The 144,179-nt window shown below is 44.3% G+C and overlaps 1 long non-coding RNA gene across 1 annotated transcript; it reads left to right on the top strand.

Annotated features, from left to right (window-relative positions):
• The first annotated feature begins 25,518 nt into the window (after positions 1 to 25,518).
• Positions 25,519 to 97,938, top strand: LOC138528790 (uncharacterized). The gene is made up of 4 exons (XR_011284245.1): positions 25,519 to 25,675; positions 30,835 to 30,949; positions 41,827 to 41,945; positions 97,059 to 97,938. It is a non-coding gene; the product is annotated as an uncharacterized lncRNA (long non-coding RNA).
• The last annotated feature ends 46,241 nt before the right edge of the window (positions 97,939 to 144,179 follow it).

Below are 144,179 nucleotides of genomic sequence, written 5' to 3'. Positions count from 1 at the left end.
GACGTCGTACTTGTAGTGAAGTCTATCACGAGTGATGTAGAGGGTTGGACGTACACGCCCACCCAATAAGAGTTATCCAATCTGCATGCTCTGTTACCATATACAGATATAGCACCTATGCTTAAATTACCTTTCCTAACCAATTATATTGCATGATGATTTTTGTAAAGTTAGATGTCAATGATGACGAGTTTTATGCATAAAAGTGGCTGTTCAATTGAAGTTCGAGGAAGTCGGAGCGAGACAGGTGATTGCAATGCTGCTGATTTCCATTTGTTTCTCTGTTTGATGTACTTGCATTAAACGGACTTCCTTTGCCAACTTACTGAGTCCTCATTATTGAGTTATGCTAGAGTATGTGAATCCTGCACGCCCTGTCCTCTCAAGGTGCAGCTATCTTGTCTTACAAGTTCTGGAGGGTGAGCACTGACCTATGGGCCCGTCAGTAACTTCCTCTCCTCCTGAACAACAGTATAATGGAGAAAAGAAATGTGCATACACTCCACGTACTCCTTATTTCTCTGTAAAGTACATAGACACAATAATCTTTGCCAGCAATAGTCTAAATTACTAATGTAGTAACGTGTGCTACTAAAAAGGACGTTTACTTGTTGTAATTCGAGGCGACTTTGGCAGTAAGGATCACAAAAGAAAATCCTCTTTCAAGATGGCCGCCATAGGAAGGGAAGGCAGTTATTGCATACATAGCCCCTCTTCCCTTTCCATTGTAGTTTGCAAAAAGCACAAGTACGTGGCGTGACGCAGAACCTGTAAATAAACATTCAGCGACTTACAAGGTAATAACTTACATTTGCAAATAAAACAGTGGAATGGTAAAGAACACGTGACCATTTTACAGGTTATAAAATTGATTTATTTAATAACAAACTTGCAGAGACCATCGGAATAATGGCACAATCAATGCAATGATTACAATGTTGGTAAGGGAGGCATTGCAAATGTTGAAGATCAGGAGGCAATTTTTTTTTGCTTAAACAAACATTTTGGGATCTTCTTTGAAGCATCGCTTTGTTTCCACAGTTATTTCCCAGAAGCCGTCATGACGTTGAGCCTACACCACCATAAATGATGTCACATTGCTCCGAATAGCGAGTTCAACGAACGGACAAAGCAGGCTTACAGTATCATTCCACATTATTGTTATGGACAGGCAACCACTCACCAGCAGTTGTATTTGCCGTCCTAAGAAGCCCTCATTTGGGATTTGAAAACCATGGCACGCACAGTATGGCAATATATACCTAGGCGGGAAAGGTTACAAAAAATACATGTCAGTAACCACCCTGTAGCAAACATTTTTAAAAGAGCACACAAAAAATGTGCAAAGTGCTACACAAAAGTACGTGCTCAAAGTTGACATTCTAGTAATATGTTAGTAATGTCCAAGTGTACCTACAGGTGGAGGTTACAAACGCCAAGATTTTGCATGCGCCGTAAGGGAAAACAAAATGCCAAGTACAGTGAAAGACGATAATTTAGGTATGATATAAAAAAGAGTGGAAAAATAAAAAACATTACGTCTCGTCATTTCAAAGTAGACCAAAAAAACATAAGTTATACACAAAGCTATGTGGACAAAGTAAACGTTTCAAAGTAGAAATATTTATGGTAAAAAAGCTTGAGTGAGGTCATACCCTGCAAATGAGCAACCTGTGCACTCTGCAACATTACAGGAAAATTGTAAAAGGGCAGAAAAATAATATGTCAATTATATTAGCACAATTAAATGTGCAGTTATGTAAAAAATAAAGCACAGTTCGCTGTAGAGTGGGCCAAAGTAAACTTACAAAATATTTACAGCCTCCATTCTTTTTCTGCAAATCAGTCACAAATGTGTTTACAGCAAAGTATCTTCGTTGACTGATATTGCATGTCCCTTACAAACTTTTTAAAACATAACCTTATCAATTGCTGTTTTTTTCGACCCTTTCATTCAGTGAATAGCGAGCAAGTTTCTCTTGGGCTCAAGGTCAAAAAACAATTGCCCCTTTACATTCACTCGGATGCGTGGGCGTATTGAGGGGTCAACCAAAAAAGCAACTTGTGTGTCCTTCACTCAGAAGCCAAATACATTCTTGCTTTGAAGCAACATATTGAAATCCAATTATGAGAACCTATACTCCCATACACCTCCAGAAGCGCTGTTTCAGTGCTTCCGGCCTACAGCCATGAATCCAAGACTCTAGGCCCTGCCCACAACCACTGCAGCATGTCTCCACCATGGTGGCGTACTAAGCAATAACACACCCATAGGAAAATGTAATATAATAGGGAAATACACTCAAAAGCAATGGTCACTAATGCCGCGCATGTCCTGTGAACATTTTCAAGGTGCCTGTACACAGAAGGGACTCAAATAGTATCCTTATTAGATTCCTCATTTTCTGCACGTACAAACATCCTGAAGAAGGCGCCAATGCAGAATATGTAATAGACAATTGCCGCCCAAACAAGTACAGTATTTCATCCGTCTCTACTCTTTGAACACCCCCAAGCATTGTACGAAATGAAAATAATTTCCCAAACACCATTTCCCATGGCGAATACATCATTAACATCTACCGGCCAAACAAGTACAGTATTTAACCCATCTCTTACTCTGTGATCCTCACCATGCACTGTAGGAGAGGAAAACAGTTTCCAAAACAGCATTTCGCCTCTGGTAGGTAGCGCGCTGTCTTCGGATCCAAGATGTCGGGCGCATCCACACATTCTGACGTACATCATGGCTTGCTGTAGCCAATCGGCGAAGACGTTGCGTGTCCGCGGTGATGACGCCACCCCACCTGGCCAATCGGTATCATGTCTGCAGAGCGAACACGGGTGAATGTGACCACGGAGTGGACATAGATAACACTCATTTATTGAGACATATTTTTTGGTCGATTTAAAGGAAAGTACTGAACGGATTGTCACCAACTTTACTAAAGCACGCTTTTGGGTCGAAGCCCCGTCCCCTGCCACAAATTTGGTGAAAATCCATCCAACATTTGGCCTGTAGCCGTGCGCAAAGTTTTTCCCCCATCCAGTCTATGGGAAAAAAAGACGTTTTGGGAACCCCTTATAACTTCCCCCCCCTGGACCAAACATCACCAATCTTTGTAATAGAATTCAGAGTGGCCGATATACTTTTTTTGCAAACTTTGGTGAGGATTTGTCCAGGGGGAGCCGAGTTATAGGCCGCCCAAAAAGTGCTCTTCCTATGGAAACAGCAACTTAACCATAACTATATATATATATATCATGTACATAGTGCATATGCTTGTAAATAGTTTTTTAGTGACTCATAGAACAGCTTGATGGTACCCAGTGAAATCATAGAACATCATGATGTGAGAATGTTGTAATTTGATCTGTGGCAGTTAGAGAGAGAGAGAGAGCGAGAGAGAGACTTCTGAGAAAGATGGAGACTGCATCCCTTTTTATTTTGTAACTAAATGAACTCCTCAAAGCATATGAGTTGGTGGAATGAACATTATTACTTCTTGCATGTAGGACATAAGTCAGAACATATAAGAGTCCAATTTTTCAAAAGGTTTGCATAGAGCAATATGCCCAGCTGCAATTCGATTAGAAGACATCTGCTGTCCGATTTTATAAAAGATTCTGAATACTAGTTAAAGTTAAGGGAATTCTTGATAGATAACTAAAATACGTGAACTATTTCCACACTAATAGAGGAATTTCTTCTGGTATCAAGATAAATATTTCCCCATAACTAATAAGGTATTTTCCATATTTACAATATTTAGGTGGTTTTTCCACAAAACAAAATCTCAGATTTCTTGAAAAATGTTATTAGCATGTTTGAACCATCATACTTGTAGAGCTGTTGATTGATTGAGTATGTCAGTCATAGCTCCTTCACAGGCATATGAGGACTCATTATGGATTTGGTCGTATCTCAACTGTGAACCCACTGAGATGCAACCAAATGGAAATAATGTTACCACCACTGGGTCTGGCAGAATTACAGCTGGATTACAAGTGGCAGTAGGCTAATTTAGTTCCCATTAATTGGAGCCCATAGGACTCCATGGGGATTTCAGTGGAATTACCACCAGCGGTAATTCGGCCAATTTTGCTGGGGTTTTTTTTGGCAGAAAGGAGGCAGATTTAACGCCAGCTGTTAGCTGGAGGCAAATCCTTCACCTCTATGACAAACTCATAGTTGGGTGGTGCAGTAATGCTGCGGTAACGGTATTACCACAACATTACAGCCGATTTCTACCACACCGCCCAACTTGTAATGAGGCTGATACTTTTCTAATGAAGAATGTAGCTTTATGCAATACAAAACCGGCTTCTAAGAACTTAATGATTATATAATAATAAGTGCTGGTAAATGATGTCTGCCTTAATGCCAGTATTACCGAGATTCTCCTCATCAGCACCCCTGCTCCCTCCATTCTTGCCACTCTCTGGCTGGCCTCTCTTGGTCCTCTTCCTGCTCCCACCTGTGAGGCTGAAAACCTCAGGGTCATCTTCGACTGCACACTCTCCTTCTATCCTCACATCTCTGACTTCTCTAAGAAGTCACACTACCAGCTGCACCTCCACAGAGGCATTCTTCTTTTCCTCTCCTTCCCCCAGAAGCTCACTGTGTCCAGAGATGTGGTTCTCTCTAGGCTGGACTACTGAAACAGCCTCTTTATAAAGCTGCCTGCTTCAACTCTCCACCCTCTGCAACTCATCCAGAACAAAACTGCAAGACTTGTCCTTGGCCTCAACCGCAGGGATCATATCTCTCCAGGACTGAAATCTCTGCACTGGCTCTCAGTGGCTGCGAAGATTACTTTCAAAAAGTGTCATGGTGCCACAATATGTTTAACTCTCTCTTCCTAAATATCTTCCTTCTCGAGCTCTTCGCTCATCCGCCGACAACTCCCTCAGGATCAGTCGCTTCTCCAAGAAACTAGTTAGTGTTAGATCTTTTTCTTCGGCTGGGGCCTCCCTCTGCAACAGCCTCCCTGCCTCCCTGAAAGTTGAATAGAACCATCTCCGGTTCCTGAGGCACCTCAAGACCTTCCCATTTGCTTCTGCTTTCTCTCCTTCTCTCCCCTGCTGAACTCCTGGCTGAAATTGACACTGCACTGGTCACCTGGCTACCCTCTGATCTCAGGTCCAAGACTCCCTCCAACACCAGTTTCACACCTGCACTGCCTTCATGGCAACCCCCACACTTGGGAACTGTTTTCTATATCCCTACAGTCCCCTACCAGCACCTGACACCTGATGACTGCACTTACCTTAGCACTTTCCACCAGCTGGCTGCACTTTTCATTTATTGCTCTTATTTTTCTATTTATATCTTACTGTCAATCCCATGTACTGCAATGCTCCCTCCCCCTTGTGCCCACACTTTTCCCCTTCCCCTTCCCCTTCACTTGCGCGTTCTCAATGTCACCTGGCCTTGTAAGATCGTTGTCTCTGTCTTCCCTCTGTTCCCATTCCCTTGCCTCGTCGCACCTTGAAACATGTGTGTATAGGAGCATTATAAATGCCATATCATATCATATCATATCATATCATATCATATCATATAAGGAGTAACCCTAATTTGCAATGTACAGGCACATTTGAGGTGGGTAAGGGAAGCCCTAACAGTTGTTTTAAAAACCTATTTTCTTTTTTTATTAGTAGATTACAAATTGAATGCCTCCAGATATCTGTAGCATATAAACAAGATTGCCTGGCTTCTGCCTTGAAGACATTTAACGCTGGCTTTATCCTCCTTTCCTCACGCAAACTTGTAGACTGGTGCACAGTTCTAAAAAATGTTAAATTAGGTTTTATCCTTTGGTCTTGCAATGTCCCCTTTCTATAAATGTACACCCAACTAATTATACGATGCCATTTCTTCAATAGGAACACTGTTAAAATGCATGTTCATTTGTTTTATCTTTCTTTTTTCCCACAGCACTACATGGTTTTTAATGCTAGATTATTAATTTCATGGTCTTTAGTTTTACACATATCAGCGAATAACAACACTTGCTTTCTTAGTCCTGATGCTGCTCTTGACAAGAGCACTGCTCATCCACAAATAATAGAATCCCTTTAGCGTTCCCATTTAAGAAAAGTGCATCAGCCGCTACATTGTAATCAATACCACAACACGATTGAAAAAAAGATCAAACAAGACAGGGTCAGAATGCAGCAATGCCTGATGCCTTTTCAATGGAGGAAGCAACTATTTTATCTTCCCCTAGTCCAGAATGGTCACTTGTAATATTATCTGTATAAATTCATACTTGACCTCAGAAGTTCAGACGGTACATCCAGTTTTAGTAATGTTGACCAGCGAACTTGCCTTGGAATTAAATTAAAGTTGGTCCTAAGATCAATATAACACAGGTAAAATTAGACCTTCCTAAAAATAACACATGTCACAATCAGCACGAGCAACCTGAAGGTCTGGTCAATATTGTCAAATCCTTTCTGGAATGCAGCCTGTAAACCAGATAGAATACTGTTTGGGAATACCCATTTTTCTAATTGATTCGAAACACTCTCCCCAAAGATGGGTCTAGGAGGGGATATTTCCAGCCTTTTTAAATATCTTGATGGTCTACACAAACTGCCACCAGAGAGGGATTTTATTTAGTGTTACAATGACATTAAATCATTTTGTTAGGTATGGGACTCAAATTACCTATTCATTTTTTAATACTGCATCATATTCTGGGCTATGACCTTTTCCAGCTTTTTGTGTGTGCAGTGCAATTTGAACATCCTGAAATTCAGTGTGACCTTTATACCCTTTGTTCAATGCTTCAGAATCATTATTTTCAACCGATGCTGATCAGAATGTCCAATGTATGAACATTTAAGCCTTCTTCCTTACTTTATTCATGTTCTTATATTCATTTCTTACCCCTATATCATATCATTGTTCCTGAGGCTAATATGTCTACCAGTGCTAAAACCCTACATTTACATTGTCGGCACTCTTGATATTGCACCGATTCCCTATCAGTCAACTTGTGGAAGATCTGTGCTTGAGGTTTTGCGACATAAGAAAAAAGAATCTAAGCTACCTCACTTATAAAATCAATTATTCTCTATGGGTCAAATAGTTTTGAACACATTGTTCGATCTAAAATCCGTAGTAATTCCACACAGATTTTTGGAAGGAGTGGGTGCCGATCCTGTTTGTCCAGTTTAATTGCTTGATAATTCTTTGTACAATGAAGTATTCTTATTCAGTGGAGGATAATATGTCTCAATTTTGGTCCGATTTAGAATGGCGCTACTTGGGTTGTGGTCAATCTCTGAACATCTCAACACCTCAAACAATTTCTGGTGGTGCCATGATGTAACATTGGTTGACATATCAGGAATGTCAAAAGCTAGATCATTCTCACCATGGTTATCATTCATGGAGTAAAGTGGCTCATACTACAAATGTAGGTCTCTTAGAACCATGCATTTTACTTCATATTTCCTCTAATAGATCGATGTTTATTTTTCTAAAATAATTTCTGGCTTCATGAGAGTCTCCATACCAGAATTACTCCAGGGCCTATTGGAGACATTACTAATACTACTACTAATAAAATACTATACAGGAGATATTTCCAGAGCAATGGCTAAAATGTCTGGGCACTCAATTGCCAATACTTAAGCATTATATGATGAAGCTACTTCGACCCATGTTACAAGTCCCCCACTGGGTTGGCCCTTGGATGCCTCAATAGATTTATGATAAAAATGCATATAACCTTCAATTACTACTGCTTCTATTGACCATGCTTCTCGCAGGCATATGAAGTGGAATGTTGTATTACATTCTTAACAATTCCTGTTGTCCACTTTATTTTCTAAACCAGCAATACTCCAAGACACAATTTGTAATTCATCTTTGGTATATATAAAAACAAGATTATGAAAAATATAGAATAATGTTGGCTATTGTACGGAGGGACATTGATAGGTGGATCAACATCATTGAGGTTATTGATGTCATCATCAGCCTGTGACATCTTTGCTTAATGCAGCACTTGGCCTTTAAGAGTGAGTTTTATATGTGAAGTTCCCAATGGAGTAATGAGTGGCACAAACATTTCAAGAACCAATTCCCAGGTTTCTGACCTATGTGCTGACTTACAGAAGTTTATTGTAGTCTAGGATTGGGTGATTCCTGTAGTACGCAGCTGGGGAGCAGGTGTAAGTGGATCTAGGTCACCTGGCCTAAGCCCCGCCCACCTGGGGCCTTCCTGCTTGCTGCTCCTTTTCACCACTTAGCAAACCCCGCCCACCTGGTGCCTTCCTGCTTGCCGCTCCTTTTCACCACTTAGCAAGCCCCGCCCACCTGCTGCCTTCCTGCTTGCCGCTCTTTTCCCTACTTAAGGAGCCCTCCAGCCTCTTTTCCTTTGCAGCTGGGGAGCAGGTGTAAGTGGTCACCTGGCCTAAGCCCCGCCCACCTGCTGCCTTCCTGCTCCTTTTCACCACTTAGCAAGCCCCGCCCACCTGATGCCTTCCTGCTTGCCGCTCTTTTCCCTACTTAAGGAGCCCTCCAGCCTCTTTTCCTATGCACCTGGGGAGCAGGTGTAAGTGGATCTAGGTCACCTGGCCTAAGCCCCGCCCACCTGGTGCCTTCCGGCTTGCCGCTTCTTTTCACCACTTAGCAAGGCCCGCCCACCTGGTGCCTTCCTGCTTGCCGCTCTTTTCCCTACTTAAGGAGCCCTCCAGACTCTTTTCTTTTGCAACTGGGGAGCAGATGGATGGATCTAGGTCACCTGGCTTAAGCCCTGCCCACCTTCTTAGCCCTGACACTTCCTTCCTGCTCTTAACTCTTAGATGAAGGGCGTCTCTCGCCCGGGCGTCCAAAGAGAAGGGCCGTCAAAGAAAAGGGCTATTTCTGTTTGAACCTGTTCGGACCAGGAGGATCCAGGGTCCGACCCCCTGCTAAGACAGCAGGTAAGCATGCACCAACATTTACACCCTCTGTCCCAACAGGCCATCCCCACCCTCTCTGGTCTGGCCATGTTGTTCCCTTGTGCACCCCCCCCTTCCTGCACACAGGAGTCTGTCCTGATACATTCTGGTTTTACCATCACCGTCTTGTGCCCAATGCTGGATTTTACTTTTATGGACTTCATTGATTCACGGTGCGTCACCCTTTCTCAACTCTCATGCTGGACTTCCTTTGCTTCTTGTACTCATGGTGGCCCTGAATCATGCTGTTCCATCTTCATCTTGTATCCTGGCTTGCAACATTATTTGTTACTACTGATTTCTGCAATTGTATTTGCTCTCCTCTCTTGCTTCTCCACTCTTTTGACTGCTTACTCTCTGTTCTCTCCTCCCCTCGCACCTCCCCTTACTTTTTTCTATGCACTTACTCTATCAGAATTGTCCCTGGACCTACTATGATAGCAACCTCGTCTGTTGCTCCCCTAATCCCTTTACTGTTGTCCCCCCTCCTTCCAGCACTATATGAAACGTTGTCAGGCCTAGTACGATAGTCACTTGTTTTGTTCCTCCCCTCCCTTTCTGCACCCCTCTCCCTCACCTTTTGTTTTCCTCCAGCTCTACCTGAAATCTCGTCAGGCCTAGTACGGTCGTCACCTGTCTGTTTCCAATTCCTTCCCACTCTCCCCCTCCCTTCCTTATCTATGTCTTCGCACTTGCACTATCTGAAATGTCGTCAGGCCGAGTACGATAGTTAATTTCACATCCTTACTGTTCATGGCCTGTAAGAATGTCGTTATATTTTCCCTTTTTCCCTTCCTTGCCTTGAAGCGCTTTGAAACACATTGTGTATAGGCGCTATATAAATAAACTATCATATATCATATCATATCATATCATACCATACCAAGGGAAAAACCTTTATTTGGTTGGAAGGGGGATAGGTTATGTAGTCAATTGCAATAACCCTTCTACCAAATAACGATCAGCACATTTTAGACATAAATAGTCCATATAGTTAACATAAGAATCTGAATGACAGACTTTGTTTCACGATCTTAACATGCTTTCTTTTGTCTGCAGGTGAAATGGCAAACAGATTGCCCATTAATAGATGGCTATTTGGTCTTAGCAGTGGACACAGCCTAGGGTGTGCGAGGCTGTCCTTTTTGTGGGGCTGTTATGGGCTTTGAAAAATAGACTGGGGCTAAAAATATCGACTACAGAAACCAGAAGGAGAGACATTCAGATAGTAACGATGGAAAATGAGAGCACATTGTCGCAATGTCTCTGCTCTTGTGTTTGTAATCTACACTATAGGCTGCAATCAGTTAAGATTGGTATATTTCTTGAAGCATTTGCAGCCTTGGTGGCAGAAATCTTAGAACAAGAGGATGCAAAAATAACAGAACTGGGATATTTTAACTGCAAATGCTTAGATGCCAAATGGTATAGCATAAAGAATGGTTGTGGAGCATCGCTGATGGCTAGGAAGAGGGGGAGGTTGGTAAGGTCTGAATTGAAACCCTGAGATTTATTTTTAGTAAATGGAAATATTAAGGGGGATAACCCACTTGGATTTACTTGGATGACAGCATCTCGAAATACACATTGGATTATATGTATGTCTGAATCTCTGTGGCTTAAATGTGATACTCTAGAGATGATCCTTCTGACCTCTAGCAATCACCTTATGCTTACCCTGTCAATTAAATATACCCTAAATTTCACACAAAGTGTAAATTCCCGGGTGATAGTGGAAGTAAGTCCAAGAAACTATGCATTGTATGGAAGGCAGCGTTATCGCACTGATTTAATGAACTACTCTTTTTTTGGCATCAGATGAAGAGAAAGATCTCCTAAACCCAAAACAAATGATAGGGCTATGAACTTGGCTTTAGCTAATCTCTATAAGCCAAGTAGGACAAAGGGTGGTCCTAGAAGAAATAACGAAAATTGTAGACATAAATATGATACACTATTGGAGGAGAAAAAGAAAGAACTAAACAATGCATTAAGAAACTTGAGGAAACATCCCTCAGAGTATGAAACTGGAGCACAAACACTAAGATGGAGGTAGAAAAACTGGGTAAGAGGCCATCGGTTCCTGCTCTACATAAATGACCGTGAGGCAATACTACACTCAATCATTTCTAAAATCTCAGTTTCCTTTTGGAGACTCATAGGGACCCATAAACCAGCCAGCCCTTCAATGCCATCCTATCCCATCTCTTGTGTGGAAAACTCATTTTAGTAAATTTTCTAGCTGACATGAGTGGGTAGAGGAAAAAATGGCGTCAAACCGTAACTGGTTAACTGAAGTAAAGATTGACATGGGAAATATAAGAAGAGCCATTATGAAATGCAAGCCCTCTAACGATCCATGCCCAGATGGATTAGCAAATGCCACATTTAAGCAGCCTATTTATATGTACTCTTTTGTGAAATTATAAAAACAAAGATCTTGCCCCTTTCTTGGAAAAAGGCAAATATTGTCGTAATTTACAAGAAGTGTGACAGGGCACTTCCATCTAATTATTGCACTATTTCTCTCCTTGACGCTTCCAGCAAGATCTTTGGGACTATAATTCTGGATAGATTACATATGTGTGTAAAAGATAAAGATGTAATTCAGAAGGGACTGAGCACATCCCAAACTGCTTTGTGATAAATCTGTTGCAAACTCAGGCCAAACAACAAAGGAGGCATCTATACTGTGCCTTTCTTGATATCTCTCAGCCATTTGATAAAGGAAACAAGAAACATATGATGGCAAAACTTAGGAAGATGGAATTCCCAGCGGCTTTGGTCAATATACTGACTGTGTTACATATTGACACTAAGGTAAGGGTCAGTTTAGACCAAGACACAAACTATACAGTGTGGGTGAGTATCCACTGTGGGTTGCGTCAGGGCTGTGTGCTAGCCCCTTTCTTGTATAGTTTATATACCAGTGATTTAGGCGAAGCATTCAAAAATATCAGAAACTTTCCCCCCAATGCTAGGAAACCTCAAAATATGCCTATGCCGACAATATTGTTCTGTTTGACATAACACCTATAGGCCCTCATCGAGCATTGGTAGCAATACATAAATATTTTTTAGTCTTGCAACTAAATGTGAAAACATCTAAGGTTCTAGTGCTAAATTTTGGTTGTAAAATCATGCCCAAATTCATATGTGCAATAGCTAAAGAACATCTGGAAGTTGTCCAATCAGTGAAGTATTTGGGTGTAGATTACGAGTTAAAGAGATCAAATCAGTGTGACTGCAATCGGCTGACTCCAAAAGTGAGGTTGAACGCTACCGAAACACTAGTGTTTGACAGGATGTTCGTGAGATGTTCAGCTATCCCCATGATCAAATATTATAACCAAAAGGTCGCTCCACAACTGTTGTACAGAGTGGAGTCAGGCCTACTAGCAAATACTTGGGATGATGTACATTCAGTGGTATGGAAGGGGCTACTTCCACTCCACAAGGGGACACCTATGTCAGTCATTAGGCACAAGGTAGGACTGGTATCCATGCAAGCATGGGCAGATTTCAAACAATTGCAATTATGTAGGGCCCTCCTGCTCCCTCCAGCGAATTGTATTCTTGCAAAACCTCAAATTGAATTTTTCAATAGTACGTCAAGAGCTCTGCTAGAATGGTTTGAAACGTGTATGAAATTACTAAGTAACTATGATTTGAATATAGACAAGCTGATAGTGGCCCATGTGAATAAAAAGAAAATTATTTTGGAACTTGATTGGATCATAAATAGAGTGGCAGCTATGGATTACAATCTACAGTATAAAACAAGAGCACACAATGTCTTACCTTTCTATCTTAAAAAACATCCGTCTAGGAAGCATCACTGTGACATGTTACATTTCAAGCTAAATGTACTGTCCACTGGGGAAGTTGAATGTGCAAGAAAAGGTATTGAGTGATCCTTGGGAACATGTAGATACTGCACTCAATATATTGAAACGAGTCGCCATCTCCTGTTGGAATGTTGTACCCTGGCTGATCTTCGCTTTAATGTCCTACTGCTGATAAGGGGCCTAGGTATGGGTTCAGCTCTGCAGTAAACACATTTGTGTTTTAACACGTTTTGATGCAAACCTGTATTTTGCATTTAAATGGTTGCCAAGTTTTTAAGTTTCTCACATTACCAATTCTCTTGCCCGCGGTTCTGCTTTTGGAGGAAATACCTTTGTGTTTCATGCCCATTTACTTCCTGGGACTCTGCACTGTGAACTTTTAACGTAACTAGGCAAATTCAACTTAACTTGAGTTGTTGGAACGGGCTGTTTTATACACAGATTATTCTCAGAAAAGCCTAGCAACCCCAAAGTGGGCTCCAGTCTCCACAGCAACAGAGGCATCCTCAAATGTTTGCTGGCAGAAGACAAAACAATTTCCTCACTGATCTCAGTACTGCAAGATTGCCTTACTGTGGCTTTTAGTGCTACACAGAGCTCAAACATCTCCTGCTTTCCATCTAGAGTCAGGCAACACCTGTTTACTTGATTAACTCTGGCCAACAAACTCTTGCTAACAAACTCCCTTACCTTTGTGCTATCAATACCATTCACCCATAACATGCCCTACTCTTGGATCGGCTTGCTCCTGAGTTGGTTTTGCAGTCTCAGAATTGTTGTTTGCACACAGAGAAGGCCACTTAGTCATGGCAGGAACAGCGGGCGAGAATACACAATCCTAGCCTGCTATCCTAGCCACCTGAGGCCCTTCCCTGGGTGGCACTTTCTTTTCCTTTTTTCATTGGGGAGGAAACGGGGAGCCTCTGTTGCCTCCTCACACCTCCACTTACCGTTGGGACAGGATAAAAGCGCTCTGGTCCCGGCGCCCCTCCCATCTGGCCACTGGTATGACATGGAAAAGTGACTTTTCAGATCTCCCGATGAAAAATTGTGAAAGCCATTCAGATCCCAGACAAAACCTGGTGCACAAATGGCTTTTGTGCCCTACCAGGAGGGTGTACATGGCCTTTTAATGGCCCACAGTTCAAGTTGTGGCCCTCACTTCGCTCAGGTCTGAGTTAGCTCGAGCTGGCAGGCCATTAAAGGCCATGTCTGCCCTCCTGGCAGGGCTTGAAAGCCATATTCCAGACTTTACCTGCAGTACCATGAACAGACTCAACAGACATTTTAAGCTTACATATCTAGCTGGACTGCCCAAGCACCTTCAAGCCAATCACACATCTAACATTTCCTGATTTGCACACTCCATAGCTGACTCAAAATCACAGAACATATATTAGCTCAACAGGTATTACTTTGTGTTGCCACTCTCTAGAAATGTGTCCATATATAATGGCCGAGCACACGGACATACTATTACAAGCATTGAGCCTTTCTTTACGCCTTTCCTGTGTTGGAAAAGTCATGTGTTGCTTTCCCTTCCTCTTATTTCACCCTTGCTCATGTTATTATTCCCTATAGTGTAACTTAAGACAAGTATTCAGAAATTTGAAACTCCTATGGAGCTGATTCGGCCCAGTACAAAAACAGAGTTGCTGTCAGATATCCTCATCCATGTACAGATGATGAACACATGGAAAGGAACAATGTGTGGGCACTGAGGAATCCCACTTATGGGTTTATAGTAAGATAATTCCTCAAATTGCATGTCAGATTTCTTAAGGGAAGTGAGTGTGATGAGAAATGTGCAGGATGCTTGTGATTCTCTGCCCCTCCTAGAAAGAGAGGGTCTTGTGGTATTTCTGCACAATCAATAGATTGTACTGAGAAAATAAGTGAACAGCAGAATGCAGAATACCTGGGTGCCACAGCATGTGAGCCAGGCAGGTATAGGCAAGATGTTACCTGATTCCAAGATTTCAGATGGCCTATTTAAAGGCTTTGGTGTGCAAATTGGCCAACAGCACAAATGGAATCGCATGGGGGAGTTAAAAACTGTACAGGTCCCAGCAAACACAAAAGCTGACTTCTGATTAGTGTACTGCTGTCACTGCTCTCCCGCTCATGAACAAACACAGTGAGAGTATAAAACTGGGTTCAGTGAGTGGGAGTTGGCACATATTTGTAATCCCCAGAAAGAGGTGATCAAATGGAGAGGTATTGTAGTGAAGTGAGGGAAAGAGATTGGAAATAGAGGAGGAAAATGAGAGAAAAGGAGACAGGATGTTGTGGCAGGGGGCAAGATTGAGGAAGAATATCAAAGAAGGCAGCAAAGAGAGAGAAAAGAAGAGTGGGAAGGAAATAGACAGGGACCAGCAGTTCAGGGTATATACCACCCAATGGAGGAGAAATAAAGAGTACATTTGACAAAGCAATGTAAATGAGTAGTTAAATTGAAGGTCTGGGCAAGGAAGGTATCCCTAAAGTGGTGGAGAATGGGCAGGAACAAGGGCAAATGAAAATAACTCAGGTCACCTACCCAAACTAAAGTTAAGAGGCAAGACTACAATGACCCAACAGAGGAAAGCTAGAAGTACCCTGGGGCCCAACTAGTTTTGGCAGTGCCCAAATCTTGACCACCACTGGAAGAGCTAGCAGTATAGGAACGTGCTGCCTGATAGCAGAAGCCAGGTGGACTAACACAATATCTAGATGAACTTGACAGAAGCTAAGAAAGACAGAGAACCAAGAAAACATTTGTTTTGGGTCACTCCAAAATTCCTAACAAAAACATTGTTTGAGCTGCCCAGCAGGGACATTCTGAAACTAAAGTAGGGAGAGCAGTAATAAGGATCAAGGTCATACAGGAAATAACGGATGTGACGGGACACCAGAGTACTTCTTGCATAGACCTAAAACACATCACTGTTGGTAAAATAAATCCTACTTTGGGTCTTTGCAAAGTTTCTGGTTTTTGCATTTCAATTATTTGTGCAGGCAACTGGGAAACGTTGCAAACTATACAAAGTTGCAAGGTTTTCCACCAGCTCAATTACATTTCTGTAAATCTGATTTTAAGGATATATGAGAAAACAAACATGATTATCAACATGGAAAAGCAGGTTCTGGAAGTGCTACATTTTCTTTCTAATAAACAGATGTAAAAGAATAAGAAATGCTGCTAAGGTTACCCACTGAATGAAGGAAAACAATGTGGAGTAATGTTCCAGCATGACGCTGTTTGCTGAAATTATTTGTCACAATTCAATTGCTTCCATGTCAAAAATGGCGATAGAGATGAACATGCAATGACTACCAGCAACAATCAATCTGGACAGTATGCACTTCTACTTGCTGTTTTTCACTAGTGTCTGGCATGAGATTCAGATTGACTACCTAAATCCTCATAAATTGAAGAATCTGGTTCCTTTCTTTGATCTCCCATGTGATCCTTGCATTTATTGTGTAATGTATGCCCAATTATTAATTACATTTATTACAGCTAATGATTAAATCATTTTTTATTTTACTGTTTTCAATATTGTTGGGCTGGGTGGATAGTGGGATTGTAGGGGGCCATGGCCAAACTATTATTACAGATGTTCTTATCTTTGCAATGAACAAACTTATTCTGATGAACAGTGCACATCACAACAGTGGATGCAGAGACAAAAGGGCAATGACAGACTCAACTTATGTTTGTCTGCAATGTGTTTTGAGAAATCTGAAGGTGTCTCCCTGTTTAGTCACCAGGGATCCGTCATCCAGTTGGCCAGGACCCAGCCACTGCTTTTGGATCCATTTCCTGGGGGTAGAACAGGGCAGGAGGATCACCTGGATGCGGGGTCCGTGCGGAGTGGGACACCGGCGCGTGAGATGCGGTATCCCCCTTCTTTAAACACCTTTTCCATATCCTAACTCGTAGGGCATTCCAAAACACTGCCCCCACACTTTCTTACACAAACACTTTCTGACAACATGAAAAACAACTGACTAACACCAGAGCCATTTACCTGACATGTCCCGATACAAGGGTCAGGCAAAGTCAGGCAATGGATCCGAATCATACACACCGGACAGTCCTTTCCCTTCCCCACAGGGATAAAAGGTGGAGCGAAAGAGTAAAGTACGAGCATGCAGACCACACAATGAGACAGCCATCCATGCCCAGCAGTTCAAGAGGAGGAGAAAGGCAGTGAATATTGAGAGGCTAACAAGGAGGTACATGATCTTGCCCTTTTCGACGCAGGCCCGCAAAACCTCAGCTGAAGGAATCGTAAGACCAAGGACAATAGCCCAAGTGTGTTGCAGCAGATATCGATGGTACATAGAGCGTGCCTATGCTGATAAGCAGGAGGGAGGGAAACTCCTGCTACTGTGGTGCCGGCCTTGACTCTAGATACAAGGAAAGCCAAGCGGTTCATCACAGCCAGAGAATTGAAGGGAAAGCTGATAAGAATGGAACTGTGTTGAATGAAAGTCGCAAAGTGGCCATTTGAAGGAAGTTCAAAGAACTGTGAATTGTAAAAGTGAAAACCAGCTGCAGAGGGAACCGGCACCACATGGGTTGTAATTCAAGAGACTCTAGTCAATCCCATGTGGGGTAAAACTACTGATACCAGAAGGCCATAGGAGAGCTGCCAAGACAGGTCAACGTGGTCATATAAGTGGTCTAGAAAAATCCCTCTACAGTCAAATGTCTTTGATCTACAAACTCTTAAGAACATAAGAAAAGTGAATCCCCCAATCATTGAAAGCGAAAGCAATTATGAAACAACAAGAGTGAACCCAATGGATGGATGCCAGTAAAGAGTGTCTAAGTCTAAAGTCCACTAAAAACTGTTTGAAAAGACATTGAAAAGCAAATGGGAGTGAATCCCGCTAAAGTGAATAGAAAGCTATAGCGAACCTGGAGGGGGAATCTTATATTTGACATGGTTTGCGCCCAGAAGAGGGGGACACAGGGGTGAAGCCATCACCCAAAGTATCGTTGGAATAGAACTTGGTGTATGTTTGTTGAGAACATCAGGCCTCGAAGGCAAGAGACGTTTGTTAGAGGAGGCTTGGCCATTGAAGATCCTGATAACAGATGCAGAACTGTTGGCTCATGCTGGGAAAGCTCGAGTGTGTGTTTTGCTCAGGGGACCCACCTTGTCCGGTGCTCAAAACCTGGGGAAGGGCGTACCCTGGTAATCACATCCTGACTTATTATTTATGAACACTTCTTTCATTATTGACAACCCTATCCCACACTCTTTATGTAATAAGTCGTAAGGATTTGGTAATAGTTTTTTTTAGTTTAGGCTTTTTACTTTGACAAGACGCCACAAGGACTGAGTTATTTTTCGTTTGATGGTCGACGCTTGCTCCCATCTTAGATTTAGGTTTAGGTTAGGCTATTTTCCACCCTGCATTTACAGTTTAATAAACACCCTTGAAATGTGATCACTTATGTCTGTCGTTATTATTGCCACATGAGTGCCTTACAAGTGGCAGATTGAAGATGGCACAACTTGAAGCATGGTTATGTATTCAGTTATTTTTTTTTTAATGTGCTGGCAGGTTAACCCTGCCAGGATATTTACATCATAAGGCCTGTGGTGCTCAAAATGTCAATGAAACAATGAGTATACATTTCTTTTACACATTTATAATGTTGTGTGACTAAATAAAAGAAGCATATACAAAAAACTATTGGATTTGTACACATGTGTAGAAGTATGTAAAACTCTAAATAATACTTCTGAAGTTTCACACTTTTCAATGATTTTTTAGTAATTTGATTGTCAAAGAAGATGTGTGCCTCACATGGAAAAATTCAATATTTGGTTTCATTTGTGTTATTCATTTTTTATTTATTTGTTTATTGGGTTTTTTCAATACACGTATTGAATATTTTATTGTGTATTAATGCATTTACTCTGAATTCATTACTTTTAAAATATGTTTATTCACCTTGATTATTATTTTTGATCAGCATTATTTTTATATCACTTTGGTATTCTTCATAATTTATTAGAAGCATTGCTACAATGTTTCTATGTACCTTTATCATTATTTTTTCAGACTTTCTGTCACTATGATATATTCCTTAAATCACCTTAATCATTAATATTTCTGATCTACAGTAATATTTTTGTATAATTAGATTGATGATTACTACATTTTTACTGACCCTGATTATGACTACTATTATTATTATTGCCATCATTACTAATATTATTATTACTGATTAATAATATTTTATTTTATTTTTCGATATGATATTTTTCATGAATTACTAAAATGGTTTTATGCACACTGATCTATTATTGCAAATGAATATTATTTGTTGTCACTGTGGTCTTTTTCATTAATTACTAAATAAAATCACCTTGATTGGTATTATTTCTGATCAATATTCTTTTTTCACACTGAAGTATTTTTATGAATGAATTAATTATGTTAATGAATGAATGGGTACATTTTTAGAATAGACTGTGTGCTGTAAAGAATCAAAATCTGGATGACAGTGGAAATGGCAAAACATTATGTGTTGACTATGAGTGCGACATTAAAAGTGAGAAAAAAGAAGAAGAAAAAACGAGATAGTGCCAATTTGTGTGTCATAATATGTAATGCACACATGTTCATGAAATTAGCCCAATCATTATTTGATTGGTGTTGTCTTTCTTTAAACCCTTGCTCTTGCTATGTCTGACAGCTGAGTCATATATACAGGCATATGAAATACATGTATAAACCAATTTAATTTGAATATGAATGAAATATGGTTCTGAACATTTGTATTTTTCAAAACAAACCCTTCACATAAGGTGATGCTGATCATGCAAGGTACTATCTATGCAGACCTGGTGGCTCTGGTAAAAAAGAAAATGGAAGAATTACTGACACAGTTCAATGATGATGAAGATGAAAAAGGTTCTGCTGATAGAACTGGTCATGTGAGTTCATGTGCAACTGAGGTGCAACAGAAGCATATCACAAAGCAAACAGTGTCTGTGCTACACATCATTGTCATTCTTGATCCCCGAAATAAAACTACATTTAACTAGAGAAGTTCAAGTAATCAAAAGTATGATTGGAAGTACAGCGACAAAAATAATGATTGAACAAGTCTAGGGGCCCAGAGTTCTTGAATTGTGTTCTCTTTTGAATCTTCTAGCTGCACTCAAGATAACACATACAATCACTGATGTTGCAGCGTGAAAAAGCCCATACCATGGACTCGGATTTTACATTTATTAATAAAACCAATGACCACAATGCAATCTGCAAACTCTGCAAAAGTGTTGTTTGATGGGAAGATGTTAATCATTGAGCGTAAGTTGGTGCTCTTAAGGCATAGAGGGCAGCTAAGTCAGTGCCTAGAACTCATTCTGATGCATTTCTATAGCAGTAAGCTGGCCAACATATTGGCTCTATTCTTTGTTTTACACAACATGAGTATGTCAATTCCTCAGATCTGCTAGTCCAAAATAACAAGTACCTAGAAACACCTATTTTTTCACAATTGCAATGCCTGACTTTTCATAGAACACTCTTAGTGATTTCAGTCCAAAAACGGAAGTGCCCACTGTGCACACCGTTTATGTAAACATGTATAAATTGACCAGTGGACATGCTCAACCTATTTGTGCAGTAATGTTGGGCTGGCCACTTACCCACCACTACCTTAACTGCCATATTGCAAAACCCTTGTCAGCAAACACCTCTTTAAATATGTTCAACAGGAAAGGCCCACAAACCAGCAAACACTCTCTCTTGTCAGTATTTTAAGCCATGTTGATGCATCGGCTTAAACAAAAGTGTCGACTGTTGGTGTTGTTGATGAAGACAATGTCAGCAACATTGTGCATGGAAGACAGATGATAACCAGTACAATGTGCCCTGTTTTGAACACTCCTTGAACCTCATAGCACAGAACATCATGAAATAATATACAGAGGTTCCCAATGTAATGTCCATTTGATATTGTATTTGTGGACATTTCATTTTTTTGGTCAAAGACATGCTGAGATTTCAAACCACAAGAGTGTTTTCCAAGCTCGTTCTCATACAGTAGTTTTACACCTGATGGATATCAAAATATATATGCTTCAATGGCTCTTTGAACAGCACAAACTTATGAAATGGTATCTGGTGAAACAGAAATGTGAAGGCGGGGCATCTATGTAATTTACTCTTAGTCAATGGGGTCTTGTGAAATGGCGTATTCAGCGTCTCGTCCCCTCTGAATGTGCTACACAAGTTGTCAGTAATGATAATGATACCATCAGTTACATGACCCCACTTGTTCACATGCTGAAATAACAGGTTGGGATAGATGAGCAGGAAATTAGGCACAAACATTATTTTGAAGGTCTGGCTGTGGCAAAAATTCATACACCACTGGTTAGAAACAAATGCAAGGATGTGACGTTTTTTTTATCACTCTACCTCCAGAGCCTAGCATTCACCCCCAGGGGAGTGTCTATGACCACCCCAGCATGGGTTGTGGTAGGTGTAGGGGAAGGGAAAAGCATGCACCTGTCACTGTGCTCAAAGATGAGAGCAGACAACATCCCCTGTATTAGTCCGCTGTTCTCAATTGCCAACACATGAGAGATTTGTCACATACATTTATATTGATAGTCGACTGCTCTCACCATTCATTAACCCGTGGGTGCATTAAAAGGCATGTGCCTTGTATAACACATCAATACATAGTAGTTGAAATAGATGCCCCACACTTAATACTCATGTTCAATGTCATCTGATATTACTCAGTAATGAACCCTCAATGAATGTGTCTTACACTCTCATATCAAAGTAAATCATTTTCATTATCAGTAATATGTAATAAAGAAACATCATCATTATTATCATCACTATACAAAACAGAAAATGTTGGGCCTCATTACAAGTATGGCAGAGTGGGAAAGAATTGGCGGCAACGGAATTACTGCCAATATTCCCAGTCTGCCATACTACGGGAATGGCCCTGGAGTGGAGGATTTACCTCCAGCTTCATGCTGGAGGAAAATCCTCCAACTCTATGCCAGAAAATTGGCAAAATTGGCGGAATTAACACTGTGGAATTATTGCTGCGGTTATTCCACCCAAAAAGCCCCATTGAGTGCTATCGACTTAAAATAAAATAGGGACTTACACCACCACCACCACTTGTAATCCAGCAATAATACGACCAAACAGGTGGCGGTAACGGTATTTCAGTTTGATGGTATCTGGGCAGATTTACCACCCAGATACCACCAAACTCGCAATGATGCCGTCAGAATGCAATAAACCATTAGTGGAAAAGCTGAACCATTGTTATTGCCTCTACCTCAAATCAAAAGTAAGACTGATAAACCTTTTCCAAGAAATCAAAGTCATCTTAAAAACCAACTACCTGCCTCACCAGGTCGTGATAGGCAACCTCACAAATCATGCTAGGCAATTCAGCATCTGCCTCACCAAATCATGATAGGCAATCTCATAGATGCATAAGCCTCTATCAATGATCAGTATCTTACTACCTTTCTCAAATGCAGGGTAAACAGAGCCTCCTTGTACCCACTAACTGTCAAAAGTAGGGATTTGAGGAGAGCTGGAAAAAGACTGGATGTCTGGAAAGAATCCACATTTCAAAACAAAAATGAAAAGTGGAAAAACTCCAAAAAGGCACCCAATAATGCACCATGGACTTTTCATAGAAAATGTATACAATTATCATAAAATGCTCTGAAAATAATTCAGTGTCCATTGTACTTTCTGGTGCTCAGCATATATGCAATCCAGAAGGTGCCTTCTCTTAGGCTGTTAGACTCTGAGCTGAATAAGATGCCTGGAATTTGAGTTCTGCTAAAAAATAAATAAAAATAGCCAGGACCATTTTTTGGCTTCTGAAAATCAGAAACAGAATTTAGGAGTGGGATCACCCCTCCCATCAGGGAAGTGTTGCTGATCTCCATCTCTTTCCAGCCATCTGTGTCTGCCTTTATATTCCTGCCAGCTCTATCGCCACGAAAAGCAATGGCCAGGGTACAGCTTACTTTGTTATATACCCTCTGTGCCTTCCCCATTTCCAAACCCTCCACAACTAGTGTCTGTCCTTCAGAAGCCACTATACATTTTGCCAACAATTACATTTCAGCTGACAACATCTTTTCCTTGCAAAGACTAGTCAGGGACATGCTCATGTCCTTCAGAGGTTACTGATATCCGACTTCATATATACAGCATAGACAAGGAGCTGGCGCTGTCCTTCAGATGCCACTAGGGATTTTACCAACAATTATGTTTCTAGCTGAAAGCACTTTTCCTATGCAAAGCATCCTAGAGACATGGCTCTGTCCTACATAACAGAACTACAGAAGGCCTGCATATTGTAGTTCGCAGTGATCGCTATCTATGTTTTTTGTTTTGTCGTACTTTGGCTTCCTTCACGGAATGGGCCTCATTAGCCATTAACAGACATTGTTTACACAGTCAGAAGGTTCTGTTCCAGGCTCAAGGCCATTGGCTTGCAGCCCAGACTATTAGAAAATCTCTAGGGTACTTCATTGCAACATAGAAAAGCAAATCTCTCGGCTTCCAGTTCACTAAATATAAATGTGTTTACATTGCGCTGTGCATTATAGCAAGGAGGCCTGAATTTCATTCAATTTTAAGCTCTTTTCATCACACGGTGTAGATTGCGACTCAGATCACAGGCCACATTAAGCATGCCTAATATGAACAGACATAGAAAATACATGTCACCCCCCCGCCCCCCTTCATGAGGCATAGAATAGGATGTGGAGGTTTCATAGGAATCATGGGAATACGGGTGAACAGACAAAAGAGCATGTAAAACATTGCAGAATGCTTATCTGCTAAAATGTGTTCACTTAGAGTCTTCATCAGTTACTGAATCTTAAAACATAACATTTCTTCTTGAGATGAGGCAGCCACAGCAGGCACTAGTCAGCAGACAGTCTTCAGCCACTGATGATCTCTGACGAATTAGGGATGATGCGGGGCATGGACAAGTTCACCGCTACTTGACACGATGAAGCAAATGTGATGAACAGGATCAGGATGAACCCAGCAACAAATATGTATAGCACCGATGTGATCCCTGTGCCTATGTTCCAAAGAAGTCCAAATATCAATGGATTGAAGAAAGCAGCAGTATTCGCCAGCCAGTATATGGAGCTCACGAAGGAGCCCCCCATAGTGGAGCCTCCTTGATGCTTCTACGAATTTCACTGTGGTGGTAGTGCTGTGTATTTCCAAATTCAGGGGATATGACAGGTTGAGGAACTTCAGTGGGTGTAGATTCATATCAGGCCAGTCCAATTACATGTTAAAGCACTTTATTCGAGTGCCTTAATTATGGGAAGATCCATTCTCAATATGTCACTGTTCCATGAAGGAGATTAAGCTAGCATATGTAAAGAGGTTTCTTGAAAGGTTACTTGAAAAGTCAGCAGATAACAATTTGGCACAATTGTATAGTCTGTGCAAGAAGGATTTAGGTTTTGAATCTTACCTTGACTTGATTCTCCACATTTATGTGCAAACACTGTTAATAAAACTTAGACTGTGTATTCTGCCAATATGTATCGAAAAAAACTTCATCTGACGACTGTCCTTATTGCTGTCATAACAAAAAGGAGTATGCAACATTTTTCATTCATATGCCCACTGTATAAATATTTAAAGACAAACATTCTGAAACAATGTTTTAAGAACTACGGAATAAGATTGTTGATGTTGCCTGGAGCATTGTGCAGATCCACTATCTGTAGAATTGTATGTGTCCACTTTTTTTATTATGTACAGTGCTTCAGAAAAGTATACAAAATAAATGTTTTAACCATATTGTTCAAATTAAATCTTTATTTGCTTTTCAGTGTGAAGAAAAAACAGACAAATCATAAGCAATACAATGAAGCACTGAAACATTGGCTTTACAGGATCTCTGACCTTTCGACTCAAACCCACACTCCTTCATTCCCCTGCCCACTACCACTCCCGCCCTTCCCATCTGGGTAAAGTATCTCACATAAACATTTGTTTGGGGTATAACTTTAACAATAAAGCTGAAAATAGACTTAACTAACAGGATTTATTTCCATGTTTATCAATGAATGGAAGCCGTCCACTCTTCACTAACTTACAATAATAAGGTATTAGGTGAATAGACCTTTTTACAAAAACTGAATTGAAAAAAAAAACACTTAGAAAGACCAATCTGAGACCGCACAGAGGTGTCTTTCTAAATCGAACTGTCAGCCCCTGCGATGCACAAAAGTGCACACATGGACTGACATGCAGGGCCGGTCTTTGTATCAGGCAGCTCAGGCGGCTGCCTGATGTCTGCCAGCCTCTAGGGGGCACTGCACCAACAGTCTCCATGCTAGTCCACATTCACCAGGGGGGCGGCCAGTCTGAGTGGCGAGCATGAGACAGCAGTCTGTCTGAATTGTTATAGCTCGAGCCGGTGCTCCTACAAAGCCAGGCCAAACATGGCACCAGCCAGCCACATTAATTTTAGCACACAGCAGACCCTGCTCTCAGGCAGGGCAGCAATTAGGAAATTAGCAACATTTGTTGCTTTATTGCACTTCCTCACTTCGCCCCGGGAGGTGGCGCTGGCGCCAGCCAGGCCCCATGCCTGGGCACACATGCCCTTCTCCAGGCTATATGCGCGCACACACAATAGTGCACTGACACAGGATTGATTGGGGCTGGCTGGGCATGGGCAGCCTGCCCTTTACTAACCTGCTGTCCCGAGACCCAGTGAGTCAGAGCCTGCTGACTTTGCAATCGGGGCGGCGTGAATGGTCTGTGCAGGCCGCAGGTGCCGAGTGCTTCTGCCTTCTGCTGCTGATCAAGTAAGTCTGCAATGTTGTTATCTCTTTGGACTGCTGTGAAGGTTGTTTGTCCTTTCATTTCCTGTTTTTTATTGCATGCAGCCAGGGTTGTTCAAAACGGCAGCATAAAATATAAAAGGAGGGCTATAACGGCACAATCCTTGGTGTTCTGAAGTTGGCATCTGATTACGCGCACTCCACTGATAGTGCCCCATTTAAAGTCAGTGTGTCAGTCAGCTCCAGTGCCTGACTTGCAACTGTGCTCAGCGGATAATCAGGGGGTACGCGTTCCCTGTTGGCAACAATGTGTCCTAAGGCGCTTTCGAAGTAAGTGCCTCAAAGCCTCCTAGAAAGCATGCTGCGCTTTAGACCAATGCTGATGAACGGGTGTCTGCAGCTGGGGGCTTGAATACTGTGGGAGGGGGGCTCAGCCTGACACCTTAGTAATCATGACTTTGTACGTTTCTCGAAACTGCTAAAACACTGAGCAGGCCAGAGCTTTAGGAAGGAAGTGGGGGTTGCACCAGGTAGCAACACCCCTTCCCACCCCCTGCCAGTCTTTAATTGTTGCCATGTTTTTCTGGGAAATGTTTAGGGCGCCTCTTACCTGACTCTCTGGTAATTGTGCCTCATTGCGATGGTGCGAGGAGCACAGGAGTAGGGCAATCTGTGCCCCAGAGCTGCTCACACCAGCTAGAATGGTTCCCACTACATACGCAGAGCAGTGCAGGAGGACAGCTCAGGGGTCAATCGCTCCCCTCTGACACGGGGCAGAACAGGCACATTCTTAGCCAACTGTAGAGACCAATGTGGGAATTCTTGCTGCATACATTGGGTGGGGGGTTATTCTTTATTGGCGCGAGAGGGTATCATATCCGGTCTATTCTTTTCCAAAAATTTCATTTAATTGCCTCCACACCTTTTGTGATTCCTCAATGGATACACATTTCTAATACACATATGCATGAAAAGACACACATGCCCACACGCACATATGTGTGTACTGAAGCACACATTTGAATACATGTAGCACACACATATGCAGAGAAAGGCTAAGATATGCATTAAAGCTCTCCTAATCAGTGCACAAAGATGCTTGTGCAATCGCCCTATGCTTTCAATGGGTGTTTAATTCTTTCTCACACGGTTGTGGGGTGTGTGCCAGCAACCCCGTGACCCTCTGCATGACTGATAGAATTAGAGTTTTAAGAACTGTAGCATCTTTCTGCAACTGGTCTCCCTGGTTGCGGTGACCCCAGCAGCTGAGCTGGGGGCTTGACTTTGCATTCTCTGGCACGCCCTGGCACACCCCAGAAAGAACAGATGCATTGATGCATCTCTTGCATGTGCACATAGCTCATGGCACTTCTAGGCGCTGCTCTATTGCACTCAGATTGATGGTGCGTCGACTCACCCTGGATGGCGCTCAACCCTGTTGTTACTCGACACAAGTCTTCATGAAGCATTTACCCTGCTGAGCTGCCTCGTCAGCCTTTTGGGGAGAGCTCCGCTGTTATAGTGCTTGGACTGATGCAGCCAATATAGACTTTTTGGAAGAGGGTTGCATGTGGGAGGAATGCAGAGGAGAATGGGGTGCAGAGAGCAAAGGGGCACATGGGAGTGGAGAGCAGGGGTCGATGGGTTTCAGCCAGAACGTGTAGTGAGAGATGCAGTGAAAATGAAGAGAGAAAAGAGGGTGTCAGATGCAGAACAGAGCATTCCAGGTGCTGGACAGAGAACAGAGGCTGCCGGGTGCTGGGCAGAGAAAAGGGTGTAAGTGAGAAACAGCTAGAGGGGACATGAGCGCTTAGGAGAGAGAGTAACACAGAGGTGATGCTGGTGGTTCAGGAAACAAGAGCTGGCCAAGGGGTGTGCAGGCGGAGGTGGGGGGGCACACAATGAAGGAGCTTGTTAGAGTGCAGGAAGAGAGACAGTTAGCCCTACATGTCCTCTGCTGCACAGGACTGGAGGAGAGAGTCTACACTCGGGAGAATAGTGGAGACAGAGCAAAGCAGAAGAGACTGCACTGTGCAGGGAGTGGGCGAGGTGGCAGAGTGAGGCCGGGTGCAGGCAGAGGAAGAGACCAGCAGAAGGCATGCATGCATTTCTGAAATGGAATTTAAGTGGGACGCTCTGAGGATCCGCCCCGCCCACGGACGCCCCCCTTCTCCTCCCGTGAGCAGCAGTGTGTTGCTTGCCATCACAGAGAGAGGAAGCCGCCCGCACGGGACCAATGGGGCACCTACTGCAAAAGCACCCCCATCAAAGCCCCAAGACAGTGACTTTGGAAGCATAGAAATGAGCATATACTCATTAGCATATATCCAGGACTCAAGGGGGACAGGATGAGGGGCACGGGTACCGTGAGGGATTCAATGGTTGGCGAATTCCGCCAAAGCGCCAAGAAGCCGCTCAGCTAGGGAGTGGGGGGGGGTTTCTGGCGCAATGCAGTGCTGGCCCACACCCACTAATCAGGCTTCTTATCCTGGTAGCTCCTAGTTCTGGTCCATGGACGAGCAAACGGCGCCCCCTAGATCCCGGGGCAAGAAGGGGAGGCAGGGGCAGCACAGAGCAGAGAGGGCAAAGTGAGGCAGATATCGCTCTTATGCCCACGGGGTGAGATGCAGGGCAGGGGGAGCTATGCTTTCATGCTGTGTTCCTTCTTTGCTGCCGGGAGATCCCCTCAAGTGCAGGGCAAAGGAAAAACCGATAAACAATTTCACCAGCTGTGGTGTCTACTGCAGCGCCCAAAAGCAAGGAAGGTATGCCACAGCATTAGACGCTGCTCACTGAGGCTGGCCTGGATACTCGGATCACCCTGCACCTATGACGGCTCTGCCCAGACGATATCTTTTTGTCATTATTGTTTGGGGGATGATCAAGCCTCTCCGTGCCCATGATCTTCGCTGCCCCCACTAGTAGAAGTTTAAAAAGGTTTCACTGGCAATAGTTTCATTCCACATCCTCTGGAGGTGTCCTGAACTCGTGCTGCTTCTTCCTCTGATGCTTTGCAAACAGCAGAGGTGCAGCCGTTTTATTTCAGCATGTTACTTAATGAATACTATTACCCCAGCGCCACCTTGGGCGTTTACTGACTGGCCATGCCACTGCACCCTCATACCATTGATCATGCAAACCAGCCACTGCTCACAGAGTCACGGCCATTTGAGAGAGGCCAGAAGGACGAAAAATGCAGCATTAGAATGAAGCCTGCATGCGAAACGGAAAAGGCGGCAGTATTCATACGGTGTAAAGAAGCGGCATAAAATGAAGTAGTCTTGTTCTTCCAGCAGATTCGACTAGAACTGTTTTTTCTTTTTACATATACCACATGTCTGCTTCTTTCACCAGAGATTAAAATGGTGAACATGTAGGTTAACTAACAGCCATTACATTTTAGGGTTAACGTAAAGTAAGGGCAACTGAGAGAAATCAAAAAAGTGAGAAATCGAGACCACACACTTAAGCAGAAAGATTCACTGACTTTGCAAGATTTGGACTACGGAGCAAACTATTGTTTCTGAACACAATGTTTGCAGCTAGATTATTGCTGCAGAACATTTCCACATAAAGTCCACATCAGTCTCATTTATTCCGACCTGTGTGGTGTTTGCATGTGATGTAGTGTGCAGTGCTATTTACCCTTTCTAAACTCTTCTGATTTTAGCAGGTGTCATAGATGTGTAGCAGAGGGATGAAATGATTTGTACAGAATCAAGCAAGTAGTCAAAAGTGGAGCTGAGATTTCAACTTTGTGATCTTGGATCGACAGTCACCACCTACAGTACTGACAAAAGCACAGCCGCTCTCGATGTGTTTTAGTATGAGGCAAAGTGAATGGTCTTATATAGCACCCATAAGCCAATAACGTTGTAATTCCTGCGCATGGCTCTGCATGAAACCTGAGTTGGGGTAAGTAGGATAGTGGGAAAGGCATGTGCAGAAAATCTGTAGTGTCGGACGTAACTGTTACCTGTATGACATGTGACAATTCTGCTCAGGGCAGACCTCGTGTAGTGAAACATCAATGGAGAGAGGGCGAGAGAGAGTGGCTGTTGCCAGAGAACGAATACAGTGAAAATGTCTACAGTATTGGTGAATAATGTACCCATTAATGGTTAATTACCTGCAATGGAGGAAGTTACAGAGCATGAATCTTCAGTGACTGCTGATGCACTACAGTTCCACATTGATGATGGAGGAAAGGCATCATGCCAGCACATTATGGTGGAATAGTGATTCCAGCGAGGCATGGGCATTAGCATTTTGCCATGACTGTTTCTATTCAGTTTATTATGCAATCCCCAGCTCAAGTTGAATGATTTAGAAGTGATGCTGTGAATCAGGAACCGTGCAAGCCGCACCGGACAGCGCTGCAGTACAGTGGTGGCATTTCAGAATTTAGTTCGACAAGGTGCTGTGTCTCCCTTCATGATATAGATTCCAGGACGGGAGTTCATCTGTGTGGAATGTTTTAGAGGGGTCAAGAAGACAGAAAGATACATTCTAGACCTATGGTGGCCACAACCATGGACCAATGAGAAGTTTTTCAAAATTTGCAAATCTTCGAAACTCGTAAACATCGAATTGTAAAGCGCAACATACAAAAAGATTAGTGAATGAATTACAGTCTTGGAACATCCTCAATGAAAAGTTTACGCACTTCAAACGTTCGATAAAAACGAAATGTTACCGATGCGCCTCTGTTTTTATGCTCCATTCTCTGGCAGTTGCAAACAGAATGATAGGCGAGAAGGCCACTGTGGGCAGTACAGAAAGAACACACATGAATCTTCACATGTCAATACAGGGCACCTCTAATGTGCCAAGTGCAGCATGCTCCCCATTACACCCCTGCCAGCCACTTTGTCTCCACAGCTAGCGTGTAGCGCCATCCTGTGTGCCTTCTCCACGCGCGCAGCACTGCTGATTCTTGCTTTTCTTTAATAGGTTTCAGCCACTGCAGCTTCAACCCCAGCGCAGGTCATATATTTCTCCTTTTGCCAAATGACATTAGGCTCGTAGTTGGTGCCAATCCCGATTGAACATGGGGCATTTTACTTTTTGAACACATAATACAGGTGTATGCATTATCTATTGCATTGGTATTTCCATCTGGCTCTTAATGAAGTGCCCTATTTACAAAACTTGTAACACATTTTTCTGGTTGTCATTTTTAGGGGCCGGGGTGGGAGGGGGCGCCAACGATGCTTCCCGCCTGGAGTGCAGTCGGGTGTGAAACCGGCCCTGCTGACAGGCATGCCAGGTCCCTGAAGCAGCAGCGACAGCAAACAGGTGTGTGTGTGTTGCGTGTGCGTTTGTGAGTGTGTTGCATGTTTGTATGTGTGTTTTTTTTTGGAGGGTATAGGGGTGCTGAGGGAGGGGGTTTCAGGGGTGACAGACACCCCCCTATTTTGAGCAAATCCCATTGGGGAAGGTGGGAGAGGGAGCGTGTTGGGGTGCAGGTGGGGGTGGGGTGTGAGGCAATTTCGGTTTTTAATTTTTGTATTCTGCCCAAAATCGTGCAAAACAATCCCGTTTTTTTGTTTTTTGTTGGGCGTCCTACAAAAAGTGAAATTATCACACAGATCCAATAATAAGAAAGAAGGTGTCCTTTGAATTTCATCCAACTCTCTTATCCAGAGCATAACCTTCATCCAAAACTCCTGTATCTTCCACCACATGTTCCAGAGTTCTTTTCCTTTCTGGCCACACTTCCAACAATTTGGGTTCATCTATAATACAGGAAAACAATACCCTGGGACACCTTTCAGCACAGTCTGAGCCAAGGCAATTCTGAAATGTCCCTATCTAGGTCTCTTCCCCACCTTGCCCTAGCTTTAGGATCTCGGTTCAGCCAACAACTCCAAGCCCCTCATTTCCCCCCTGCTTAGAAGGATTTTTTCAAAGGCAGTCAACTCCCAGATTGTCCCACCATGTTGAGTCAAGGAGTGCCCCCTTTAACTGTATGGAACAGAATATAGAAAGGGAGCCTAACAGTATGTGTTCCTTAAATGCTCTATAGAAATAAAAAGCACCCTGTCCCACAGTTGTACTACTTTCTCCAAGCGAGCCTCATACCACCTTTGGAACCCTAGGGACACATTGATAACATCTCGCAATGGGGGTGCCCATATGCAAATAAGTGGTGAGGTCCAGGACATGAGCCATTGTGTATGTTTTCCCTGCTTCCACACACACCAAAGAACTGAAAGGACAGGATGCCCCAAGACTCGTTTAGGGATTCTATTCTGTGTGACCCATAACCAGTCCCCCAGGGAAAATGGGGCCAATATAGCATTTTCTGTATCCATCCACTGCTTGGAGGCATGGGGATTAAGGTGGTCCACCATCACTCGAAGCTGCACCACTGTGTAATACTGCAACAGATCAGGGAGACCCACCCCACCTCACTCTCTCCAGGGAGAATTAATGTACTATAAACGATCATAGGCTTTGTGCCCTTCCAGAGGAACTACAAGAGGAACTGCAAGAGAGCACACGTGATTGTTTGAAGAAAAGTATCTGGCACCACCCTGGTTATAATCTGAAACAGAAATAGAAACTTGGGGAGAAGAGTCATCTTTGTCATTTGAAGTCAGGAATACAGAGTTGGTGAGAGTATTTGATGTGGGTAGGTCTGGAAGACTGTGATTTTGCACATTTCTGGGAGAGATACTGTGGAGCCGAGTTGGTGAGGTATTTGTGTGTGATAGCTAAGGAATTAAAAAATGATACACTCACGGTTTGGTAGCCAATGTACTTGCTGCTGAAATGTGAACCCTTTTGGGGATGTTAAAGGTTACCCCGAGGCCATTGTTTTGTATGATTTGATACTTGTTAATGTTGCATGTGGATCTTCCAGTGAATGCAAAGCAATAATAAAGTGTGGAGCCTATGAGAGCTCTTGTGATGGTGACATATCTTTCCGTGGTTAGGAAGGGTCTACAGGCATTGATTAACTTGGAGGTATGCACAGCGAAGGAGGAGACGGCATTGACCTTCCTAGATAAGAAGATGGGGGTGTCTAGGTAGATGTCTAGGGTCTTGACTTTGCTGGTGATGCCGCCTATGGAGAATGATTTGTAAGATTGGTTGCGCTTGCTAATTGAATTCTGGGTCCCCACCAGCAAAATTTCAGTCTTTTCATCGTTAAGACAGCGATGGTGGGTAGTCATCCAGGCCTGGACGATGTGGGAGACTAAGCATAGATTATTGAAGTCTGTTGTGTGATTCCTCTTCAAGGGGAAAAGGATCTGCATGTCATCTGCATAGTTGGTATGGGAAATGCCTTTGTCATCAATCAGGCCAAAAAAGCGACTTAGTAAAAACAGGTGGGAGACATACAGGAACCTTGCGGGACACAGCAGGTAACCGCAGCTGGGGGGGGAGCCATGCATGGTCCTTACTGATAGAGAGGAGGAGGTCCAAGAGACAGTGCCCAGGGTGAAATGAGCAGCTGAGGCCAGGTGCCGGCACAATGTTTAATGGTGCACCAAATCAAAGGCAGCGGACAGGTCTAGCAAGAATAACAGAGCTGAGTTGCCTGCATCTTTGATAATGTCCAATGGGTTCTTTAGGTCTTGCAGGGCAGATTCAGTGCCATGACCTGGGCAGAAGTTGAATTGATTCAGGCCCAAAAGGCTATTATATTCCAGATAGTGCTCAATCTGTATGTAGGGCGCCCGGTCCAAAAGTTTCAAGAGGAATGGGACTGTGGTGATGGGGAGGTAGTTTGTAGTTATGCACAGGTCCAGTGATTTTTATTAGGAGGGGAAGGGCCCATGTATCCTTCAGGCTGGATGGTTATGAACTTGAGGCAAAGGAGGCATTGATCAGGGTGACGATGAACGGTGCTGGTGGATCAGCACAGTCCTTGATGACTGTTGTAGGACATATGTCTCCCTGACAGCAGAAGGGTTTAAGACTTTGATGATCTGGAATGCCTCATGCTCTGTGATAGGTTTGAAGCTAAATGAGGGCAGGTGTTGTCAGTTGGATTGGGCCTTAATGGGGAGGATCAGTTTTTATCAGGCAATTTCTTTTGCTAGTAATCTTTTTTTGAAGTGTGTCAACTTTGTTAATTTAGTCATTCTGTATATTGGTGCACCAATTGCTGTCCTGGGTGTAGTCGTATGGCAAAAGTTGGGGCAGATCCAATTTGTGCATGATGACGAAGAGCTACCAAGTACTATATATGGCTTTTTCAATTCTTGTACTGTAGGTGTATTTTTGTTCATGAATCATAGCCAATCTGTAAACTTTTGCCACCTGCAACAAGGAGGCATTGTTTAGATTTGAATGGTTGTGTTTACTCTTAGTTTCAGCGTGGCGTTTAAGTATACAGAGTCCATTAAGGTCAGACCTGAACAACGCATTGTTATGTTGAAGGCCTGGGTGAGTGTGAGGTTGTAACAGTCGGCTGGGACTGAAGGGTCGTTACTCAGCTTGTGTGGCGAGAGTTGCAGCTCGTCCATAAAGGGCAAATGCAGTCTTTGGTAATGTTTTTGGAACTTCTGGAAAAGGCAGGAGAGAGGGGTGGGGATGCTGGAGGAGTGGGTGAGGATATAGGGAGTGTATATAAAAGTATGTTGTGGTCAGTCCACAAGCAATACTGATTAGAAGTGATATTGATATTACAGTTCAAATGAGCAAACCAGTCAAGGCTTCGTCCTTTAGCATGAGTGGTGCCGGTGATGCATTTTTTAAGCCTAACGCATGTAGAGAATTGGCAAACAACAGTGCGTTGGAATCAGCTTTGTCATTAAATCCCAGATTGCGATCATCCAGTAGAATGGTTCTGGATGTGAGCTTAGCACTGGAGAGGAGGTGATGGATGTCTTCCTCAAATGTGCCAATAGTCCCTGGAGAACAGTAAAGCAGCTGTAGAGTTACAGTGGATGTAAGCGCCAACAATAGTTTGGTTGTTAATGGTTCTCCAGTGGATAATGTGGGGTTACAGATTTCTCTAAGTGGCATAAAGGTTCTTACTATGAAAGCAAGGCCCCACCTCTAGTATCAATTCTGTCTTGGCGATAGATGATGGAGTTGGCAGGTATAGCTAGGGATAGGGTGGGGCCTGTTGCAGTGTGCAGCCAGATTTCCATTATCGCTAATAGGTCCAGGATGTTCACTGAGATGAGGTCAGCTATGTCCAGAGTGCAGACAATGACTGACCTAGCATTTAATAATGTGAAAATCAACTGGCTTGTGAATGGCTTGGTGGTGGTTTCAGAGGCATCCGCCTAAGTGCTGGAGCAAGAGGCAGACTGGGCATTCAGGATGACAGTGGAGGTTACCATTTGAAGAATGTGGGAAGATGCATGAGGGACAGAAGAGGGTGTAGCCAGGCAGACTGACCTGTGTGATGTTAGGGTACCTGAAGTATCCCTATTTAGGGTGCAGACAGTATAAGGTTCAACATCACTAAGCAATGAGGTGGTGCCTAGGGGTTTAGGTTCAGGAAGGGGTAGAGCAAAGTCTGGAGAGTAGGTAGTTAAAGTCGGGTTTGAAGTGGCTTGGGTGAAAGTCATTTCATGTAGTGCAGTGAAAGCGAAGGAGCTTGTGGGCTTCCTCAACTTCTTGTTAAGCTTGGATATGGGTCAAGTGGGGCATTGATGAAGATAGGTGGTGTGAGCTGAAAGGCGCACAAATCTGGCACATCCCAAGCAAGGGCTCAAAGTGGTATTTTCCAGGATGCTGGTGGTCATTTGGTCAAAGGAGGGGTGCAAGTGCGAGTCATGAGGTGCATCCATCTACTGGGACCAAGACTGGGCTGTGAAGTGCTGATTGGAGTTTGCATTACATCCTCAATGCGTGAGGCACTAGATAAGGAGCAAACACGTGCAGGTAGGCATGAGCGCCTAGGGTGATGACTGTAGTGCGAGGTCAAGAGGCGGGCGGGGCTGGTTCTTGTGATGCAAACTCAAAAGATGCTGTGTAAGGGGGAGAGGGGCCAGTTCAAGCTTAGTGCTGGCATGGTGATAGGCACAGGCAGGGTACATAATGTTTTCAGCATTGTGTTCATTTATTTATTAACATTTTTATTCATGTATTGTGTAACATGGGCCTGAGGCATGACTACCGGTTGTATAAATGGCGGATGGTGGGAGGGAGACATTAACTCCTTGCTAAGGCAGGTCATTAGGGGAGATAAGAAGGTCATAGGTGGGATGGCTGCATAGGACTGCAGTAATTGTGCTGCATAGAGGGTAAAGGCTATGCATTGCATTCAATTTGCAGAGTACCTGGCAGATGAGGTTTTCTGGCTGCCTTCCATTGCCGAACAGGGACAGACAGGGATCTTTTCCTCCAGCCTTAATTGCAAGCTTTTAGTGGGGGCCGGCGTTGCCTACTCGCTCTTAGGAGGAGGTGAAGTCATCAGCTTGCATGGCCTATTGGAGTCTGTCAGAGACAGGCACACTTCAGGAGATAGGTTTGCATGCCCATACAAAGCTGCAGTGGTGGCCATTTTAGCATGGTTCACAGCTTCTTTTTATATAAGCCCAGCAGGGCTTACCTGGACATCATGAGTGCTGTGCCTCTGGTGCTGGATGCACTCTGGTTCCTTGTTGAATGCACTGAAGACAATTGCATCCCACCCGACTCTTCCAAATCCTATCTAACTCTAGACCAGAGAGGCAAATAATTCACATCAAACAACTTATTCAGATCTCTGGGTATCTGTACTCCCAAATATGTAAAACCCTCTGCACTTATCACGAATGGCAGGGTCCAAAGATATGCCATATAATTACCCTGTATCTGCCCTGCTAGAAATATCACAGACTTAGTGAGATGTATCTTTAATCCTGAGTACTTACAGTATTCCTGCATGCTGTCCAGTAGGTGCGGAATAGACTCCCTCAGCCTAGAAACATATACAGAAAGGAGTTGTCAGTAAACAAGGCCATTTTGTAACACTTACCCTGGCTCATAATGCCCCCAATGTTCCAGTCCACCCATATACTAGAGGCCCATGGTTCCATCACTAGAGCATAAAGCAAGGGGGATAGTGGGCAACCCTGTCTAGGACCCTATACAGGCGTAAAGGGTGTCACTCCATACCATTGACAAGAAACCTGATGGAGGATTCCGAGTATAATGTCCCAATCCAGCCAATGCACACACACTCTTACCCACCTTCCTCAATACCACTCTCATGAAGGACCAGCTAATCTGATCAAATGCCTTCTTCCCTCACTTGAAGCCGCCTGGTAGACCACAAGGTCCAGAGTTCTTCTAGCATTGCCCGCCACTTGCCTATTCCGCAGAAAGCCCACCTGATCTGGGTGAACCAGTTTCGGGAGGACCACCTCCAGTTTCAATGCATGGGCCATGTAAAAATGGTTGTCCGCGAAACAACAGAAAATAAAATAATGCATGAGAAATGACCGACACATTTTTGGGTCAAGAAATGAAAATTTGCAATTTGTTTTCTTTTTTTTCTTTAAATAATGTGGGGGGGGGGCACCCCACTACCCCAATTCCCCCTACCTTAACTTATACTCTTACCACACCACCCACCAATGTTATGTAAAAAAAGGACACTCATTTAAAAAAAAAATTGTCAAAAAAAAGTTTCTCCTTCATTATTTTTGCATCTGGTTATTTCTATGGATACCATAAAAAATGTCCATCTATTTTCAGGTGGGAGATAGGCCTATAGGCCAAACATTGAGTAACCTTCTTCTCCTCTTTTGGGATCACCGTAATCAAGGCACCATGGAAGGATGGGGGCACATCCCCACCCACTTTAACACTATTGAATACCTTGACCAAGGGGGAGCCAAGAGATCCAAAAACATTTTGTAAAAAGCAAACATGAAAGCATCCTTCCCGGAACCCTTCCAGTCTTCATATGGGGTAATCACAGCGCCAAGGGCTCCTTATCGGCTTACGAGTGGTAGAAGGGATATCCCTCATGTAATCCTCAACCTTGGGCTCTGGTAAAGGGTCTTCACTGTTGTACAGGAGCTCATAAAATTGTACGAACCTACGGAAAATCCCCTTGTGTTCTTGAAAAATGTTTCCTGTACCATCCATCATCTGCTCCAGCTTTCTCTCATTCCTAGCTCCCTGTAACTTGTCAGCTAAAATAGAACCCGTCCCAACCCCCTTCTCACAATATCTCTGCTTCGTGCAATTCATACTCCTGTGAACCTCTCTCAAAAGCAACAAGTTCAACTCCTGCTTCTTCTATGTAATTTTGTGCAGTTTTGTTCCCACTACTCCCTGTTCTCCCCAAGGCCCTTAAGGCCATCTCTCAACTGGGCAATGGGTCTCATTTCACGGATGGTGGTAAGGGTTTACCGGTATTTTACCGGTACCGGTAAATCCTTACCGCCTTACTACGAGGTCCCTTTGCGGGTTGGAGAATTTAACGCCTGCTTTTTGCAGGCGTTAAAAACCAACCCGCAAAGGGACCAGGGAGCTAATTACGGTACCGCAATTTGCGGTACCGTAATTAGCACCTTCCCCATTCCCATAGAGCCCTATGGGGCAAAAATGGGAATGGGGAAGGGCAATGGTGGAAGGGGGAATTACCGCCCGCCAACCTTGGAATAGGGCGGTAATTCCCCTTTCCACCAAGGCGGTGCCGGTATTTTACCGGCATGAACCATGGCGCTCCGTGTAATGAGGCCCAATGTCTTCCTTCAACCTATTCTCTATCAGGCCCCTTTCCTGTATTTTCCTAGTAGCCCGCTCTCAAATAAGGAGTCCTCTGATGGTAGCATTTGCTGCCTGCCGGACATTTCACTGTGAGACCTTCCCTGTGTCATTCATCTGAAAAAAAAGAACCCAATGTATCTCTCCATAAACTCCTGAAACACCATATCCTAGAGAAGAGATTTATTGCACTGCCATCTGAGACCTCCACATTTCAGGACACTCAATTATAATTTTATTACAGCTATATCTTGGTCAGACTTGGCTATTGTCTCCACTGTCGCAGCACCAATGGATCCCTGTATTCCCTTGATAGGAGGAGAAAATCTATTTGCTTGAATGTGTTAGGTGTCAGGGAAAAGAAGGTGTACTGACACTGCAATCCACACTGAGATCTCCACACATCCATCAAATATTGATACTCAATAAGACTCATGAACTCACCATTCTCCTCTGGGTTACTGCCCTCCCTGATTTCCAATCTAGCTTTGTGTCTTGACTCATGGAACTCCCCACCCCCTATCGTAAAACTCTCCAACCATTTGTCAATGAAATAAAGGCAGATCTAGTAAAGGGTATTTGGCCTGCAAATTATGCATAGAGTGCAATCAGAGAGACCATTCAGTCCCCCAGGAACCGCTAGATCATAAGCAACCTCCCCTCCAGCACCGTCTTCACTTAGGCTTCTTTTAACACCAAAGATGTTGCCAACAGAATGCCAACTCCACCGCTTCTCCTTTCCCCTTCTGAAGCCCAGAAGCACTGTCCCACCATATATCCAACTAAGCAAAACTCATCTCCTCTCCTAAAATGCATCTCCTTAACAAACAAATCCCCTAGCTGGAGTTACTAAAAGTCCCTGAAATACAAGAATCGCTTGTGCACGAGTTGAGCCACTTCATGTTCAGCGTTCCAACCCTGATGTCACCCAGGTCTCTCAATCACAATATCTACTCGTACAACTCCTGTGTCTCAACAGTGCTTCCAAATTCCTATTTCCATCAGTGTACCTAGAAAGTTCTATTCCTTCCGCCTAAGCACCCCTGGCCAACCCTCCCACTTAACCCCCCACTCAAAAACCAAAAGACTTGTACCCACAACATATCTAGTCAATTACTAATTAACCAATGAGACACCCAGAAACCCCTGGCACACTAGGGTTGCAGATCTCCACCCTCCTCGTGCTCCCGCCCAATGTGCTTTTGTCGCTCCACCTCTTCCCAGCTCGCCGTATATCATGTATATCTGGCTACTAGTCAACAGCAATCACTAACAATTATGAAGGGTCAGCGATGTCTTCCATCATATAAGGCAAGAGTATGAAGAATTATTCTGGAGAGATGCATTAATCTTACTAAACTTTCTGCAATTGCCCTTTCCAGGCCCGATTGAGTCTTAGCACTGTTCAGCTCAAGGAGGAGTAGATTCGCCATGTTCCCTTCCTTGAATTTGTAGTTTTGTCAACAGACTGGAAGTACAATGCAAAGAGATCCCCTCAGTCTGTAGCCACAATTGTAGTGGCCTACATAGTCACCTCTGATCCAGAGTGTACGCCAATATATCCTGAAATATCCTGATCAAGGCCCCTTCCCATTTAAAGGTTCCTAATTTGAGCACATTTATGAGAATGGCTTCTTTATCTTGAAAGTAGTGGCATTTGGTGACTACCAATCTTGACCCCACTCCTGAGCCTGCACCTCTGTGGATCCTATCAAACACCATAATCCTAGAGTCACTCTGATCTAACAAACCTTTGGCCATGTCCATTGACTGTCTCTCAAGCTCTGTGGTTGTTTCCCCATATTTCTGTGGGAAGTCCAAGAGACGTATGTTTTATCTGCGTTCCCCGTTCTCCATATCATCCAACTTGATTTGCACATCCCATTTGGGGAGTTCAATCTCATTAAGCCGTGTCTCCATTTTCAATTCAAAGAACTCTCTTGAGAGCTGGTTGTGTTCCACAGCCTCCACCCATCCTCCACCTTCTCCACTCTTTGTATAATCACAAAAGCCTTTATCTCTGATAGGACACTATGAATATCCGGTTGGAGGGCCCCCAACTCTCCTCCCATCTGTTGGGCCTGTGCCTGTGACATATTTTCTACTGTGGGTATCTTCCTCAGGTCCTCAGAAGGCAGGCAATCCAAAGGTGGCTCAAGTCCGCACACCACGGCTCAGCCCAATTAGCTCAGGTAAGCAATGAGAAGCTTGCGCCCAGTTGAGGAGCCTGTCCAATATTCTAGGATCACTGCTATCAGGGCCACTGTTTCTTTGAGTGCTCAGTGGCAGTAGGCATTGTACCAGACCTCAGGCACCTCTTCTCACTCCTCCAATGGCACCAAGACCCTCATGATTCTTGAACCCCTTCCCTGGAGTACACTCACCAGGAACACTGTGCCCAATCAGAGGGGTGCATGGCAGTGGAGAGTCCAAAATGCATAGTCTTCTGGCCCGTCCATGTTCAGACAGGTTCAATGCTCATTGCGTACTAGGTCTCATCTCCAAGCGCTCGATCCAGCCCATGCATCCGGCCACCACACCACTCTCTCTCTATTTGCGGCTCCTGGCCCAGCCGTTTCATCTACGACAGGTGCGGGGCTGGTAGCATAACCGCTGGTGCCCATAGTCCTGTCTGTACCCAGTGTGTTCCAGTATGGAAATCTATGTGGTCAAGCTCCCCCCTGTGATCGGAGAGCAGCTTCTGATACCCTCATTCTTCAGGGGCATTTGACCTCCAAAATTGGCACCATAACCCACTTCGGCAAAACAGTGGAGCTCCTTGTATCACCAAGGGCCATGAGCAATGTGTTTAGGGGGCCATTTTCATCCATATACCGTATTTTGATCAGTTTTGTAAACACTATGGGCCTCATCACGAGTTTGGCGGTAACCCTTGAATCCGGCGGAGACCGCCGGATTTAAGGGTCCGCCAAATCAGGGCTTCGGCGGATTTCTCCCCATCTCTGAGCTGGGGGGAAATCCGCTGAAAATTCACGCTCATACCGCCGGCGGGAAATCCGCCGGCGGTATGAGCGTGAAATTTCCCCATTGAGCCCAATGGGGAATGGGGAATTCCCAAATGGGCTCAGTGGGGAATGGGCAATACCAGTTCTGCCAAACCCATGATCCCGCGCTATTAGCTCCCGGGGTTATTAATGCCAGCGCTAATAGCGCCAGCGTTACAGCCCAACTCGTGATGAGGCCCTATGTATCAGTGTGTTCTTATCAGAGAGCTTTATTTTTGTTTTTTTTTGTGTATGCTAAGATTACATTTGTTGAATAAAGGAATCCATCAGTGAGATTTCCAATTGAACATTTACTAGTGGTTATATTCTGAAAACAATGAAATGCAAACAATGCTTATTTTGATACAGAATTACAATTCAATTTTGAACAAAGTATTAGGCAATGCTCAAAAAACGTCAATGATAGATCTCTAAATGGAGATTAAAGCCAGAACAACAGCAAACTATACCACACAAAATGCTTACCTTTTTTGATAGGTTAACCTTGGATATCAGAAGCCTATCATGACATGGACGAGACCTCAGAAGCAAAGAAGAATGTACTTGCATACACCAATACACCAATACAATCAGGGCCAATCTCCTTACCACAAATGGTAAGCTACTATGCTCTAATGTACTGTATGTTTTCTTCTCTTCGACTATTTTGTTCTCAGAAGGGTTTGCTATTCTACGGGTGGGTGGTACCATCTGTTGTGTTCTTCCCATTACAATCCAACCATGATAGCCCTTCCCATCAAAAATCTCCAAAGCTTTCTTGATTGGCTTTGATAGTGTTTGATACTGTGCTGTACAGTACTGTCTTATGTTTGTTCTAATTTGTGAGTGCAAATGTACACAAAAAGCTGTATGTTTGTTTAAGTGCTGATACCTTGAAGAAATTGCAGGGGCTAAACCAACCAGCCTATGATCTCAGTGACAAGGTGAAGGAGAAAGTATTACATTTTGATGATAAGGCTGATGTTCAGCAAGTGCATGGTTGTCTACCATATGAGGAAGGAATTCAGGGTGCCTAAATAAAACATGGCACCTGCAGGGTTTCTCCCACAAAGAATTATCTTCAAAGCATATAATTTACATGGAACTTTGCCTCCAGAAGCAGCGTTTTCACCTCTTCAAGAACAATGTGCAATGAAAGAAGCCTACAACTATGACATGAAAGCCTTACGACCAGCACCCCTGCACCCTTAAAATGCACTGTTTAACGATCTGTGTACAGTGTACTTTCCTCAACTTTACCAACCATCCCAGTACTGCTATACTCTCCATGACACTATACCTCCCGTGATGCCCCTGATGACAAGCCTCATGAAACCTGTTTCAGTGAAAGCATAATCTGTAATAGCTTCACACACATCACTACAAACATGTCTACTGGATAGCAGCACAATAGTGAATTTTAATTTATTCTTGAAATCCCAGGCTACGATTGCTCCCCATGGTGGCTGTGATCACTTTCCCCTGCTCTATGTTTACAAGGAAGAAGAACACCTGAGCCATAATACCCTACTGCATACTACCAATGGTAAGCCATCCCTCCAGAGCATGAACATGTAATCCACAGCAGGCTATATTCCCAGGTGAGATGGCTAGTTTACAGTTGAAACAATCACCTTTGAACAGTATCAAGAATCCTATAAAAAAGTAACATTTGATGAGTTGGAAATTAAGGTAATCTTTAATTTAGTTATTTGTATAGCACAACAATGGCCCTGGAGGCATGAGGGCGCTGACAAACAACAACGCATGAAGGCCCCGGCAACAGAGCAAGGATGCTGAACATGGAATTCTAGGAAATACCAGATGGGGGACTTATGCAAACAGCCAGGTTTTCAATTTTTTCTTAAAAGGCCCGAGCGTAGACTGTAGCGTCAGATCGGGCAGGAGTTTGTTCCAGGCCCTGGGGGCAGCCACTGAGAAGGCCCCCTTTTTGGTCTTCTTAGATCTGCATCTGGGAATCACTAGCAAATTTAGGTTGTTATATCTGAGATCTCTGTTTGCAGTCTTCTCCACGATGGGATCCTTCAAGTAGCATGACATGATGCCCAGGGTCCATTTAAATGTGATCATGAGGAGAGAGAAACAAATTTGCGCCTTCACTGGGAGCAGGGCTCTTCTGGCCTCAGTGATGTGATTGCCCATAACGACCCACATGGCCCCATTTTGTATAACTTGCAGTCTATTGGTTTCCGCTTTGCTGAGACCTATAAGCAAACTGCCAGAGTAATCTAATTTGGAATCCACGATAGCTCTAGCTAAAGTCTCTGCATTAGCCTGGGAGATGAGAGGACGCAGGTGAGCAAATAATTTAAGGTAATATGAGGCAGCCAAGACAAGGCTCCCTACATGGGCCTTCATGGACCAGTGATGATCAAAAGTGACCCGTAGTGATTTAACTTTTTTATTGGGGCGATCTTCACATCCACCAATTGGAAACCCTCATAGGCCAAGCCGAAGGGATAAAGTGGACTGTGTGCCAACAATCAACATTTCGGTCTTGGACCTGTTCAGTGTCAGTCCGTTCAAGACCATCCAATTTTCAATGTTCGAATAGGTTTTATTCAAGTTTTCTTCATCTTGAGTGTGAGAGCCTGACCGGGGGAAGACGCACTGCGTGTCATCCGCGCAATTGGTGAACCAGATCCCCAGAGCAGTGTGAAAAAAGGTGCCATAAAAATATTGTATAAACAAGGGGTTAAACTTGCCCCCTGCGGGATGCCAAAATCTATCGGTACACCTACGGCCTCAGCTGACTCGGAGCAGCCTCTCTATTGTTGAGAAAGAAGGCGACCCAACGTGATGCTGCTGGGGAAAGATGTGCCGCTTCCTCGAGCTTGCAGACCAATAGTGAGTGGTCTACCAAGTCAAAAGCAGCCAAAAGATCCAGAAGCATGACCATAGACGAGAACCCCTAATCCATACGCTAGAGGAGCCTGGCTTTGTGTTCCAATAGTGCTGTCTATGTACTATGGCCTGCTCTGAAACCCGATTGTCGGCAGTTCAAAGCAGAGAAGTTATTGAGATGTTGGACCACTTGCCTGTATGCTACCCGATCAAGATCTTTAGAAGAAATACTGTGTTTGTGTTAGGCATATAGTTTAAAGGATCTCCTGTAGCAAGTAAGGGGGTCACCTATGATTGTTTGAGCTCCTCTGGCATGAAACCCTCTTTGAGTGAGGCTTTCACAAACGTACAACTAGCTGCAAGCAGGGGCGGTGGGCAAGTTTTTATGATGACTGCTGAGCAAGGGTCTCCCTTACAACTGGTGGTTCTAAGGTGAGCCACTACCTCTGCCAGTTCCTCCAGGGAAATTGTTGGATAAATTGAATAGAGGGATGGAGGAGCATCTTTTAAAACCCTCAAGACTCCTCTTACTTGCGACTGAAAGAGCGGCATCTTTCTCAATGGCGATATTGGCCTTAATGCCCTGTAGTTTCTTAACCATAGCATCCTGGATGCTCTGACACCAAGCCTTTTCTTTCACGACTGAGCCAAGGTCAGGACACGTAATGGATTGTTGATCTTTAAGAATTTGAAAGAGGTCCTTTCCTCAGACTTTGCCTTAACAATCCTGTCATAAAAAAGTTTTTTTTTGCCTCTAGAATTGCAGATTTATAAGCTCTGGCAGGGCCTTTGTAAGCCACAAGATGGCCAGGAGCGGGATGGCCTTTCCAGGCGTAGAAGAGTTTAAGCATGTTAGATTTAAGCTTTTGAAAAGCTAAAACGAACCAAAGTTTATTTTTGACTACAGACCTGGCTTTCCTGTGTTTCTCAGGAGCCAAAGTCTTTGTGATGGCTTCCAGATTAGAAGTTAAAGATTTTGACATCTCCACCAGAGTAGAGGAACATAAAAAATTGATATCGGCACTCAACAGTGGAGTGGTTCTGGCCTGCGTGAGAAGCCTGGGAGTTCTGCCTAGAGAACCGGGCGTGACTTTGTTTCTAACTTTAACAGGGAACTCTGCCAAAATGGAAAAGTGTAGAAATGCATGGTTGGACCAGGGACAGGACACTACCTGTAGGTCTTTTGTTACAACATAGATGGCAGAGACCCAGTCCAAGGTGTGCCACAGACTGTGCGTGGGAAGCCGGTTTCTCTGATCCAGGCCTAAGTTGGCCAGGGCTGTCTACAGAGCTAATCTTGTCTCGTCATCCATATGGCCTAACCAGAAATCGAAGTCGTCCATCACGGGGAAGCTAGAATTGGGTTTGAGACAGGATGCTCAGTGTTTGGATAGCACTGCTGTGGAATCGTCGGTAAGGGACGGAGGCCTACAAATTAGGAGTAGATTTAAGGTTGATTCGGCATTGAGGCCAATTGTGACCTGCGACCATCCATAATGGTCGCAGCTTTTTCCCAAACTGTGAATGAAGACTGAATATAAGGGCTACACACCCAGCTCTGCCCTCTTAATCTTTGTACCGCAATACTGTCCTTTGTGAATACATACATCATGAGGGATAACACCCATTACAGTAAGAACAAGATAAACAAATAATTGCAGATGCTTCACTGAAATGCCTGAGAGGTTTTCATGCCCAATTGCATGCTTTAACACCATTCCACCACTCCTTTACCACTCCTTTAGAAAAGCAAGTGCGTCTCGCATAAACCTCAGGCCAACAAACAACAACCCTCTCGGACATACCACAAACCCCATCAGGCAGGACATTCCTGGATGAATGAGAGTTAATTTCTTCATTTACCACTTCATTTAAAAAGGTGGTTATGTATGCATTCTAGCTGAGTCCATGTGCACCTATAAAGACCACAGCAATGCCAGAAGTTAATATTAATTTTAAACCTTCCAGCCATTACCTCTTTTGCTTTGTATAGTCACCCCGAGAGGGACGGGTATACACAGATGTGGGCCGGAGCCTGCTGGTCTTAGAGATCCAGCTATACCTCATTGATGATGTCCAATAAGGCTGAAGCATATCTGAGGTTACATGCAGAAATGATGTGACCAAAAGTTTTCAGCTGGACTATCCCTTTTTGGGTGGGGTCAAGCCTGATTTCCATATGGAATTTCCCCTTTCTATAATTACTTCTCAGGATGAATGTTGATGGTCTGGAGGGTTTCCCAGAGTGATTCCAGAGATTGGAATTAATTCTAAACCTTCCAGCATCACCTCTTTTGTTTTGTCTAATCACCCCCGTTAGGACGGGTATGCCTAGTCCTGAGTCCGCAGCCGGCTGGGCCTTAGAGACCTATGCTATACTCCACTGTAAAATCCCAATCATGCTGAAATATGTCTGGGGTTGCTTGTTGTGTTTATGCAGAAGGTATGGGATCAAGTAGTTTGGGCTGGACTAACCCTTTTAGGGTGGGACTAATCCTGGTTTGCATATTGTCTTTCTCCTTTCTATAATTGCTTGGTAGACCAAAGAACAATGTTCTGGAGGGTTGCCCAGTACGAGGCCAGAGGTAAGATTAATTTGAAACCTTCCGATGGCCAAAAATGTCTGGGGTTGCTTGCAGTTTGTTGCAGAAGGTATGTGACCAAGCCCTTTGGGCTGGACTGCCACTTTTGGGATGGGATCAAGCCTGATTTGCTTATGGTCTTTCCACTTCTAATGATTTGACAAGTTGAAGAACGATGGTCTTGGGACTTGCTCAGAGTAGTGTCAGAGTTTCAGATTAATTCTTAACTATCCAGCCATCACCTCTTTTATTTTGCACATAAAGATGGCAAAACAACAAAGTGCAAACAGCCCTGCCAAATATATATATATATATTTTTTTATGTCTGTTGACATTATTTAATATTACTATATGTCACCGGCACAATAGGTTACTATTGTATGCTGGCACGTGCTTACTGAGGGAAAATTGGGGAAGAAGGTGTTCCAGTCTACCAGGACTGCCATCCCTCGCCACTGAATATCCCTGGTAGGGATGATAGGCATTATAGTAACATTACTTGGCAAACAGTTGTAGAGGACCAGGGCATTGCTTATCTGACTGATTGCAGCTCGGCCACAGATGGGAAATGAAAGTAGGTCACATAATTTGACATTATTACTGTACACTGGCTAACATATCTCAAGGGAAAGAGAGAGGAAAGCAGATGATTCAATCCACCAATCCAATCAACCCATCTCATTGAATATCTAAATTAGGAAAGTTGGGATTAGTAATAAAACACATTTGTCAAACAATCACGTAAAATATGGCATTGCCTAACTGATTGCATGCTACTCGGGCACAGATAGGAAAACAAAATGTAGTTATGTCAAGTGGCATTGGTAAACACCATTAAACATCAGTACATCAGTACATCAGTACAGTATTAGTGTAAGCTGGTATATACATACTGAGCAGAGTTGTGGGAAGAAAATCTTTTGTACTATCACTCCCATAAGAACATTCTGGGAATGGTTGCTAGGAGTTGCATTAAATAACATCTGGTTAACATCTTCAGAAAATAAGGTCATTGCATATCTTAATGTCTGTGTTTCGGGGAAGATGGTAAATTCTGAAAATGCCATGTTATTCAACATAAATAAACATTATTAAACACATTGATCTACTACTGTATGATGGGATGTTCACACTAGAGAAGTGGAAGCAGGGTCTTCTATCAGCAGATCGAACAACGTATCAGACTATGACCTGAGTAAGTCACACAGAGTGAATTACCCGGGTTGCATTGCTGGAAGTTGTAGAAAACCTATCAGACACATACAAAGGCATAAATTGTGTACAATGCTCCTGCCCCTGAAATTACACTACAATAAAAAGAAAGACCACACACCTTCAACACTGTTATACTCTGAGTATCCACAGATAACACTGTCTGATCAGAGTTGCACAATTAAGTTATATGATATCAGAATGACTTTGGCATAAAGGAAACTGGGTGATGCACTTCCAAAGTCGGCAGTACAAGCCTCCTAGGGGCAGATGAATGCACAAGTATCACAGATGAGTACATGCCATTAGAACACATTCTAATTTAGCAATAAATACAGATAGACTGTTCCACGGCAGTGCTATCCATCATCATCGGTGTGGCAAAACCCTTTGAAATTGTTACTAAAGATATGGGACCAGGATAAGGTGTACTAGGCCCACGCAAACCCATTGAGACATGTCCTAAATCTACTCTCTAAGCATCTTTGCCATTCACTTGAATTGCGGTGCCCTTTCAGACAGCCTCTTTATTTTAAGTAATGCTTTTTATTATACAACTAGTGGAAATGTCTTTGTACACGGGCTAATGTACGTAAAGGAAGGCATTTCCAGAGTGTACATATATTATGTGGAGTATTTTAATGTAATTTGTGTTAATAGAAAAAAAAAATTGCAAAGTATCTTGCTCCTTTTATGTGGAGGAATAGCAACCTCAAAAAAAATCTTGCAGCATCAGTTGAAAGTTCAGCATAGTACATAATGCCAATTGTTGTATCTGCTCCTCATTGTCTTGGATTACACTTATGGGTTTTGGACTTAAATATATAATGTTGAGGGATGTCAGAGTAATACAATTCATGTGCAGCATGATTTGAAGTAGACATGAAGTCATAAAATAAAGTTAACTAAAGTCAAACAAAGTTTAAAACATATGTGAAGACTATTATTGATATAATATTACATATCAGGAAATATTATAATTAATAATTACATAATACATAAGTACTTTGAAAAAAGTAACTTATTTGGTTAGGGAAATAGTGCTTAATGAAATTAATTTAGTGTATGAAACTTGAAGTATGCTGTTTAATTGGTTTCCCTGTCTTGGGCCTTTTTTGCAGCTAATTGTATGTTATTATTGTTGAATAGATATTTTGTTCGTATGGAAGATGAACTTGGAGTCTTATTGTATGCGCAATGCAAAGGCTCCCTCTATAGGTTGTAACAGGTGACACGGGTTGGACGGCTTTGGACAAACATACCCGTGGCCTTTTATTATATAGTATGATGCTGCAGCAGATACTACAAAATGAATGCATAAAACGTGGGAGTGGCCTAATGAATCTGTTAACTTTTTTGGCTGATTTTAAAATTCTATTTTCATCATTTATAACAGAAATTGTCATGCCTGTGTTAAGCAAAGACTAACAGCAGATGCAATTTATCTATAAAGGCAGCCTCTTTAATTCTTCAAAGTAGTGAAATCAAGTGGCTGCGTTCTAGTCAGTTAGAAATTAATAAACCTGTCCTAGCTATTGGGGTCACATTCACTGCATACTCCTACTTGTATTTTCCCCATTATATACAGGAATACAAGTATTGTAAAATTCCTTGTAGTTTTGCAGTCTTAATTTTGGCACCAAAACACTGTTTTAAGGGTCCAACTTTAAATTGATCTGCTAATCCATTCACATTTTTATAACAGATCCATGTCAATATTTGCCATGGTTTCGCTGACAAGCCTTTCCCAAGAAACCCTGTGCATCACCATAAGGTTTTCAAAGGCAATAATGACTCATTTTTGTTTAATACTGTGCTCCTTTAGAAGGATCAAACACAGGTAATACATCTACGCATGAGTGGTTATACATGGCAGGGGATCTGAAGTGTGCCTCTTGAACATATGACTTTGAATATGGTCTGGCGAATAATGGAGATACATGGGCATTGATGCCTTGGCATTGTGGGGAAGTCTAACTCATAAGAAAAGATGCAGAACAAGGTGTCATTTTAAAAACAACACATATGTTGGAGCCTGTAAACATTTGGGAAACACACACAAAAACAAATGTAAAATGTTATGCAGACACTCAAATAATACCATGTCTGACTAGGTATGAGATGAACATTTCAAACATTTCAAATACCAGAAAATAACCTGCAACTTTTGTTAAAAATAGGAACTGTTTCACCTAAGGAGAAAGAGAACAGCAGTTCCAAGAAAGTTCCAAGAAAGGAAACACACATTTGCATTTTATGCTGCAGTGTTTTGGGGGAACATGTAATATCAAGGGGCATAGGAAAATGTACAGTTTAAAAGATCAACGTGTGATGGGGTCACAGTAAAGGAAGCCAGAACTGACCTCTTGACAATTGCATTCTGCCCATGCCATCTCCCCCAAAATGAGATTTGAAAACAGATACCGTGCCTTCCCACAGAGATGAACTGGTCGAGGATAGCTCCATGAAGATAACATCTGGACCTGACTATAAATCCTAAACAAGCATTTATGGGTTATATCTGTGTACAGTGAGCTTCAGATAAGGAACAATTAATGTGGGCCTAATCTGATCTTTCAAACCCCCGGGTACTCATGGAGGCAGAATTTGGAAATGCAAAGCAATTTGATTGACTATTTGATATGGAGTAAATTGGAATTTTGTTCAATTTAGTCCATCTTCCGGTAACAAGCATTTTATATGTTTATTGTTGTGATGGGTTTAGGATGGACATTGTTTTATATTGTTATGTATGTTATAATATGTAATATGTAATGACTTGTGTACTTTTTAAACCTTTTTTAATCCCTGTATTTATGATGTTTTATGTTGTATATACCAAGCATCATTGCTATATGTATATTAAACCAAATAAATAAGAAAAAGAAAACACCTGAAAAAAAAGGTTAATCTGAAAAAATCTACAGACAAGGGAGAGCATGACAAAAGTCATGAAGCCCTGAAGAACCAAACTTCAAGGACCTTATCACCGCCATGCCTCTGTCTCATAAATATAAGCCTTGAACTGACAGCTAAAGAACTGAAGACTGCAGATGTTCTGTGGCAGATGCTATTTAATATTTTGTTTTTAGAAAAATGCATTTTTGTTCAGTGGGATTGTCTATTTCGCCCCTACTTCTTGAACAGAAACTCATAGAGAGTTAATTTTTCTTTTGCAATGTTCAAATAGAAATGCTCTGTTGGGTGCTAGAAACACCAAATTAGTGTGAGGTGATTTTCAGAATGCAAATGAGGCACACTTGCAATGTGTTGCAGATAAATGGTGCATGCCTGTTTGTCATATGTCATAGCATCCACAGGGACGAGCCTATCACTTTGAGATGGAAAAATAATTTGTACAGAAAAGTATCAATAAGTTAGTAAGTAATTAACCATTTGTCCTATTATGAGAATTGTGTTTTTTCATTCACTTTAGAGAGAGGAATCTGGAAATTACACATTATGATCTGGCCATTTTTAATGCAAGAAATCCCTGATATGATATCACATTAAATGGGAGGGATACTGTGTGTAGTAGTTGCTCCCATCAGACTGCCTCCTTCATTAATATGCCCAATGAATGTGTAGGGGGATGTCTACTGCCACTTTTGGAACACTGTCCATTCACATACATTGACAAATTTGATTGGGGAAACTATACACATCTCAAAAAGATGGGATTACTGTTCTATATAACATTCAACACACACTCAGAGACAGACACTGACATGCTCACTCACTCACTCACTGACTGATGGAGAGAAAAATGAGTTGATAACAACATGACATAGAGGGAATATATTGCTCTCCTTTTGGACCCATTGATGGATTATCAGCAGAGGCTTTTAGTAAGACCTATAAGGAGTTAGAGCCACAGGCCTTCTTCAGTGGAAGAAATAACAAAGGATGTGGAGGCAAGCTGATCCCATCTTGCTGACTGCTGCCCACCTGTTCCTGGAGCAGAAACATTGAACAAGCCCTTAAGAGGGTTTCCATGTGTCTGTGAAAAAGCCAAAAGAAATTCACATGTGAGTATGATTTAACGGGGAAACACTCCTGAGGGGAGTGTTACTATAAATGGATTTAGGATAAATGCTGGACCTATTATTTGTAAGTGCTGAGGGGCGAGTGTACAGAAACTGACTGTCCATCCGGGGAAATAAGTCAGTATTTCAAAAACGCATGTGCTTCTGGAATTATAGATCAATGAAATAGTACATATAGGGCCTCATTACAAGTTGTGCCGTAAAAATTCCAAAATACCGGCATGGCGCTATCAACGTGTCCGCCCTCGCAAGAGTGCGCTAATAACGCACCATTACGAGTACGCGGACACGAGCATAGCACCATGCCGGTAAACCCCCTACCGCCATGGCGGTAAAGACCCAAAAAAGTCACCTACCACCCTCGACGAAAGTGCAGATTGCACCTTCCGCCCTCCTGCTGCATGCAAATAGCGGTCACCGCAAATAGCGGTGACCGTTAAATTGCGGACCCGGAAATAGCATCAACGCACAGGAACGGGAAAGAGCATGGCGGCAATCTTTAAAACACAATCCATTGCCATCCTCTGCCCCCTGGACCTGTTTTTAGTCGTTAGCAGTTCAAAATCATCCGGGACACCTGCATCATGCCCAAGGCTTTAAAAAAAAGCACTGACAGGCAGCGCAAGGAGAATTGAATATGCTGACACAGACCCTGGCTGAGAATGCAGAGGTTGTTTTTGCCAATGACATGCGGCGGCCAACACTACTCCAAAAAAAAGCCATCTGGGAGGAAGTTGCAGTCAAAGTCAGTGCAGTGGGCACCAGCACCCGCACTGTGCGTGAGTGCAGGAAGAGGTCGGACGACCTCAGACTGCGGGTGAGGGGCATCCTTGCGGAAAACCACCGCATTGCCAGTGCAGGTGGAGCTGGTTCACCAATCAGACTAAAAGAATGGGAGGTGACCTGTGGAAACCTGATTGCTGTGGAATCCATTGAGGGAGTAGGCACCATGGAGCTCGGCGTGGGTACCACTTCGGATGGAGGTGAGTGTACACATGACAGGATGCGATGTGAATGTACTGTTTCCCCCATATGTGAGCACAGACTCCTCTGATGCATGGACACACATCCACACATGCATCCATCCCTCACCATGTCAGTGTCAGATCCAAACACACACACATGCACACATCACCAGAGACAAGTACCAAACACAACCATGCATGGATGAGGCACTGAACTGGCACATCACCTGCATCCACAACTACTAAGTCCCAATGGCCACAACTGCATCATTTATGTAATCTGCATTAAGTATATAGAAAGGCAACCAATGCCATCCCCCTTCTTCTCCCTGACAGGCTCACATACAGATGGTGAGGATGCCGCTAATGCATCCCAGGCACCAGCTACGAGTAAGAGGCCAAGGGCATAGGACTCAGAGGACACCCCCACAACATCCAGGGGCAAGGGTGGAAGGTCACACCTGATGAGCGGGAAACATCGTGGGAGTGCCACTGCCAGGGCAGAAGTAGCTGCACCACAAACTGCAGCCCCACCACCGGAGGTGAACCTACAGGCACCAATACCAGCCACCCAGGGCCCACCATCAGCTGCGGCAAGCTCCGCTGGTGAGGCAGCCGCCACTGCCCCCCTATCTGATCCTGAGGACACCCTAGTTGGGCCAATGGAGATGCACAACCCAAGCCCCCCTAGGACCCCAGAGCCAGCACCATTCCAGACACCTGGGTCTGATGTGACTGTTGAGGACAACAATCCAGCCATAATGTCCCCCATGGTGGCTTCACCTGCTGCAGTGGATGCATCTGAGGGCACAGCATCCAGTACACCATCACCCAGCACTGCCCTCCAACTGACCACCATCCTGCAGCGTCAACACGAACTGACTGTGCTGGTTGGCCATCATGTTGAGGAGGCTGCCCATCTCAGGGAGAATATTGTGGAGACGGCGAGGCACTCCACTGAGAGGATCGATGCAAACACTGACAGGCTGTGTAACGAGATATCCAGGCTCAGGGAGGTCCTTACTCGCATGGCCGACATAATGAACCGCCACTTCTCACAACCAAGCCAGTCTGCCCCATCGTCATCTTCCGGCTCTAGACAGACAAGCCACCTCCGGCGCTTAACACGCACCACCAGTCGCACGTCTGCCCATCCTGCTACAGACAATGGCAAATAGGGGGTCAATGGAGATTCCTCTACGTGCATGGGCCAACGCAAACATGGCAGACACATGAGGTATTGATGTGGGGGGGTGGGGGGAAGGGTGTTATGGGTCTGTTGTGGGGGGTGGGGGAAGGGTGTTATGGGTCTTTTGTGGGGGGTGGGGGGAAGGGTGTTATGGGTCTGTTGTGGGGGGTGGGAGGAAGGGTGTTATGGGTCTGTTGTGGGGGGTGGGGGGAAGGGTGGTGGGATGTTTGGGGACTTGCACTTTTTCACCTTTTCGTTACTCAATACACTGGTTTCTGATCAAAACACAGGCTTGGACATCTTCATTGTGTTTGTGTACTTTATTGGTGACAGGGTCCATTGCGTGCTTCCAAACATACACCAGTGCATTACTACCCATATCCATGTGACAGTACGAAAACATGTTCCTCAGAATATTTGGTTGATCAGATGCTGTCTCACAGCACGTCCCTCTTGCCCATCCCCTCTTGCAAGACCTGCATCCCCTTCACCTCTGTCCTCATCACCATCATCATCCTCATCAGGTACTTCTATATCAACGTCAGGGGGCAGTGGCACATTCCGTCTGATACACATATTGTGCAGCATGACACATGCCATGGTGATCTTGGCCACCTTCTCATGTCCATACAGGAGAGCGCCACCAGACCAGCGAATGCACCTAAACCGTGACTTCAAAAGGCCAAACGTCTGCTCGATCACGATGCGGGTACGGGTATGTGCACGATTGTATTCCTCCTCGTGCCTGTTCTGTGGGTTCTGTACAGGTGTGAGGAGCCAGGTCTTCAGGGGATAGCCCGCATCACCTGTATGGGGGAACAAACAGGGTCCTGTTACTGTTCACCTCAAGAGCGTCCTGTTCATATCACACAAATTGACATTGCATTGTGATTCAAGTACACAATTAACAACATACATGCAGATGGTCTGTGTGACAGCAATGTGCAAGGGGGAAGTCGACCCTGCAAGTGGACATGCCCCATTAATGCCTCCAACAGTAATTGACATGTCCTGGGTGAGGCAAGGTCTTCAGTGTCCCTGGGCCCAGGCAGATTTGGTTCAATACTGCTGGTGTACTGCCATTCCAACATTGATGTTGCCATGCAGAGAGGCATCACTTCAGTGGTGCTATAGGTGCGTGGTGAAATGCTATGGCTAGGGGTGATCACTGTGCATGCATTATAGGGCACATTGCATTATTGATGTTGTGCTGGACTAATTCAGGATGACTATCTTGATGGCATGTGTGAAATGTTTGTATTTTGTGGCCTGGAATGTTGTGCAATGTGTATGTGGATGGATGTTTAATGTTACTAGACCTGGCATGTCATCTGTGTTTTGTATCTTATACTTGCATGTCGATTCATCTCAAGTACGTTGCCGCCTTCCCAGATGGGCATTGGCGTACATCTGTAGTGCATTTTGCCGACAGCCGACAAGCTACACCCAGTTGGAGTATGTATCCCCCCCCATCACACCCAGTTGGAGTATGTATCCCCCCCCAATCACACCCAGTTGGAGTATGTATCTCTCCCCCCCAATCACACCCAATTGGAGTATGTATCTCTCCCCCCCAATCACACCCAGTTGGAGTATGTATCTCTCCCCCCCCAATCACACCCAGTTGAAGTATGTATCTCTCCCCCCCAATCACACCCAGTTGGAGTATGTATCTCTCCCCCCCCAATCACACCCAGTTGGAGTATGTATCTCTCCCGCCCCCAATCACGCTGCCATGTGCTTGCCCTGCTACTCACCAAGTAGCCACAAACGTGCGGTTTGTCGCTCCATGTAGCGTGGGATAGTTGAGTTCCGCAGGACCATGGAATCATGGGTTGATCTGGGAAATCGGGCACAGCAATGTGTGATTATCTTGTTGGCGTCACACACCATTTGGACATTGATGGAGTGGAATTGCTTCCTGTTTCGGTAGACTACTTCATTGTGATGTGGGACCACCAATTCCACATGGGTACAGTCGATGGCCCCAATGCAACTTGGGATGCCTGCCAGTGAATAGAAGCCAACTTTTGTGTTTGCAATATCCTGGGCAGTCCGTGGCATGGATATGTGTTCAGGTGCAAGCTTCAGGAGGGCATTGAGTACCTGGTTCAGCGTGCGGGAGAATACTGGTTGTGAGATGCCATGCATCTGTCCCACTGTATGCTGGTAGGTGCCTGTGGCCAGGAAGTGGAGCACACTCACCACCTTCAGTAGCAGGGGGATGGCAGTTCTGATGTCTATGAGGCTCACAATGTCATCATGTATCAGGTCCACGATGCTGGTAATGGTAACCCAGTCCAGACGGTACAGGGTGTGTATCTGCTTAGGGCTTAGGTTAAATGGTCTGGCTCTTATCCTGGGGATTGGTGGGTGCCTCTGTGGTATGATTAGGTGCCGTGGTGGTGCTTGCTGTGCCTGTATTGCCCTCCTCCTCCTCCTCCTTCTCCTGCGTCTCCTTTGTGCTGCCTGTTGTTGTTGCAGCTGCGCTGCAATGAGGTCCTCAAGGCCATTTAATGCTGCCAGTATTGGAACCATCTTGGTGTGGGAAGGGGTGTGGGAAGGGGTGTGGGAAGGGGTGTTGGAAGGGGTGCGGTGTGCTCCTTTTGAGCTGCCACAGTCTCAATTGCCTCCACCTGTGCTGATTGTGTCCACCTGTGGCAGGTGGGAACACTGCTCAGTTCTCTTAACGGGTGGTTCCCGATGCCGGTATTAGCACCATGGCGGTAAGGGGTTTGGGGGGCTTTACCATGCCGCTATTGGCATGTCCACTAGCCTTGTGATGCTGTGCTAATAGCATGGCGTAATTTACGGGATGGAGGGTCGCGTGCACGCGGCCTGCCCGCTATTAGTGGCACCGTACTTAGTGGTGCCGCTAATAGCGGTGAGCCGGGTCGTAATCCGCGATGGGATTTAACGTTACCGGTATTCTGTTACTGGTAACGTTAAATCCATAACGCCTACCGTGTAATGAGGCCCATAGTCTTTATATTGTGAGATCCCCTGACTCCTTCTCTGTGCAATTCACAAGCAAGGAAGAGCAAAGTGCAATTAACTGTGTGCATAACTAGACAAACAAAGTAATTGAAGTCACTTCCTGTATGCACAATTGAGCAGAATACTGTTGTTAAAGCTAAGCTGGTCCAGACAAAAGGGAGAGGGTAATTATTCACTAATCATTCTCTCGCAGTTTGAAGTTTCCCAATTGAAAGTGAGAAATGTAAGCTTTTACACAATAAATAAATGGAAGCATCACTGAAGGGAATCTAGTCTACCTACATTTTGAACATAGATTTTCATTTTTACAAGTCATTTATGCACTTGAAGGTTCAGTAGTTTGTTGCAATTGACCTTAAAATATTGTTCACATTCTGACATGTCTAAGGGGCTGGTATTTTGTATAAAGTGAAAGTAGCGAGACGTGGATAGGCAGGGTTATTTTAAACTAATTGCTGGACTCTTATGCATCCAATCCTTGGTGCCTGCATGCTCAGGGTGAATTAAATGCATAGATGCCTGTGGTGATGTGTGTGCTACAAAAGTCTCTATTTCCATAACTGTAGCATTGAAAACTGAAGTGTCTAGTGTGTTGATTATTTCTTATTATTGGCCTTTTATGAAGAAGCAATTGGTTTATCTGTAATCTGATTCAATTATTTCTATTTCGATAATAAATAGATTTGCTCAGTCCTGTGTGTTTCTTGTCACAAAAGGGGAGGGAGGCTGTAAGGAATCAATGGGCCTCATTACGAGGTTGGAGGTAGCTTTGACGGTTTTACCGGCAAGGTTACCTCCAAACTCGCATCCGGGTCCGGCACCCGCAAATGGGCAATTACTGGGCTATTCTGGGCCAGCCGGACCCGGTAATTGCCCTTTCGCGGGTGCCTGGCCCGGTACATTCCCATTCCCCTTTGAGCCCCATAGGGATCAATGGGAATAGGGAGAGTGGTAGCACAGGTACCGTTAACAACGGTACCAGTGCTATCATCATGTTCGGCTCGCAGGTGCTGGTACGGCCACCAGGTCAGACCTGGTGGCTGCAAGGGCACCTGTGAGCAGAACTCCTAGAATGGTGGTACGGTAGCAACAGTGCCGGTAGTGATACCGGTGCCGTTGTTGCCTTACTGTCATACTTGTAATGAGACCCAATGCTTTTATACTGGAGGCCCCAGATTCATAAAATGAGCTTGATTAAATAAAGGAAAATTATGGGCCTATTACACAGAATGCAGTAAACCATGGTGCTATTAGCACCATGGTTGCCACCGGTACCATACCGGTACCACCATGGAGGAAAGGGGAATTACCACCCCATTCCAAAGTTGGCGGGGCGGTAATTCCCCCATTCTCCATGGCCCTTCTCCATTCCCATTTTTGTCCCATAGGGCTCAATGGGAATGGTGAAGGAGCTAACTACGGTACCGCAAATTGCTGTACCGTAATTAGCACCAAGGTCCCTTTGCGGGTCCCAACTTTAACGGCTGGTCTTCACCAGCAGTTAAGGTCGGGTCCCGCAAAGGGACCTCGTAGTAAGGCGGTAAGGATTTACCGGCACCGGTGCCCTTACCGGTACTGGTAAACCCTTACCGCATTCCGTGTAATGAGGCCCTATGTGTTTTGGGTTGCCCGATTAAAACATCCCACAGCATATCAGGGTTAAACCTGGTCCTATGAAGTTGTTGCCGGCATCCAATAACTGTAGATTATCAAATGGAAAGCAAGGGCATATGCAGTTCACCCTCACATTTACTGGCTGAATATTGGAATACGTGACTGACAAGGTAGGGATTGGAAAATAAGAGTACTTCATAAACAGATCAGGTTGGAATTAATTTTAGTGCTCAAAAGAATCAGAGGGTGATCATGCCCAATCCATTTCAAATTGTCCTTTCAGCCCCTTAAAATTAGGAGGCTTAATCTGCCCCTGGACATTGCCTATCTATGGCACCAAGAGGAAAAAACAGTGTTAGTGCTGTTCAGAGTTACAGGGGATTGGTATACTCTACAGCACTATAACTAAAATGTGTTTCCCTCTATAGTTTTTTCTGGATAGCTGTGTGGGAGTGGAGGGCGTGACTCCAGTCTTCAAAAGCACTGACAAATAAAAGAAATTAAAAAAAACATTATGCTGGCGCTGCTGTGTACTATCAATCTGGATGAAAAGTATTTTAAGAGAACATTCCCTTGTTCCTTCCTGATCAAAGAAGTGGGGACAGCACATTGCAGAGCAGTGCACTTGATCACAGTTCTATTAATGAGCCTAGAAAAAGTGTTTAGTTCTATACAATTGCATCGTACAAGTCAATGGGGTCATTACGAGTATGGCGGTAGGAGGTTAACGGCACCGGTAAGGATGCCGGTGCAGTTAACCTCCTACCTCCACATTCTGAGGTCCCTTAGAGGGTCCCACTAAGGCCGGCTGGTTTTACCAGCCGCCCTTAGCAGGAGCCGCTAAGGGACCAGGGAGCTAATAACGGACCTGCTATGTGTGTGCCCATTATTAGCTCCTTCCCCATTCCCATTGAGCCCTATGGGGGCTCGAATGGGAATGGGGAATGGTTTTCAGAATGGGGACTTACCGGGTCCTCCAAGGTTGGAATGACCCAGTAAGTCCCCATTCCAAAAACCCAGACCCGAGTTTGGAGGAAGCCATGGCGCTAACAGCTAACAGCGCCATGGCTACCTCCAAACTCGTAATGACCCCCAATGTATTTATTTTAATGTGCGCCTGCTCTTGCCACTGCACAATAACATTGCTGAAAGTGTTCTTTGGCTGAGGGGAACTTTTCATGAATGCGGTTAACACAATGAATGTTTGAACTTCTCCAAACAAAATATAGGTTGCCTGTAGGCCGCTGGTAGTGGCGGCCTACCGGCAACCTCGGTTTACCTTTTCCTCCACTCTATATCCAGGTAATACCAGGATATTACAGGCGGCAGCAGAACAGTAAGTCCCCATTCTCATGGAGTCCAATGGGAACACTGAAGTACTGGCACTGTTGTTAACGGGGACGGTGCTTCAGTGATTTATCTGTTGGTAGGGGCCTGAACTACTGGCAGGTCAGGCCTGCTGGCAGTTCACAGCCCCTACCAGCAAACACGGAGTGTGCTGGTCCGTAAAAGATTACGTTGTTACCAGCACCTTAATTCCTGATCAGCTTACTCGTAATGAGGCCCTTAAGTATCTGAACAAATTGCTATGCATAAACATCAATTAGGTATAAGTCACACTGAAACAAAGAAGCTGAAACTTGCCTTGCATCCCTAACAGATAGATTAAATAGGTGTAAATCCACAATTTTGCAAGCAAGACAATGAGCCTCATTACACGTTAGGCGGTAGAGGGATAACGGCCCCGTAGAGCTGCCAGCCCCGTTATCCCTCTACCGCCTCATTACGAGGTCTGCTCGCGGGTCCCGCTAAAGACATCTGTTAAAACCAGGCGTCCTTAGTGGGGCCCGCGAGCAAACAAAGATGCTTACAACAGGCCCATCATTAATGGGCCCGTTGTTATCATCCTCCCCATTCCCATTGAGCCCTATGGGGGCTCAAATGCGAATGGGGATGTACCGGCTCCGGGTTCCTGGAATGGGGAAATACCAGGCCCTCCAAGGTCGGAATGGCCTGGTATTTCCCCATACCAGGTACCCAGACCCAGTATCCGGTATGGGGGTAGCCATCCCACTAAAAGCGCCATGGCTACCTCCTTCCTCTTAATGAGGCACAATGCCTTAATGCACCAGACCTCATGTACAGGACACTTTTCAGAAGAATAACACTTGACTCATGATCAGCCAGTCACCACAGCGGATCTGTAGTAGTATACATTTCAATGAGTGATGGACACTCTCAAGAAACACTCACACACACACACACACACTGACCTCTGGCAGTGACCTGGTGAACATGCAGAAAGTTTTGAACAGAACAGATCACATAGTTAATACTAATAGTAGCCATTATTTATTACTTTGTTGGCCGTAGAATTTTTCGGAACCCAGTTTCAATTCAGCTAATTATAAGTATTTTGTTTGTAAAAGCAGAAATGGTGGTGGTTGCTAACAGACTAATTAGGATAAAAACACGGACGTTCTGTTTCTGCCTGTCAAGTGAGTGCACAGAACTATTTAGTTACCATGCCATGAGGGCAGTTGCAAGCGTGCATACACACGGATACGATATTTTATATGTGTTTGTTGTGCTGCACCTGTTAACAGACAACACAGGAAACAGTAGTATCAAATAAAATTAAATAAAGTTAAATAAATTACAAAAAGATAATAGTGCAATTCAAAAAGGCATTGGAGGCGATGAGTTGGTTGATGGTATCAGTAAAATATTGCCATATTTAGTCAGCTAACTGCATCATGGGACATCAAATGCATTTACTGCATCTTTTAACAGAGCATTGTGTCTTGTGTAATTATTGTACTAATTAACAAGAGCATACGATTCTGCAAAACATTGTTGGCTGTCAATAAGGTTTTATCGGATCATGACTGCCTGAGTCCATCCAGCGTCACTACAAAGACAGCACCACATCCATTGAACAACCAAGCCTTGATGCTAATTGCTACCCGAAATGCACTTTCGCTTCAATGTTACATTGTCAATGGTTAAATAAATAAATAAATAAATAAATAAAGCCACGTCAAAAACGGCTTTGGGGAAGATGAAATGTAAACCCACATCTCAAGACTACCACCTATTAGAGTGCATGTGCCATAACCCCTTTGCAACTTTTATCGCAACTGTGAAGCCCATAGACATGTTCATGAGGTTCAACTAAGTAAGGCATGCCAGCATACATTACCATGCACTCTAAACGACCGAAATATTCTGAAAGGGCAACGGCATTTTCCTCTGATACTGAACCACGGCGATAATGGGAGGTGCCATTAGTTTCACTTTCGGCTTTTTGCTGATTGGAAAAAATATAGCTAAATCGACTACAACTTGAAGCGAGGCAATGTGTTCAGCGTTTCTCTCCCGATTTTACACGTCAATAACAAATACCACCTATGAATAGAGAACCCAGAACATAAGACAGCATAAAAAGTTTTACAACTTTTCAGATGCCTGCAGCTCTGACAAGAAAGTATTCACCTCAGTGGCGGTGCCAGTGGGGTAGAGTTGGTGACCTTTCCCGTGGCTCCCCCCACTGCCCAGTGTGCCCCTCAGCCTCCCGCTGGCACTCTCTAATCCGCCCCCCGGCACCAAAAGATGCCTCTGCTACTTATTCACCTATGCCAACTGAATTGGAAAAGAAATACTGTTTTACCAAAGCATTCATGATTACATTCATTATGGTGGACACAGATAAGTTGCTGACTTATGCTTTAGTCTGTTCGACATAAAGTGTGCACTGTCAGAGTTGATTTAAAGGCAACAATTGCTTTTGCCACTGATTGAATCTTATTGACTATTCCATCTCTAAATACTAGAGGTGGACAAATTCTGCACTAAAAGAGATGTATTTCCTGTCCCATCATTCCTGCAATACAAACACGCTGATGTCAACACATTGACAAGAGCATGATCTACCTAGAAACCAGAAAGTGTGAAATGTGCTACCCAAGTTTAGATTATAATTTAAAACGATCATTTAGATTAGGTTATCACTTGCAGAGCAATTCTATATAATGTCCCGCTCATATAATGCTTACAGTAAGCTCAAATATTGGAGCCCAGCCATGGCATCACTATGAATACACCATTAAATGCAGTTGTGCTATGTTCGTGCGTCGAATCTGTGCCATGTCATGCATTATTTTAAAACATATCTGCAATTTGGAAGGTTTCTTGGTCGAGACCACTGTCTGTGGACGTCTGTCATGTTGGGAGTCCCAGCAGAGGGAGCCATGAACAAGGGAAGGTGTCTAGCAAATCTCACCAACTCCAAGGCACGTATGGAAGGGGGGCTCTGTGCCTTCTCTCTGTTGTTTGAGTCTCCATGGAGGGATCCTAGTAGACTGGACGGGTCTGTGAACTTTCTCAACGCCAATAAGCATGTCGGCAGGGGGATCACATGTGTTATGTGCCTTTGCGATGTATATTCCCTGGCAGTGTGTTTCTTCTGGGCAGGTAATCTTATTGGGTTTTGGAGACCGTCATCAACATTCATCTATAAGAGTTAGTGGTGAATAATGTGCTCTATTCCTGAGATCAGAAAGTCAGTTTCCATACCTGTGTTTTACATAAGAATGAGAACATGTTGATGGAGGTTATGACTCTTTCCTTTGCTTTCCTGTTTTGATCATGTGATAGGTACTGTGCTCTGTGAATGTCTGTGTACATTGTGGGCAATTAGTTGTTTTCCATATTAGGCTTAACGTAATCAGGCTTGTGACTGGTATGGAGTCCTTTTCATGGTACGGGCAACCCATGGGGAGCGTCCTGCAAACTGGCTGGGTCTTGGATGTTTTCCAACATTGTGAGTGTGCAAGAATAGGCAGAGATATAAAAACTTAATTTCATGATACTTGTTGTGTCTTGTCGGCTCTTGAAAAAATAGAATGAATTGAGTTAAACATAATTGGCATTGCGTCTGGATCAGGAGCTTTCCCAGATTTTACCGATTTTAAAGCGAGAACGACCGTCCCTGGAAGAAGTGATAAAGGGCTCATAAAAACATTGGCACCCTCAAATGTGACAATCTTCCAGAACCCCACTGATTGTGGCCAATCACTGCTTGTCTACGTTCTTTCCACCCTCGTTTCATAGCTTCCCTCCTTGTCCTATGAATCATAGATTTATAACTAGATCTTATTTAACTTTGTATGAATGTTCCTCCCTGTTTGATTTTAGCCTTGTAAGAGGTTCTGTCTTGTGTTCCCTACACTCTTTCTTGAGCTGTCCCTAAGCGGGGTTTTCCATTTAGAACAGCAACCTGTAATGATAGGTTTGGTTACAACGATCCCAGTGACTGGACCCAAGGAAAGATACTCATACAACAGAGGCAGGATTGAGTTATACATCTCGGGAGAGAGTTGTTCAGAATTCTTGCTGCACCATTTCAACTTATTGCAATTAATCAAATTATGGGAAACAGGAGTCAATCGGTTAGACCTAGGTTTATATATTATGATAGAAAGCAAGGTAACTAGAGGCTCATGGTCATTTTCATCCCGCTGCATCACACAAAGCTCTTTCAATAGCACCCAATGTGGAAGATCAATTAGGGTTCTATGTTCATTGAGCACCCGTTTTATTCTGCAGAATGTGTGCTAAAATGTTTTGGCTGACACAAAGTCATCCCCTTTTATGTATTCCCTATTCCCCACCCCACCCTAAACCTTATATACCCTTACCCTCTGCAGCATATTTCTCAATGTTTTTTGGGGGGCAAAAATGCTCTGCAAAAAATGCTGCGGGGAAAAAAACAGGTGATGAATGAACATCGAACCTCAATTAGACAGTAAATACACTTTCTATGTTATATTGAAAGCAAAACAGTTGAATGATATTTGAAAGTGTGTAACACAATACATGAGGAGCTTATCCTCCAAGAGTGCAAAGGGGTTACCTGTTGGCAACAACAGGGGATTGGTAGTAACGGTACTTCTACACACAGAGCAGGGAACATCCCCCACAGTTGACCCATTTTACGCGGCTCAAGGCCCATAAGCTTCTGGAGCAAGCGTGTTAGGCAAGGACACCAGCAACGGTTCTTCCACACAGCAGGAAACAGTCCTCACTGCTGACCTGCTTCATTCAAACCCTTTATCCTCCTGGAGCAAGTGCACTGGGCACGTGAGAAAGCCGGTGACCTGAGGAAGCCGCTGAAAGATACACTCACACACACACACACAGAAGAAAACAGCCTGCACCTCAGTATCGCTCCACTCAGACCCCTTTATCCTACTGGCGGGAAGGTGTTGGGCAACATGAGGACAACGGGGAAAAGCACACCCATGAACAGAGCAGAAAACATTCTGCACCAGTGATCTGGAGGAAATTACTGTGTCCCTTGACTACAAACTATCTTTCCCTGTGTTATTGGGTACAACCATGCATGGTAAATTCTTAAACTCCATGTATTCGGATAAGGTCAGTTTGCTCGTGGATCTACAATAGTGGAGAGCAAAATTTCAAAGCGAAGTGAAACAGGCGAATTGTGCTTTCTATAACAATACAGTGTACACAGTTTACTAATTAGGTGTAATAATGGAACTCCAGCCTACTATCTGGGAAAGCCATAAGACTAGACTGAATCAAGAAAGGAGGGTTCCTAATGGCGGACCTAGTGTCGCAATTGTTCTTCTTTATTAAAAAAGGTATTTTTTTCATGTTTCCCAAGAAGCACATAATACAAAGATATCTTTAAACATTTAAGAATTCTGAAAACCCATATTCTCATGAAATATTTAACATAGAACACAGTTTTCAGAATATGAGTTGAAAAGCAATAAATATACACGATAACACAATATTCAACATAGACAAAGAGTTTTCCCTAATATACATTAAATAATAAGTGTGCAAAAAATACAAAAAGCAATTCAAATTCATTAACAATGCAGTAGTGCCTAACAAAAACACAAAATAAAACTACCCACCTTGCAGCATGTATTTTCAAAAAGAGACTCTAAACACAATCTAAATGCAATAGGTCAAACATGAACAAAAGCTAATTCATGTGAACTCCCCATTCAATTCAACCCACCAAAATATCAATGAGATGGAAAGAGCAGACGCGCCACCAACTGAGCTATGCTCAGCAGCACTAGACGCTGCATATTTCTGTCCTTTATCCTTTTAGTGTTTGACATTCCTGAGGGGTCTGTTTCAATGGGTCGCCTATTATGGTGTGGCACATATGGTGGCTAAAATGTTTAGACTATCAAGTCACAATCAAACAGACACTGCATTATGTGGCTTCTTGTTGGGTTTCCTTGATGTTCTTAATTCTCATTCCCTGTGTAGTCAAAAGGAAACATGATAGAGTGACTAAACGTATCCCTCAATTTATGTAATGCTTATAAACATAACAACGGAACTTCATTCCATTCTAAATCATGCAGTACTTGTTTCATTAGACAGTAGATACTTCAACTGGAACTACGTTTCTGTATTACTGTATTCCATTCCAAATGTCATTTTCTTCACGTATGAACCTGTAACACAGAAGTGGAAATATGGACATATAACCCTAATGTGTTATGAAAGTTGCCAGATTTAGGCTCAAAAACCACTATGTTTTTCAAAACCTGCTTAAAATAGAGTATTTTAATAGAAGTCCTCTGGACCTTCAAAAACGCATTGTGTTCCAGGACTTTCTTGTCTTGAGGAGACTGTACTGAAACAGGGGGGTGTCCAACCCTCTAGAATTAAAATCTATGCAATAATTAAGTGCAGATATATTCAAACCCTTGTGAAAAACCATCAATGGGGCACTAAAACATTTGTCCCATTGGTAAGCAACCTGAAAATACACGTAATCATTCTGTTATATTCACACAGCTTTTTATTATTTAGCTGTAATTTAACTAATTTACAGCAAAATGTCAATCAAACAATTGTGCCCATAATATGATGCTGAAACATAAAGGTTCTTCAGCATTGAAAATTAACATAAATCTGTGGAACAAAACTCATCCATAAGTTCACATTAGTTGAACGACAATTGGTGAACGAACCATGTAAACTGATGCAATGATCCCAAAGTCTAAGTTAATACGCTGATAAGGAGACCTTGGTCGAGGTACCCCTATGCCCGGCAGAAGTATGAGCTCATGATAGGTCAGACTGAGGAGACTGTAGACTATATCTTCTTGACAGAATCTATAGGGACTGAATTGATTTTATAATGTGTGAAATAAAATATCTACATTCTATTGTGAAGGTATGTACAACAACCAAAATCAAAATTACCAGGAGAATAGATCTCGTAGATTAAAGAAAACAGCAATTCAAATATGTAATTGTTATTTTCTTACCATCATATTTTAGCCTATATGCTTACCATCCACGTGGTCAACTAGCGTAGCGAGTAATAACAAAGTGACGACCAAATATATAATGAAGTGGCCACTTGAATAATGATAACCACTTTATGATGTATAGTGTCATTGCACTGACTTTTCAATTATCTCGCCTAGCCTGCTACAACCAATTCACATAGCCTACGGCAATACCTTGTTAAAATAAATGTTTTATAAAGCAACGGGTGTTTCCACGCTCCATGCGCCTCATGTCTCAATTAATCAGTAGGGCGTCCCACTTAATACAAGGATGGCATAGCCTCAGCCTAACTATTCATGTCTCATTTAGGCACCATCTTTGAGTGTATTAACTGCTCGTATTTCTACATCTAAGAACATTGGCCAAAATAGTCCACATGGTTACTACCGGTTATATGTTCGTTGTGAAAGCAATAATAGGTTAACAACTAATGAAGACTCAACTCCTACTTTGTATTATGCCTCTTAAACATTGGACCCTCCATTAGGACCTCTCCTTTCTTGGTTTCTTCTAGTTTGGTGAATTACGGACCAGATTTCACTTCGGCATTCTTCTCCGAAGGGATACGAATTCTTATGCTTCCTCACTGGTGTTGTCATGTTGATGGCACTTAACATGTACAGAAATGTTACACTCTTCATGTTAAGGTCTCCAGGCATCACTTCTTGTTTTACAAAATTGCATGGCGCTTTTTGTAGGGATCGTACAAATACGTCAACATTTGTTTGTGAGTGTCATCAGGTCTTGAACCTTAGACACAGTTGCAGCATATGTGCATGGTAAATACTCTATGGGTGCAGTGGGTGAGCCCATCCAGTTCTGGCAAGAAAATAAAACAGTGTGACCCAAAATAGCATGAGCTGTGTTTTAAATCATTAGCATTCACTAGCAGAACATGTTTTAGAGCTGCTCTTGGACTAATGAAAAATGAGAGGACATGATTGTTGACAGCAATGGTAGAGAGACTGACTTTTAAAAAATGAACCATCATTTCATCCCCAAAAACCCTTCACACACACTCACCCACTTTTGAGTTGAAGATGTCAGCAGAGCTGGTGATAATGCGTTGAATTGGTTAGAAGTTGTTAAACAGTCTTCTGCATTCCTTGCCACAGTTTGTATTAACATGTGTGAAACCAAATAAAAAACACAAATAACTAAATTAAGTTTCCTTTTTAAGTAGACTCATATGTCTTTAATGTTCTCTTCTACTGGGGCCCCAACACAACCACTCACCCTTCCATTGCCACCCCACCTCTTAGTCAAATATACAGGGTAAGAAAAAAATAAAGTAGGTATAAAAAGTTGCATAGCCTAGGTGTGTGCATGAAAGAGTAAAACAAACAGAGAAAGAAAGAATGAGAGAGAGTGTACCAATAAGAGAGAAATAAATAAACATAGAGAAATACTTATCCTTTCTAAGTGTTTGGGTCTGCTGGCATCGAATGGCTTTCTCTTATTCTGGTAGTGCCCCAACACCACCCCCTGTCTTGCTATTGCCATGTGTTCTCCCAGTCATTTCTGCCAGGAGAAGAGACTAAATAAGATGAAAAATAGGCTACTGAGACAGAATGTCATCAGTTTTTAGGTGATATTCATGTAATAAATAATAAAACGTGGGGAGTAATTCTTTTCCTGAAATGGAAGTCTGCTAATGAAATGGCCCTTTCATGAAGCTTAATACAAAAAACGGGTAGCCACTGTAGATTGTGTCTGGCCTCTGATACGTGATCCTTCCATTTCAACTTTTTTGATCACTCTTACTGCGCTATTATGAATAACCTGAAGCCGCTGGATTTCATATTGTGCAATACCGCTTAGTAGGCTACAGCAGTAGTCAATTTTCGAGCCTGTGATGGCTCGAGTGATCGTCTCTGCATTATCTTGGGTGATAAATGGTTGTAGGTGTGTAAGTAATGTTATATATTATGATGATGCTGACACCAAGCAAATGACTTGAGCTTTCATATTTAGATTTTAGTCCAGTGTGATTCCTAGTGTTTTTACTTTACTCAGGATTTCCCACTGGTGGTTTGCTATAGTAACGCTACTAAACAAATAACTCATTTTGGCTGATTTCTGACTAACATTAGTTCCCTTTTTCCATTGTTTAATGTCAGATTATTTTAAATCATCCACTTCTGATTAACATCATAGATGGCGTGGAGCTATCTCGTCATCACTATGTGATCCTGTTACAGGGATGACACATTGCGTGTCATCGGCATAGTTTGTGAATATAATTTTATTTTGTTCCAGAAGATCGAACAAAACCATGAATATATTATAGAGAATAGGCAAGACACATGCCCCCTGTGGTACGCCAAAAGTTAAGGTAACTGGTTTAGTTTCTGCTTCCCCACTTGAAACTCTGCATTGTCTCCCACTCAGGAATGATATCATTCACTGAGTCGCCTGATCGGAGAAACTGGCAATGTCCTTCAACCTGGTGGCCAATATATTGTGGTCCACCAGGTTGAACGCTGAGGAAAGATCTTGAGCAGTGATATAAGCCCACTATCCATTCTTTCTAGCAGCTTCGGCTTTAGGTCCAGGAGGGCCGTTTCGGTCTCGTGACCCTGTCTGAACCCAAAATAGGGTGATTATTAATATGATGTGAGATCTGGTCATAGGCCACCCTATCCAGGATTTCAAGGAGGAAGGGCGTGTTTGTGAGCAGTCTGTAGTTGGTTGGGGTTGCGGGGTACAGATTTGGCTTTTTTAGCAATGGTGTGGCCCGTGCTTATTTAAGACCAGAGGGGACCAGATTTTCTTCAAACGAGGCATTGACACATTTTGTAAGTGCAGATATTAGGATGTCAGGACATTCATTAATAATCATGGCCGTGCAAGGGTCTCCCTTACAACTGGTGGGTTTCAGTTTTCTAATAACATTGCCTAGCTCATCCTCAATTATAGGAGTAAAATGAAATTGCCATTTCAATGGCAATATTTGGCACATTTTGGAGGTTGTAGGCATGGGGGTTCTACTAACGTCCAATGGAAAGAGTACCCAGGCTATATCATTGTAATCACTGACAATTGGGTGAATATCTGAGTATACTATGGTAACACGTGGCATTTGGAATGGGTAACAGCAATATGATGTCAGCACCGTGCAAAGTGTGTGTGTCTCACATCATAAGATGCCAAAGGTTGCTATATAACGTCAATACTTGATCATATTCTCACAATAACTAGCCAATGATTGCAGTAACTTAGCTCATGATTGCAATATGAAGCGAATGCTGTGTGTACCTGGGCATATGCGGGAGATAGCTGGCCAAACAGAAATGGTTTGCAGTATGCAAAATGCGAAACTATTGCCTTTGACAACATGCTTGTTGTTGCCTCTTGTTGTTTTACGTTTTTACGCAAACATCCCCATTCCCGCTGCTCCCTTTGAAACATGTCTTCTTGATGGTGGAGCATCATGGGGGATTCAGTCATGTTCCCCAGTATGTCTTTCCAAAAGCAGGGTGTAGCTTTTGCACCGTTTAGATTACTCCTGGAAAGACAAGCGTGTTGAAATAAAAGTAGCAGCGAGACCGCACATATGTAATGATATTTAATGATGCTTTGTGGATATAAAGAATGGCCTGGCATTCTCCCATTCCGATTGCCAAAAGGGTCATGCATTGCACGTGCAACTGCAACAATGTACACCGATTCACGGCTAACGTGACTACCGTGCTTACCGCGCAATCATGATAAGGTGCATTCTCTTAAGGCAGGCATATGACTTTTCCTTCCAAGCGCTTTAGTAGACATGATGCCCAAATGATGCCTAGCAAGGCATGTACACGAGGGCTCTTGGAGCATTTCAAAAGGGTGCACTTCAAAGTGTAAAACAACGCAGCGAAGAGAGGAGTATGGACAGCATGCACACATACAATACATTGCACCTGAGTGGCGGACACAGTGCATTGTGTATTTGGGTACAGTCTGACTAACCTCTGTGGGAGTAGACGAGCTTGAGGCATCACTCGCGTTTTCTTAACTAAATTAGGGAAACAACCTCTGTGCTCCCTCCCTGCACCCACCAACCCCTCGTTTTCAATAACGTGGTGCATGCTGCCACAGTAACCTTCCTTGCGAGGGTGCATGCATATCTTCAAGTGCCCACTGCTTTATATGCACTGGGGATGCTCTGGGCCATGTCTCCCAAAGCTGATAATGATGTGCTGTGCATGCTGAGCTTTGGACTGTCTTTTCTTTATAATGATAGTGATGTGTGATGTATATAGCGCCTTAATCCAAAGCGCCTGTTTAGGTGACGAGCCCGGGATGGGTGGTTTGTGAGCTCACAGGGCTTGAAACATATATATTGAAATTGCCAAAATGGCATTTTTAGCAACGAAAGCGTGGATCATTTTAAAAATATGATGCCAGTATAAACCGCAAATAATAAATATATTTATGCACCTGATTTTAACAACCCACACACTGTATTTTGCAGATGTATTATTTGTATTGTTATTCGTTTGTTTTTTTGAGGTGGGGGGGGGGAACCAGGAACACGTGTGCGATGGATATTGTGGGCCAGAGCATGCGTTCAATGTGTCCTTGTTGTCGTCAGAAAGGCTAGGCAATACACGCATGTTGTAAGGAGAAAGGCCCCAGGTTATCTGGGGCTTCATAAACTAATCATGAACTGCGGCTTTCCTCGCACATAGTGTTGCCTCTGGAGGGTTCAGATGGGCCTCCATGACGTGTGCTGCCCGCAGGCCCCATAATGATGTTGGCCACTAATGTCACCTCCAACACGCCCTAGAAGTTCTTCACCTGCCCTTGCTCGGGGGCTGGCTGAAAAACACAAACCGCGGCGGAAACATTTGCTCATTGTTTTTATAGGGCCCTCGTTGCGCATGTGCCATTGTGCGTCTTTTTCTCAATGTTTTCATGGCTGCGTATTGCAGCTAATGGTTCCGCGAAAAGTGCCCCAGCTGCACGTTTTAATTGATTTGAAGTATGGGCGAAGGTTCTGACACGCTCTTCTAATTGTGAAATAATTGCTTTCCCAAACCGTAGTTATTAGGGGGAGCCTGCGGTTCACTAGAACACAAGCAGCTTGACGAGTGCTAACCGCGGCAGACAGAACATTTCCCGAAGTACTCATGCAGGGGAATTCTCATTAGAGGGAGATGGCACTCCAAAGGTCTGCTAACAGTTTGCTGTCAGTCATTATAAGGAGCGCCCCCGGGGAGAGGAGGCCTGCCAAGATAAAGCAGAAGTTATTACACAGGGATCAAGCTCATTTTGTCCCCGCTTTCATCATGTGCATTTCAGTAGTTAAATATTGAAGTTGGTTCCCCGCGGCTCTTGAGGCTTGCCCTCACCCTGCATGTGTTCCTCCCAGGAACCTGGAAAGATTGAAACATGAATTGCGTACTGTCCGCAAGTTTAGCAAATTGCAAGCCGCTTGGAGAGTTATGAAAACTGTTCTGCATGAGCTACAGTTCAAATTGAATAAGCAAACCCCATTTACACGGTGCAAAGTGATCATCTACCAAGGCTTGAGTTGTGCGGCAACAGGCCAAACAGACGCCTTAACATGTTCTAAGGCATATGTAGATAGGGCTTTTTCGAAAATGGTGCCCAAAGGGATAGTAGATGTTTGAAACCTATTAAATACCAATCAACATGTAAGCGTTCAATCGGAATGCAAACTTGCTCCATAAAGTTGTTGAGACAGTTCCGTATCCAGTGGTAATATCAAACCATAGTAGTGGAATCTAATCTATATACTGCAAGTCAAACATAGTTAAACCCTGATGTTGTGTTACGTGATGTAAAAAGTGCATGGACCGCATGGTTCTACACGGAGGACCCGATTCAAGGAATTATTTCCACAGTATATCAGGAAATTGCGCGCCAAACGACGCGCGCGAATTTGTTTGTCAATTCAGGGAATCGTCTGCGTGGTACTTTTTCGTACTGTGCAGGGACTTTGCGCAGGCTCGGCACCTCTCTGCGAGCAACTGAGTGCCTTGCGCGAGACACCTCGCTGAGTGGGTGCGTGGCTTGTGCATAGACCGGAGTTGGGGGAGGAACATGCAAAATGGGGACGAACAAGAAAATTGTGGGCATTACGAGGGGCGGCCGCAAGCAGTCCATCGCATGCCCACTATTGCGTGGAACCATATGTATTCATGGATCTGAGCGCGCACCCTCTCGGCAGGGGATAGACCACGCAATTGTGGTCATTATGAGGGGGGGCCGCAAGCAGTCCATCGCATGCCCACTATTGCGTGGAACCATATGTATTCATGGATCTGAGCGCGCACCCTCTCGGCAGGGGATAGACCACGCAATTGTGGGCATTATGAGGGGCGGCCGCAAGCAGTCCATCGCATGCCCACTATTGCGTGGAACCATATTTATTCATGGATCTGACCGCTCACCCTCTCGGCAGGGGATAGACCACGCACTGCATTTCAAACTATCCACCACCCGAAGGCAGGTGTACAGATACTTGTGCATAGCAATCTCAGTGCGGAGGTAAGATTGGGTGTCAGATTTAGTGGTGTGTGCATGCAGTCAGGGTTTCAATTGCACTTAGAGGTGCTCTTAAGGAGACTAGTCAATGCAGGGACTGTTTACGGTGGTTTGCACTCTTGTTTTCCCGGAAAAATATGATTTTTACAATGCGTGGTATGCATGCTGAGGGGATGCAGGGAATAGTCTGGCCTGGTTGGGGGGTATGCAAGCTGTTTGTCTGGGCTGCATTTCTACCCGTGCGAGGAGTGTGCAAAGTTCTGTTTCCATGACTGGCCTGGCTCTGCATGTGCGCGTCTCATGGGCATTCAGGCTGCGGCTTGCGCATGGAGTTAAATTGAGTGGACAATTTCGTGAATACGCATGGCACGCAGATTTTCTAATGGACAATGGGCCATGCAGGTTCGTTCTTGGAGTCACCCCGTGTGGAACGGGTATGCCCGGACGTGGGTCCCGTGCCTGCTGTGCCTAGAGACCCAATCTACTCCTCACTGATGAGGCCCAACAAGGCCAAAACATGTTTGGGGATGCTTGTGGTCTCGTGCAGAAGGGATGTGACCTAGCAGTTCGGGCTGGACTGCCCCTTTTGGGGTGGGACCAAGCCTGATTTGGATATAGTTTTTCCCCTTCTGTAATGGCTTGGCAGGTGAAGAACGATGGTCTGGAAGGTTGCCCAGAGCAATGCCAGTGGTTAGATTCAGTCTAAACCTTCCAGCCATCACCTCTTTGTTTTTGCTTTGTCACCCCGAGTGGAACGGGTATGCCCAGACTGCTGGGCCTAGAGACCCAAGCTACTCCTCACTGATGAGGCCCAACAAGGCCGAAACATGTTTGGGGATGCTTGTGGTCTCGTGCAGAAGGGATGTGACCTAGCAGTTCGGGCTGGACTGCAGCTTTTGGGGTGGGACCAAGCCTGATTTGCATATGGTTTTTCCCCTTCTGTAATGGCTTGGCAGACGAAGAACGATGGTCTGGAAGGTTGCCCAGAGCAATGCCAGTGGTTAAGATTCAGTCTAAACCTTCCAGCCATCACCTCTTTGTTTTTGCTTCGTTCTTGGCGTGCAGGCTTTACGGGATATACGCACACTTTTTAATGAATCAGGCCCAGAGTGTGTTAAGGATTAAAAGAACATAGATACGCATTTGCACGCTAATCAAAGAAAATTGAATTTGTTTTGAATGAATAAGAATGCCATAACCATCATGAACATTTTCAAAAACAAAATGGAGAGCAAGTTCAATTTACAATTAAAAAAAAGAACATATTCAAAACAGCTAATGCAGAGGAATCATTTAGAGGAAACGCTGTGAGCAAAGGCAAGTTGAGAACTGTGTATGAAAAAAAAGATGTTCTTGATTCCTCGGTCAAGTTTTGGAAAATATCTCTTACCTCACCCAAGATTCGATGCACATACTGGGCGTTTTGCTTTCAGACTGCACCCCAGTATCTTAAAATGCTGTAACTGTGCATGTTTGGCATAATGAATTTCCAGAAGAAAGCAGGTGCTTCAAGTGCTTAAGATGATCTTTAATGAATCTGATAGTCCAGATGCGGACATTGAAGGTCTGAGAAAAATGCAGAATATTATCTCTGCAAACAGAGCAGAAAGAAGCATGTCACAGAGGACTTGCCCATGATCTATATTCAAGGAAAGAACATGAGTTGCAGGGATTTTAAGGTGAGAATGTAATGCAACAACCCCTGGAAATTCAGCTAAAGTCAACTTAACTTCGCGCCTACTGTTGCACAGACTATACAATGATGACATCACAGATGACAAAACTGATCACATCACTAATTACATGTTGTATGGGAACACTGATGACATTGCAATTCACATCACTGATGCCATCACTGGTGACAACACCAATTGCATTGTATATAACTGATTACATCAATAATGGATCAGCCATAACATGATGTATAAGTTAGCTCATGAAAACTTTGATAACCTTAACAACAATTTAGGACGTGGACTTGGCCATGACAAAGACTGGGGCCACTGGCCAGCACTGAAGGCCATAGCCAGTGGTCGGATAGTGTTAAAAAATACCAATGTGCATGGCTAAAAGCCATTCCCAGTAGTCCGTCACTCTTCTAAAATATACAGTGATCAGACCAACAAGTAGATCTTTGTGCGATCACTGAGTCTTGGCTCCATGGCGCAGCCGGACCTTCACTCTCTTTGGCGGTCCCCGTTGGTTACAATATCCTCAGATAAGATGATAGGAATGCCAGGGGAGGGGGTGTTGCTTTAATCTATGATCAATCATTCAATATTCGTAAAATTGAAACAGCACAGATTCCTGACTGTGAAATACTGTGGGTTAAGTACAAAGTTAACTACAATTCGACCATTATTATTATGATTGTTTACAGGCCACCCCATAGTTCTGAGGATTTTGGCACAAATATTAGTGATTTCATTGCACCAATTTTAAAATCTAACACTAAATCCATAATCTTGCGGGACTTCAACTTTGTTTATTTTGACCTATTAGATGCTTCAGCTATGTTACTGAAATCTCTGCTGTCTGATCTAGGATTAGAACAGCATGTTACATCATCTATGCATGAAAAGGGTACAGCCCTGGATTTGGTCCTCTCGCAAAACATCTGCATTGAGGATGTGCATAATCTTCAATGTCCATGGTCAGATCACCCTCTTTTGGATTGGAATGTGACCATCTTTCCAGTTCAAAACCAATCCCAGCCATGGCCCCTTTCTTCACATCATGGCAAATGACTTGACTCTCCTCAATTCAGCAGAAGAATTTTCCAACACCTATTGTAAGACCTTGCAATTAGCTGTGTAACGTTTAGCGCCAGAAAAATTGCACGTAATTATAAAACCCCCTGACAAAAAATGTTTACGCCAGAAATGCGACTCCTGACAAGAAATGGGTGGATTGCGCTAAAACCAAGACTTAGGAGGATAAACTCATCTATGTGCAAGACGCCAAAGCCTATAAGCGCATTGTTCATGCCAAAAGAAACTATTATGACTGCTGTATCTCTGGAGCAGTATCTTGCTCTAAGGAACTCTTTCGGCTCCTTAAGGAGCTGGAAACGTCTGTATCAGGATGTTGCCTGGTGCAGTAATATTCAGGAAGCTTTCCTGGATAAGCTTAGAAAAATACTGGAAAATATCTGGCAGAAAAATATCAACCACCCATCGGAGGGGACAACAATTGCAGACCAAGAAGCCCCTAAATCCTTTTCTTCTAAGCCTATATCTGAGCAGGATCTGTCTGAGATTTTGGGCAAATTCAAGCCTACAAATTGTAGGGATGATATTTGCCTGGCAATCACTAACAAGGCTTGTGCTTCACATCTGGTACCTATGATTACCAAGTTTATCAATGCGTCATTCAGGGAAAATGTTGTTCCTAAAAACATAAAGCAAGCATGGATTTCTCCACTTATCAAGAAGCAATCTCTTGACCCTGGTATAGCGGGCAATTACCGCCCCATTACTAACATGCCCTATCTATTGAAAACCTTAGATAAGGTGCCACATCTGGCCACTCATGACATTTTAGGGGTTAAACAATCAGGCTTTAGAAAAGCACACAGTACTGAATCCACCCTACTTGAGCTCAAGACGACTATAATGCACACGATGGCGGAGGGCAACACCACAATGCTTATGTTGTTAGATCTCTCTGCTGCATTTGATCTTTTGGATCACTCTGTGCTGGCAGAGAGACTATGGATATCTGCACACTTTTCCGAGCCAGCGATGGAATTGGTAAAATATTTTCTCACGGATCATAGGGCTAGGGATTTTTCTGACAACATCCGGGCAGAGAAGTTCTCTGTTCTATGTGTGGTACCTCAGGGCTCATACATGGCACCTACCCTCTTTAATATTTTTCATGATATCACTATTTGAACAATTGGATAGACTGGGTGTGGTTTACGCAAACTATGCGGACGACACTCCGTGTCTTGTGCCCTTGACTGGCGATTATGTATGCAATGACGTTTCTCTATATTCCATCTATGAAATATTTCAGGCTTGGATGCAAGTAAATAAACTAACCTTAAATAGCTATAAGACCAAACTTTTGATACTGGGTAAGGCAAAGCATCTAAAAAAACGTTCTGCTGATTATACATCTTTTAAGATTGTAGATTGTGTTATTCAAACTCAAAACAAAGTCAAGACACTTGGTGTGTTCCTGGACCAGGAATTGCACATGAAAAATCAGGTCAATTTCCATGTGTCCAGCACATGTTATCACCTCAAACTATAGCACAATTACAGCCCTTCTTATCTTCAGAAAGTTGTGCCACAGTGGCTCGTGCCATTATAGGTGCTAAGATTGACTATTTGTCAAGTCTGCTTTTGGGTATCTCTAAGCAGGATACGACCCGGCCTCAGGTGATCCAAAATAAGGCTGTGCGCATTGTGGCAGGGCTTCAGTGGGGAGACCATGTTACATCAGATAGGAGAGCTTTACATTGGCTCCCTATTCAAGCCGGATCATTTATCGTGCGATGTGTATCACACACAACTGTCTCTCATGGCAAGCGCACAAGTATCTTCCTAGTCATATCTCGCACCTGCCGGTACGTAGAGTACTAAGGTCTAAGTCTAGTAGCTTTTTGGAAACTCCAAGAACACAAATGGCTTACGTGGAGCATAGATCTTTCTCACATGCACCTCCACGGCTGTGGAACATGCTTGCACTAAATGTTAGGTCATGTACCAATCTTCAACTTTTCAAGAGCAGATTGAAAACACATCTCTTTGAATAATGTCTGACAATTATCTGACTTTGCCCCCCTGGCTTTGAATTCATTCTTCTGCCCTCTGCTGCTGTGTGGTTGTTCTTTGTTTTTGCATGTCTGTTTGTTCACGTGGTGCGCTATTATGCCTCCGAGCTCGTCTGCCAGCACGGTACAAATAAAATAAATAAATAAATAGAACTATTCCGAACTACACGAAAAGCATCATTCTTACACAGCTTAACAGACTGCAGTTTTCTCAACATTGACTGAATTATCCCTCAGGTCACTCATATCCCAACAGAAAGGTGAAGTGAATGATATACTGCAGTGGCTGGTGTTTTAGGGTGGAACTGGCTGGGGCTTGGTCCTTGATTGAGTGTTGAGACTGCCTATAAACAATTGCGTTTGTCACTTCAGCACCCAGGTATTTGGACATGTAGCTGAGGAGTCTCCATCTTTGACAATATTTGCACCTATGGCAAGAGGGGCACTCTGATCTTGAGTATTATGTTAGGGAGTGCTTGCATGTCAAATGCAAAGTTTGCATAATGGGAGCAAGAGGCAAACACATGGGGGGCACATTTGTGTTGTTTTCCCCGGTAATCATATTGTCTACAAAGTGCCCTGCTTACTTCCCATATACACAGTTCTGTTTGGGATAGATTGTAATTCTATTATTCTCAATTAAAAGTGTCATACAGTCACTATAATGTATGGTCTCCTGACTCCCTCCAGCAAGTATGAAGAAAAACCTCTGCACAGAGCTGGAGGGCAATACGAAAACCCAGTGCAGTCATATAGTGTGACAGTTGCCTTGCTCACACGTGATGGCTGACACTCTCATACCATATACAGTGTCTGTGCATGTTTTCATGGCTTGAGAGCATCTGCCATGCAGCTTAAGCCGATGTGTGAAAACATTTTTTACTGATGAGTGTGTGGAACTTGTGGCAATAATACATGTTACACCTAGGGTATTTAGCTACAAAAACAGAAACATCAGATTTATGACCAGAGGAACACCAAACAGGTGGTAGGAAAATCTGTACAAGTAAAAATGGTTTTCTAAAAAATATTGCACCAGAAAGGTTTGACAAAATAGTGACTCTTTTGTGTTCCCAGTGCTCTACTTGTGACCAAACATAAGGTCCATAACCTATTCTAAGACGTCCCTGTCCCTCCAGCCATACCCTATATGATAAGAAATGCCCAAAAGATGTGGCCAACAGAAAAGTCTTAATACTAAGCTTAAAGATGCTCTAGCCTCACGGTTACCTTGAGCTAATTACTCAAATGGTCCAAGATTTGGCCAAAGTAAATGTTCATAAAAATACACTTTCAAGCCCATCACAATTCTAATGCAAAAAACAATACAACTATTACTTATGTATTCAAAGATTTACCTCTGGCCCCTCCAGATCCTGGGATTCTAAAATTCATGGCTGGTCCCTCCTGAGCCTTGGCTTCAGGATTCAATATGATCCCTTCTCGACCTTTTGTCTAATGTCTCTCCTTATATCAGGTTTCAAAGAAGACCCTTCTCATAGCCCTTTGGGTGCAGGATTCAAAGAAGGCCTCTCTCATACACCATGAGTAATAGCATTCACTATAGGCATCTCTTCAAGGCTGTGGCACATCTCGCCTTGTATCAGGGTTATTTCTTCTCCTGCCTTCTCTGTAGCAAGAACACATAATTCTCTGCAGTCCTCTCTCATAGGCAGGATTCACAGTGGGTCTATCTCCCAGGCCTTGAGTCATAGGGCAGCATTCATAACAGGCTTGTTTTATGCCTCTGGTGAGAGCAATCACAATAGATTTCCCTTCTGGGTGTTGGTTTAAGCATTCATAAAAGGCCTTTCTCCTGAACCTGGGCCCCTCCAGCAAGGGCTAAAACATCTTAATATCTTCCCCAACTATCATTGGTGGTACATCCTAGGATTTCTAGCTCCCACAAGGATTAGAGAGGAACTTGGATGTTCTTCAGGGCATAATTCCTAACCCAAAGTTTCCAGGGCTTGAAAGACATAACAACTCTGCCCCTCTCCTTTCAGCATCTCAAGGCTAGCTCTGGCTTGCTTCAGGCAGCAGTCCTCCTGGGAGTCCTTCTCCAGCTGCCTTTCATTGCATCAAGGGTGAATCAGCAGTCATGTCGGCTTCCTCCGTGTCCAAGATCCACAGTGAATTATCCTAGCCCCTTTTATACCCATAGTGGTCTGGTGGAATAGACTCTGATTGTTTTTCTTCGCTAGACTCCATGATCTGTCCCCATGGGTTTGGCCAGAAGTAGCAATGACCTCACCTCCTTCCACCATTTCTTCTCTGATTAGCCAATAGCATAGGAAACTAATTGCACCAAGGTTCTCCTCTCTAGCATACAAATTGTCTCTAGTGTGTCTTCGGAATGCTGCACCAGTTGCTAAATCCCTTGCTTCTCAAAGTTATGTTATGTTATGTTATGTTTAGTTATTTATATGGCGCCAAAGCCCTAAGGCATCCAGCCGCTGAACACATACAGGAAGGAGTGAAAGGGCACTCTGATGATCCAAATATTACATGAATAACCTAGTTTTCAAGAGTTTCCTGAAAACAGTGTGGCTTCCCTCTTTTTGCATGGATTCAAGCAGTTTGTTCCATGCTCGTGCTGCCAGGACCGGGAAGGAGCCACCTCTTCCCTGGGGCCTTTTTATGCGGTCAACTTTAAGAAGATGTTCTTTGGCTGATCACAAGTCTCTTGTAGGTTGGTATAAGACCAGCCTGACTCTGAGGTACTAGGGAGCTATACCCAATATACACTTGTGAGCAAGAGTAAGTATCTTAAACAAGTGTAGCTCTTTCCTAGCTAAGGATACTGGGTCTTTGTGCGTTAATTGATACACAATATGCACGGCTGCATTCTGAATTTTCAGAAGTTTTGGATGGACTTTTTACTAGCTCCTCCCAAGAGGGAGTTATGGTAGTCCAGACGCAAGATAATTACAGCCCTCACCAGTTTAGCACAGTTCTCCTTTGTGATCATAGGGCTGACTAGCCTTAAAACTCTAAGATATTATTTTGTATTTTTTACAACCAATTGAACATAAGCATCAGCGATTAAGTTTTCCTCCATGTAAATGCCAAGGGTCTTAACCTTGGTCACTAGTACAATCGTATTGTCCTTGATTGGAAAACTTGCATAGGCCTGACTGAGACTTTGCCTGGCCTGTTTGGAACCATACATCATTAGCTCAGTCTTTCCTATTTTCAAACATAGCCAGTTTGTGGACATCCGATTCTTAATTACATGATATATGTTTTTGAGCTTCATTTGGTACACAGTTTAACTTCCACTTATTTCCATAGTAAGCTGGAAGTCATCCACGTAATTGGTATAAATGAAGCCTAGTCTCTCATGCTTCTGACACAGTGGCTAAATATATATATTAAAGAGCAGTGGTTACAAACATGCCCCCTGGGGGACTCTACATACCAATAAAACTGACTCAGATGCATTATCTCCCCAGTGAACCTTAGATTTGCGACCCTCCAGAAATGATCTCACCCAGATAATCGCTTCCTCAGATAGCCCTCCTGTCACCCTCAGCCTCTCCAATAGCATCTGGCGATCTAGGATATCAAAGGCTGCTGAAAGATCTAAGAGGGTCAGCAGCCCTGATCCACTTCTTTCTAAAGCTTCCAGCATTTGCGTTTGAAGATCGACCAAGGCACTCTCCGTGCCGTGGGCGCATCTAAATCCTGAGTGTTTCCTATGGAAGATTCCTGTTGCTTCCATATATATTTGAAGTTGTATGGCCGCAACCTTGTCTACCAATTTAAGGAAGAACAATGTGTTTGTAATCAGCCGCAGATGTATTGTATACATCGGGTCCAAACCCTGTTTTTTCAACAGGGGTGTGATCGCCACATCTTTTATTGATTGAGCAATAATACTATGCATAAAAGAGGCGTTAACAAATCTACATAGATACGGAAGACAAATGTCCTCATCCTACTTGGGTACTCATGCACTCATTGCTAGGCTTTGTGTTTAATGTTATCCTAATGTAAGGCATTATGTAGTAGAAAATAATCCCAAAAATATGGTCAACAGTAATTCAGTGGTTCACTTTGTGCTCAAAATATGTTTCTGGACAAACATATTTACCACAGTGAAAAGAAATGCAATCATAAAGAGCTTGGGATTAATTATGTGATTTAAGAGTACTTGCCATAACACTGATTATCCAATAATGTGGGCACAACAATGAATTCTCTTGGGCCTACTATTCTATCTCAGGCAAATCAATGAATCTCTTGTTTGGTTAATGTGTCACATTTAAAAACAGATGTCTTTGAAAATAAATAAGAGCTTAAACACTGAACACATTCATTGGTTTCATCACCAAACTACAGTTTTAAATATTGTGCTATTTGATATTTTAATGTCTCATGGAAGTCAGTAGGTTAGGTCCTACAGAAAATCATTTTAATAACCTTTTATTTCACTTTCATTGTTCAAAGGATTGAACATGTATTGTGAGCGTAGAGACCTTTGGATAACATGCATGCAATGGATGGAGATGCAGAATAACTCTGACACCAAATAATCGAACCAACTCAGGAAGATGGCGAAGTTTTCTGTTTTAATATCATTTGTGTAAAACAGGGAGTTACAAAGGACAGCAATGGACGTTCGCTCGAGATCTCAGTACATTTTAAAAAAATCACATTTTTATACTAACAATTTATCATACGTGATGTCATACTACGTAGCAAATGAGAAAAAACTACGAGGGACAGTGATAGGCTCAAGGGGAAAATATAAGTATACTTTCTATTTGGGGTGGGCTTGTGATTGGATATCTACTGTCAGGTCGACAACTTATGCCTACCTCTAAAGCAAGTCATCTTCAACACTATTAAGTACACAGTATATCATTGGCTCACAAACTATAAGGCCCTACATTATATGGCCCTCTATAATTGAATGGCACACTCATGCAATGTCTGGAACATTTGGTTCACTTAGCAGCACGCAAGCTCAGACCCAGGTGCCAGGAGGTGCACTTGACTTTACCTCCCCACCCAATTAGCCCAACGTCTCCCATCACCCATGCCTTCTGCCATGAGGATTGTCTTTGAACTTGGCCTTGCAGCATATTTTTTTTAATTTAAAATAATATAGGGCCTTATTACACGGATGTCGGTAAGGGTTTACCGGTACTGGTATTTTACCGGTACCAGTAAATCCTTACCGCCTTACTACGAGGTCCCTTTGCGGGTTGGGGAATTTAACGCCTGCTTTTTGCAGGCGTTAAAAACCAGCCTGCAAAGGGACCCAGGGAGCTAATTACGGTACCGCAATTTGTGGTACCGTAATTAGCGCCTTCCCCATTCCCATTACACCCTATGGGGCAAAAATGGGAATGGGGAAGGGCAATGGTGGAAGGGGGAATTACCGCCCGCCAACCTTGGAATGGGGTAGTAATTCCCCTTTCCGCCAAGGCGGTGCCGGTATTTTACCGGCATTAACCATGGCGCTAATAGCGCCATGGTTCCCCGCCATCCATGTAATGAGGCCCATAGTTTATACATAAACTTTTAATTTTAACCTTTTAAGAAACTTATATTGCTTATGTTATTTGTGCATATAATATCAACTGCAGCAAGAAAAATCCTAAAACAGACTTCAACATTAGTTTTAGAACAAAATTGAAATGAATTACTGCAATGGTTTGTCAAGATCCAGAATATGGCAAAGAAACTGCACAATCGTATATATACGTTTTTTATCATAACCACTCAATATCATGGACCATCTGGATTCATTTAATTGCTGGGCGGAGATCTTAAAGAAATCTCCAAAAAGGCCTCTCTTTTGGGAGAGTGCTGGGCAGACCATAATCTTATGATGCAGTGTTTCTGGTGCTTTCTTATCCAAACAAAAAAGACAGAATTGGTCAGACATGGGGATTTGTCTTGTTTTTGCTAGTCTATACCGGGTCGGGATAATATTCAAGCCAATTTTCATAAACAAATCGCAAATATGCTGATCCGGAAATAGAGACAAATACGAGGGAGTTCATTGATTGCTCGGATATCACTGGCGCATTGGAGATTCATGATGTACAATGTTTTATCATGTAATGTTTTGATCCAGTCATTATGCTGGATCTTAACTTTAGCATGTTGCGAGCAATTTATTGGCATTTCTGTGGCGATATCTTCCTTTTTCAGTCATTGTTCTAACTCTTATTTCCAAGCTTTCAATATGGTGTTATTCATTGCTTTAGGGATATCTCAAAGAAATCTGGATGGCCGGTGTTTTTTCATTGTTCATCAATTTACACAGTAAGTCCAGTTGTTTCCATAAAACGATAGATGTTAATGACTGAATTGCTACTTCAAATCTTATTCTATCTATTGCAAAGTTGTTAGGAAGGTTCAGAATCTTCTGCCAGAAAGAAGCTTCGAGCCTTTGCCAGTTTATCCGAGCTGTAATGATCATCCCTTCACTCCAATATGTTTTGGTAGGTATAACTTTTTGTTGATAATACATGATAATGGGTTTAAGTGAGAACTTTCCATATTGCAGAGTATTCTTGCCTCTGGGAATATAAGGGAGTGCGAGCATCCACAATCAGTGTTCTAGATCTCCAAGCTCAACTCTATTTCCATCCTTGTCTCACATGACAGAAGACCATGATTTGGTCTTTTTTGCAGCAATTAAATGCCTTAAATGAATAAAACTTGGCATGCTAGTGTTCTTTCTTAGCACCTTAACAAGGGATGATTCAACTTTGCACACTCACCGTCTTCAAGAATAGATAACCTGCCTTGGTTGCTTTAACTTTGACAGCAGGCAAAAAGCATCACCATGTGTATCCATAAACTCAGCTAATTCTTACTGCGACACAGCTCTCATCCTTTCCTCACCATGGGTCCCGGCTTACTAAATTCATGACACTTCCAGCTTCTATACAACGGCATTTCCGCCTGCAGTCTATTCACTATGTATTGCCAGCTACTAAGATTACTTGATCTACTTGTGTTACAGCATCTGTGCAGTTATTGTATGGCTTGCATTTTCACAGTGCTTCTCACACGTGCAATCTTCTCTTCGCATATATGAAAGTTTACTTGATTCTTAACTTCAGCATCAGTTTCTATATGGTCCATACATTTTCTTCAGCCAGTATACTCAGGGCATCACGCTCGTCTTTTGTGATGTCACTAGCTTCTCTTTCACTGTTTTTCATATTTTTCATGTTCTTTCAGGGAGCTCCTCCCTCAGATTATCATCTCTTCGGGGATACATTTGATAGGGTTTTCTCAGAGGGTGCCTTTTCTCGAATATTCACAGTGGAATGGTCACAACTGTTGGCTTCAAGCATGGCACAATTTCACTCTTCCAGCATGCAGATGGTAGGGGGGCGGGATTTCCTATAGAGGCATGCAGCTGCTCCTCTACAATAGCTTTGTCTATCTCATCCAAAGTATATGAGCATTGAAATGTGACTGCTTCATAGTTGTTACACCAGAGATTTCAGAACCGGAACCGGGCTTGTACAATGCTATTTTATGAGGAATGCCAAGTTGATCAGCATGTAGTTGCCCCAGAGGCAGCATCACTGTTAAACATGTCTAGTCCTAAAAAGAATTAATGACATTGAGAAATTACAAGCATTCTCAAACCTATAATTAACAGGGTTTATCTGCTTGCCTCAATGGGGAATGTGGAATGGCTTGTTGACCTTAAAGTATTAAGATCCATGATCAAATGAGGCAAATTAGACTTTCAAGAGGATCATCCGACTTCGGATGTGTTATGTTTATTTAGAAAGTACAGGTTAGCTTCCAAATCTAAAAATAGATCTTGTACTGTTTCTTTGGAGATCAGTGGTGACCATAGTAAAATCACCTAATTTCCGCAATTCTCCTGGAAGCTTAATGCTCTTGGAGGAAAGATTGGGTACCATGTATTCAGCAATACAGCATCATTCTCATACAAGGCTTCTTTGTAAATGTATTTTCATCTGTTCCAAATCATTATAAATTGCATGAATATTGCAGTGTTGGTATAAGGGGTGATTTGAAAAAAAAATTCTGGGACACCTAAGATGTTGTTTGATGCAGAACAAGACAGTGGCCCTCATTACGACCCTGGCGGAAAGCGACTGACCGGAGCGCCACAGCGTAAATAGCGTTTCCGCCATTGCACGAAGGAGCAAAGTGCGGCCCATTCCGACCCATCGGGCACGAGCACCACGGCATGGCGGAAGTGCAAAGTCCGCGATGGCGGAAATGACCCCAAAACGGCCCACACCGCCGCCGTACGGCGCCCCAGGTGCAATACCGCCACCCCTCTTAGCGGTCACCGCAGTGTGCGCCTACCGGAAAGTACGGTGCCCGGAAATATACGGAAACGGAAGTTAAAACATGGGCCCGGAACGGGAAACATCCCGGCGTACACCTATAAATACACTAAAACCACACAACCACTAAAATCACTACCCTGAAACACACCCCAACCCGTCAACCACCCTAGCGAAACCAAGAATAATGGGAAAAGCAGCGAAGAAAGCGTGCGACCGCAAGCGGCAGGTCCACTTCTCCCGTGAGGAACTCACCGTGCTAACAGAGACCCTCCAGGAGAATGCTGCCGTCGTCTTCTGCACGCAAATGACCAGGACGGCACTTGCAAACAAGAAGGCCATATGGGCTCTGGTGGCACAGCGGGTAAGTGCGGTGGGGACCGCACCCCGCACCCCACAGCAATGCCGCAAGCGATGGGACGACCTGCGGATACGCGTCCGCAGCATACTCTCTGCCAACCGCAACATTGCCACAGCCACCGGGGGAGGTCCTGAATCACCCATCAAGTTGACCCCCTGGGAAGAAATCTGTGCCTCCACCATCGGAATGGAGAGCATAGAGGGAGTCGGAGGGATGGAGAAAGGAGTGCAGACATCCGAAGATACAGGTAGGTGGGCCAGAAAAAACAATGCCAAATCCACACAGTCCATCCATGTGAAGTACCATGCGTCCACATAGTGCAACAGTAACACATGTCCAGGAGAACGTCCACACACATCGGCCTGATAGCGCACGTTAAAACCCACAATAAATACATAAATAATTAAAAACCCCTAATACACGCACTACACGTGCAGCAGGCACACCCTAACTGCAGGCTGCCAAACAACTGCACCCTCACTCCACACACAAATCAAAGCACCTCCAAGGGCCCGGCCCAAATCACCCTCAGGTACCACCCCAATGCATGTGATACAATGCCATTCCAATTCCCACAGACCCACCAATAACCCTCGCCCTCCTCTACTCCACCACAGGGTCCGATCCAAACGACGAGCTACAGGACACCCCTACCAGCACACCTGCAAAGAGGGCCAAGACCAACGGCCAGAGACCCTCCACCTCAGCTGCACGCATCAAGACACGGCAGCAGCACAAATCAGGTGGCAGCACAGAGGAGGGAACATCAACAGGCACCCCAGCAGCCAGCATGCCCACAACACCACCACCACAGGTCCCCCCAATGGATGCCACAGAAGGCACTGCCTCCGGTGGCAGCAGCACCATAGGTGACACCCCTTTGATGGCAGCATGCTCCGACACAGAAAACGGGGATGCCGAAGTCAGATCCATCCATGACCTGTCCCAATCCCCCTGTCTGTCCCATCCCGTACAACATGAGGATACCACGCAGGGGCACCCACAAGACGACGACTGGCCATCCCCCACAAGCCCTGTGGCAATGCAACATGAGGACAACAGCCCCTCTGTGACACCCCCGCAAATGGCCTTGGCCCAGCAGAGGCAACAGTCCCTCGACCAGTTGATCGAACAACAGCAGCAACTGGCCACGCTCCTCAAGGACCATGCTGATGAATGTGGGGGCACTAAGGCAGACATAGAAACATCAACTGAGACACTTAGGGCACAAATCGAGAGTAGCACCGAGAGCCTGAGAGTCCAAATGGAGAGAAGCACCGAGAGCCTGAGAGTCCAAATGGAGAGAAGCACCGAGAGCCTCAGGGGGGAACTGCATGCGACGGCCAAGGACGTATGTGCCGAACTTGCCGCAGTGCGCCGTGTGCTCACTGAGCTCTCGCAAACCCTTAGGGACATGCATGGACGTGAGCAGGCAGACACATCATCCGTTGCAAGCTCCGTCCAGGGCAGCCCCCAACGTAGATCTGGAAGGAACCTGCGCTCCACAGGCAGGGGTGCCCCTGATACCCGCAGAGGGGGCTTGCAATAGCGACAGCCCACTGACAATGAGCATCTTTGGACACTGGTGTTCGGGGGGGAGGTAGGGGGGTGGAGGGGGTGTGTTGGGCTCACTTGGGTGGCGGGTCGATAGGGTGTTCAACATGACATCACATATGCCATAAAAAGTGCACGATCAACCAATGAGATGTGTGGACATTGATCTTTGTGTACTAGGCCATCATAGGCGTGCAGTCCATATTGTGCATGTCCCAGACACACGCAGTGCCACGAGTCCCGTGTCCATGTATCAGCCACCAGGCGTGAGTGCTAGAAGCATACATCAATGAGATGCTGACGAATGTCACGGGCCTCCGGTGCCTCGCAGACTCCATGAGGTGCTGCCACATCCCCACCCTCATCATGACCATCTTCAGGTGCTTGCAGTTCTGCGTCAGGGGGCATGGGCACATTTCTACGTACGCACATGTTGTGGAGCATGACACATGCCATCACCATCTTTGCAACCTTCTCATGGCGGTACAGGAGTGCCCCGCCAGACCTGCTGAGGCAGCGGAAACGGCCCTTCAGTAGGCCGAATGCCTGTTCTATGACTACACGGGTACGTGAGTGGGCATGGTTGTAGTCCTCCTCATGCTGGTCCCGTGGGTTCCGGACTGGTGTGAGGAGCCATCTCTTCAGTGGATATCCAGCATCACCTGTATGTGGACGAGAAACGTATGATGTGGAATGCCATTGATACGTACGCACACCCCCCCCCCTTCCTGCCAGGTCATTGCCAATTCACATACCCCACATCATCATGCATGTAATGAGACTCACCGAGTAGCCAGGATCTGTTCCCTGCGTGTCGCTCCATGTAGCGTGGTATTGTAGAGTTCCTCAAGACCATAGAATCATGGGTTGATCCAGGGAATCGGGCGCAACAATGTGTAATGATCCTGTTGGAGTCACACACCATTTGTACATTCAGGGAATGGAATTGTTTTCGGTTGCGGTACTGGGCCTCCATGGCATGTGGGACGACCAATTCCACATGGGTGCAGTCGATGGCACCAATGCAACCCGGTATGCCGGCAAGTGCATGGAATCCCACTTTCGTGTTTGTAATTTCCTGCTCCGAGCGTGGTAGGGAGATGTAGTCGTCTGCGTGCTGCAGGAGGGCATCGAGCACTTGCAATAGTGTCCGTGAGAACAGTGGCTGAGAAATGCCATGCAACTGTCCGACTGTGTGCTGGTAGGTGCCTGTGGCCAGGAAGTGGAGTACAGACACCACCTTCAGTAGGGGTGGGATGGCGGTTGGGCTATCTATCATGCTGACAAGGTCAGCCTGTGTCATGTCCACAATGGCGGCTATGGTGTCCCGGTCCAAACGGTAGAGGGTGTGGATCTGCTCATCAGTGAGGTTGAACGGATGTGCTCGGAGGCGTGGGATTGCGGGCTGCCTGCGTGGTGGTAGTGGCTGTGCTGGTGGGCCTTGCTGGCCCTGCCTTGCCCTCCTCCTCCTCCTGCGTCTCCTCCGTGCGGCCGGTTGTAGTTGGTGTTCGTCTTCCTCTTGGAGTTGGAGCACTTGCAGTGCTATCAGGTCCCCCAGGGCCAACATCGCGAGTCCTGCCGGTAGCATTTCGGTGTGGTTGTGGGAGGAGACTGGCTGTGCAATTTATGTGTTTTCAGGCTGTATGGCCTCCACCTGTGGTGATTCATTCCACCTGTGCAAACTGCCCTCCCCTTTGGCCGAGCACGTCACGCGCACAACGCTGCAATTCGGGGAATGGTATCTTGCTATTGCTATCATGTATTTGTACCCGATGGCCGTGTTGGATTGGTTGTTATGTTCATTCGGCTATGGTCCCATTGTTTCCCATTCTATCTGTGCAGTCGCGAACAGACTTGTGAAGGGTCAGTGGAACGTAGTACTCGAGTAACGGTGGGCCCTCATGCATCACTGTACCGAGTTGCAACGACGGGCGGGGCGTCCCATTCGTGGGTGAAGGCAGTTGCCATTTTCACACACAGCCGCACTCGATGGAATAATTAGTGATTTCAAACGGCCACAGATGCCTTTCCGACGTGGTGTTGCAAATGAGGAATTCGAAGGGCGGCGCTTTCGGTCTTCAGCTGGCGGCGAGGAGATGCCCACAGGTCTGACTGCAAATATAACGTTCTATTGTTCAATGTCCTTGAGACAGGGCCCATGGCGAGGGAGCAATGATTGATATGAATAGTTTGGGATGCGCATTAGCTACGTGGGCGATGAGGCCGGCCGTTCCCAAATACATGTTACTTCACAACACTGGAATTACGGGCTGGGGCACTGTGGATTTTGCAGGCTGCATAACGCACAGACTCAATGGATGTTTCTAATGTCATGTGAGTAATTATTCAGGCGTTTTGATCCCGGGATGAGGGAATGATGAATGGATGCATGGGCAGGTGATTTGATACAGAGTTTGCCATGTACAGGGCTTCTTGCGATCTATCCGCCTCCCCTACGCTATGTGATGCAGGGCTGCCATAGTGGGACCATCGTCTATCTGGCCTTGTTGAGCCCTCCCTGTCTCGAGGCGCCCTCAGACACTTGTGTCCATGCACGTTGACATTCCCATCTGATGGATTCTGTTTTGACAGACGCATGCACAGGTACACTCGTTTGTGATGGTGTTTGCACCTCGATATAGATGGTTATGAGTCGCAAGTGGTTTTGGGGTGGTGATGATCCTTTTGAGTGGGCTAGCATGCATATGGCTGTGGATTTCGTGTGATCATTGAAGTGAGTTGTTCGAATGTAGTTCTGATGGCCATTCTGTTCTTTTTCTTTTCTTTTGGTTGACAGGTATCTCCTCCCCTTTTGCCACTGCCATCTGTATGCCACTCCTGCAGATGGATTTTACTCCCGACACCTGCTGCTTCGTGTTAATCGGTGGAGCAGCATTACGATCTTATGGGACGATCGCCGATGGCCCACATGCCCTTACGCAGTACTGGTGTCTCGGAGCAACATTTCGGCCTTTCAGCTGGACTAGTGCCTCCCCATTGGGACAGCCCTGCGGTTCTGTGCGCTTCCATGTTGCCTTTTCGTACGTGAATGTGGCTCTGTGTACCATGGGGGTACAGGGCGACACACAAGTAGTGGCTGGTCATTTCTTGCGGATGCAGCCCACAATGGTGATTAGTGTTTTGGAGTTCATGGCCTGATGGCTGTATGGGCTTGGTGTCTTTGATGTGCATAAATTGCTATTCTGATTTGGCCCGTGTAGCGTTTTTCTTTGCAAGTGATGTGGCATATGCCTATTTGGGGGGCGATGTATTGTGAGGAGATCTGCATTGGGTTCCAGCTTCGGGGTTTAGTTGCGTGGTACTGTACTGGGCGCGTTTGCCTACTGAGCCCGTGAGGTCAGGGATGGGGGCTGCCTATATGACAGTTTGAATGTTGTCATGCTCAGGGGCGGGGGATTGGGTTTTGTGTAACAGATGCCGGTCAGCCAGGTGGACTGGTGGAATGATGTGATTTTCGGAATATTGCTGGGCACAGGTGCCTGTGTTTGCGTGCGTTTCTTGGTGGGGGACTGTGGTCATGTCCATTGGGATGGCTTCTGTATTCGTGCCATCTGTGACCTGCAGCTCCCATTGGCCCCTCTTGTGTTGCTTTTGTTCGTTGGCATGCATGGGTGCTTTGTACATTTCAATGGTTGCATTGTGACTTCATTGCACCTACCGGGAGTTGTACTTTGTGGGCAGGGAGCGGTGTACAGGCACTCAGTGGGGCCGTTTACGGTTGATTCGCGATGCCGTACTTCTCGCCATGGCGGAATGGTACATTCCGCCATGCCTGATGGCGTTAGGTACATGTCCGCTAGGGTCGGAATTGGCGTACCGTTGCACCATGGTGGTGTTTGCGGTTTGGCATGGCGCGCGCGCGCGTGCTTGGTGCAGTTAGCGTTGGCGTTCACTACGGTGTCGCTAATGGCTTCGTACTTTGCGGTGACGGGTCATAGTCGCACCGAGCGCTATTCGATGGCGGTATTGCATTTCCGCCATCGTTTTTCGATTTCCGCCAGGGTCGTAATGAGGGCCAGTGATTTGGAAGCTCCTAGTGTGGGAATGAGTGACAACTGCTGTGATGTTCAAGGGCTTTGCTAATAAGCTTTTTAAATGTCCGGGGCTTCAGGTCTGTCAAAGGCAGAACACTCAGACCATCTTGGCAAGGTCACTTTGAATAATGTCAGCACAAGTTCTGTGATGTATTATTATTATTGACTGGGATTTGATTGATGTTGTATCTTATTGATAGGCCTGATGATTCTGTCCAGAAGACACATAAATGCATGCTCTGATGCAATATACACAGCCTGAAAATCTGTCTCTCCACCCTCGTGTGGATACCAAGACCCTTAATGGACATTCTCCATTTGCTTCTCTTTGATACAAAAGACTGTGTTCATTTTGATTTAGCTGGCAAATGCACTGGTGAATTGGGGGTACCCGAGGTGTTTGCCAGGGCTGTGCATTGGCACCCCTTCTATTTAATGTATCCATTAGTACCCTGATGTAATATGTTATGATTGTCTCAGTCAATCAGGAAGGAGAATTCTGAGCAAATTGTGGGCGCTATCGACCCGTACTTGCTTAGAATATTCCTACATGCCCTGCCGAGCAAACTTCCTCTCCTTATGGCCCCCATTCCTGTTCTCCTTGTCTCTATGGGCGGGGTGTGAGTGGCTTGGCCCTCTTGCTCCTCACAAACCCACCCACTGAAATAACTCTCTTTTACACTGCATCTGTTATGGTATCATGAAGTCCGGCTGTACCTTCCCTCACCTCTGCCTCACCGTAGCAAGCTGTGGCATGGCACATTTTCAGCAGCTGCTGCATCCCCAGAGGAGGCCATGTTTCCCTGATGATACTGTGCACTGGGGGTGCAACTGTCTGCACACCGCCTTGTTTGGAGAAAGAATGTCAGTTGCCTAGGCTTCTGTCAGGTGCTAAAATCTTTAATACCTGTGGGCGGATGGAATGTGCAGGCATTAGGCTCCCAAAGAATTGCTTAAAGACCTGCTTTGCTCAGGACTTTAAGTCGGCCTTCTGGGCACATAATGCACGGGAATTCCTCGCACTCCCTGGTGATGAGGCTCATTTGAAGCTTTGAAGCATACATTATCACATAATATCTTGGTGGACAATATTGTTGGGGGGATGTGCATACCAGTATGGAGTTACACAGATGAAATGGTGATACTGGCAAGGATGCTGCATGCCCTGCAGAGGCTAATTCATTTTCATGCAGTGCTTAATTTGTGGGGGTGTTTGTCAGGGCTCAGCCTTGGAACCTATTTCTGTGTCCCAGCACTTATTGTCTCAGACTCAGTTTGATTATGATGTGGTGTTTTGGCAACTTAATTTATTTAACTTCCAGACACATAATAAAGTAAATGATGAATATGCCTAAAGCCACACATAAACATTTGTCTCATGTCAAGACACAATGAGTATGCTGTTTAATGTGTATGTTTATTGGTATTTGTAAATCGCACATCTGCCGTAGTGAGTGCAATCATCAACCACACTAAGCCGGTGGGAGCTGCAGCTTTAACCCCATATATGTTGCCAGCAGGGGGAGCAGCCACGGTGGTGGCAACAGTGGGCAGGGAGTTGCCCATCATGATGTGTCATGTGCGTGTTAAATATTTGAGCCATGGCACTTATTTTTTTGTGCAAATTAAGCACTGTATCTATTGTACATATATTGAAGCTAAAGGGCTACCAATTGGCATGACAGAATATAAACTATCTAAACTAGAACCAATAAGAGCATCATTGTATTTTTTTCCTAATGGCACGCAGCCAGGGAAAGTGAAATCCTTTACTTCTCTGGGCTTTGGTGCTTTGGGAGACGTGGGCGGCTGTGCTCATTTGAGAAGGCAAGCCACCCTAATGAGACAAGCAAATACTGGAGGTTGTTCAGTTTTCGAGGCAAGCAGCCGATGGAACAGTCTTAAGAGGATTGTGTGCAATGTCTAGCTCAATTGGGCTTTACAGCACTCACATTTGGGCACGAAAATCTGTTAATAATTTAAAGTGTGGACAATATATTATAACATTGTCTACTGGGTTTCATAACTCAACCCCTGCATTTGATCTGCACAACGAGTTTCAAATTAATTTTTCCTCTTACTGGCAACAACCACAAAGACTCCTCCAGGCGAAATCCCACTTGCTCTGCCTAAACAATAAAAACACTGAACTCCCCCTCATCGGCAATTAACCCTTAGTGCGCATTTCATGCAGGCTTATGTGTTCTGTTAGTATATAGGCGCTATACTGCTAGTTTGCAAGCACTCAATTCATGCCTCTGTTAGCTATTACCCCCAATTCGGCCTTGGCAAACTGTGCACCTAGGCACAGTGTAGTTAGCTCAGCAGGTTTCGTACCTGTGCACATCTTAATTATTATATCACAGCTTCCTACACCACAAAGCTCAGAAACACCAGCAGACCCTTCCTCTCCACCGATAACCATCTCCTATCACCCGAGCCATCATCAGATCCAAAATGGACTATTGCAATGCCCTTTAGCAGGCACCACAGAAAGAAACATCTGCAAACTTCAAACTATCCAAAACAAAGCTCTCGGTGCTGCTCTCGACATTCTAAGGCAATCACAACTCTGCAGCCAAAAGAAGTACCCATTGGCTCCCGTTTAGGAAACGTATTAAATCCAAAATTCCACATTGCTGCATCACCAAGACTGCCCCTGCTTACTTGTCACAAAAACCTAACACACCCACCTCAATTAGACCCACGTGTTCCACCTCTTGCCATTGCCTGACTGTGCTGAGATTCAAACACACTAGAGCTCAAGCTTCCCTGCTACAGCCAGCCTGCCTTTGAACTCCCTCCCTACCTCCATCCGGTTAGAACTCTCATATTGAGCCTTAAGAGAGCTCTTGAAAACCTGCCTCTTCAACCAACCTGGAATGTCTCATCTCCCTCCTCCTTCTTCCCTCTTTCCCACCTGCATTATGTTCTGTAACCAGTGCCTAGTTGCCTAAGAGTTATGTGTGCTTTACAAATGTAAAACAAAATAATAATAAATGCATAAATAACCACAATTATACCGATCAAAACATGGCTTTTGTTATGGTCCCACTCTAATTAAACACTTTGAGAATGTAATGATTGATATTATTAGTAATGAGTCTATTACCCTGATTACAGTGTATATGTACTGCTTTATTCAAAGCATATTGCACGCAGTATTTCACTTTGATGAGAAGTTAATAAAACCAACATGGCGGAAATGTTAGGTCTTATAATGGAATTATTACACACGGCACAAGAAACTCTGATATTGGTTGATAAACACATGCACAATGTTGAATGATTGAGGAATGTATAACTTGGATGTCAGATTGTGCTACTTTCAAATTGTAGACTGGATTTCGATTAAATGTGTTACCATTTGGAGATATTGTGGCAAACTGGCAAGGTTCACTTGCAAAATCTTGCATTGCTTCTTTCTTGTCTGATAATATTGAGGGGTGTATGCATATGTTCTTCCTATGCCATGAATATGCTTTTATACATCTCTGTACATTGAATCATTGCTGACAGCTAGGGGGCTATTACATCATATCTTAGCCATATTACACTTACACTTAATACCTGATTCGGTTGGGGTTTGGGCACTTAGCAGATTGCTTAGAATTGCATTGAGGATTCGGTCAAGGCAATTGTTTGGCTTGGCGGTTTCTGCTATATGTTTATATATAGACAATATAGTACTTCAATTTGTATTATATTTTATGTGCATAGGCTGTATTATTTGCTCTCCAGTACTTCAATTGTTATTATAAGTTATGTGCAATGGATGTATTGTGTAGTCCTACAGGGTTATGTTTCAAGCACTGCACTGATTAATTGATCATGACGTTGTATGTTGTGTAGTTTTGCCATTATGGTAAATAGTGTGGTGTGGTTTACACAAGCACGACTCCAATCATTTTCTCTTAGATTGATTTGTATACCACCAGCTGAGTTACCTACCTCACTAACAATGATCGATGTTCTGATACATTCGATTTCTTTGTTTCGAATAACTGTGGGACGTGTGATGATTAATTAAGCATTGCTTTACTTTTCAGTAGGTTGATTCTATTATAATGTTGTTTACATTAGTTTGTGATGAGTGTTGTTTCAGCATTGTGATGATATGCATGAGTTATATGGAAAATGTTCCTACATGAACTCATGTACTACTGCTAGGTTATGTTGATAGGTCTTTGCACCTTTCCAAAACAGTTCATGATTTTGCCTTTTTTATCATTTATTTTACCCCTACGTCTTAGAATTGATGGAAATTGCGTGGAGGGGGCAGATTTACACTGGCGTGCAAATGTTTATGTTCCCCTGCAAGAAATTAACACTTCTTTTTTTTTTTTTAAAGCAAGCACCTTATGTATGTTATGATATGGATGGACGCCAAAAGCGAAGACATCCAGGTGCCCAGAACCAAGTATGAACGCTTTTACTGCAATCTGCTGTTCTAAAAGAAAACATTGTTTTATGTACATGTACTAGCCTATGAAACCTTCTTTCACAAGTCGAAATAATAAAGGCATCTTGCTAGAGACGCAATACAATGCCTATCCAAGCAGGACTAAGGTAAACCTGCGTTTTTCCTTTTAAGCATGACACTGGAAGGGCATTGATCTGAAGTTGACATAGGCTTGAGATATCACTGAAGAAAATATTGAAGCTTTGACGAAAAAAAGCAAAATGTCAATCGCCAGTCGAAGATGGCAATTCGAGCATCCCCCATCATTCACTTTGATTAATCATTTCAAAGTTAGTAAATCAATAAGGCTGATTTATCCAATAGACCTTCTAAGATAAGATTCTCATGGGAAGATAAGAATTGGCTGCATTGAATGCAGCCAGGTTAAGGTGACTCTATTCATGGCCGCAAGACAACACTACAAAATGGAGTTGGCGGTTCTGTATGTTGAACAATTCATAAACATATCACATGGACAACAGCCCATGCGAAAATCTGTGCCAAACAAAATACAGCACAACAAAGCAATATAATAATAATGTGCGTATTATATAGCGCTTTAATCTGAAGGACATATTTACATACATTACTATTACTACCCAATCAAAACATTGCCACAGATAGAGACATTTCAAAAGCTGCACTTTTTTAGAGAAAGCTTAATTGTGTGAGTAAAGATCCATCATTGACCTCTCCACAAACATATTGAGAAAAGGTAACGTGAAGCAAATGAAACATTTAGGGCCCAATTCATAGAATTTTTAGCGCAGTGCGAAGTGTCTTTGCACTGCCAACAAACACTATGATTCACAGAGCGGTGCAAAGTGTATTTTTGTGTGCAAAGCGACTTTGCACCAGTGCAAAGTCAGTACAAAGTCAGTGCAAAGTCACTTTGCACTGCAAAAATACACATTGCACCGTTCTGTGAATCAGGTTGTTTGTTGGCAGTGCAAAGTGACTTTGCACCACGATAAAAGTTCCACTAGCAGGCCCTTAGTATCTTGTCTGTTCGAAGTAAAACATGTACATTCCACCTGTATCCTAGTCCGCTTAGTTATTTATTTTTTTAAAATGGTATTACTGTTTGTATGCATTTGAAAGATATAAATGGACTGATTTCAATGTGTGGCCTACTGGATAGGTAGAGTACACATTGGGCCTCATTACGAGTTTGGAGGTAGCCATGACGTTTTTTGCCGTCACGAATAATGGGAATTACCAGGCCATTCTGACCTTTGCGTGCCCAGTACGGGACCGTTGTTAGCATCCTGTTCTGCTAGCGGGTGCCGCTCTGCACATCTGATCTGACAAGGCATACAGGGCGGCCCGCAAGCAGAACTCGTAATATGGCGGCAGAAAGATAATGGCACCGGCAGCACTACCGGTACCGTTATCACTCTACCGCCGGTTCGCAATGAGGCCTATTGTCTTTACTATAGCACAGTAATCCTATGAGAAGCACACAATAGCCTGATCGGCAAACATGCTTTTCTGCTCTTTAAAAAGCCATTTGAGCCATTTCCTACATCAGGATGATAAACACTGTGAATGATGGCATTGAAATCTCAACATGTTCACACTGCTCATGGGGTTTCCTACATATAAGAAAGAGGGATGTAATTGTTGAAAACATTGCAAGAACAGGCCAATGGAAACATTAGGCCTGTATCAGTACAAGCATATAGTCCTATGAAAACATATAACCTATTTATGCTGTAGTTTTCATCAGAACCATAGATCTCAACAAAGCCTGGATTAACACATTCACTAAAACCAAGAATCACCTGAATTCCTGCTTGTTCGACCAGGCCAGACTATGGGTCAACGTATAGAAAAGTTTATCTGAAGTTCGTCCACATGGCTTTAAGATTGACACATGGTTGGATCTCCTTTTCAGTCAATGGCATCTTTTGGAGAGGAAGTACCATGTTGCTGGAGGCAGACTTTGGAAATGGATGGAAGTGGGAATGCATGGTAGTGGAGAAATAGTACTGTCTAGGGAATGTTGTAGGTAGAGGTAGTAATTTAGGACTCTTTTAGAGAGTTAGATTCAGGGTAGGATTTTCGTTTGTAGCATTGTGCGACACATTCAGGGGTTAAACGTGATTAAACAGAAAAGTGTCATCTAATGCGAGTTTCAGAATAGGGAATACTTGTAATGCAGTACAGCTTGGTTGTCTGAGAGAGACACATGCACGTGACTGATTGATTTCCTTGAGGCCTGCTTGTGGGAAAGTCATGCTTACCAGATTTCATTGTTAGGAAGCCGCAGGGTTTCGGGGAGGCGCATGTAACACCATTCAGTGTTCTCCCCTAGAAGTGAATGGAGAGAACCATGCCATTGTGGTTCCATGTGTTAATAGCCCCGCAAAAATATCGCCATACAAATATATCACCATAATTTTGCGGCAATATTAAGGCATGGAAACTGTGGGGGACACCACTGCAACCCCTGTATTATTTTAAAGGGAGCGGAGGACACCCCCGCAACCCCGGCTCCCAAAAATCCCAAAAATTATCCCCAATAAAATGATCGCCTATGGCTGTTCCTGACGACCATATATATGGCGATGTTTATGTCGGGGATAATATTACGTGATACCGCCATTGTGTGACACCTGGGAGGAGGAGTGGGGGGAGCAGTGGGAGCTTGGAATTCATTAGGGCAGCTCCTGGGGGAATAACAATGTTTTGATTTTAGTGGAACAGCCTGCAGAGATTCAAGAGACACAGCAGAAGTGCCCATCTCTTGAATTAAGTTGGTGAGGCATGTGTTATAGTGAAACACCTTTGAGGAGGAGCAGGGGACGTTTGAAATCCCTGAGGAAGCTTATGGGAGTCATGATGGTTGAAATCTGGTGGTAGGATCCAGAAATGTGGGGAGGCAGGAAACAAACCAGTAAGTGTCCATCACTTGGAGGATGTGGACAAGACACCTGCCACTTGGCGAAACCTGGGCGGAGGAGCACAAGGACACCGGAATCCCTAAGGGCAAGTGGTGAGAGAGTCACCATGAAGTGACTTTGGAGGGAGGAGCAGCAGGCATTCGAGTAGGTGGGTAACACCAGAACGGACAGTGTCCTTTTCTTGAAGTGAGCAGACAAGAGGCATGCTATTAGGTCACAACCTTGAGGAAAAGTAGGAAGCACCTTGTCTGCCCCCTTAGTTGGAGGAAGCAACAAAGCTTTAGGTAGTGGGTGACAGTCAAGTCAATGTCCATCTCTCGAAGTGAAATTGAGTAGTTGAAACACGTGCCATCAGGTGACACCTTTCAGGAAGAATCCCTGAGAGCAGCTTACAGGAAAGTCATGATTGCATGCCATTAGTGGGAGGAGAGTGAGGGTGCAGTACAGATTCAGGAGGCAGCTGACACAGCTGTCAGTGTATGCCTCTTAAAGTGAGTGGATAGGACACATACCATTGGTGGATAACATGGAGTAGGAGCAGGAATATCTGACGGCAGCTTGTGGGAAAGCCATGACCACATGACTTTGGTGGGAAGAGGAGCACAGATTTAGAGAGGTGGTTGACACACCAGTCAGTGCCATGGGAGGAGGAGCAGGACATGCTGCCCATAGGGATTCAAAGCTTGTCCTGCTCCTCCTCCCAGTGTCATGTTCACTTGTAGAAGCAGCACAGATTTGGCGAAGTGATTAACACACTAGTCAGTGTTCATCAGTTGAAGTGATTGGACAAGATACATGCCATTCGGTGCTCCTGTGAGGAGGAGCAGAAGGAGATAAAAACACCCGTGGGAAGCTTGAGACAGGGTCATGCTCATATGACTTTGGTGGTAGGAACAGGAGAGATTAAGGGGGTGAGTGTTAACACCAATGAGTGGCTAGCTGCTGTGTTTTCCCTCATACAACAATACTGAAATTATTCAACACGGTTTTGGCTACAGTGCAGCTGGTACTGCAACAGTCCATTGGACACACATCAAAGGATACAATAGGTCTGTGTTACATTACAGTTAAACAACAGGAACATTTATTTGGTGTGTAATTGCGTCAGCTGGGGGAGGGATTGAGGGTGTTATGCTGTGCAAAGAAGGTGCTTATTTAAGAGTATGCCCGTGTGCTCCCTTCTGAAATACATAAGAGTGGGCCTGAGTCTAATGTTAACCTGAATATGGTTTTACAGACTGAAGGCACAGATCATGAAAGCCTTTTTCCTTTTTCTTATTCTTTTTAGCATGTTTACAGCTTCAATTTGACCATGCTGTAGCTACTTGTCAAGCGGTGGTCACCTGAGCTGTTGACCTTGTCTGTCAGGTAGGGACCGACATGGACATGAGAAGCACTGGTCCGATTATTGACTGCATGGTTTTTATAACACTTGGGTGTGCTTTCCTTCATCTTCAGCTAAGAGGTGTCCCAGAGTATTGCAAGGGGCAGAAGGTGTATGCAATTTGGCACCAGCAACATTATGCATGTTTCAGCTTTCAGGGCAGAAGTTTAAATGTGAGCTGACATTGCAAAGTGGAAGGGCAAAGGTACAGGCCTCATAATTTGAATTGGTGGAGCAGATAACAGATCTAATTCCTTGCTTCCTTATGTATTGGTAAGAAAATGCATGCCCTATGCTTTGTTAATGGGATTATTCCTGTGGTCACAAGCTGTCTCAACGATTGTGAGCCTTGGAAAGAAATGGTTGCTGTGGCTCAGACGATCAGTTCACATTTAATTTTGGCTTACCACGCTAGAAAGAAAATGCACCATCTTCAAGTGTGCCACACTGCACAACCAGAACACCACAGTGGCCACCAGTTGGAACTCAACTCTGCAAATGTTGGCTGAACTAAATGAACAAAGCAACACCATTACAGACTACTACAACACATTGATTTTTTTTAAAACCTTTATTTTTGGTTTTTGTATTATTCTATAAAGACATAAGAACAAATACACACCCACAGTGGCAACTGTTGTCTAATATCTGATCCATGCTGTGAACTTTTTATTATGCCAATAAGAGGGTTAGACTTCCCAATGCATCCCTTAGTGAGGTTCTCCCTTTGCTACCTGTTTGAGCTCACCCTTTCCAACATGAAGATTGCCTATTCCTTGGCGGGTGATGCAGTACACGTGGTGGGAATCCCGCCTTTCAAAATGGCACAGTGATCCACAGGTAGATGGATTTAAAGTTAACATTCATTATCCTCTGGCTTAATTTATGGACTCAGGTTGCAAAGCTATGGTGGCTGCTTTTCATCTGCGTGAGTTAAGGTGGAAGTCCTACCAAAATATATTCAAAACCAGCCTGAGAGATAATAGTAAATAATGTTTTTCGCTCTCAGCTATTTCATGTTATGTATTTATTAAAGTTATCTACCTCTGAATGACAACGCACATTCTCCATTTCTTTTCAGATTATATGATGTGTATATTTCCCAGTCTGATGGTTTATCTTTTTTTCTGGTAGCCATGTTTATTTGGGCTAATGCAATAGGTGCATTATATCCCTGGTCCTGGTGTCAGCATTGTTTGGTTGGCCAAAGAGTTTGCGTTATTTTAACACAAAAGTTCAAAGACTGGAAGTTTGTCTGAGAAAAATATGATGTCTACTAAAGTTGTTGGCAACTTCTATAATATATATCAATTTTTGAGGTTGTTCTGTGCTGAGTTACATATTAGAGCAGTTCACAACCAGTTGCAGGCAACCATATAGGACGCGTGTTTTCTGGCCAATAATCCCTGGTATTGTGGAAAAGTCCAAGGTCCCTCGTGGTGCCTGCCCAACTGACCCCAGCTCATGTAAATACCTTTCTGTATCTATTTGGCTTAAGGGCTTAATCCCCCGCATACCTGGCTTTCATTGCTATATCTGGCCTTTTTATGTACCATTTGTGTCAACATTGCAACAGCATCCCTAAAGGCACTCTAATTAGGCACACACACTGTAGAACTAAAATAAAACTCAATCGCCATGCAACATGTGATCCTGCAAATGTCAATATACAACAAGTGCCATTTTCATTTTCATGTTGGCAAGACTCCGCGTAAGACTAAGGCAATAAGGGTAGAGGCCAAGTAAAACATTAGAATAGGGCCCTAGAAATACCCAGTGGCAAGGCGTTTTTTGATAACAAATAAGGAATTGCCCAGATACAATGTGTATGTGTATAAGTATTACATATGGCAACATAAGGTGGCAACATAGAATCAAACCTACCTAAAATAGTCATACTGGACTCATATATTTTTGCCCATCTTTCTCTTCGGTATGCAAGAAAATATTTAATCAACCTGCCCGAATGAATGTAGAGAACACAAATGATATGAGGCATAATCACCATAGTGAATTCCGGGCACAAATGACATCAAATCGTTTTGCTTGCTTAAAAAACCGTGTCAAACATATTTGTATTTGATTCTTCTATTGTAATATGGTCGTTTGAAAGTATGCATTGTATGGTATACAACATTTAGAGTAAGATAATACCGAGTCTTTTTTCATATTAATTGTACATAATGCTGCATTCATTTAGACAACCACAGAATATTGCTGGATGGTAATGCCCAGGAACTCATTCCAGTGTAGACAATGGCTGGACCTTTGACTTCTGTTTCAAAGAGTATTGGGACAGGTCCTCGACGCTGGGCTTCTCCAGGATGGGACAGATTGTTCATTAACTACAAACGGCTCCTTTATGTTGCAAATGATTAGGGAATTGATCACATTCCAGAATGCTGTTAGGCACGAGTTAGACAACTTCAATTTACAGCATTTGCAGCAGATGTGAGTGTAGAATCCTATTTGATTCAGGTAAGCTAAGACCTGCATTGTGTTATTTGTTTGGAAGCACGTTAGACGTGCTTGATTTGGAGATTGTTACACTAACTGGCTTGTTGTTTATTTTAATGAAAGTCTCCAGCACAATGAATACTCACTAAATGACGCTACTTGATGTTGGAAATGCATGGAGTCAATAGTATTAAAGAATTATCTCGAAATGTAAACACATATTTATGAGAATCTGTTGTAATGTGACAAAGATTATTCGCTTTTGGATTTCATATTTCTGTTAGATCAACAATTGGAAGCTGGTTAAAAATGCATGAACAGGCATTGCTATCAGTGGAATATGTCTGAAAGGTAAGCTTGATTAGGGAATATTATTCCCAACTAAGGGACATGCATTTATTTTTCAAGTAACCTATTGATACTTAATTGAAATGAACCACATAGTATTACTGTGTGTGGTGGTGGTCTTTCCAAGAGTATGGAACTCTTCTTCATACTTACTAGTTCTGATTTTAATTTGGTGACATCACTTTTACTGCAAATACCTTTGACAGGATGTGAGGAATTCGACCATCCGGTTGGTGGGCGTGCGCTCACCTGGGCTTTTTGGAAATGTTTAATTAAATCAAATGTTGGTAGACCAACCTCAGGGAAATGTGTGGGGCTAATCCACACACATTTACCTATTCTCACACCAAAAAACATGCATAGAACCTTGTATTCCGGGCAGGACACCACATACAGGCACAGTCTGCCCCTGTCATATATAGTTGGAAAGTGACATCCAAGTAGCGCACAATGTCATCTGAATGAAGAAGGCAGACCAACCTTACCCCTGCCCTGGACAGCCTGATTAACTGACAAAGGCACCAAGGAACCACCCTCGTCTTTTGTTAGGTCCTGCAGCTGGTGGCATCGATTAACATACCAACAGAGGGCACTTCAAACTGGCTGCAGAGGATAACAAAGGAGAGAGGATACCCAACAACCTTTCATATGTAAACATGTCAATCTGAAGCCAGCTCCAGCCTTCAGTATAAAAGACAAGTGAACTGACATGTCTGAGTATTTTGCTGCAGTAGGCCACCCCCTCTAGGGGGACCCCATTCATAAGATACCAGAATGTTGTTAGCGGAAGTGAGAGAGTCTGGTCTCTCAGCATCTTCAAGGGAGTCCTGCCACTTTAATCAGAAACCACACAGAGATCCATTAACAAAAGAGACTCTTTGAACACAACAGACAAGTAGATGGGTGGGACTTAGTAGCACAAGCGAGTGACACCAGAGTTCTTTCTGTTCAGAGAAGGGTTCTGTCATCTTGGTTCAGGGGCACACCTTGTTCCTGTTTCAACCCTTTACCTTTCCTGTTGGAAAGCTCTCTGGTTATGACCTCCCACATACAGAGGATTGTTGGCAGGGACTGTATGATTGATACACTAAGGTTGGCTAAGCCTACACCAATCACTGAGGCCCACTTGACTTTAAAAGGAGGCTGAGCTCCTCTTTTGGGAGATTATCTGAAGACTTTTCAAGAAGCAAAACGAATAACTCATCCTTGGACCCTGGCTGAAGGTACAGTCTCCTTACAGCCAGTGAAGGAAGGCAAGGAATATCCAAAGAGGGAAGCAAGTTCAGTCCCCTTAACTTCTCCCAGGGAACAGAAGGAGAAAATAACTCAGAAGACCCTCCAGCTGCTTCAGAACCGGAACCCATCGAGCACACAGCATGCCCTGCTAGGCTCTGCTGCAAGCTCCTTGTACACGGGGTGCCAGATGGTCTCTGAGCCCGAAACCAAGGACACGGCAGCTACCTACAACACACTTTCTAGCTTTGGGCCATCCACCTTAAAGGACAACACAAACCCAATGAAGAAGCTGGGAGAAGTGCCATGAGAAGCATCTACCACCATTCGCCTTAAAGGACATTCTCGAGCCAGTCAAGGTCCTTCATCTGCAACCAACTGCAGTGCTGAGAGCTGTTAAGCCACAGTCACTGAAAGAAACCTGAGACATCTCAGCCAGTGCTTCAGAGCCTCCGATCAGCACTGAGACAATGATTCCTGACCCTGTGTCATCATTATGCCCAAACTGCAGCCGTTCGTCATGCTTCGCTCACCGAACCGTCTAGCTGCCTGATACCCGCCACTGACTCCCGTCTCAAATCTCTCTAGAATTGACTACTGTGACAGCCTCCTCCAGAATAGGGCAGCAAGACTTATCCTTGGCCTTAAGCCCAGGGACCGCATCTCTCCTGCACTAAAAAGTCTTCACTGGCTCCCGGTTTGCTGCATGGATTAGATTCAAATCCCTCTGCATCATCCACAAGGCTGTCTGGGCCCAGGGACCGCAGTATTGTCAAGTTTATCTCACTAAATACTCTCCCTCTACACCACTTTGCTCCTCTGGCACCAACTCTTTGTGGCAGCGTTTTGCTAAGCAGAGGGCAGGGGGTCACTCACTTTCCTCTGCAGCCTCCCTCCTTTGGAAAAGCCTCCACCTGCGCCTTGACAAGGATTTTCTCAAATTCCAGAAGCTCCTTAAAACTTTCCTCTTTTCTTCCTCCTATCCTCCCTCTCTCCTCTGCTAATCCCACAGTTGCTGCATCAGTGTCCTTGGCCCTTATGCACTCTCAGGGCCTTGACCTTCCACAACAATTCTTCCCAGTTCCTGTCTATCCACAGCACTTTGCATCTACATACCCTCCGCTCTGGAGGCTTGCATGTGCAGCCCTCGCGGCCCAGGCCGAGTAGCACTCAACAGTCCTAGCACTTTGTCTATGGCTCACCCACAAGCTCGGACTCTCAGCACTTACCCCCTCTTCCCTCTCCTTTCTGCACTTGCATGTTCTGAATACTCACAAGGCATAGTAGGTTTGTCCCTCTCCCTCTCTGCTCTTAAATATTGTGTTGTGATGTATTTCCCTCCCTCACTCCTTTTGTCCCCTGTGGGTGCTTTGAAACAGTATTTTCTTATAGTATAAGCGCCTAACAAGCAAACAATAAATACAGTAAATAAAATAAGAAGGTGAGGCTGCCCATTTAGATGGACTTCTGACCATATGTGGCCTCTCATGAAGACACTGTGGGGTGTCACTTGTGTGTGGCTTAAAGGTCTTCCAGCTTACTGTTGGCAGATATGGCTATACCTCTCATGTCTTCATAAAGAAAGCATGTGTGCAAACGCATATCTTTTTTTTAAATCAAAATGTTTGCCATTGAATCATTCATTTTGGAATTGCTCTGCAACAGCATTGCTATTTTTTCATACTGGGTTCCACTTACTAGACTCATCATGCTTAAGTGTTTGGACACATTACACTTTATAGCCAAAACTTTGGGTGAATTACGTGACATTGCTTGAAAATTAAATCTTCTGCACAGCGATGAAAACTGCTTTCTTTTTTTTTTTCTTTTTATTTACTTGATTTTAACCAAAAGAAATGATTTTTACAAGGTACAAAAAAAAAGGCGTAGCATAGGTGCTTCTTTCGTTGCCTACACCGCTTGTGAAGTCTGTTCGGTTGCTTTCGCAGGTTTCCGTCTCAGGTGCTTTTGGTGTCGGGGTCGGCGACGATAATGTTTTTTAAGGCAGCGTCGAAGATCTTAACTGCTACTGTAACCCATTTTGTTTTTTCCCCCGCAATCAGTCTACACCACCAAGTGTGCTCTTCTCTAAGAGGGGTGTCATAAAGTAGTGGAAGTAAGAATGCTGTCCGTAGGTAATAGGTTTTCGGACAGTTCAGAATCAGATGCCTTGCTGTTTCTATAGAGTCTGGATTTGCACATAGTCTGCAGATTTTGTTTTCAGATTTAGTGCGAATAGCCCGGATCTCTTGGGTTGGCATCAGATTTAATCTTGTTCTCATGAACAATTTCCGGAGATTCTTATTTGTGAATTTGATGCAATAGTTCAGGGGGAGGTTCAGTTTGTTAGTAGTAGAAGGAAGATGACCAAGAAGTTTGTTTGCGGTTGCTAATTTGCATGTAGTAATCCAGTCTTCTTGTGCTACTTTAATTTTGATTTTTTCCGGGTTGTGGATCAAGTCCTCTTGGGTGCATGCAAGGTCTTGTAGTTTTGCCGTTAGTTTTTTTTTTCCCAGGCGGTCAGTGCTTTGCAACGCCCCAGCTTTAGTTCTTCTAGAATCGCTTTGTAGATAGGCAGTGAGTCTGGGTCGATGATTTTCCTCAAAGCTCTCATTTGGCTTTGTTCAATGGATGCTGCCAGGGATAGTAAACCAAGCTTGCGTCGTATGGCTGCGATGGAAACAGATTTTGGTAAGCCCAGAACAGCTTTCCAGAGATATCCCTCAAGTTTCGGCCAAATTGACTCCTGAATGTTGAGTGCCACGTCCATTCCATAGATTAATGACAGTACCACCTTTTGCCTGTAGAACTGGATCGACGGTATTAAAGAGAATTTTCCATATTTATTGTCAATTAGCCATGTTTGAGTGGTGAGTGTTTTGACTTGGGACCACAAAGCCACGATGGTCGAGTTCTCAGTTTTATGTTCATCAATCATTACACCTAGGTATCTGATGTTTGTAACTATTTCAATCTTTACGTTGTTTAAGAACCAGGAGCCAACCGGTTTGGATTTTGAGAGCTTTTTCCCCAAAACCAAGACTTTCGATTTCTCTGTGTTTATTTCTAGGTCATTTTCAGAGATGAATCTAGCCAGGTTTGCCAACTGGCGCTGGAGACCGACTTGGGTTTGGTCCATCAGGATCATGTCGTCGGCATAGAGTAACCTAGAGACTGCAATGTTTCCAACTTTCGGCGGAAATGCTCTCACAAGGGTTTGCGTATATTGAAAATCACCTAGAAATGCAATGAACAATGAAGGGGATAAAGGACAGCCTTGTTTGACTCCTCTTTCAACCTTAACTGCTTCCGATAGCGTGCCTTGCTGGCTTAGACGGACTCGCATAGTTGTATCTGTATGTAATGCGATTATTGGGTTCAGGATTTCCTCAGGACAGTTCCAGTTGGTCAATTTAGACCATAGTCTTTGCCGGCTTACTTTATCAAAGGCCTGAGATAGTTCGCCGGGTTATCTCTACTTCCCTTTTTAAAGATGGGTACAATGACCGCCTCAGTCCATGTTTTCGAGATTTGTCTTGATGCTATGCAGTGATCGAAAATGTTTGTTATCAAGATGGACCATTCAGTTTGGTTTTGCTTTAAATCTATATTAGTCAGACCATCAGGCCCCGGTGCTCTAGACGTTTTCAATTTTGAGATTGCTGACTTTATTTGGTCTTGAAGTGCTAGGTTTGTCCATGGTACTTCATTTTGGGTTATTGCATCAGTTACGGTTGCAGAGATTGGGGCAAAATGTGCTGAATAGAAAGATGTCCAGGATGATTCTGGTATCGAATTGAGGAGTTTGTCATCATTTTGGATGCCTTTGTTCTTTATTAATGCCCAGAAGTCTCCTACGCTTTTTGAAGATAGCGTTTTTAACATCTGTTCTGCATCTTTCTGATAGAGTACCGCTCTCCGATGTCTTACCCAGGTTCTATAAGATCTAGTCGCCGCAGTCAGCAGTTGTTTGACGTTTTCGTTGGTATTTCTTTTATATTCGCATTGTAATTTTCTCAGTTCTCTTCGTTTTTGCATTAATGAATCGTCATATTCTTGCTGACCAGTTGTTGTTATGGGCTTGAGAGTCTTTTGCTTTTTCGTGTGGAGTAATAGAAGAGGCAAGTAGTTTGGCCTTTCCATGCTGATAATGGAATTTTTTTGATAATCAACGTAGCTTTGCGTTATTTCTTTAACGTTGAGTGCTGTAAGCTGAAGCCGCCTTTGGTTCGCTGCCAGTTCCACCCCTAGTGTGTAGCTCAGTCTCGGCACGTTTATGGATTCCACCGTCATGGCTAGAAGGTTGTGGTCGCTTTCTTTCGTTTTGTAAATCTCAAACGTAGTGACGTGAGATAGTAAAGCGAGAGATATGAAGATGTAGTCAAGCGTGGCTGTTGAGGAGTCACGCTCCCACGTCGGGAAAGCGGGAAGTTGGCCCTTCACCATAGCCACGTTATGAACATTTCTGGCTTCCATCAGGTCTAACCACAGATCTCCTCTTACTTTTGCTGCTGTCGCCAGTACCGAGTGGCTAAAATGATCGCATTTGGCGTTCAGATCGCCACAAATAATGATGTAATCAATGACAATTCAGCCGTGATCTTGTCTAGTAGCGTGGTCATTTCTTCACAGAAGTCCTTGTTTGTGGTTCTTTGCGGATTCCAATAAGTATTGATGATGGCGAACTTTGAGTTTTGGTTTCCCTTAGGACCGGTTGTTGGATGGCGCCACTCCGTCTGCAGGGCAAGGATGCCATAGGATTCTGCTATCTTTCCCTTAACATCGATTCCTGATCCAATCCTAATAGAGGTCAAAAGGCCTGCCGATGGTCTGCCTAAAATGCCCTTTGTCGCTGGAGATATTTCGGTGGTATAGCCATCTAGAATTGGTTTTTCCCTCAGCCAAGTCTCTTGGAGGCAGATTATATCAAATTTTGCTAAGTCTTGTGCTTCCGGGTTTAGCAGATGGTCGTGGCCTCTCGTGTTCCACGAGCACATGGAAATGGTTTGGGTGATGGGTTCGGTGGTTGCATACGACGACTTGTCTGACTGTCGTGAGTCGTTGTTGGATAATTGCTAATTTTGCGGATTAGGCTTTAACACTTTTCTTAACCACGACCAGGGGCCTGAGGGAGCTCGTGGTTGTGAGTGGTTCAGCAGGTCTTTATGATCTGCCGGGCAATCATCCGCTGAGTTTCTGTCTGACCTAAGACGGGTTTTTTTCCAATTTTGGCTTCCTTCTGGTCTGAGGTGGTGGGCTCTGCTCGTCCAGGTCCGTGGGGTATATTTAGGTCTATCACGTGGATGGTCTCGTGATTCTATGTGGTGGCTTCGGTACTTAATGTTCTGTTGCGTTTGTGAGGATCGTTTGTAATTTCTGGATGGAGAATTCGTATTGTGTTGTGTTGGTCCAGTTTGGGTCAAAGGTTGAGGAAGTTGCAATTCTGATAAACCAAAGCCCAGTAGATTTAAAGTTTCAAGCGTTTCTTTTGTTGGCTCATGTCTGGGGATGGTTTTTACGTGTAAATATGCTTTGGCCTTTTTCTGTCTATGATAAGGCTCGATTAAGATGAAGTTGGTAGAAGACAGGTGAGTCAAACTAGGGACTTTTGTCAGTATTGTAAGGACTGTTTTTCTGTTCAAAACTAGGAAATTCTTTCCTGACACTAGTTGTTCCATTTTAAAAAGGCGAATTTGTCTCGTAGTTTGCACGTCTGTAACAGGGGCCTTTAATGTTTTGTTTGATTCTTGGTTTGACTGGGGGACTATTTCAGTGCCCTCTTTGTCACTTTTCTGCAAATTGTTGTCATCACCGGTCGTTTTGGCCATGACTGTATGGTGCCAGTTTCCTGATCGTACTTCAACAGAGGGATTTTTGACCATCTTTGGTGCAGACGGTGGAGCTGGATTCGATGTGCCGACGGACACTTTTATTTGGCCCAATGTACGAGAGGAAGTGGCGAGATTTGTTGTCTCTGTAGGTGGAGGCTTCCGTGTTGTAAGGTGTGTATTTGAAACATCTTTCGGTTCCAAGAGTTGTGTCAGGTTCATCAGAGAAGAGTCTGGGGAGGATGAATCATAGTCATCCACCTCAATTATTGGTTCAATTACTAGAGACGCTGTGTCTTTCTGGAAATTTCGTGCCTCAGCTTGTGGCGGGCTTCTTTTAGGTTGCGGCTCCCCTCCTTGCTTGCTCCAGCTAAAGATTTCTGCAACTTTAGTTTCCGTTTTTTTTTCTTTCCTTTTTGCTCGTCTCTGTGGATGGCATCGATATTCTAGTAGATTCAGCTACACGTCCATTTGACTCTCTGACTTTCTGATGTACGTCTGCTTTTGGTGTTTCGGTTACGGGCATAGTTTGTGTTTCCCTGATGGATTGACCCTTTTTCGCTTTGTCCACTTTTTCCTGTGTGGTTATGAGTCCATTTATGTTTATAAATGGACAGGGTATCTGTGGTGGTGCTACCGCCTCCTTCCTGAATTTGGCTTCTAGATGTGCCATTCTTTGCTCCCACTGATGTTCACGCTCCCTGTTTGTTTGTTCGGAAGCCGTAATGAAGCCTTCCAAAAAGATCACTTTTGAGTTTGTAGTAGCTGCTATTGCAACTAGATCTTTCATCGAATCATTGAGCGATTCATAAAGCTTTACGAATGGGGACAGGCCCACCGTGATAGCTGACATCACTGCAAACATGTCTGTAGACTGGTTTTTTGATCCATGGACTAGTTTCGGAGGGGATAAGTCACCAGTTTTGTCTTTCCCCGGCGTGGAGGAGCTTCTCTGAAAGTCTGGATGCTGCTTATTTGGAGTGAGTTGGTTTGTGGTGGTTCTTTGAGGTACGTCGTCGTTCCTAGTAATTTTTGATAGCTTGTATTTGTCCAGGTCCGAACCGATGGTTCCCAGCGGTCGGACTTCAGATGATTCGACGGGGGGTCTCAAAAGTGATTGTGTACTTCCATTTCATGAATTAAGATGTGAGAGGTCCAGGTTACGCTGGGACTCTAGTACCCTCACTGGAGAAAGGCGTAGATCGATTAAGGGTAGAGTTGGTAAATCAATCACTCCCATTTACCTTTGTTTAGGATCCGGGGGAGTTTCAGCAGTTGCGTTCAATAATTTGGCGTCCGAAAGTTCGACTTCTCTCTCCAGTTGTCTCTTAGTCTGCCTGGCAAAAAAGTCTTTTAGCGCATGGCATGTAAGCGGTTTAGAGAGTAACGTTTTTCCAATCTCCGTTTTTTTGGCTGATGCTCTCTGTTTCCTTTGGTAGTAGTTTGTATTGACTAAAATGCGGACTCCCGTGGTTTCTGCTGGTGGAGTGCTTTTCTTTTTAATAAAGCTATAGCCTTTTGTCTTTGTAGGGCATAGGGTTCTGTCCCCGGCAGATTCACAGAATCTACTATTGAATCTACTTCCTTCGATGTATTAAAAGGGGCCACCATTGGAGAAGAAGTTGGGAGTCTTTCCACTCTCTCTATGGTTGGTAACATTGCTGATGGATATGATGATAGAGTGGTAGACGATTCGGTGCAGTCTCTTTCGCCAAGGGTTGTCGTATAGCCAAGATTTGCATGCAATTCAACTTGAATGGGAATTCCAGACTTAACACACACCCCTTGGATTTCTTGCAGGTTTCCATCTTGTGGTAGGGGCTTGTCAGTGTTTCGCTTATCAAAATGTTGTCGGGTGCTTGACTCGACTGAACATTTTGAGATCTGTTGATCATCCCAGACTGGGCCGCAGGGGTCTTGCTGGCGGCACCCTCCGGCGTCATCAGGCGTGATCCCACTCGCCGCGACCGAGATCACGGCGGAAGCAGGCCAGTCAGGAGGATTTTGTGGCTTCGGTAAGACCAAGCCGCTAGGATCATTCCGGCTGCGCCCTTCGGCGTCGTCAGATGTGGTCCCACTCGCCGCGGCGGCGGCAGGCTGGTCATCGGAAGTCGTGCGATAGTTACGTGTTGGAGAACGCGGGGTGTTTCCCAGGCTGTTCATCATCAGCGTTGTGCCATTTTCTATGGAGCCAACAGGTAAGTGCGCCCCCGAATTGTCGTTCGAAGGTGCTTGGGTAGTGTCAAGGGACTGATCAAAAACTGAGTCCGGTTCAATAGGCTCGACGTTTCCCTCCCCAACGTCAGCCCGAGACCTTGTGCCCAAAAGAGCGGGGGTGTCTGGTGCACTTGATCTTGACAGTGAGGAGGAGGAGGAGGAGGAGGAGGAAGTTGAAATAAGTTTAGCCCCCCCCTTACTCTTCCTTGCGTTTGGGTGGAAACGGAGGTTTTCTTTACCTTTTTTATTTCATCGGTCGATTCGCTCCAAGCGAGTATATTGGCTACGTAGAACACGGCCAAGCGGGGTTGTCGGCACTGGCGCTTGATTGAAAAGATCCAAGGCAGCTGAAGAGGCCATTTCGGCCTGGGCTGCCTAGAGTGCCGCGGACTGCCGTAGACTGCTCGCAACTCTGGCGAGCCAACTCCGCGTGCCGCTTCACGGTAGGTCGAGGGTTTTAACTGCTCCTCCCACAACAAGAAAACAGCAACTGTGGAAAGACTGTCGAGACTGCCGTAGACTGCTCGAGACTCTGGCGAGCCAACTCCACGTGCCGCTTCGCGCTTGGTCGAGGGTTTTAACTGCTCCTCCCACAACAAGAAAACAGCAACTGTGGAAAGACTGTCGAGACTGCCGTAGACTGCTCGCAACTCTGGCGAGCCAACTCCTGCTTTCCAATTTTTGAGTATGTCTCTACTTCTTTCCAATTCTACAGCCCTGTAGATAAAGCGGCCATGCAGGACTGAATTCCTTGCATACCTCTTCCTTAAACCAAATGAGTTGAAAGTGGAAGAATCTCTTGTTTTTTGTCTAAGTAAATGACATGTCACGATCTTTGTGTGATGTACGTTGTTGCTCATTTATCGCGTGACCACCATCTGATGTAGAAGTCTCTGGGATTTCAAAAACTTGTACATTTACCATCTCAGCATAATATATTCACTTAGTCCTATACAAGATGATAGAACCTGGATTTTGTTTGAATTTAAATCTCGATTTACAAAGGGCCAAATGCTTTCTCTGAAAATTATAAATGTATTATTTAGATCGGTCTGTTATATCAAGTATTTTCAAATAATTAGTTCTAGTTTCTCTGGATAGAGATAGCAACTTAGTATTTGACCCAAAGCTACATTGAGACATTCTATATCCACAATTAATAATGTACTACAGGACTCTGGCTTGGACCCTTGGCACACTTCTACACCTCCATGAAAGAGAACATATATATTGTGTTTATGTACCACTAAGAATGATGAAACCTGATCATCATATTATATTACAGAGACTCTTAAGTTACGGAATGCCTGTTCACAATATACCAGTGAGATTTATGGACCAGTCCAGTCAAAACACGTGAAAATGTACCCTGGAAAGTATGCCAAGGTCTCTCTGGAGAAATATTTCTAATTGAATCACAATTTGTTCACTTTATCACAGATTATGTGAGCATCTCCAAAATAATATATAATTGGTTATTTGATAAAGAGCGCTTGGACCAGAAAGAAGCAATATCAGGAACCTAGAATCAAAAGTCATATGGCACAATACTTGTCCACATATTTTCCTCCAAGAAGGTAGATCATGCTCTGCTTTGTCTAAAATGTAAGCTCTATGAATAGGTAGAACAGTCACGGATTCTTGCCAGTATGACTTAAAAAATGCCAAGCAGTGACTGGAGCCCCAGTCTTGAAGAATGAGCATGAAAGGCCTACCTTAAGACCTACAGCTAAGGTAAACACCTTTGCTAATAAAGTGTATTGTTCTTTATAGATCCCAATTAAGCGCCAGAGCCTAGAGATGACTTACTCTGCCCAGGTTGACTATGGTTATAGCTTACTCTTGGGTAACCCCATATCTGAAATTAATATCAAATAAGTGCTTAAGGATATGTCAATGAAAAAGCGCATGGTGATGATGGTCTCTCGTTGGTATTGGGTATGATTTGTAAAAATCAATTAATGCCATTACTTACCGATATGTTTTTGAAGAACATATCTGGCTGACAGAGCACAAGTATCACTAATATCAGTTATTTCCAATGCAGGAGTGGGCATCAATAAAGTGCTAAATACTGACAAATTTCAGTTCTTAATATAAAATTGACAAAGGCCCTTGCCAATGCACTGCAACATTGCCTCTCGGTTCTGATACTAAAGGCCCAGGTAGGAGGTATACAAGGCAGAATGGCCAGAGAGAACATGCAGAGACGTGTGTACTTCATATTGAAGTAAAGTGAGGCTATCCGACTAGCACTAAATGACAGACAAGCCTCTGACAGGGTTGTCTAGTTTTATAGTTTAAAGAGTCTTCATTGATAAAACACACACTGTTGCGTAATAATATATTGGCTGTAATTACCACAATAATTATGCAGCAAATCCAATCACTATCGACTTTGGCGTACAGCAGGAATTTCTCACTGCGAGGGGCTGTTTTTACTTGTCTTAGAAGCCTTAGCTGCACGCATTCGAACCACTGAATTAATAAGCGACTTGAAACCCTGAAAGGGGGTACCCAAATTGTATTATATGCTGACAACGTTCTCCTGTAACTGACAGATATGCAGACCTTTTTTAAAATAATGAATGACTCCTGTAGACGTACGTTCAGCTTTCTCAGGATATAAAATAACTTGAGTGAAATGTGAATTTCCCATATTGCGAGGGAAACAACAAAAACAGACAAACATGGCCACCATTAGAAATGGATGTCATCATTTTTAAGATATCTAAACAGCTTGGGTAAACCAGGGCCTGCGAAATAATGACTGACATCTGCATGTACTAAAGATGTCGATTACCCAGGAAGTGAACGTTCTCAATGCAGCAAGTTACTCCAGTCCTTGATGTGGAGTTAAACATTATTAGAATGCCTTTGACATTAGACAAATAGCCCTTAAAAGTGATACATTAAAACGTTGCATTATTTATATCCGGCTGAGAACTAGGCTGGGCGCGGAGAAAGTATGTGTTTTTGTGAAGTCTAGAAGCATAGAACTGTCTATTAATGCGATATATTGTCTTTGTGTGCATGTTAATTCACAGAGTGAAGCCTAACATAAGGCAACATTCAACCCCAAATTATTCTTTCAAGAAACTCAGTATATTTCGGAGACGTCGTTTTATTTACTGCTCTCCATAATAGTGCATGAAAAGAGAACTACGTTAATCACCACGGGTTTCGTGCACTGCTGCCTCATTAGGTGCATTAGCAATGCGAATGTGTCAGTGAAAGGGACATAAAGACATTCAGGTTACATAGAAAAATACAAACAGTAGTCATGATCAGTATGAATTCAACTGGGAATTACGGATGGATGCATTATCCTGGGAGGGCAACAGCCAAGTCAGTATATCACTGAGCTGCCATTCATCCTGTTTACGCACAGAAATGTCAACCGATTTCTCAGCACTATACCCGTGGAATTACCACCAAACCTAGTTACCATTACCACCATGTGATAATAAGACCACATTTGACGGATCACGAGTGGCAGAATAGCGGTGATGATAATAATCCTTAGAGTTCATCTGACTGCATGAGGGATGTGAAGGAATTGTATTACTTTCGCCAGTGTTAATTTCTTCATTTTTGACAGTGTTTGAGGTCTTTGGCACCTATTTACTTCCAAACCTGAACTTGGTGGTGCAGAAAAGTGCTGGCAAGGTGGCGGTAGCAGACATATTGGCATTTTCCCCTCACCACCAAACATGTAATAAAGACCTTCCTCATCCAATATTCTGGAAGCCATTGGTACTGTGCTTCATTTGTAGCAAGGTTCTACCTACCGTGTGTAGAAAGTTTCTACTCAAGGAGTCTATATTGCTGGCTGGCTTTTCTTGGACAGCAAAAGTTACGCAGCTACTCTTTCATGTTTCCAACAACTGTTTCGATAAAGGGATAGACTTTCAGAAATAAAATGTATATGCAACAAAGAACATATGAAAGCTGTCTTGTTTAGAACCCTCTGTATGTACTGGTGAGAGTAAGCGCATGTTACTCAAAGTATATTAATATTTACCCTTAGAAATTAGTTTTTGATTTTATGTGATTTGCTTGCTTTTAGCAATGGAACAATAACCCATAAGTATCAAAGTGCAAACTCTGACTGCCCATCAAGAGGTGAAAGATGTTAAAAAGTAAGTTGTACATTTCTTTAAGAAGACTGCAACGTCTTTGACATTACAGATTGCTTTGAGAAGGATGTCTCCAAGTATGGCTAGCAAAATACAGAGAAAGCTTCGCAAAGTCCTGCACCATTTGAAATTGGGGATCTTGGTGGTCTTGCACACAGTGGATACTAGGGCACAACTTGCAGTGTGCCACTGAAAACAGGATTTAAGATGAGACAGTAGTTGACAGTACATTGCTATATGCACCAAGTTCGAAGCCTTGACCCACAACTGTGCCTTCTCCAGGAACCAGTGAAGACCTCTTCGAAACAGGGGAGATGAGATCACGCCTTTGAGTCACAGTAACAGTCAGAGCCACTGCATATTGGAATAACTTCTACTGGTAAAGGGAGAGTTGTTTGTCTCCCAAAAATATCATTACAATAGACACTGATTATGGTGCATGCACAAGTGGCAAAATTGCCTTGGGCCAGAAGAGGGTGCAGTTATTAGAGTTGCATCAAGTAGTAATTACCAGAGCTGGAAATATAGTTTGCTTGAATATCAACAGATGATAATAATAATGTCAAAAAAGACTCCTACACTGCTGACCGTATTGGATGCTGGAAGAATAAGGCTTAACAATGAAATGATTGGCTATAGCTTAAGATCACTATCTATAGAATGAGGTGTGGAGACCAATAGTAAGCCTGTTTTGGCTTGATTAATGCCCAAAAGATTATTACTCATCCAAATCTCTAATTAGTTGATGAGTTTTTGCCGAACAACCCCATGACACAACCTCTGGTCAACAGTCTTGAGGCTCTCATCCTCTCCCGACATACTACTGGTCCAACTCACTCAGGTCACACCCTTAATGCAATCCTCAGCACCTATGACCTTGTCTCTATATCCGGTCCCAAACTGCTTATCTGGACAGACCGCTCTGCCATCCCTTTCCCTAACCACACACCAGCGCCTCCTCCCATGGCTCCCCCTGCCCTCAATTTTGATCACAAATGCTGGAACGAAGTCAAGGTTCTCCCCGACCTAGCCGAAGCCCTGCTACTCTGCCCCCCAGTGACACTGACCTGTGATAAACCCTTAACCATCAAATCCTTCGACTGCTGGCTTAAAGAATAACAAATTATTCTCATCTCCTCACAACCCGCAGCCTCACGCAAAGGACTGTCCCCCAAATTGTTCACACCCCAACTGAAGACTTTCAAAAGTCCAAATAATACTCTTGAGCACAAATGGCAAGCATCTAAAGCCGCTCTCAGCAGATCGATGTTCGCCCACCACCGTAATTACAAATCAGAATGCCAGCCTTCGACTCTTTCCAACCCATCTCGAGAAACGAGTTCCTAGATCTAATATCCGGCAACAGACCCACCGGACCCCCCCTTGGCCCCTGTCTTGCCTCTCTTTTGAAAGAAATATTTGCTTCTACTTGCACAGGAGACCATGCAAGGTCCATACTAAATGACTCCCTCACCTCTGGCACCTTTCCAGAGGACTTTAAAACAGCGCATGTCAAACCACTTCTAAAAAAGGCATCTCTCGATCCCCTTGACCCTAAGAATTACAGCTCGATCTCCAAAACCAGATTTCTCATGAAAATCATTAACCGGGCTGCATACTCCCAACTCAATGGCTTCGTACAATCCAACAAACTACTCGACCCTGTGCAATCTGACTTCAGGCCATGTCATGGGACAGAAACCACCCTGATCTTGACCTGGGATGATCTCAAGGTCGCGACAGACTCTAAGGGACGTGCAGCACTGATTCTCCTTGTTCTGTCAGCAGCCTTTGACACCGTTACCCTTTCCATCATCCTTGACCGCCTCCACTACCTAGGAATCCATAGCTTGGCACTCAAATGGATTGGCTCATTCATCAGCAACAGGAAACAAATCACTTTCCTCTCCCCTTTTGTCTCCACTACTTGCGCTATGAACACTGGAGTACCCCACAGGCGCCTTCCTCTCAGCTCTCCTTGTCAATCTCTATTTGACCACTCTACCAGGAATCATCAACGGACACAACCTCTCCTGTTACAACTATGCTGACAATACCCAAATTATCCTAACACTTCCCAAAAAACGCTCCAAACCAAATCCCAACTTTGAAGCTTGCCTCAGAGATATTGACTGATGGATGACAAGACACCAGTTCCTTCTGAATCCAGATAAAACTGAAATCATGGTGTACGGAAATACTGCCCTTCTCCCGCAACCACTTCCATGGCCCACCTCCCTTCACACCTCCTACCTGTGGGATGTATTTACCCATGCATCCGAGCCCTACCTCAAAACTGTGCAGTACTGACATGAAAACATCATGATGGCCAGAGCTTCCCAGAAAATGCACAGGGAAATGCATGAAGAATAGGCTGCCATTCATTTTGCCGATGTTATGGGCACAGAAGGAAACTGCCTAAAACCACCATTGGACTACCCGCACAGTAGTCTGAAACCATTGGGAATGGCAATGCTGATTGCCAAATGCAACCTAGAATTGTGGGGAATTCATTTTCTTAAATCCCAAAAATGGGTGCAGTACCAGTACTCACCACTATCCAAAAGCCGGCAGTTTAAAACCACCCTGTGTTTCTCTGAAGGCAAGCCAAAGTGCCTATTTCAAACATTGCAATATGTGCAAAATATTCACTGAACACCAGCAGACATTTGGTAGAATGGAGTTTTGTGTGCCTACAAAATCTGGGAAATGAAGAGCCCAGAACAATGCTTATAACAAAACTGGCTGAGCTATGGAGTCAGCAGTTTAAGTTGCACTGGATTTAAAGACACTAAAATCGAAAATGTTTAGATTAAATGAGTGACCTATGTTTGGTGTCACATGCCTTTGTAACTGTTGGAATGTCATAGTTTTGCACTTAGAATCAGCATTCTAGCTGCATATGTAAAAATGTTTAGTTTTATTTGAATGCAGGAACTGGGGAACAAAAAGTTACATTTTATCTGAAACCTGGCTTAAGGAACTGAATTCTGCCTGGCAACTACCCCCATCAGGAGTGAAACTTGAGTCACAGCTGTGTTCCCAGGCCTAGCTGCCCTTTTGCTGCTCACACTAAGGATATGCCATCTATCTGATAATTGAATTACCTGTGCTCTGCAGGAAAGTGAACAAAGCCCTGTCCTGGCTCAGGCAAAGGTTTTATTGGCAGGAGTCGTAAATGGTCGTAAAAAGTGGCTTCCTCCTGAGGAAAGGGGAGGGGCACTGCCTGTGAGAGCAAGCTGGCTTGGCAGAACTGGAAAAACCAGAAATTCAACCTTGTGCTGAGGGTAAACCACACCCCTTTGGAGCCAGAACATAACTTTAAAAAGATGAATAACTCATAGAGCGGACATGTGAACATTTTATAAATGATACCATAATTCTTGTGATTTTTCTGCCCACATTTTAAGAGGTTTTTCGACCCGGTGGCGTGTTCAGGGGGGTTTTAGCGGAAAAGTGGATATTACTCTAAATGTATGCATGTTAAAAGTCTGAAACTTCATCAGTTAATGTCCCTACTCCCTGCGCACATGTATGTAAAGTTGGGTCCATGTCAGAAATTGAAAAATCAGTTAAAAAGTCCATTATGTGCCATCTCTGAATGCAAGCTCCTAGAAAGAGCAGATTTGGACAGAGACATGGCTAAATTCAGCCACACCATGTATATGTAATTTCAAGCAACTGTGTAGCTGTGAAATATGTCTTTTATTATCAAATATAGAATGTGTGCAATCTGACAGAGGAGTGTCCTATCTGCAAGCCATAAAATGACATCCCTCTGACTCACAGTTCATTCCCCAATCAAATGATAAATGGAAGTTTGACCAATTAGAAGCTGAGAGAGAGGTAGGGTCAGTGATGCTAGAACACACCCACATTCTAAACACATAAAAGCAGACAGACAGGACAGATAGGGACCGTCAAAATCCATCTGCCGCTGGAAGCTCTGCCGGAAAAATCCATGCTTTACCTCCATCAAACCTCCAGAGAGCCAAACTAGAGACTTCAATCTATCCAGAACTAGAGACCCAGACCAGAGAACCAGAGAGAGCTGACCCAGATCACTGTGAAGTGCAGAGACCAGAGGCGAATTTAAAACCCTGACCAGATCCGTGATGAGGCCCATTTCACTCAAGAATATAGTGTGAGTACCTAGAAAACTGTGCAGAACCAATCTCCTAGTTAAAATAATATAATTCAATCCATTTTTTATCTAAGTAGAACTGCAGCTTAGCAATTGTGTTATCCTGCCATCATTTTTAAAGCTGAAAAAGTGTGCGTTTAAAATTTCAAATCTGAAAAACGACCTTTATTCAATCGCTCATATCTCCGCAACCGTTTGTGCTAGAGACTTGCAGTAACTTTTATTTGGAAGCTGAGATCCTAGGCTTTCCTAGAGATAGTCCTTGTGGTTCCTCTGTAATAGCGCTCGGCGCATCCGCGAATTTTGCCGCGATTTGCAAATTTCTTCACGTGTAAAAAGCTGCTGCTGCTTGCCTTCCATTTGCCAGAAATTCGTTTAACCTGCTAACTATCCCTGCCCCATTGCTAGTGTGAGCCTGGACTAATATTAACTAGATACCACTCACCCTGAACCTCTGAAAGGGAATTAAAAAGCATTTCCAGCATATTTCTCATCCATTGCTAGCACATATCAAAGCATTTGGGCCTGTGTTTTCAAAACTCCTATCTGTGTTTTAAACTTCTGTTGTCTAAGCTTGGGGGGGATTGAACTGATTACATTGATTGCATTTCTGAGAACTGCGTGCTCTCCTCCCATTCCCTTGCATTGCATAAAGAGGGGGGGAGTGAATAGCCAGAGAAAAGTGATTACATTGTTTTGTTGAAATCATATTGAGTATTTTCTATACTGCATTTCATTCATTCAACCTTGCATTTCCTTGAACCCTATAAAGCATTTTCTACCACATTATACTTCTGTACCTATTTACCAGTGTGCTACCTTATCCATTTCATCTCAACTCCTTAGTAATTATAAAGAAGTGTGCTAGTGCCAGATTCTCCGTTGTTGATCTTTATCATATCAGATTAAGTGTGCTATTCAATTATTAACTTATTATAAAGTGTGATATATATATATTTTAAATTATCAAATAAACCTTTTAAACTTGCAAAACAGAACTACTTCTTGGCTCAGTGGGGTCAGGGGGATTCCAAGAGAGGGGTGTTATATAGGGGTAGTCATCCAGAACGCATGAACTGGACCTAAAGATATATCAATAAGGGTTTTCATTCAGTATTCTAGACTAGGCGTTAACTTAGCTGTAGTGCTGAATTGAATCCTCTTACAAATTGGGGGCTCGAGCCGAGACGTTGGGTTAGATTTACCACTTGTGCAGCTTAATACAGTGTGCTAACTGACGGGATACATACATCCGGTCGGATCACCACGCTGCATTACGCTGTGAAGCATTCCTCAAAAGGGACACTCCAAGAAAAGTTCTGTTCTGCAAAAATAAAATACTAACTTCTGTAAGTCAGGACAGAGACCAATCTCTAGAATGACGACCTTAGTAGACATGAAAATGGCCAGAGAGCACCTCTTGCATAAGCTATTTGTGAGAGGTGAATGGACCGAACAGGGCCAGGATGCGTGGTTGCAGGCAATCAGACAACAGGTCACTGAAACAGGGTCAGATATATATAGAGATCAAGGTCCATTACATGTGGCCCTGAGTGAACTATATATGGCTCCTAAAGCCAAAGAGGAACACAATAAGATTGCCAGGATAGCAGCATACCTGTACCTATATATGGGAGACATGCAGGATACATGTGCTGAAAGCCAAAATCTGGCAAATAGGCAACAGATGGCATTACAGAAGGCCCAATCTGATCTGGACTCTTCTGAGCAGAGGCTGCAGAGGAGCCAGGAGTCAGAAGATGATAGTAGGCAGCACATCATTAAAATAAAGAAGGATATGGATGTGCTGCAACAGGAAAAGGTAGATTTCTGGCCTTGCAGAAGGAATACCAAGAAGGTTTGGACTCCCTACTGCAAAACCAGAAAAAGCTGGAGCAACAACTGGACTTCAACAGGGTATGTGCTGAGCAGGTAGTCACCCTGCAAGGCCACCTGGATAGAGTGAAGGCGGAGAGCAACAAACTAATTCTGAAAGACCTGGATACCCAGGCAGAGTTTGATGAGGAGCGCCAAAAAGCTGGTGCCCTTCAACGGCAAAGGGACGACCTGGCGGCACAAATGCAGGCTCTTAGTCAGGAAAGAGACGCCTTAGGCCAGGAAGTCTGCCATTTAAAAAGAAAAATGGAAGAAAATCACCTGGCCCACCAGGGACTGGGTGACCTCCAAAAAGAACACCAGAACTTGGTAGAGCACACCAGAAGGGTGGAAGATGCTCTAGCAAGAAAGGAGCAGGCCAACAGGGACACAGCTCAGGAGGTAACCCTCCTGCAGCAAAGACTGGCCCAGTTCTCCAGGACCAACCAGGAAGCACAGAGGGAAAATGAGGCCCTCTGTCAACACAATGATAGGCTCCAACAACAGGTAGCGATGCAGGAGAAACTGATAGAGTCGAGTAAGGCCTTAACAGAGGAACTGAAAGCACAAATGCAGGCTCTTGCATTGCAACAGGGAGCAGGGGCGGATAGAGATGAGGTCCGCTGGGAAAGAGAGACTCCTGACCACAACAACCGCAGGAGCCCTAACACCAGGGGCCTTCATCTCCCCCAGTCCCTGGACTCTACCACCCCCATGTCCCCTGGCGCACATGAGCACAGGGCCGCAGGGATGGCAGATTACTATCCAGCTAAGAGTATGGGGCTCATAGGCCAGTACCACTCAGGAATGGAGGGGTGGGCATCCGGGTATGGGCACCCAAGTACAGTACAGTTCAATGGGGAACCCCAGGAGAGTAGGCCCATTAAGGGCATCCTGAAAACCTCTACCCAGTTAGGTCAGTGGAGGGGGTACCCATCAAATCCTGGCAGCAAGGAGGAATCTGAAGACTCCTCTGAGCTGCGCAGGACACAGGAGACCAGGTCCCCACATTCTGCCAGCCATTCCCAGGCTCGCAGAATCCGGGAAAACCTGGAAGAACAGACGGGAACCTCTGGGAGCAGTGCCTCTGAGTCCGAGGAAGAATGGACAAGGGTTACACGAACCAAAAAGGCCAATAAGGCAAAAAGGGCCTTGCTTAAGGACCCCTTAAAGCAGATTAAGGCGATCAGGAGCGTCATCACGCCTTACCATAAGAACGCTAAGTATTCTGTTTGGGAGCACTTAGAGTTGTTTGAACAAATGATGGAGACTTTCCATTTGAAGGACAGCCAAAGCTGTATTCAATATGTAAAGTGGACATTCTCCCCGGAATACTCCAGTTTCTTTGCGGGGCTGGAGGACCAAAATCATTTAAGATGGTCCACATATAAGGCGGCCATCCTGAAACATTTTTCTGTTCACAGAAATCCTCAAGAGGCTCGCAAGGCAGCCTACAATTTGCAATGTGGGAAGGATCAGGCCCCACAAGAATTTGTGCAGGAGTTAAAGCGTGCTTTTGCACAGACCACAAGAAGGGTGCGCACGGATAGCAGGGAATTTATAAATACGTTTTTCCATGCCTTGCCCAAATATATCATGACCCAGCTCGTGAGGGATTTTCACGAGAAAAGATCTTTAGACTGGGTCATTGAACAGGCTACCCGGATCAATGAGGTGCAGAAACCGGTAGATAGCAAAAGTAATGCCCAGAAAAACCCCAAAGCCAACAGCACCCCTGCTGCTGCCAAGGTGGCAGAGGTAAAGGTCACCCCCGTTTTGGATTTGGAGATGGGGGGGCCTAAAAACCTGCCTGCACCTAATAATGCTAGGCCCAGGAGGTCCTCGGGTCAGTCACAGACAGGGAGCCAAGGAGGCAGCCCCACAAATGGGGTCCCTCGCTCTCCTGATTATGTAAGTCCCCGTTACAAGGGAAATCGACCCATCCTGGGTTATGTGTGGACTCCTCCAGCCCAAGGGGGGGGATCCAGACAAGCACCTAACCCAGGGAACTTCCCTCCAAACTTCCCACAGGAGGGCAGAAATTTACCAAACCCTGGGCAGAACTTTTTCCCCAGATATCCACCCGACTTTCAGCCCCAAAACCATCCATCCTTCTTTCCCCAATTCCCTGAGCCCAGACCACTGAATCCGGGAGAGGGGAGGCCAAGGGTGGAGGGGTACCCAAATCTTCCCAACCCGGGGTATTACCAGAGGAGGGACAGCTACCCTTCCCGGGATCAGCCCATGGGAGAAAACAGGGCCCCGTATCAGCCTGAGCGGGTTTCCCAGTTAGAGCGCCAGGTTCAAAACATGGCGCGGGACCTGGGTCACATACTGAGGGCTCAGCAGAACCCTCAGATGGGCGGGCCGGCGCAGAACGCACCGAACTCTGGACCTGGTGCTCCAGAACAATGACGGGGGCAGCACCCCGATAACTCACCGGTTCCCAGGGAGGAGGCACAAAGGGAAGGGGGGTGTAAAGCCTTGGAGGAAGCTTCCTTCCTCACTTGTAAACAGCCCCTGGAAACCCAGGAACCGGAAACAAAATCTCTTGCCCCTGAAAGTCTGCCTCCTAAGGAGCAGAGGTGGGGTAGGAGAAACAAAAGACCCAAACAGACTCAGTTTGAGGGAGAGGGATCCTCAGAGGATCCTGGGAAAAGGATCTTCTCCTTCAGAGAGGGGGGAACTCCTCCCAAAGAAAAATGGGTCCCTAGGGATGCAAATCCAGACTGGGGAGATGTGGAGACGGAGCTACCGCCGCCCACCATCTCATCCCGGAACCAACAGCAAGAAAATCCCCGGGTTCAAACCCATACTGGGGACTGCCTCCAAAAAGGGGGGGGCGGCCCAGAACTGGAACCAGGGGAACCCACAATGGCTCTGATCTCCAGTTGCCAAATTTTTCTTTCAGATTCCCAAGACTCTCCACAGAATTCTGCCCAAATCTCTTCGCTATCGATGTCCAAAACCAGAAAGTTAGCCCACCAGTTGTCCAAAAATGTGCATTATCTGTGCCCCCTTGAGGAGAAGGAGGGAAGATATTATGCCCCGGTACAAGTACAGGGACAGGGTACAATTTTGGCACTGGTGGACACTGGATCTCAAGCTACCCTTCTGTCCAGAAGGGCCTTTGATGAACTGAATGCAGGAAGGGGAGAGAATTACCAAATTCCTCTCACTTCTCTTCCTGGACAACTGCAGAACTTTGACGGGAAGAAAATTCCCGTCGAGGGGACGGCAGATTTGGACATTAAAATTGGGCGACATAAGTTGAAACACCCGGTCATAGTTGTGACCCCAGAGGGCACCCCTTGTTTACTAGGGAATGACCTCCTGAGAAGGTTGTCACCCCTAATAGATTGTGTAAACAAGGTCCTCTGGACCCAGACTAGCCGACCAATAAAATTAAAACAGAGTGTCAACCATGTTAGTTTAAACGGCACATGCCACATGGTTGAACAAAAATCTGACCAAGTAGAATTTCACTTCCAGAACAACCAGATTCCAGACGTGACAGTAATAGCAGTAGGACAACAGACTAGTGATGGGGGGTCCTCTCTATTTCTGAAAATCAACCTTCCTTCCAGTTTAAGGTGGTATTCCACGCTGGAAGGAAACACTTTGAAATTCTATACCAATCCACAATCTGAAACTCCCACTCCTATAGTCCAGAAAGATGTGAAATCAGCTCAAAGCCTGGCTGATATTCAGCAAATTGGAGAGCAGTTGTTCATCCCTGTTCAGTTAAATGATGGGAAGGACTCTGTTCTCGCTCGAGTGTGTGTGAACAACGGTAAGAGCTTCATCAGCGAAGCCATGTTTCGCCAACTTCCAAAAGATCCAGCCATTCCCACCTTCAAACTGATAGACAAATGGGAAATGGACCTGGAAGCGCCTAATTCCAAACATCTCCTGCCAAGCAGGTGTATGCTCAAAATCTCCATTGGCAACAAGAGCATTGTCCATAATTGTTGGGTCGTGCGAGACGTCCCTGCCGCCTTTTACTTAGGCAGTGACATTCTCAATCGCTTTGCCATTAGTTTGGACCTGATAAACTTCAAAGCTTGGTCCCGATTAGCGGATAATCCCATGGGCTTTGATGATCCAGAAAAAGCATTTAGGTCAGCTCAATTGCTACCTTATGCAGTTGAAATTCAGACTAAAGAGGAAGTCACCATCCCAGAAAGGACCCGACAATTCTCCCTGGAAGTGAAAGTTAAAAGGGGACAAGAGTTGAAAAACCCTGATGCTTACATACATCTAAATGCTTCTCTCCAACAGCAAGGGTTGGGGTTAAACCCAACACCATTAGTCAACATAGAACATGACACCATTCTAATAGAGGTGGATAACAGCGACTTAAAGAGTATTACTCTAGCCGCAGGCACCATTATTGGAATGGCGGTTGATGACCGACATTTTTCCATTGATTTCGGTAATGAACTGTTAGGACCAATCCCCAAGGACTGTTTTGACAGTGACAGTGATGACAATACAACACCAGACAGGATTTTTACCCGGCATGGGGGGAACTTCCTGGTGTACACTTCCTGCCCCTATGGTAAGGAAGATGTGACTTGTGACTTCAGGAGGGATGAGGTGATTTTCCAGGTTCATGAAGGCTGCCTTGCCCACCTGAAGCCTCCGGTCCAAATCAGCACTCTGACCAGGGACTTCTCCACCCAGCTGGAGGAGGCCGCGGAGATAGCCAAACCAGAAGTCTTTCCAGGCTTCAGGCAGATGGTGGAAGAGAGAGTCAACCTAGCTGATGCCTGTGTGACTCTGGAACAAAAGCAAAAGTTGAAACAAGTTTTCTTGGATTTCCAAGATCTCTTTGCGGTAGACTCATATGACTGTGGTCGCACTGACATCCACACAACAACAATCCCCACGGACCCTGGCATGACTCCTGTGTTTGTGAAGCAATATCGCTTGCCTCTCGCATCAATGGAGTCCCTTACTGAAATAATTAAGAACCTTGAGTCCCGGGGAATAATCCGTCCAGTCCACAGCACCTTCAATAATCCGGTGCTGGGAATATTGAAGCCAAACGGCCAGTGGAGACTCTGCGCCGACCTTAGGGAGCTCAACAAACGGGTCCATACTTCCCGATGGCCTTTGCCCTACATTGACCAAGGGCTGGCCCAGATCCAGGGGTCACAGGTATTCACTGCAATAGACCTGACCAATGGATACTGGACTGTGCCTGTCAGTAGGGAGGACCAATACAAGCTGGCTTTTACCTTTGGGGGCCAGCAGTACACATGGACCCGGACTCCCTTCGGATACCTCAACTCCGGCAATGAATTCAATATTTTCCTACATAAGGCCATGCCCGACCTGGGTGCGAGGGGTAACCTGGCTTATGTAGATGATGTCCTCATCAAAAGCTCAACTGTTGAGGAACATATAGCGGAGATCCGTTATGTTCTGACACAGTTGAGGGCCGCCGGAGCAAAACTTTCCTTTCAGAAAGCACAGTGGTGTAAAACCCGTGTTAACTTCTTGGGGCATGAGATTACTCCTCAGGGTCTTTGTCCCCAGGAAAAGAAAGTGGAAGCACTTCAGAAACTGAAAGACCCCACAACTCTGCGGGAACTAAGGAGCCTCCTTGGACTGACTAATTACAGCAGAAAGTTCATTGAGGGCTACGCAGAGATCACCAGACCCCTGATTCATCTCCTGAAGGGGGGGTCAAGTGGGAATGGGGTCCAGAACAAGCCGAGGCAGTAAAACAACTCAAAAGAAGCCTCTCACAAGCGCCTTGCCTAGCTTACCCGGTCAGAAACAAGGAGTTCTTCCTGGAGACAGGGTTCTCTAATACGTGCTTGACGGCAGTATTATATCAAAAGCATGACAAGGTCAATAAAGTAATCTCCTATGCGAGCAAAACTTTATCCTCTGTGGAGGAAAAATTCAACGATTGTGAGAAGGCACTCCTGGCAACGGTGTGGGCATTGAAGAATTACCGCCCTTTTATCCAGGGGGAACACATTATAGTGGAGACTCCACACCAGCCTCTGCAATATCTCCAAAGTGACAGAATCCGGGCCGGAAATGTGAGTAATTCCCGAATTACTTCCTGGATTCTGTCAATGCAAGGCTTTCCTGTGGAGGTCCGATATGGCCAAAACAAGAAGAGTCCCCTCGCGCAAGGTCTGGCTGACTTGCATGATTGTGCCAGAGAAAACTGTCTCGAGGACGAAAGTCTAAAAATAAAGGACAACATGGAGGCATACCTTAATTCCCCCCACAAAGTCTTTGAAGAGGACAAGTGTGAGGGAATGCCCACTGTCTATGTGGATGGATGCTCTTACCATGTTGACAACGACGGGGAGAAAGAACTGGTGGCCGGCGTAGGGAATGCATGGGTGAATGAGTCCCCAGAACCCTCCGCTGGATACAAAATCGGTCCCCGAAGTAGTCAGGTGGCAGAATTGATGGCTGTGCATCATGCCATCCTCACTGCTGTCCAGCATCAACTCCACGAACTGGTCATAATCACAGATTCGGATTATGTACGGAACGGGTTCGTGGAGCACCTGGTTAATTGGAAAACCAGAGGCATGTTATGTGCTAACAACAAACCCTTGAAACATGGGAAGTTGATCCAAAACATGGATGATCTGGTCACCTCGAATGAGATGACCATCTATTGGAAGAAGATCAAGGGTCATTCCAATGTAGAGGGACCAGACAAAACTGGAAATGACTTAGCTGATCAGCTGGCCAAAACCGGGGCCATCCAAGGGGATCTAATTGAGATTGAGTCCCTGTTGGGGGAAATCCAGGTCACTGCCATCACTAGGTCCCAGACAAATGCTCACAACGACCTTTCAATTGCACAATGGAGTAAGGAGACCCCTGATGCTGATTTGATTACCGCTCAGAAGGGGGATCCAATTATTGGTAAATTTTACCAGCACCTTGAGGACCCTGAGAACTTTCCCCTGACGGATACCGATTACATTGGGAAAGAGGACCTAAGAGTGTTGATGAAATGTCCAAAAAATGTTCAGAATCCAAGACGGGTTGTTGCTAAGGAAATCCAAAGCTGGCCACGATCAGTGGGTGGTTCCTACCTCATTCCGAAGCCTGATGTTAAGTCACGCCCATGATGCGGCCACTGCCGGTCATAGGGGGTTTCACACAACACTGGAAATCTTAAGAGAGGTTGCATACTGGCCACACATGGGCCAGGACCTCAACCAATATTTGAAGGGTTGTCTTGTGTGTGCACAATTTCAGCCGACATCCCTCAAACACCGGGCGCCTTTACAAAAGAGGGGAATGACACTGCCATGGTCAGATTTACAAATCGACTTTGTAGGCCCTGTGATTCGCTCGGCTAGGGGGAATAAGTACATGTTGACTGTGACATGCTTGTTTACCAAGTGGGTGGAATGTCTCCCAGCCCCAAACTGCAAGGCAGAAACTGCAGCTGCCTTGATGATTAACCACATCTTTTCCCGTTTTGGTCTACCTCAAAGGATTGAGTCAGACAGAGGTAGCCACTTCACCAGTGAAGTAATGACAAAGATATGGGAGATACTGGGGGTCAAGAGAAAGCTGCATATTGCTTATAGACCAGCTTCTTCTGGGGCAGTAGAGAGATATAACCGGACAATTGTGAGCATATTAAAGAAGTTTGTGGCAGATTCTGGGCCAAGTTGGGATATCCGATTACCTCTGGTCCTAATGGCCATCAGATCTACCCCTTCATCTGCAACCAAAATGTCACCATTTGAGTTGATGACTGGGCGCAAGATGGTGCTTCCTCAGCATTTGCTCTATAGGACCAAAGAGCAGACACTGATAAATGCCTCCACTACTCATGAGTATGTGGAGAATTTAAGGAAACACCTCCAACATGCTTTTGCTTATGCTCAGCGGAATCTAGAAAGATCAGCTGATAGCATGAAGACCCACTATGACCTGAAAACTTCCAGGAAGGAATATCAGGTGGGAGACCGGGTCTATCTATACAACTTCCAAAGGAACCAGGCCAAGCAGCGCAAATTTTTGCCTACATGGAAGGGACCATTCGAGATCATAGACAAAATCTCCCCTGTGGCCTACAAAATCCACATCCCCAAAGGTCCTTTGGCAGAGGGAGAAGACAAGTGGGTCCACATAAACCAGTTGAAATGTTGCCATCCCAGGCACACTCTGCAACAACTGGAGGAATCCTCTGGGATCCTAGCGGGTACTGTCTCAGACTAATTCAGTTCCAACCATAAAACATACCACATCTAGTCTCTAAAATATTGTGATTTGCATGAAACTGTCTCTTAGTTATACTGTTTTTATTTTTTCAAAATAAGAATGTAATGTTTCGTGATGATGAAATGCATATGCTGCCCCACTATCTCAACAGTGGTGGAAAAAGTCTATGAGTAGGTATTGCCGCTCTTCCTTTGTCGTCCTAGGAGAAAGAAAACCTGAAGACGGGCCAAGGAGGATGATACGGAGACCGGGAACGAAGATCCAATGGGCCCAGTGGACCGCCCAATATTCCCATCAGGACCGGCGAGGAGAACCGATCGATCCGACCGGATGGAGGAAAAGATGCTGAACTGTGCCATCTATTGGAAGAAGATGAGGAAACATCCCAGATCTTGCGAGTCCCATCAGTGAAACCGAATGGCCATCGCAAGAGGGGGGCTTGTGGGATGTATTTACCCATGCATCCGAGCCCTACCTCAAAACTGTGCAGTACTGACATGAAAACATCATGATGGCCAGAGCTTCCCAGAAAATGCACAGGGAAATGCATGAAGAATAGGCTGCCATTCATTTTGCCGATGTTATGGGCACAGAAGGAAACTGCCTAAAACCACCATTGGACTACCCGCACAGTAGTCTGAAACCATTGGGAATGGCAATGCTGATTGCCAAATGCAACCTAGAATTGTGGGGAATTCATTTTCTTAAATCCCAAAAATGGGTGCAGTACCAGTACTCACCACTATCCAAAAGCCGGCAGTTTAAAACCACCCTGTGTTTCTCTGAAGGCAAGCCAAAGTGCCTATTTCAAACATTGCAATATGTGCAAAATATTCACTGAACACCAGCAGACATTTGGTAGAATGGAGTTTTGTGTGCCTACAAAATCTGGGAAATGAAGAGCCCAGAACAATGCTTATAACAAAACTGGCTGAGCTATGGAGTCAGCAGTTTAAGTTGCACTGGATTTAAAGACACTAAAATCGAAAATGTTTAGATTAAATGAGTGACCTATGTTTGGTGTCACATGCCTTTGTAACTGTTGGAATGTCATAGTTTTGCACTTAGAATCAGCATTCTAGCTGCATATGTAAAAATGTTTAGTTTTATTTGAATGCAGGAACTGGGGAACAAAAAGTGACATTTTATCTGAAACCTGGCTTAAGGAACTGAATTCTGCCTGGCAACTACCCCCATCAGGAGTGAAACTTGAGTCACAGCTGTGTTCCCAGGCCTAGCTGCCCTTTTGCTGCTCACACTAAGGATATGCCATCTATCTGATAATTGAATTACCTGTGCTCTGCAGGAAAGTGAACAAAGCCCTGTCCTGGCTCAGGCAAAGGTTTTATTGGCAGGAGTCGTAAATGGTCGTAAAAAGTGGCTTCCTCCTGAGGAAAGGGGAGGGGCACTGCCTGTGAGAGCAAGCTGGCTTGGCAGAACTGGAAAAACCAGAAATTCAACCTTGTGCTGAGGGTAAACCACACCCCTTTGGAGCCAGAATATAACTTTAAAAAGATGAATAACTCATAGAGCGGACATGTGAAAATTTTATAAATGATACCATAATTCTTGTGATTTTTCTGCCCACATTTTAAGAGGTTTTTCGACCCGGTGGCGTGTTCAGGGGGGTTTTAGCGGAAAAGTGGATATTACTCTAAATGTATGCATGTTAAAAGTCTGAAACTTCATCAGTTAATGTCCCTACTCCCTGCGCACATGTATGTAAAGTTGGGTCCATGTCAGAAATTGAAAAATCAGTTAAAAAGTCCATTATGTGCCATCTCTGAATGCAAGCTCCTAGAAAGAGCAGATTTGGACAGAGACATGGCTAAATTCAGCCACACCATGTATATGTAATTTCAAGCAACTGTGTAACTGTGAAATATGTCTTTTATTATCAAATATAGAATGTGTGCAATCTGACAGAGGAGTGTCCTATCTGCAAGCCATAAAATGACATCCCTCTGACTCACAGTTCATTCCCCAATCAAATGATAAATGGAAGTTTGACCAATTAGAAGCTGAGAGAGAGGTAGGGTCAGTGATGCTAGAACACACCCACATTCTAAACACATAAAAGCAGACAGACAGGACAGATAGGGACGGTCAAAATCCATCTGCCGCTGGAAGCTCTGCCGGAAAAATCCATGCTTTACCTCCATCAAACCTCCAGAGAGCCAAACTAGAGACTTCAATCTATCCAGAACTAGAGACCCAGACCAGAGAACCAGAGAGAGCTGACCCAGATCACTGTGAAGTGCAGAGACCAGAGGCGAATTTAAAACCCTGACCAGATCCGTGATGAGGCCCATTTCACTCAAGAATATAGTGTGAGTACCTAGAAAACTGTGCAGAACCAATCTCCTAGTTAAAATAATATAATTCAATCCATTTTTTATCTAAGTAGAACTGCAGCTTAGCAATTGTGTTATCCTGCCATCATTTTTAAAGCTGAAAAAGTGTGCGTTTAAAATTTCAAATCTGAAAAACGACCTTTATTCAATCGCTCATATCTCCGCAACCGTTTGTGCTAGAGACTTGCAGTAACTTTTATTTGGAAGCTGAGATCCTAGGCTTTCCTAGGAAACGATAGAGATAGTCCTTGTGGTTCATCTGTAATAGCGCTCGGCGCATCCGCGAATTTTGCCGCGATTTGCAAATTTCTTCACGTGTAAAAAGCTGCTGCTGCTTGCCTTCCATTTGCCAGAAATTCGTTTAACCTGCTAACTATCCCTGCCCCATTGCTAGTGTGAGCCTGGACTAATATTAACTAGATACCACTCACCCTGAACCTCTGAAAGGGAATTAAAAAGCATTTCCAGCATATTTCTCATCCATTGCTAGCACATATCAAAGCATTTGGGCCTGTGTTTTCAAAACTCCTATCTGTGTTTTAAACTTCTGTTGTCTAAGCTTGGGGGGGATTGAACTGATTACATTGATTGCATTTCTGAGAACTGCGTGCTCTCCTCCCATTCCCTTGCATTGCATAAAGAGGGGGGGAGTGAATAGCCAGAGAAAAGTGATTACATTGTTTTGTTGAAATCATATTGAGTATTTTCTATACTGCATTTCATTCATTCAACCTTGCATTTCCTTGAACCCTATAAAGCATTTTCTACCACATTATACTTCTGTACCTATTTACCAGTGTGCTACCTTATCCATTTCATCTCAACTCCTTAGTAATTATAAAGAAGTGTGCTAGTGCCAGATTCTCCGTTGTTGATCTTTATCATATCAGATTAAGTGTGCTATTCAATTATTAACTTATTATAAAGTGTGATATATATATATTTTAAATTATCAAATAAACCTTTTAAACTTGCAAAACAGAACTACTTCTTGGCTCAGTGGGGTCAGGGGGATTCCAAGAGAGGGGTGTTATATAGGGGTAGTCATCCAGAACGCATGAACTGGACCTAAAGATATATCAATAAGGGTTTTCATTCAGTATTCTAGACTAGGCGTTAACTTAGCTGTAGTGCTGAATTGAATCCTCTTACATACCCCTCCAACATAGTCAAAAACATTGACTGCACTATGGACTCAGACCTAACCCTCTCCTGTCAGATCAATAATGTATCAAACTCCTGTCACTACCACCTCAAACTCCTTAGATGCATCTTCCGTTACCTCACCTATCCCAAAAGACTTTCCGCTGTTATGTCCATTGTTATGTTGAGACTGGACTATGCCAACTCCTTAAACCTGGGAGCACCGGCATACCAACTTAACAAACTCCAAATAACCCAAAATGCTGCTGCCAAACTCCTTCTCGCCCTGGGACGCAGAGACCACATCTCTCCTGCTCTCTGCACCCTTCAGTGGCTCCCTGTAGGGCAAAGGACCACCTTCAAAACCCTATGCATTACCCATCGAGCAGTTCACCGGACTGGCCCAACTTACCTACAAGAGAAGATTAAACCTTACCTCCCATCAAGCACCCTAAGATCAAGCACTGCCCTCTTACTAGTGATTTCAACCTCCAATTCAGCCTTCTGAACCTTGTAACCAACACACACATTCGACACACCCAAGACTACATGGCCTTCCGCAAAGCTCTAAAAACCTGGCTCTTTCTGTAAACCTGATTAAGTAAGCCGCTGAAATCCCGTAACACCATGGACCAAGACTTCAATGTGAGTGTAATACACATGCCTAGCTGCCTCCTGTGCCATCTCCCTTGAGTGCAGCTATCGCAAAATGCATGAATATAATCTGGAAAAGTGGGCTCGTAAGAATAAAACATCCACTCCAGACACTCACCTCTCCTATCACTATGCTCACTCTCTACTCTACACCAACACACGATAGAGCGCAGCTAAACCCCTCAATCAATTTCAGCCTAGCTGCTCACATACGAACAACACTCCATAAACACCTCAACATCCTGCTAGAACACAGCTATACCCCATGAAAAAATCAGCCATAAGTGTCCTACACATGCCTAATGCTGTCAGAATGCAATCTTGGAGACCAACCACCAGACTGCACACATTCAACTGATCTCTCAATACCACCATACTTAATGTTAGGATGCAGCTACCATCATGCAATCACATCAGCTGCTCACATATTGTAACGCTCACCTGATTCTCGCAGAGGCGCCGGTCTTGACTGGGCGACTGCCATATCTTCAAAGGTGATGTGCAGCACCCGGTTGGCTCTTTGGGCTGGACCTCTGTGCCCTGTATGCCTGACGTGCAGAGTGAGATGTCTGCAGATAGAAAATACGGGGTTAATGAACTGGGGTTATTGGGGTGTCCCTATCTCTTTCCTCTTCTCCTCTCCTGTAGACCCCCACAGGTTAACGCTCTCACCTTAGGTAAGTGAATGCCGAGCTCTCCATCTGCCTCGGGGCAGGGTGCTGTAACTAGTTTCTTCACTGGATAGGTAGCGCAGGCCTCTTGACTTCAGAGGACTGCTGTCCGTCGTTTACTGCACGAACTGTAAGTTTTGAGTAACTCAAATGTCTTTAAAGTCTTTAATAATGATGTCTCTTGTTTTGCAGGGTTTCAGCGATGGCGGATGACGGGCTGAAGTGAGTTGAAGATGGAGCCCGTGTGATGAATAGAAGCGCCTGGAAGCACGTAAGTAAGCGCTTGTTGCCAGCTTCACAAAGCGCTCTAACTGTCTTTTTATTTTGCAGGTACAAGTTCGGAGCGGCTGCAGGGTGCCGGGATACCCACTGGGTTAGATGTGGAAAGGAGTAATGGCACGTGAGTATTAAAGTTCCCCAATGTCTTTAAACGCACCTTGTTTTGTCTTTCAGATGCGAGATGCAGCGCCGACGGCCTCCGGAGCGTGCGAAGAGTTGGTAAGCTTTTGTCTTTCAGATGCCGGAATGCAGTGTGAAGACCTCCGGAGTGCACGAAGAGTAGGTAAGCCTTTGCCTTTCAGATGCCGGAATGCTAACCTGTTCTTTCTTGTCTTTATAGGTGTTGCTGAAGACTGGATTCAGGATGGTAAGCCTTTTTCCTTAGGCCCAGGACCGGATGCAGAAGACACGATGAGCGTTCTGCTGCAGAGGGTGCAGAATAACGCAAAGCAAGATTCATCCACCGGGTGTGGTTTAAATAGCCTCCTGTAGTGCTTAGGTGTCTCCTTCCACAGCCACGCCTAAGTAAGAAAAGAGTTCCTGGTAAAAAAAAGAGTTCCTGCCTTCCAGAAGAGTTCCAGTGTTCTGAATCTAGGGAGTGGCTCCAGCCCCACCCAACAGGAAAAGTAGTTCCAAACAGAAGAGGATCAGAGGCTCAACTGGCAGGCAAGTAAGCAGCATGGTCTGCTGCAGGTAAGTCCACCCAAGCATTATGAGCCCGGCGCTTCCAGCGCTGGGACTGGGCATATTTATGAGCCTGGTGCCACTGGCGCCAGGACTGGGTCCAAAAGGTCCCAATTGGGACTGGTTGGCACTCGGAACCTGGGTTATGGATCTGCTTCCAAGGGAGTTGGGAAAACCCTGACCTTTTGGAAGCAGAGATCATGACAGTACCCCCCCTCAAGGCCCCTCCCAAACCGGGCTTCTCCGGGGGTTTTGGCTTGTCAGGAAATGTTCGGTGAAATCTTTTGATTAGTCGAGGAGCGTGGACATATTCAGCAGGTTCCCAGGATCTCTCTTGGGGGCCGTAGCCTTTCCAGTCAATTAGGTAGAATAGTTTAGATTTGGAGATCTTGGAGTCCAGAATGCTTTTGACTTCAAACTCGAGTTCTCCATCAACTAGGATAGGTTTTGGAGATTTGGTTAGTCGGGTTTGAGGTTGCACGGGTTTTAATAGAGAGACGTGGAAGACCGGATGTATCTTCATGTGCGGGGGCAAGTCCAACTTGACCGCTACTGGGTTTACTATGGTAGTGATGGAATAGGGACCAAGGTATCTTGGGTTGAATGTGCGTGGCCCTTTTAGAGATAGATATTTGGTGGATAACCAGACTTGATCCCCTACTTGATAGTGAGGGGCTTCCTTCCGATGTTGATCTGCTCCTTTCTTGTATTGTTCTTTAGCCCTTTGGAGGTGAGAAACAGCTTCCTTAAAGGCTTGGGTGATTGTCGAATGCAGGTAGTCTACTGCTGGTGTTTCAAGATCTTGGAGGGGATCCAACTCCGAGGTTCGAGGGTGACTGCCGTACAAAAGAAAAAACGGGGTTTTCCCAGTTCCCGAATGGACAGAGTTATTGTAGGCATACTCGGCTATCCAAAGGATATCTTTCCAAGTTTTTTCAGTTTGTTGCAGCATGCAGCGTAAATACTGTTCCAGAGTTTGATTGGTCCTCTCGGTTTGTCCGTCGGTCTGAGGGTGGTGACTGGTCGATAGTCTCACATCAATTTGAGCCGACCGACAGCAACTTCGCCAAAAATGAGAAATAAATTGACTACCTCGATCCGAAATTAGAACCGAAGGAAAACCGTGCAGTCGGACGATGTTTTCGAGAAATTCTCGGGCCAGAATTGCTGCTGTTGGCAAGCCTTTGAGCGGAATGAAATGCGCCATCTTGGAGAATAAGTCCACGATTACTAGAATCGTATTGTATCCGGAGCATGGAGGTAGATCGGTGATGAAGTCCATAGAAAGCGTATGCCAAGGGCGAGGTGGGATGTCAATAGGGCGTAAGAGGCCTGCTGGTCTTTCCTTTTGACTCTTGTTTTGGGCGCATACTCCACAGGACATTATAAAGTCTCTGATATCTTTTTTCCAAGACGGCCACCAGAAGTAGCGCTTGATCTTTTCTGAGGTCTTGGCTATACCGGGATGACCTTCCATTAAGGAGTCGTGATAACAAGAGATTACTTTTTTCTGTAAATCTGTGCTGGGTAGGTATAATCGTTCTTGGAAATACAATAAGTTGTCCTTTACTGCAAAGTCCTTTCCCTGCAGATGCCAATTCTGTATGTCTGCTGGAGTTACAAGTTGCCTGGCTTTATCCTTAACTTCCTCTACGGATTCTGTGGTGATTACACCCAGAATTCTCTGTTCGGGAATGATTGGTACAGGTTTAGGGTTGATCAAGTGTTCTTCCACTCCCATCCGAGAAAGGGCATCGGCTTTACCGTTCTTGGTACCAGGTCGATAGGTAATTATGAAGTCAAACTCGGCAAAGAATAATGCCCAACGGAGTTGTCTAGAGGATTGGGCTTTTGCGGTTTTCAAATATTGCAGGTTTCGGTGATCCGTAATCACAGTAACGGTGTGTCGGGCCCCCAGCAGATAATGCCGCCAAGCCTTAAAGGCAGACTTGATAGCCAGAAGTTCCTTGTCAGTAATCGTGTAATTGACTTCAGGAGGCGAGAATTTGCGGGACCAAAATGCCACGGGATGCAACTGATTGGTTACTGGGTCCTTTTTTGATAGTACTGCCCCCATGGCAAGGCTTGAAGCATCAGTTTCCATGATATAGGGGAGTTCGGGGCGACGGTGTTTTAAGATTGGTGCAGAGATAAATTTAGTCTTCAAATCCTAGAAAGCTTGTTCCGCCTCGGTAGACCATTCAAAACGTTTGTTTTTCTTTAACAAGGCAGTGATGGGCTGGACTATTCGAGAGAACTCGGGGATAAACCTGCGGTAAAAGTTAGCGAAGCCTAACATGCTTTGCACACCTTTTACGGAGGATGGTGATGGCCATTTGAGAACTGCATCGACCTTCTTTGAATCCATACGCACTCCGCCAGGTGATAATATGAATCCCAAGAATTCAACTTCAGTCACGTTGAAAACACATTTTTCCAACTTAGCGAAAAGTTTGTGTTGACGCAATCTTTCGAGGACCATTTTCACGTGTTTCCGATGTTCAGATTCCGATGAAGAATAAACGAGAATGTCGTCGATGTAAACAACAACACACACATCTATGAGCTCTCTGAGGACATCGTTCATAAAATATTGAAAGGCGGCCGGGGCATTGCAGAGTCGGAAGGGCATGACCTGATATTCAAATAGCCCATACTTGGTGCGGAAGGCCGTCTTCCATTCATCGCCCTCTTTTACTCGTACCAAGTGGTAAGCTCCTCTAAGATCCAGCTTTGTATATATGCATGCTTTTCTGACTTGGTCCAGGAGTTCAGGGATCAAAGGTAACGGATATCTATTCTTAACGGTGATCTGGTTCAGGGAGCGATAATCGATACAAGTTCTAAGGTCTCCTTCCTTTTTTGGAACGAAGAACAAAGCTGAAGAGGCAGGGGACTTGGAGGGACGAATAAACCCATTTGCCAGGTATTGATCCAGGTATTGTCGAAGGTGAAGGTTCTCAGGCTCGGTGAGGGCATAAATTCTACTACAAGGAGGTGTAGATCCAGGTATCAGGTCTATCTGGCAGTCATAAGACCTATGAGGAGGTAGAGAGTTAGCCTGCTCCTTCCGGAAAACATCTTGGTATTCTAAGTATTCGGGAGGAAACTGGGGAGTCTCTGAAGAAATTGCTGCCAGTGCAACACCAGGTGGAGGGTGACACGTAGAGACACATTCTGGAAACTGGACCGTTCTTGCTCGCCAATCGATCAGAGGATTGTGTTTCTCTAACCAAGGTATTCCTAGAATAATCTGGAACTGAGGGGCCTTGATCACATCGAACACGATCTTCTCATGGTGTCCATCTTGACTTACTAGCGTCACCTCTTGAGTGGTATGCGTTACTGGCCCGGAGGCTATCTCCGTACCATCCACCGTAGTAATGACGTCCTTTACAGCCTTGGGACAAAGAGTTAGATTCATCCTCAAAACCATTTCATGATCCACATAATTGCCGATGGCACCGCTGTCGACGTAAGCTTCAATTGCATGTAATCGACCCGGATTATCAGGGCTAATGAGGACCATAGGTATCACGAAATGCGAGGTCACGAAACTGGTTTTCACGCTCGGCAAGAGGACCTCTATTCTTGTCGGGCGAGGTCGTTTCCCTGCTCAGAGTTTGTAACTGTGGTAACTGCAGCTCTTACTGCCTTCTTGGCAGGTTTCACCGGACAGTCTTGAAGAAAGTGCCCTGAGTTTCCGCAATATAGGCATAATTGCAACTGTTTTCTCCTTTCCCGCTCCCTTTGTGTTAGAGGACCTTTCAGACCCCCTATTTGCATGGGTTCCCCAGAGTCTACTCCTTTGGAAGGAGTGGGCGGTTTGGAAAATACTCGAGCATCAAACTTGGAACGATCGGCCTTCCTGTTCTGCAGTCTGTGATCTATTTGAACGACCAAGTCTATATAATCCGAACAGTCTTGTGGGGGATTCACTACTTGGGCTAAAACGTCTTTGAGCTCTCCACGTAGACCTCTATAAAACAGCGTAATCCTTTTGTCCTCAGGCCATTGAGTTTCCACTATTAGTCTATTGAAAGATGCAATATAAGCCAAAAGGTCTTGATTACCCTGTTGCAACGAAAGAAGCTCCTTGTCCAAGGCCTGCCCCTGTGCATGTCTTGCGAACAGTTTTTCCATACTAAGCTGAAAGGCTTGAAAATCATGGAGAACCGGATCATCTTGATTAACTAGAGGGATCGACCAGTCTGCCGCATTGCCACTAAGGTACGAAAGTACAAAAGCTACTTTTGCTTGATCAGTTGGAAAGGCTGCTGGCCGGCATAAGAAGTGCAACCGGCACTGATTGATAAATACTGCAAACCTCTTTGGGTCACCAGAAAATCGTTCGGGCGGAGCCAGAGGTACATTCCCAGGTAGGTTGATCTGCACTGGATTCATAGAGGATGTTGAAGGAAGATTTGCCCCTGATGCGGGTAACGGGGTCTGTCCGGCTTGTGACTGTAGCACTTGTCTAGCAAGATTGTCTGTTCTCTCCTTGGAAATAATTAGTTCCCTTCTTAGAGCATTCGTTTCCTGACGAGCTGCATGCACTTCTGCCCTTAGTTCCCCAAGTAACCGGGCTAGGTGGTCAGTATCCGAGGTTTCCATAGCGCCTGGGCGAGAGTTTTGCGGTAGGCTTTGCGTTCTGTAACGCTCACCTGATTCTCGCAGAGGCGCCGGTCTTGACTGGGCGACTACCATATCTTCAAAGGTGATGTGCAGCACCCGGTTGGCTCTTTGGGCTGGACCTCTGTGCCCTGTATGCCTGACGTGCAGAGTGAGATGTCTGCAGATAGAAAATACGGGGTTAATGAACTGGGGTTATTGGGGTGTCCCTATCTCTTTCCTCTTCTCCTCTCCTGTAGACCCCCACAGGTTAACGCTCTCACCTTAGGTAAGTGAATGCCGAGCTCTCCATCTGCCTCGGGGCAGGGTGCTGTAACTAGTTTCTTCACTGGATAGGTAGCGCAGGCCTCTTGACTTCAGAGGACTGCTGTCCGTCGTTTACTGCACGAACTGTAAGTTTTGAGTAACTCAAATGTCTTTAAAGTCTTTAATAATGATGTCTCTTGTTTTGCAGGGTTTCAGCGATGGCGGATGACGGGCTGAAGTGAGTTGAAGATGGAGCCCGTGTGATGAATAGAAGCGCCTGGAAGCACGTAAGTAAGCGCTTGTTGCCAGCTTCACAAAGCGCTCTAACTGTCTTTTTATTTTGCAGGTACAAGTTCGGAGCGGCTGCAGGGTGCCGGGATACCCACTGGGTTAGATGTGGAAAGGAGTAATGGCACGTGAGTATTAAAGTTCCCCAATGTCTTTAAACGCACCTTGTTTTGTCTTTCAGATGCGAGATGCAGCGCCGACGGCCTCCGGAGCGTGCGAAGAGTTGGTAAGCTTTTGTCTTTCAGATGCCGGAATGCAGTGTGAAGACCTCCGGAGTGCACGAAGAGTAGGTAAGCCTTTGCCTTTCAGATGCCGGAATGCTAACCTGTTCTTTCTTGTCTTTATAGGTGTTGCTGAAGACTGGATTCAGGATGGTAAGCCTTTTTCCTTAGGCCCAGGACCGGATGCAGAAGACACGATGAGCGTTCTGCTGCAGAGGGTGCAGAATAACGCAAAGCAAGATTCATCCACCGGGTGTGGTTTAAATAGCCTCCTGTAGTGCTTAGGTGTCTCCTTCCACAGCCACGCCTAAGTAAGAAAAGAGTTCCTGGTAAAAAAAAGAGTTCCTGCCTTCCAGAAGAGTTCCAGTGTTCTGAATCTAGGGAGTGGCTCCAGCCCCACCCAACAGGAAAAGTAGTTCCAAACAGAAGAGGATCAGAGGCTCAACTGGCAGGCAAGTAAGCAGCATGGTCTGCTGCAGGTAAGTCCACCCAAGCATTATGAGCCCGGCGCTTCCAGCGCTGGGACTGGGCATATTTATGAGCCTGGTGCCACTGGCGCCAGGACTGGGTCCAAAAGGTCCCAATTGGGACTGGTTGGCACTCGGAACCTGGGTTATGGATCTGCTTCCAAGGGAGTTGGGAAAACCCTGACCTTTTGGAAGCAGAGATCATGACAGTACCCCCCCTCAAGGCCCCTCCCAAACCGGGCTTCTCCGGGGGTTTTGGCTTGTCAGGAAATGTTCGGTGAAATCTTTTGATTAGTCGAGGAGCGTGGACATATTCAGCAGGTTCCCAGGATCTCTCTTGGGGGCCGTAGCCTTTCCAGTCAATTAGGTAGAATAGTTTAGATTTGGAGATCTTGGAGTCCAGAATGCTTTTGACTTCAAACTCGAGTTCTCCATCAACTAGGATAGGTTTTGGAGATTTGGTTAGTCGGGTTTGAGGTTGCACGGGTTTTAATAGAGAGACGTGGAAGACCGGATGTATCTTCATGTGCGGGGGCAAGTCCAACTTGACCGCTACTGGGTTTACTATGGTAGTGATGGAATAGGGACCAAGGTATCTTGGGTTGAATGTGCGT

The sequence above is a fragment of the Ambystoma mexicanum genome, chromosome 7q (genome assembly GCF_040938575.1).
Source record: "Ambystoma mexicanum isolate Mex_15411 chromosome 7q, UKY_AmexF1_1, whole genome shotgun sequence".
Lineage (NCBI taxonomy): Eukaryota > Metazoa > Chordata > Amphibia > Caudata > Ambystomatidae > Ambystoma > Ambystoma mexicanum.
Note: the sequence above shows the minus strand (reverse complement) of the source record. Positions and strands in the feature narration are given on the sequence as shown.